Genomic DNA, 108,837 nt, shown 5'->3' with positions numbered 1-108,837 from the left:
ACGTCGAAGTGCATTCATCCTATTGCTTACACCTATCAAGTTGTTTCAGATCTACACTAGTGCCTAGGTAGGAGGGGTTAAGGTTTATTCTGGACAGGGTCTAACTATACTGGCCCAATGAGCACATGCCCTAGAGCACATGTGTCAAACTCATTCCAGGGAGGGCTGAGTGTCTGCGGGTTTTTCACTCCTCCCTTGTACTTGATTGATGAATTAAAGTCACTAATTAGTAAGGAACTCCCCTCACAAGTGGGCGGGGCTGGTCCTCGGCAAAGATTTTGGATGAGGGAACGAGAGGTCGGAAATGGAGGCGAGTCTGAGAAAGTCTTGCTGGGAAAAATACAGATAGGATGCCTTAGTTTCAATGTTAGAGAATTTGTCCAATATGCACTGCGTTGTTTTAAATGCCAGAGAATGGGACATGTAGCTGCTCAGATTACGGTGAATGTGGAAGCAATGTGGTTAAGTGCTGTAATTGTGGGGGAGAACAACACAGTGCAGCATTTGGTGGATGCCAGGTACAGAGAGAAGCTCAGAGATATAGGATCAGTCATGATGTATCATATGCAAAGGCTGTTAAATAGATTGCTAGAACTACAGAATAGACTGATGAAGTTTACATGGATGTACCTGTAGTAAATTGACCTACTGTCGGGGCTGGTGCTTCTGATGGTCCTGGCATGGCTTCGAGGCCTGTTAAGAAATTCACACCTTGATAGGGATTTAAAAAAATGTTAATTAGATTTCCGCGGAGCCGCATAAATTGTAGAAGGGTTAACAGACAATTTTATGCTTAATCCAAAAATGTGGTTGGAGGCTTTGAATGGAGAGTGTGACGCAATTGCGGAGCCTCCGGAGGCATGCAGAGGCCAAATCATGCTCCGTACCGCATCACCCTACGCCTCTCAAATGTTGTAACAATGCAGAGGGCTCCGTATAGCTTCGCATTGACATGATTGCTTGACGGTAGGAGGGTGCGATTCATCCTGAATAAATACTCACAGCTCTGCTCCGCTAAGAACAAGAAGTATGAAACCCCTGAAGTCTGTGGAGGCTGCATCGCAGTAAATGCTGTAGGGCCACATCAGACAAATATTGACCATGCAGAGCCTTTAAGAGTTCAATAATCGTGATACCAAGTCTGTTACAGATAATCATAATGCTGATACTGATCATAATACACAAGGGCCATCTTGTTCTGGCCCCAAGATGAATGCTAATATAGAGCAGACAACCAGAGCCTGTGGAACATGACAGAAATACAGATGAAAACAAAGCAAAGAGCCAATGTGGGTTGAGGAAAACTAAGTGTTGAGACCATGGGGTAAGTAGGAATAGATCTCTTTTTTTCTTAAGGGCAAGAACTATAGCCGTTGTCTAATGTTGGTGGGGCATATTAACCTCTTTTAATTATACTCTTTAATCACTATGATCAATCAAATATTTTATTGAGTCTACTTTTATAAGAGGCTGAGAATTCACAGGAGGTTGGTGGCACCTTCATTGGGGAGAATGGGCTTGTAGTAATGGCTGGAGTGGAAGTAATGGAATGGTATCAAACAAATGGTTTCCATGTGTTTGATGCCATTCCATTTGCTCCATTCTGGACATTATTATGAGCTGTCATCCCATCAGCAGCCTCCTGTGGCTGAGATTTACTTCAAAGTGCATTCACCCTATTGCTTACATCAAGTTGTTTCAGATCTACATAAGTGCCTAGGGAGGAGGCTTTATGGCTACTTCTGGAAAGGGCTTAACTATTCTGGCCCAATAAACACATGCCATTAAGATAAAACTTATTGGGCAATGGTTAGGTGCAGTGTTTCCCAAACTCGGGCCTCGGGACCCCCAGCTGATTCAAATAATTAAAGCTTGATGATTAGTTGATTATTTGAATCATCTGTGTAGTGTTAGGGCAAAAACCAAAACGTGCACCCCTTGGGGTCCTGTGGACAGAGTTTGGGAAACATTGCCTTAAGGGGTCTTAAAATTCAAATAGCTAAATGATCCTTGGTATGATCATCTTAAAAGTACAGATAGCTCATCCTTGTATTGACCATAAGGGTATGGTATAGCTTGTACAGACCACACGCATGTTATGGTTTGAATCATCTTTTGCAAACACTAATCATTTGCAGTAGCACGTGAAATAACTGTCCACATTTCATCTGAGACTGAGCAACTCTCTAAGGTTTACATGTATGGTCTCATCCTGCTCGTATATCTGGTTTGGTTCTGAGCTGTCAAAAGCCCTGGACAATGTGTCTGCCACTAACAATTCTTACCCTGGCCTGTACTGGAGTTGCAAGTTGTGTTTCAGAAACAGTCTCTGTACCCTTGGTGGTGTGTATGCTAGACCCTTCTTTGCAATTGCAACTAAATGTTTGAGTTGTTTCGGCCCACACTGTTTTACCATAAATAAACACATGGAATGTCTCACATGCATATGACAGTGTCAATGCCTGCTTGCTCCTCATCTGTTAGCTGAAAGCTATTGTAGACACCAATGGTGTCTGAGCCTGCTACTGTAAGAAAACAGTGCGGCGTCTTTTTCAGCCACTCCTCTAACAGATAGAGGAAACTGCTTGAACCTCTGCATTAACCTCTGCTGTTAAGTTTCAGTTCGGTTGGAGGCTTTAGCTGCTCCATGTCGTTAGCCAGCTAGCACTGCAAAACAACTAGCTACATGCACTGCACGCTCTGTGGCTAATTTTACCTCAGATAGTCTTGCTAGCCCAATGGCTAGTTAGCTAACGTAAACTCGTACATCGCCTAGGTCCGTACAATTGCCCTTATTTTAGCGCCCCAAAAACGTAATACTTCCAGATCAACTGTAATGTCAATACCATTGTAAAGCACAATTTCTCCCCTTTCCAACATTATCAATTACATGACCTAAACGCTGCCCGTTTTTGCCCAATTCAAGCAGGCAATGAGCCCCGTCGGGTCTTTTTAAAAATGGCGGGTGGGGAAGCGAACCTAATGCGTGATAGTGAGAAGGAGAGATGTTGTGGGAAAATTGCTTTTTTTCACTCGATCTGTCCAACTTATCACCTTATCGCCTCTAAAATGTAAATAAAACACTATAAAGAGTTTATATAATGTGTCATTACATACCTATTTGAAGGTTTGTGTTGAATTTGAATCTGGTTTTTAGGGCGGTGCTAAAGTGATCTTAGAAGTAAACAGCGGCTTTGAGAATGATGATCGCATGCAATGATGACGCAAAAAATAACTAGATATCCCCCCTTACCCCCGTCACTGTCCATTTCTTGTTTTTAAACGATGAGAGAAGTGCTACACCTGGTGGAGAGGGATTGTAAGACAGAAATAGTTGCTTTATGCGTGCTGTACGTTACGACATGACACGTCACGATGTAACGGAGGGTCCGTTTTTTAAACTTTTCTCCAGTACTATAGAGCCATTACCATGTCGATCAATGCTTGAATAGAAACGTAGTTCACACCCCCGATTTTGAAGTCAACACAGTCGCTACAGTCCCATTAGTTTTCTTTGTAGCCTCGTTTGAATGTTGCGGTTGCGCACATTTGTACGGGATGGGGTGAGTTTACGTCAGCTAGCTAGTGACTTGAAGCCTCTTGGTGTCATCCGGAATTTTCGACCAAAACTCGATCATGGATGAGTCAAAGGCGAGTTCTGTCATTGTACCATATTGTATCTTCTTGTCTAAGAAATACTAAAGAGAACAGTTGTTCTTTAAAACATAAATTCTTAATTTATTCAAGTTAACCAGAGTCATGAAGTATAGTGCAATGAGCTGGAATCTCCTGCTCTCCAAATGATGTGTGCGGGCTTGCGTTCCCTCAGTGGTGACGTGACCGCCGATACAATATGCCACAAACATTCATATTTTATATTCTGAAAACATGGCAACCATGTTCTGAGTATGTTTGGTGAGACGTTGATGGAATATTCTCCTACCCCACAGAGAACTGGACACATGAATGTTCCCATGAAACGTGTCTAAAACATTAATATCTTAATCTGCACAAACTGATCCGTAAAATGCAACTCACAAATTTGTAATGCAAATCACAAATACATAAAAAAGCAGGTCACAAATGTAATCCGTGGAGTCACAAATGTTGTCACATTCACAAAAACATATACACAGACACTGTGTTTGTACCTAATAAATATTATAGTTTAATGTAAACTTCAAATAGTATAACATTTTTATGATTTATGGACAAACTACAGCAACATATTTGGTGTTTTATTATTATTTTTATTTTTAAAAGTAAAATTAATATAAATGACCTGAGAATTTAATCAAGCTCCTTTCCCTGGAAATGGCATGTTTTCATATTCTACCTTCTGAATTCCAAACCGTCTCAGACCTGAAAATTGCTGGACGCTGTTGGTGACTGATGATGGGGGGGGGCAACCTGGTGTGTGTGTCTATGCGCATGTCTTTTCCTCTTTCATACTCATTCCTTTTTTGCTCTGCTCAGTGATGAACAGTAGTCTGCAAATACTGTGGTTTTTGTATAATTGCCCGTATTCAAAGGGTTTGTTCACAAGAGGACTTTGGACGTTTTTTAATGCCTTGTTTTCTGACCATCAGTCACCAAAAGGGTTAATGATCTCCATTACAGTGGAAGTTCAGTGAGAAGGTATGATGTAAATAAAGCTGAACATCAACCAAACTGCCAACAAATAATACAGTATGACACTACTAACCTCTCAGCTCTTCCCCTCTCTCTGGGAAGCATGGCTGTCACTGGGGGGGCTCATCTACAAAGGTAAGACACTGACATTACAAAAGTAATATTGGAATTACCACTCAGCTGTTACACAAACAAACATGCACTTTCTAATATGCATTGAAGAAACTTGGCCCATTCCCAAAATTTGCAGGTGAGTCGTGAGTCCATTGGGAGGAAGTAGAGAGGTCAATACAGCAGGTTTCATCATGTCTGTTCACAATACTGTTTGGGGAAACCTGGTTTCTATGGTGACATGGTCACACATTACTTTTTACGCAACTTTAAAGGGCCTGTTGGCCTCAGTGGAGTTGATGCTCCCTGCCTAAATGGTGGCAGATGCTGAGTTGCTGGATAAACAAATGGGCATACATGTTGATTTTAGCATTCCATGGGTGACAGGTATGTAAGTGCAATATCAGCTATCGTGGCTTAAACTTTAACATGCCAGTGGATTATCATGTATGTTAAAGTTAAGGCACATGAATGGTGTTTGGTGTGTGCGTGATAATAAAGCTAACGTCTGAATGGGAGTCTGTTGGATGACTGGTGTGGTGTAGTTGTTGAGCGACTTCACTGCAAGTATATTGTATGTTTTGGATAATACATTTAAAAAATATATTTTTGAAAAATTAAATAAATAAATAAAGCTAACGTTGGTGAGTTTAAGTATTAGCAGGATCCTCTGTCTCTTTTAGACACTGCCACCATGTGTGTGAAGAGTGTAAGAGACAGCAAGTCCCTGCTGCACCTGTACCTACAGAGAACATGCAAAGCTAGAGGTAAAACACACTCAATTATAATGATCCTCTATTCTCCCCGCAGTAAGTTTGAGACACCATGGAGTCCAATCCAGGGGATGTCACATCTACTCCGGCTCCTCCCCTTCGGCATTCGACGTGGCCAGTATACTAACCACCGGTCCTGGGATCCATCATTAGACACACCTGGCATCAATCATTACGTGCACCTGCACGTCATCATGAGGCACACCTGGACTCCATTACCTCATTTATTACCTCTATATCTGGCACTCCCTTAGGTACTTTCCCCAGTCAGTATAGTTCCTGTGTTTATAAGTAGACACTACTGTTATGTTGTCTCGGTCCATTTTTGGTTTACTAAACATCTCACCTGTTTCTTGACTCTGTGTTGTCGCTACAGGATGCAGTGCAAATGGCCTTGACGAAATAATTGTGTGTATAGTTTTACAAAAAATAAAGATTGAGTATTTACCTCAGTTAAATACCTTGTTGATTTGTGTTCAAGTTTGTGTACTCAGGATGAAACCATGTAGCAGTCCATGCCACAAGGGAGACCATCGCAGCATTGTTGAAAATTAAATTGCTGTCTCTGCCTGGCCGCCCTTGCTGTCTCTGCCTGGCCGGTTCCCCTCTCTCCACTGGGATTCTCTGCCTCTAACCCTATTACAGGGGCTGAGTCACTGGCTTACTGGTGCTCTTTCATGCCGTCACTTGAGTGGGTTGAGTCACTGACGTGATCTTCCTGTCTGGGTTGGCGCCCCCCCCCCCTGGTTTGTGCCGTGGCGGAGATCTTTGTGGGCTATACTCGGCTTTGTCTCATGATGGTAAGTTGGTGGTTGGAGATATCCCTCTAGTGGTGTGGGGGCTGTGCTTTGGCAAAGTGGGTGGGGTTATATCCTTCCTGTTTGGCCCTGTCCGGGGGCATCATCGGATGGAGCCACAGTGTCTCCTGACCCCTCCTGTCTCAGCCTCCAGTATTTATGCTGCAGTAGTTTGTGTCGGGGGGCTAGGGTCAGTTTGTTATATCTGGAGTATTTCTCCTGTCTTATCCGGTGTCCTGTGTGAATTTAAGTATGCTCTCTCTAATTCTCTCCTTCTCTCTTTCTTTCTCTCTCTCGGAGGACCTGAGCCCTAGGACCATGCGTCAGGACTACCTGGCATGATGACTCCTTGCTGTCCCCAGACCACCTGGCCTTGCTGCTGCTCCAGTTTCAACTGTTCTGCCTGCGGCTATGGAACCCTGACCTTTCCACCGGACGTGCTACCTGTCCCAGACCTGTTTTCAACTCTCTAGAGACAACAGGAGCGGTAGAGATACTCTCAATGATTGGCTATGAAAAGCCAACTGACATTTACTCCTGAGGTGCTGACTTGCTACACCCTCGATAACTACTGTGATTATTATTATTTGACCATGCTGGTCATTTATGAACATTTGAACATCTTGGCCATGTTCTGTTATAATCTCCACCCGGCACAGCCAGAAGAGGACTGGCCACCCCTCATAGCCTGGATCCTCTCTAGGTTTCTTCCTAGGTTTTGGCCTTTCTAGGGAGTTTTTCCTAGCCACCGTGCTTCTACACCTGCATTGCTTGCTGTTTGGGGTTTTAGGCTGGGTTTCTGTACAGCACTTTGAGATATCAGCTGATGTACGAAGGGCTTTATAAATACATTTGATTTGAATGGATCGGATGGCTTTGCCATATTCTCTTTTAATTATGAAAGTTAACACAGCTCTACTTTGTACTCGAGCAGAGAGAGAAAGATCAGAAGCCCTGAGCAGGGCATGTTTTTTGACTGTTTTTTGAAAATCACTTGGGCTGACTTCTACTTTGACACGCACACGCGTGTGTTTGTAAGTCTGTCATCCAAACAAAGCTTGAAAATAAAGGAGAGCCGCACACTCTAGGAGCTCAGATGCAAAAATGTAATTACCAACGTTTCGACAGCCAAGCTGTCTTCATCAGGTTATAAACAAAGCTAGCATATTTGTAGCTTCTGCCTTTGTGAGGTCCAGCAAAATTAAGGCAGTTATAATTATATTTTTTAAACATTGCAATACATTCACAACAGATTTCATAACATTAAGTGTGTGCCCTCAGGCACTTACTCTACTACCACATATCTACATGTGTGTATAGTGCGTATATTATGTGTGTGTATGCATGTGTCTGTGCCTATGTTTGTGTTGCTTCACAGTCCCCACTGTTCCATAAGGTGTATTTTTATCAGTTTAAAAAAAAAATCTAATTTTACTGCTTGCATCAGTTACTTGATGTGGAATAGAGTTCCATGTAGTCATGGCTCTATGTAGTACTGTGCGCCTCCCATAGTCTGTTCTGGACTTGGGGACTGTGAAGAGACCTCTGGTGGCATGTCTTGTGGTGTATGCATGGGTATCCGAGCTGTGTGCCAGTAGACAGCTCGGTGCATTCAACATGTCAATACCTCTCACAAATACAAGTAGTGATGAAGTCAATCTCTCCTCCACTTTGAGCCAGGAGAAATTGACATGCATATTATTAATGTTAGCTCTGTTCGTGCTGCCCTGTTCTGAGCCAATGGCAATTTTCCTAAGTCCCTCTGTGGCACCTGACCACACAACTGAACAGTAGTCCAGGTAAGACAAAACTAGGGCCTGTAGGACCTCTCTTTTTGATAGTGCTGTTAAGAATGCAGAGCAGCTCTTTATTATGGACAGACTTCTCCCCATCTTAACTACTGTTGTATCAATATGTTTTGTCATTACAGTTTACAATCCAGGGTTACTCCAAGCAGTTGTCTCCTCAGCTTGCTCAGTTACCACATTATTCATTACAAGATTTAGTTGAGGTTTAGGGTTTAGCGAATGAATTGTCCCAAATACAATGCTTTTAGTTTTTGAAATATGGAGCATACAGCATGAAGACAAATGACTACAGCCGGCATTCCCTACCCAAACCAATTTGGTTTAATAATCAACCCAATTGTTTAACAAAACATAAGTGGAAGTAAAACGATATGCGTTATACAGTGCTATTTTTCATGTCTGCTGTACATGGTGGATTTCTGCTGTGACAGCGCCACACCTTACTGAAAAGTCAACAGACCTGACAGCTGGGCAAGCCTGGTCCTGGAGGAAATCTCAGTCAACGCATCCTTTGTTATGTTACTTTTGACAATGCTGTGAAAAACCAAGTGAGGGGACCTCACCATTAACAATTGAATACAGCCAACAAACTTACCAATAGCCTGTTTCCATCCCATCATTTTCATTCAAATGTAAAATGTTCAGTATTACCAGAGAGCTCATACTTTTTTGAAGGTTTATCTATAAATCCTATTCCTAAATGAATATATACATATTTTTCCAAGTCAATGAATAATTCCATTCTTTGATGTCATCTGGACCTTTTCTGGTGTCAGGTTCTTGTGTTGAGGTGACCGATATCACATATTAGAATGGCTGGGGCAGCCTAGTGGTTAGAGCGTTGGACTAGTAGCCGAAAAGTTGCAAGATCGAATCCCCGAGCTGACAATGTAAAAATCTGTCGTTCTGCCCCTGAACAAAGCAGTTAATCCACTCTTCCTAGGCAGTCATTGAAAATAAGAATTTGTTCTTAATTGACTTGCCTAGTTAAATAATGATATTTTTTTTAAAAGCTGAAAGTCAAGGGCCTCTTTGAAGACCATCTTAACACAGGTGGACATCTAAAGGTCTAGTTTGACAGGATGTTATTTTTTATTTAACCTTTATTTAACTAGGCAAGTCAACAAATTCTTATTTACAATGACGGCACACCAACAGGCAAAAGACCTCCTGCAGGGATGGGGGCTGGGATTAGAAATAAAAAATAAATAACATATAAATATAGGACAAAACACACATCTAGACAAGAGAGACTACACAAAACTACATAAAGAGAGACCTACGACAACAACATAGCAAGGCAGCAACACATGACAACACAGCATGCTAGCAACAAAACATGACAACACAGCATGGTAGCAACAAAACATGACAACACAGCATGGTAGCAACAAAACATGACAACAACATTCTTGTCTCTAATAATGGACAATTCTAGAAAGCTGCTATTCATCTTCACTTTTGACACTATATTATTTTGACATTTATGATTTTGGGAACGTAGCTATAAACGGTTTGGTTGTTTAGCAAAAAAAACTACATGTGTGCAACTATGGGGCAAACAGACATGTCTTATCCTTGTTGCTAGCTATCTGGCCATCCAGAATCACAAAACACGGACTTCTGCCCCACTGAAGGGTGCGCATCGTTTTGGTGACGTTGTCAGCCTCAGCTAACCCGTCTATGCGTTCTTCAAATTACTATGGCATGATTGCATAATTAGCTGAGTTCTTGTGTATACTGCATGTGCCTTCTCCTGTTACAGCAGCTGATCAATGGCTCCTGAAAGCAGTATTCACTCGACGAATGCATCTCCATATTGGTTATTTTTACACTGTTGAGGCAAAAACAAAATAACCACACAGCAAATCTGCTATATCTATGCATTGCAGTTCACTAATGCACCTGGAATATTGTGTTTAATTCAACAATTATAAAGGCTATACGGTTAATTATTGCTACAAACTACAAAGCAAATGCTAGCGTATGTTAGCATGTGCCTTAATACAGACACCCTGCTCTGGCACAATAATTTAAACTGATGTCCAAGTATGTGAGCACTGTTGACACACTGAATAATCTATATAGGCAGGCCCTATCCTCATTGTTAGCACCATATGTGAATAGTCCCAAATATTAACAGATCACTGTGAGGAGTGAGTCACCATCTCTCTTCGGAACAGGTGTTTCAGCTGGGGGCTTGAGCTCAAAAAGCCTTATTAGCATCTCCCAACTCAAAATCAAATCAAATTTTATTTGTCACATACACATGGTTAGCAGATGTTAATGTGAGTGTAGCGAAATGCTTGTGCTTCTAGTTCCGACAATGCAGTAATAACCAACAAGTAATCTAACCTAACAATTCCACAACTACTACCTTATACACACAAGTGTAAAGGGATAAAGAATATGTACATAAAGATATATGAATGAGTGATGGTACAGAACGGCATAGGCAAGATGCAGTAGATGGTATAGAGTACAGTATATACATATGAGATGAGTAATGTAGGGTATGTAAACATAAAGTGGCATAGTTTAAAGTGGCTAGTGATACATGTATTACATAAAGATGGCAAGATGCAGTAGATGATATAGAGTACAGTATATACATATACATATGAGATGAGTAATGTAGGGTATGTAAACATTATATTAAGTGGCATTGTTTAAAGTGGCTAGTGGTACATTTTTACATAATTTCCATCAATTCCCATTATTAAAGGGGCTGGAGTTGAGTCAGTATGTTGGCAGCGGCCACTAAATGTTAGTGGTGGCTGTTTAACAGTCTGATGGCCTTGAGATAGAAGCTGTTTTTCAGTCTCTCGGTCCCTGCTTTGATGCACCTGTACTGACCTCGCCTTCTGGATGATAGCGGGGTGAACAGGCAGTGGCTTGGGTGGTTGTTGTCCTTGATGATCTTTATGGCCTTCCTGTGACATCGGGTGGTGTAGGTGTCCTGGAGGGCAGGTAGTTTGCCCCCGGTGATGCGTTGTGCAGACCTCACTACCCTCTGGAGAGCCTTACGGTTGTGGGCGGAGCAGTTGCCGTACCAGGCGGTGATACAGCCCGACAGGATGCTCTCGATTGTGCATCTGTAGAAGTTTGTGAGTGCTTTTGGTGACAAGCCAAATTTCTTCAGCCTCCTGAGGTTGAAGAGGCGCTGCTGCGCCTTCTTCACAACGCTGTCTGTGTGGGTGGACCAATTCAGTTTGTCCGTGATGTGTACACCGAGGAACTTAAAACTTTCCACCTTCTCCACTACTGTCCCGTCGATGTGGATAGGGGGGTGCTCCCTCTGCTGTTTCCTGAAGTCCACAATCATCTCCTTTGTTTTGTTGACGTTGAGTGTGAGGTTATTTTCCTGACACCACACTCTGAGGGCCCTCACCTCCTCCCTGTAGGCCGTCTCGTCGTTGTTGGTAATCAAGCCTACCACTGTAGTGTCGTCCGCAAACTTGATGATTGAGTTGGAGGCGTGCATAGCCACGCAGTCGTGGGTGAACAGGGAGTACAGGAGAGGGCTCAGAACGCACCCTTGTGGGGCCCCGGTGTTGAGGATCAGCGGGGTGGAGATGTTGTTACCTACCCTCACCACCTGGGGGCGGCCCGTCAGGAAGTCCAGGACCCAGTTGCACAGGGCGGGGTCGAGACCCAGGGTCTCGAGCTTGATGACGAGTTTGGAGGGTACTATGGTGTTAAATGCTGAGCTGTAGTCGATGAACAGCATTCTCACATAGGTATTCCTCTTGTCCAGATGGGTTAGGGCAGTGTGCAGTGTGGTTGTGTTTGCGTCGTCTGTGGACCTATTGGGTCGGTAAGCAAATTGGAGTGGGTCTAGGGTGTCAGGTAGGGTGGAGGTGATATGGGCCTTGACTAGTCTCTCAAAGCACTTCATGATGACGGAAGTGAGTGCTACGGGGCGGTAGTCGTTTAGCTCAGTTACCTTAGCTTTCTTGGGAACAGGAACAATGGTGGCCCTCTTGAAGCATGTGGGAACAGCAGACTGGGATAAGGATTGATTGAATATGTCCTTAAACACACCAGCCAGCTGGTCTGCGCATGCTCTGAGGACGCGGCTGGGAATGCCGTCTGGGCCTGCAGCCTTGCGAGGGTTAACACGTTTAAATGTTTTACTCACCTCGGCTGCAGTGAAGGAGAGCCCGCAGGTTTTGGTAGCGGGCCGTGTCAGTGGCACTGTATTGTCCTCAAAGCGAGCAAAAAAGTTATTTAGCCTGTCTGGGAGCAAGACATCCTAGTCCGCGACGGGGCTGGTTTTCTTTTTGTAATCCGTGATTGACTGTAGACTGATTGGTTTTGAGGAGCAAACCTGTGTCCAATAAAAATATAACTTGGTAAGACGTCAAAACAATAACCTGTTACCACAATAAAGGCTCAAATGACATGATGAATTTTCATTCAACAACCAAACGAGTGTGTGTGTTTGAGGGGGGCGCCCTACTGACTGTTGAGGAATATGACGTTGCCCTTGCTTTAGGGCTTCACCCAATGGAGAATTCTCCAGGTTTTTTACATTTCTCCTGACTTAACTTTGTGTAGGAGTTCTTTCCGCCAATGTATCCAAACAGACCAGAAACTGAAAATAGACACCAGACAAACACAAAAATGAATATTCTCAAAGACATGACAATGCTTCATATACATTTTGAATTCCAGCAGGACACTGACAAGCCACATATTCATTCAGTCGACATTCAAACCGGTTATAGACTATATGATTGCAGCTGCCACTGTATTGAAGCCATTGGACGCAGTTTATCATTGAGCACTACGCTTTATTACGGGCGATAGGTTCAGTACACATTACTGCATTCTGTATCAGAATGTAGTCTGGCCCTCTTTGAAATCTCGTAGATCGATTAATTGCACTCTTTTTGTTTTTAAAGCTCTCCTGCATAAACTTCTGCCGTACCTTACTTCATTGTTAACTTATAGACGTACGAGATACCAGACCCGGTCTCAGGGATGGCTAACTCTCCACTGAGTTGGGTAGATCTGCTTGCAATTTTTTTGTACCTTTTGTGTGGAATGATCGCCAAAGCATTTTAACATTTGAGGAATTGGTGTCTGTTTTTTAATGATTGTGTTGTCCTTTTAATGCATTGATGTATAATAATGTGTATTTTTATGTATATATGGATGTGTAGTTTAATGTGTCTATTGTATTTTGATGTGTATTGTTGTGTTAAACAGGGCTCATCTGGAAAAGAGACCTTGGACTCAGCATTGACTCCCTGTCTAATTAAACATCTGCCTTTACTTACTAACTACTTTAGGCAGGTAACCAAATCGTAATGAGGGTGCAAGGACTCTTGGAAGGGAGATATAGAACGTGAAGTACATGACAATGAAAGGCATTAGGCTGATATTTGAATCACAATTTTACTGGACTGAACATTAAATTCACCTTTCATAACTAGTACTTGAGCTACAGACACTGCCACAGCAGTTATTGGTAAGACTGAGAATAAATAATGTTGTCGTAAGTGCATACAGAATCCATACATCCTTATAGCTCTTTATTTTAACAATGCATGCCCAAAACACTTCAGTAGCTATATGCTTGAGTAAAATAGATCTCAAGAGAGGAATAGAGAGGGGAAGATCTGGTATGTCTACCAAATGGCACCATGTTCCCTTTATAGTGCACTACTTCTGACCATGTTCCCTGACCTTTGGCATCCTTATGCTATAGCATGACATACATGCTTACCGCGCGCGTGCGTCCACACCAGAAGCGATCAGGACACCCAGGTTGAAATATTAATTTGGGGACAGGTCAAAAAGCATTAAACATTTATGGCAATTTAGCTAGCTAGCTTGCTGTTGCTAGCTAATTTATCCTGGGATATAAACATTGAGTTGTTATTTTACCTGACAATTAATCCACACATAAAACAGTCAACCGAATAGTTTCTAGTCATCTCTCCTCCTTCCAGGCTTTTTCATCTTTGAACTTATGGTGATTGGCATCTAAACTTTCATAGTATTACTACACCGACCGGCAACACAGTTCGTCTTTCAATCACCCACGTGGGTATAACCAATGAGGAGATGGCACGTAGGTACCTGCTTCTATAAACCAATGAGGAGATGGGAGAGGCAGGACTTGCAGTGCGATCTGCGTCAGAAATAGAAAGGACTTCTATTTTAGCCCTTGGCAACGCAGACGCTCGTTGACGCGCGCGAGCAGTGTGGGTGCAATAATTGAATAACATAGATTTCTAAATTTATTTTGCAACGCTCGCGTCGCGTGGTCAACCTATAAGGCTTATTTTTCTTCTTTGGACTTTATATGGCGATTGGCATCTAAACTTTCATAGTATTACCATGACGACGACTGACCTCAGTTCCTCTTTCAATCACCCACGTGGGTATCACCAATGAGGAGATGGCACGTGGGTATCTGCTTCTATAAACCAGTGAGGAGATGGGAGAAGCAGGACTTGCAGCATGTTCTGCGACAAAAATAGAAGCAACTTCTATTTTAGTGCCTGGCAACGCATAAGCTCGTTGGCGCGCAATGATGGAATAACATGTATGTGTACATTTATTTTGCAAGCTTGAGCACGGACGCGAGCGGTGTGGTCAACATGTAATTAAGGGCTTGTAAGTAAGCATTTAATGGTAAGATCTACACATGTTGTATTTGGCGCATGTTGCAAATAAAGTTTGATTTGGTTGAGAGAATGCCAAGAGGTTGCAAAGCTGTCATCAAGGCAAAGGGTGGCTACTGAAGAATCTAAAATATTCTGATTTGTTTAACTCTTTTTTTTTGGTTACTACATGATTCCATGTGTGTTGTTTCATAGTTTTAATGTCTTCACTATTATTCTACAATGTAGAAAATACTACAAATAAAGAAAAACCCTTGAATTAGGTGTGTCCAAACTTCTGACTTGTACTGTACATCTAATTTTTGCCCTATCAAGGTACGCCATTTTTTCCGTCAAGCCTTGTTCTATCTTGATGCAGATGATGATATTGTAACGACCCTGGGGTTTATAAACCCAGGGTCGTTACAATATCAAACCATAGCCAGTTAGCCACATGCCTAAATACTCATGCGCCCTCTGATATCCAGCGTTTACGCAAGGTATGCCGCGTTCAAAACAACTGGGAACTCGGAAATGTACGACTTCAGTGCGTTCAAGACCACTTGGAATTAGGAAAAAAACAGGGAACCTGCTGCTGTACACCACCACCAGAGGGCGTCACGTGTACAGAAGCAGACCCAGTCCAAACGCATCAAAGCGTCGGGGGAGCAGGGGGATAGATAGCTGCCTAGTGGCTAATGCCGCGTTCACGTGCTAGTCGGAGCTAGGAAGCTCAGTAATGTCCAACTTGCTAACTGATTGACAGCAGCATGTGTACAGCTCAGCTACAACCAGTTAGCAAGTAGAACATTGCCGAGTTTCCTAGTTTCCGACTAGCACTTGAAATTTTACACTGCGGTAGCGTCAGTTTGAAAGCCCCTTACCACTCATTCTCAGGGACACCATCCAGTCAATGCAGAGAGACGTAAGATTGCCAGAGGCTGAAAAAATAAAATAATTGATACAATAGGTTTATACTAATCTTAAAATGCAAGACAAACTGCAAAATCGTTTACCAATGCCCGAATCTGTCAAAGAGGACAATATGGTGTAATTGCAGACCACAATTCGGGGTGTTTCTTGATGTGGGCGTTCCTTGATATCATAGATGATTTGTTAAAGTTGGAGGTTAGGATGACGAGGATAATTCACGTGGCAGGTTAGGAGGATAAAGGTTCAAGTTAGGAAAAGGGTTAGTCCTAGTTATAATGTTACATTTGTCAACAACTGTTGTGCCCGACGCGAAATAAACGACCACGGATCAATGTCGAGCAACAATGGGAGTAACTTGACGTCAAGAAACGCCCTTAATTGTGATCTGCAATTACACCCTTCTCAAAGAGGAGGGTAGTTGCCATTGGACGAGTTTTAGGTCTTTGAAAAAAATGAACGTTCTAAAAAAAGAATGAAAGGAAAAGGGAGGTGGGGACATAGACAAATGTTGAAATATAATTTCTGCGAGCCCGGCGAAGCTTCACTGTTGGAAAAAGCTAAACTAGTTTAGCAAGCCAAAGGAGTTGGATTGCTAGGAAACAAGCTAAGCGCACTTTAAAAGAGGTAAGCTCGGCCGAGATTTGAAATACTCGGTCCCACCACAGCTAGCTAGCTAGGCAGTTCAGGTTAGCAAGCTAATTTATGAGTAGCTAACGTTTTGTACAAATTGGTTAGTTAACGAATTACTTCGATAACAACTAGCAGCCGTTAACTAACCGTTTGTCTGCCATATGTTGCAGTTAGTTAGCTGGCTAAAGCGCACCCACATTGCTAGTTAGCTCACGTTAGCCCAGTTAACTAGCTAGAAGCTATTTATTTTCTAGGTAAGTTAGCTACATAGGCACAGATAGAACAATGAGCTATGAGGGTTAGTTATACAAATCTTTGCCATAACCTTAGTTAGCCATGTTGTCAGGATTTTGGCAAGCACGAGAAATACTTGAATGAGTATACTACAGTTGTCAGCAAGCTAGTTATGGTGTCAGGAACAAATTCCACGCTAGCTAACATTAACCAACCAAGCTAACCGTTAGCTACGATGCAATATAGAAGACGCAGCACAATGATAATGCTGGTACAGTAGCAAGTTCGCTGTTAGTATATTATGTAACGTTAGTTATAGCGAACTATAACCCCCTGTTTCTTTTGTTTTGCCTCCGTCCATCCGTTGATTTACGTCCGGTAAATTGTTCCTGACACAATGTATTGGCAATTTGACTGGCAAGAATAAGTAATAAGTTACTAGCTAGGATACAACTAATGTTTCAGGATAATCAGCAAATATCCATATACACTTGTTATTATACAGCTCAATCTTCCTTCGGAAACGCCTTTACTTTGTAATGCCAATATACCCCAAAATTGTATTCAATGATAGTTGTGTATGCCTAGGCCTGTAGCCCAACTACAAGGAATATCATTTTCTCCCCCAAAGATTGCATTCTCTATAAATATCATTGCTGGGTGATTTCTCACTCTACCTTGATGTATAGGTGCTAGATATAAAGTTAACCTCCAATCAGAACTGTAATAGCTAACATTCTGTAATTGCTACTGGGCACTCTTTCTTCCAAGTGTGTAATTACAGCAACAGCCAAGTTTCATTTGTCCTGTTTAGCAGCTGTTTTTGTCCCCCTCTTAAATTGGGCCACATCCAGACTGGCATGGGAACCAAACATCAGTGTCTGTGAAAACGTTTGGCAGTGTACACACTGCACAGTAAAGATCAATCATAATAGGGTCGCCTGCCAGCTGCCACTGTCTTCTGGTGTGTTTGTACGGGGGAATAGTTGTGTTTCATGTCTAACATTCTTAGAACATTCTGCTCTGTTGAGTGCAACAGACAGACAATGGGGAGTTTGTTCTTGTTTTCTGGAGGCAAGCACTGAAATGGGAACACAGACACACAGAGGAATCTGGTCACTTTGCAATGAGCCTGGAGGTGGAGAGGGCTGAACTATTTCAGACGTAGCCTGTGGACCCCGAGGCCTTTACAATGCACTTCTCATCTGGAGAAAAGTTTGTCTGTGTCACTCCCACATGGGTGTTGTACAAGCTCTGAATAATCAGTAACCACTTAATTCAAGGACTGGTGCTCTTTCATTGTCGAATAACAGGCCACATCATACATAACGTATAATGCTGATGCATCATAATGGGTTAGAATTTATTATTTTTATTAAAAAAACATCACTAGATTGTCATAGTCAGGACAGGAGGCTGTTAGATTTTCCTAGGATTAGTGGCAGTCTGGTTTGTTGTGGTGACTTTTTAAAGTGAGTGTAAGGTACAGTGAGGGCCCTGTCTTCCCCATCCCATACATGTCTCTGTGTGGTTGACTCATACTCCCGGCCTCACCCTGCAAGGATAAGCATCTGATGGCAGTACAGGTGTGTGATTGCACTGTACACAGACACACACACTGGGTCTATGTGCATAGGAACAGCAGGGAATCCCTCTAGGTTGCAGAGGGACATCTATCTGCAATTATCCGGGGCATAATTCCAGGGAATGTGTGTTTTTGGTTTAATCTGGTAAGACATTAATGGCATTGAGTGTAGGGATGAAAGGCCAGGCTCACTAAGAATGGCCCTGACTAAGCATCCCTGGCTCCCCTTTGCAAGGAGTTAATTTTGCAGCTTGTCCTCATTTATTTGCGCTGTTATCAAAATAGTTTCTCTCATACACCCAACATGTGACCATCATGACACGTTTGTGAAGAAACATTTTCCTCTGAAATCTCTCTGTATGAGGTTGTGCAGGTATTCATGGACTGAAAACAGAAGTACTGTGTTCTCTTTTCATACCAGCATTATGTCATGTCTGTATAATTCCGATCAATACGACTTGATTGTTGCTAAGGATTTGCACACACATCAGGTACATGGAATGAACAATGTTAATACCTTGGTACAATTGAGCAAGGTCTCTCAAATTTCAAGGTGGCATGATGTTTTTGAAGGCAACTAAGAGCTGGCCTCTGGTTGAATGGTTCTCTTGTCAGGCCATGGGCTTGTCTCCTCTCAGGATGAGACAGAGGGCCATGGATCACTTATCACTGGAGTGTGGTGGTTAGATTTACAGGAGCCAAATAATAACTGTGCAGTAAAGAGCATTTCACTTCTTATTGAGCCCGGTGTCTCACTGTTTCTCCTGTCCCATCAGACTGACACTGTTGTCCTTCACCCTCTCTTACTGCTTTGTCCCTGTACTGACCAACTGACTGACACTTTTTGCGCCTCTGCCATCTGGTAAACAAATATATGATGCTTCCCATTATTTACCTACAGGGCTGCACAAATATCTTGCCTTGCTTCTGAACTCTCTGTAACACCTGTATCTGACTGACCTATGACCTCTCAACAGTTCACCTACTGCCTTATCAAGAGAACTTAAAGGAAACCTGGATTTAGAGTGTGAACTACATCCGGCTGTATTCTTATTACCAGCTGAATTACAGCCTGTATTTGCTTGCCTGGTGACTGTGATGCTGGATCTCTTGCCAAATGATCTACTAAACCTAACTGAAAAGGTTGGAGGCATGACTGTGTTTGCTTGGAGCTAAATCATTAATCTGAACTGCTGCAGTGGGTATCCACCGGCAATAATGAAGAGCATGTTAAACTGAAAGGTCATGCAAGTTACTGTTTAAATAGCTGTTCTTCATCTGACAAGCCCCCCCCCCCCCCCCCCCCTTCTTGAGTCATAGTGATCCTAAAATGAGAGATCCTTTCTCTTTGGATTCAAAGGCTGTGTTCTGTAATACACAGAAATGTGGGGTAAGTTCAGCTAGAAATAGCCTATAATTGGACCTTGCTGAGGCAGATTATTTTTGGGTCGGGAGAACTGGTTTGGAGCAGGATAATTAATGTTTGGGACTGACTTCACCAAAGAAACCACCCTGTCCTTGGCCCAAGGAAAGCCAACTCTGTACCTCTCTCACACCTCATACAGTGTGTTTGGATTGGAACTTTCAGGGATGTGTACTAGGCTTCACATACCTCTATTTTTAGAAAGCACACTATTTGTGAGGAAGAGCTTTTAAAACATGCAAATAAGGGGGTCCTGTTTGGGTGGTAGCATGAACTCCTTCTCTGTCAGAAGCTAGTGATGTTTCCGCTCCATAGGAAGGTAGTGATTATGCCAGGGCAAAGCCTGTCATTTTAGTGCTGGTGAACCAGATGTACTTGGTTCTTCTTTGTCCCTTTTGCATTACCATTACAGAAATGGGTGTGGCTCCATGTGTAAAGCACAACACAGGCCTGTGTTTGGTACCTGGATGATGGGGGGGGGGGGGTAATAATAGTGAGACCTCACCCCAGTCATGACTGCACCAGTGGTGAGATCAAGATAATACAGTATATTCTCACTTGCAGATGAGATCAGCATCCTGTCTGACCTAGAAAACCCTGGCGGAATTTCAGTTTCACTTAACCATTGATCAGGTTGGTGCTGCATACTGTGGTGCCCTTTGTTGTCCAGGCTTCTTACTCTCACCCCACGACAATGTCTATTTCAGCACGTCTGTCACAACCGGTCATAGTGTGTAGGTAGGCCTAGTTACGTAAATGTCGTCAATGTTATTATTTCCAAGCTGCAAAATGCATGAGTGCAACTCTGTACTTTTGCTGCTTGTCATGGGTCTATATATAGATGGCAGGGGTTTCGTTAGCTGCCTTTTGGACCCCAAATAAATGCATAACTGATTAAATTGGCGCTGATCAATTGTCCGGGAGAAGGGAGAGAGAAAAAATCCCTTTGCGATAAAATGCATTTTGGCCTATTCATTGATTGAAATAGCCTACCAGTCGATGTATGTCGAGAGCTGCTAATACAGCTCAAATAGCTGTTTTAATGAAGCTGGACTGAAACGTGCTTTAATAAGCACAATCATTGCGCAACAATACATTTTTAAAAATGTCACGATTTAAAGAAAGCTACTTTTATTTCTCAACTGGTAATTGAAGCGCGCTTCCAATTCGCCTTTCAAGTGCATAGGCAACTAGGCAGGCTTCAGCGCGTCACACCACTTTGCAATGAGCTGGAGGCAGCATGGATTTGAAAACATTTACGTACTTGTTTGAAGCTTGAACGCTTTACTACATACTGGGGCATGTCTTACCTTGCTTCAAAGTAGCCTATTATTTTATAAAGAAATGTGCCATTGAAACCAGTAGCCTTTTTCTCTCATGCTCTATTTGTTTTCAAATCAACTTTTCATTGTCCAGTAGTCAAAGGCACAATCCTAGTCATATTAGCAACCCATGCTAATTGTTGCATATTTTAAATCTCCCCTCTTATTAAATTTCTAATGGATATTTTCATCGGTCACATGAAACTGCTCACAATGGCGTTTTACGCTAGTTTAATTATGGAACAAACATTCACACGTATCCTGCTGGCTTGTGCGCTTATTTATTTATTTACCTTTATTTAACTAGGCAAGTCAGTTAAGAACACATTCTTATTTTCAATGACCGCCTAGGAACGTTCTGCCTCGTTCAGCTCGGGGGATCCAATCTTGCAACCTTACAGTTAACTAGTCCAATGCTCTAACACCTGATTACATTGCACTCCACGAGGAGCCTGCCAGTTACGCGAATGCAGTAAGCTAAAGTAAGTTGCTAGCTAGCATTAAACTTATCTTATAAAAAACAATCAATCAATGACTGTCATTGCTCCAATGTGTACTTAACCATAAACATCAATGCCTTTCTTAAAATCAATACACAAGTATATATTTTTAAACCTGCATATTTAGCTAAAAGAAATCCAGGTTAGCAGGCAATATTAACCAGGTGAAATTGTGTCATTTCTCTTGCGTTCATTGCACGCAGAGTCAGGATATATGCAACAGTTTGGGCCGCCTGGCTCTTTGCGAACTAATTTGCCAGAATTTTACGTAATTATGACATAACATTGAAGGTTGTGCAATGTAACAGGAATATTTAGACTCATGGATGCCACCCGTTAGATAAAATACAGAACGGAATAAACGTTTTGTTTCGAGGTGATAGTTTCCGGATTAGTCAAAGGTATATGGTTTAGAGAGAAATAGTCGACGCGTTATAAATCCTGTAATAACTTGCGGCTGAACTTGAAAGGGGTTCCTTCGTTATTTTACCGTTCATGTCTTCCATAGAGAATGTCTTGATCTACTTAAAATAAGGTCAGTGTTTCGTGGAGGAGCAGACTGACAGGGGACCATGCAGACAAGCTCTGCTTTCTGCACTACAACCTAAAACTTCTTAACTGGGAATATTGAAGACCCATGAAAGCTGGTGGTTCGAGACTAAATTGATTTTATTTATGTATTATATTAAGTTAAAATAAGTGTTCATTGTTCATTCAGTATTGTTGCAATTGTCATTATTAAAAAAATAATAATAAATCCTCCCAATCGGCCGATTAATCGGTATCGGCTTTTTTTTGTCCTCCAATAAATCGGTATCGGCGTTGAAAAATCATAAAGATTAAGATTGATAAAGAAAATATATATTTCATCCATTTTAGAATAAGGCTGTAACGTAACATAACCAAATGTGGACAAAGGGGTCTGAATACTTTACGAATGCACTGCATGTCAATCTACTATCACCCATATTAGAAACGTGTGCCTACTCCATTGGTCAGCTTGTCGTTCTGCGCGAGAAAGAAGTAGCCTATTCCAGACTCTAGGACAGCTGTGGGACGATAAATCCCAATTTCATACAACCATTAGTCCTAGACTACATAAAAATAAACAAGTAAAAAGCAAATGAGGCTCATGCAACATTTAACATAAAACTATTTATTCACATTATAAGCGGAGCGGCAGTGTAGCCCAGTGGTTAGAGTGTTGGACTAGTAACCGAAAAGTTGCAAGATCGAATCCCCGAGCTGACAAGGTACAAAATCTGTCGTTCTGCCCCTGAACAAGGCAGTTAACCCTAAGCCGTCATTGAAAATAAGAATTTGTTCATAACTGACTTGCCTGGTTAAATAAAGGTGTAATTTTTGTAATTTTTATAAATAAATCGGCGCCCAAAAATCGGCCCTAATTAATCGGCCATTCCGATTAATCGGTCGACCTCTATTGCACACACACACCACACTGTCCAGAAAGTTATTTTGTTGGCATTTACGTATGTCCCCATTACCAGTAAAACATAATCAAAACCTATTTCTTTCACTTACTTGCTGTGCTGTTTCGTTGTTCAGTCGTTTCGTTCTCAACCAGGGTTTCTATGGAACGCCGTTTTGGTCTTTGCGTGTCAAATAAGCTTGTTGACCAATCAGGACCTGAATATGACTGCATGTCACATAATAATTTAACGCGTTCATACATTTTTTTCCGTAGTTATTACACATTGATTACACTCACTCGTATTTCATATGTCACAACGATTCATCGATACGTATGCTATGATGCTGGTCAAGTTGTCTCGCGCAACAGTGCTGGTCATAAAAAAATGTTTTATTCTAAAGCTAGCTAGCTCATGGATGCAAACAATGTTCTTCCCCAAAAGCATAGCAAAACAACATCTGTTTCAGTAGCTATAGCTAGCTAGCTAATTATATAGCTAGGTGTCATCTAAAATAACCCTAATTTATAAGACAGTTCTTATTTGATTAATGGTGGTTGGACCCATCTATGTGAAGCTAGCCACAATAACGATTAGCCACAATAGTGGACTTTGCGGTTAGCCTTCAAAATAAAAGTATGGCTTAATTCTACTATTTGTATGAATTTGCATCAAATTCAAAGAGGTACTTTTATTTTGGAGGCAAACTCCAAATTCCGCTATTGTACCTAATCCTTATTGTGGCTAGCTTCACAACCCGGGCAGGTCGAGCCTCACTAGCCAGATGAAGCTAGCTGGCTGCTTGTAACGTTAGCTTTGGGCAACAGGGTTAAGTAGCTGGCTAGCTATTTATTTTCATGAACTTAAGTTCAATTTCAATAGGTGAACAACAAGTGGCAACCTAGCTAATACTTACTCAAGGATTCCTAAATCATTGCTAAGAATAATGAAAATGACTGCAGTTTCTACAGGTCATTGTTTTCAGACTGGTTGTAATTGGTGCTAGCTAGGTACCAAGCTGAAGCTAGCTACCCCGGAAGTTGCGGTCAAACAAATTATGCTTTATTACTAATGGGGTATTGTAAACACATCATTCGTGGCCTGTGTTTGCAGACTTTTTTGTACAGCTTTGACAGTGCTACTGTATCGTTTTTGACACGCAAAGACTCAAATGGCGTTCCATAGTATCTATGTCGTGAAGCTAATAGCAGTGACGCTATTACTGTGTAACTCCGGTAGGGCAACATCTGAAAAATAGCACACTTGGTAGTGTATACCAGTGCTCGACCAGTCGGCGAAAGCCAACATCACCCACGACAGGGAACGGTTGATTGTCAAGGGCAATGAATTCCATTATCTTGGCTTTAATTGATTTCGCCTTTGAGTTGTCTCGCTGAAATTCTTACTCTTTCAAATGACTGCTCGATCCACACAGCAGACGTTGTGGGCTAGGTTAGGAATGCTGTGTTGTGCAAATTTTTATGTGGTGTAATTACATCATGTACCTACGTTTTTATATAGGTATGCACGTCAGCTTTGACATCGGTTTTGCACATCGGCATTAAACTAGACATCGGCCGATACCGATGTTGGCATTTTTTGTTAATATCAGCCGATTCCGATATGTTCACTTAAAAATATATATATATTTTTGTATATTGTGCATTCCTAATTAAGACTATGTAGGATGTGCTCTTAGACCTACAGCGCGATGGTGGTTATAAAGGGTGCTGTACTAAGCCTACTAATGATAACATATTATCATAATTATGAGAAAGATAAAGGAGCATCATTATAAATATAATTTCTGATAATTTGGAACAGTGTAAAGCCTTTATTACAGCAAAGAAAAGATGTTAAAAAGAAACAGCCGAATTTGTGAAACTGTTTACTTGACATGTTACGTGAGGTTTGTTGCTGACGGAATCAGTAGGCTATTAAACAACTGGCAACAGAAGCAGGTTCTGTCTTATTTCTATAGATATATTGATTTATAAAGCCAGGCACATCTAACAGTTAGGCTATTGATTATAAACCTGATTTTAAGTTTTGGTTTCCTCACTTTTCTTAGACCAGGCAAGGGCTGCTTTCTCATATCCCAGCTCTGCTGCTGCTTCCGGGGCATTGTTCTAAAAACCGATAGGCTGGGTAACTTTGCTATTGTGCACATAGCATCATGGTCTAGGAAAAGGCACCAAATTCAACAGCACACTGATGTGTTTTAGAACCGTGGACAGCGACCACTCTCCAATGAGGGAGAAAGCGCATTTGTTATAAAATAATATTTTGTATTAGTATCGCACCATTGTTATTATGTAATATAACCATATTCATTTTCAGTAGCACCTGTCTCAGAAGCACCGGTCTGATGGACTTTGCCATCCCCACGGCCTCCACAATGGTTCAGTCCACTCAGCGCGAATCACACCGGTATCTTGTACACCATGAGAGAGAGAGAGATTTTTTGTTGTTGTTGTAAAGTCAACCTTACATGAGAGGTTCATCTTTAATTTTATCTCTACTTTTCTTACAAAAAGTAGGGCAGTATATGTTAGAAATATCTAAACTTAGATTTTGGAGGGCTTAACAGGTGCACTTACCCTAATCTGTTACTCCCCAACCCAGTGAGGTAAAAAGGGCCTTTATGGTCTTATTCTCTGCTCCACTTGTTCTGTCTGTGGTCTGGTAACACACCTTTCCGGTGTTGCGGTCTGAGCTGTAACAGGAAGTTAATCTATTATTCATAGGTCTGTCAGTGTGTGTGTGAAGCATTTTGTCTGTGCGTTTTGGCGAAAGATGCCTCATTCCACTGTGAGTGTGTGTGAATGAGTTTGTTTTGCTGCCTTTTTAAATACTGATGTGCTGTGGAGTTAGAGGTGTTCTGACCGTTTCCATTTAACGTCTGATCAATGGAAACAGGATGTACCTGAGCTCAATTTCGAGTCTCATAGCAAAGGGTCTGAATACTTATGTAAATAGGGTATTTCTGTTTTGTATTAACACATTTGCAACAATTTCTAAACCTGTTTTCTCTTTGTCGTTTTGGGGTATCGATTGTTAAGTTTTCCTCACTGTGGAAAAAGTCTAGGGGTCTGAATACTTTCCGAATGCACCGTATAGGAGGTTGTTACAGGATGCATCTCTGTGGGTGATTGACTGGTGTGGTAACTAATTGAATTATTTGTTTCAGAGTCTTGTGCACTGACATCATTGGGACCTCTCCTTCCTGACTGCCCCAGTACAGCCACTGCTCTATGGCCTTAAGGTACGTAACGTTACACAGGTTTAGCAGGAGCTGTTTGCACTGTGATGTTCTTACATGGCTGTTACAGCAGCTCAGAGCAAAGCAGTGTGGGAACTGGGAAATATTATTATGGCTGAAATAATAATTTTATTTGTTTAAATATTCCTTTAATTCTCTGGGCTTTAAACACTATTAGGAAGTGGCATAGATGTTTTGGGCACTTTTTGGCAGTTAGGCACTTGTCAATCTCACTGGCGGTGGTTTTGACTCTAGGCTGTGAACTAGGTGTTGTCTGTCAGCTGTATGACATGAGAAATGTTACCGCAGTCTGACACTGATACACTCTACCACCATTAGACAGAACACACGAAGAAAGAGTTCTGTTCTTTGTTTGTATAATTTCCTTTGTGTCGTATGAGTCTCTTTCTTGATAGATCAATGAAACTTGTTGAAGGGTTCCTTTCGGGTTAAGTGTGCACTGCCGTGCTTGTCTGATAGCATGGAAACGCCAAGGTATGCAAGGGCACGTCTCTGCAGGACAGAGAGGAGCACGTTGGTTCCTGCAACATATCAATAGAATAGGTTTGACCTTTAGATTGCACTCTTTTATTGGTTCTTGAGCAAGCAGTAATGTAGCAGAGCTGGAATGGAGCTGTTTGGTTCTGTTCACTTTAATCTACCAGTTTTATAGTGCTGTGCAACACTCTGGCCTCTAGCTGGTAATTTGAAGTCCTCTTGTTAGTTATGAGTGGTGATTGGCCAAGACCGAAACGTGTGTGATTGTTACCCGGGGGCTGGTTAAGTGACATTCTCACGTTCCCCAGCAATGACAACCATGTTGCCTATGGGCGGACCTTACAACTATCTCAGGAGAGGCAACATGGCGACTGCCTGGTTTCAATGACCCCCCCCCCCTCCCCCTGTATTCAGATCTATGAAAGATCTGGATATTTGGAGGCAATGATGGATGAAGCGAAGCTCCGTCGTCCTTTCAGACCTGTGAAAAACTGAAGGGGGTATGTGAGAGCCAGGTGAAGGGGCAAGGCCAGAGGCATTGGAGAAGTGTTGCAGGAGGTGATTCACTGCTGAGACAGGCATCAAAGGTGTGTCATGTCAGACCATGTTTGCTGACTGCGCAAAGCTCCTTTTATCAACTCCTGTAGTGTTTTTCCAGACCACGGGAGGGCGTACAGCAACTGTCCTTACCCAACCTACTCCAGCTGTTGTTTGGGATCAGGTCAGGTGGACTAGCTGGCTGGGTTTCTGTCACGTGGTGGGAGCACAGCTCCGTTCTCACATAACAGGAGGGTCATCCTCAGTACTCCACTCAGTGAATGACCTTGTGTCTATCTGCGAGTGTAGCCAAGTGTTTGGGCGCTGTACAATCTGAGACAGCCCGGCCCGGCAGTTTTCCTGTTTTTCTCAGGCGTGAAAGCAGGCCTGAGTAGCGTCGGGGCGGTATCCAGTGAGGCGTAGGAACCCTTGCGCATTGTTCCCTGAGTTTCCTCTCTCACATTCCCCGGGGCTGACTGGGATCTGGGCCTCCTGCACTGGGCTATTGTTTTAACCTGGCAGCAGCACTGACCTGGCCCCTCCACACTGCAGCCACCTCCACTGGCCATTGTACTGCCCTGGTCCAGTGATGACGATCTCACTGATCATTTGGCTTTCTCACTCTCTCTAGGCCTAACTGGCTTCTTTCTCTCTCTCTCTTCCAATCCTCTACTCAGCTCAGTCGGTCTCTCTTTCGCTCAATCTTTCAACTATTCCTCTGTTATTTTGATCTGTTTTCTGTCAGATTCATTTTGGTTTGTTTTACATACACTGTGTACACAATTAGGAGCACTGATATTTCCATGACATAGACTGACTAGGTGAATTCAGGTGAAATCTATGATCCTTATTGTTGTCACTTGTTAAATCCACTTCAATCCGTGTAGATGGACAGGAGGAGACGGATTAGAGGTATTTTTAAGCCTTGAGACATGGATTGTGTATCTGTGCCATTGCCGGTGAATAGGCAAGACAAAAGATTTAAGTGCCTCTGAACGGGGTATGGTAGTAGGTGCCAGGCACACCGGTTTGTGTCAAGAACTGCAACGTTGAGCGTGGAACACAGCAATTTCCCTGTCTATCAAGAATGGTCCACCACCCAAAGGCCATCCATCCAATTTGACACAACTGTGGGAAGCATTGGAGTCGACATGGGCCAGCATAGCATCCCTGTGGAACGCTTTCGATGCCTTGTAGAGTCCATGCCCCGAAGAATTGAGGCTGTTCTGAGGGCAAAAGGGGTGCAACTAAACATTAGGAAGTTGTTCCTAATGTTTTGTCAACTCTGTGAAAACCTGCATTGGAAACGCATAATCTAGATTAGAACAACAATGTACCAAAATGAAATTATCCCAATAATCCATGTCTCCCTCTGGCTCGGCCTTGGATGTAGGTTAATCTGCCAATGTTTTCTGTGAAGATTGGGAGTTAAATTATTCTGTGAACTAATCACTTGGTTAGACTGAAATCAGTACTACTGTACATAACCCCTAGTCACACCAATGCAACATAGATATTGTGAAAGTCCAGGTCTGAAGAACTTGCAGCATCATCTCGGTGATTTCATCATGTTTCTACTCCCTGAGCAAGGGACCCTCTTCTTAAAGGGAATAGACCGAGCCTTGAGAGTGAGCTCAGCGCAAAGGCTCCTTCATCAGCTCCTCTGCTCAATGCTTTTTGTGCTGGCAGTGCAGTCTACTGACTGGCCTCTGGAGGGCAGGGCTGCTGTAATGCTAGCTGCCTAAGACATCCCAGTACACACCACTCCTGTCCTTTATTTGGCTTGTATCCATGCCACACTGCAGCTTTATTCTTACACAGCAAAAACAGTTATGTGGTTAGTACTTAATGTAACTGAAAAGTAAAATGTGAAGAACAAGACAAAGTGTTTTGGCTGACATTTTTGGATTCTTAAAAAAAAAAAAACTTTCTGTCGTGGGTGTGGGTGATTTGACAGAAAGCAGCTTTAGCACTCACACGGGGGGTGTACGCTGGGGTGGTACTGAAACCATTACACCACCTCAACTTGTTCTCACGCTGCACCAAAGGATGTGAGCACTTCCTCTTTACTTCCTACTGTGCCAGAACTCTAACCCAAGGCTCTGTCCTACTGAACACTAATACAGCTGACCTCAGTAAACCTGCATCAGTAGGCGCTGTATTGCACAGCTCTCAAAACAGTAGCATTCAGATTATATGATACACAGAGCCATCTTTGTTCTATTTTAAGTTGTTTTACACAAGATGGGATGAGCTTCATCTGTCACAGCTGTTCTCAGATCAGGTTGGTAGAGGGCACTCAGAGGGAGGTGTTCGTACTATTGGCTAAACTAAACCGCTCACAATAGGTGTGGTGATGACGAATCAGCAGAAAATGGACTTTCTTCATAATGACTCTCTAAATGGGCTACATCCATGTTGTGGCAATTCCTATTGAGTTAAACTGTTCTGTTTTGAATATCTATGCGATGCATGTATATTCAGTAACCTATAGAGCAAGTGTACTTTAATACTATTTGAGAAGGTCCAGTCACACACTTCCTAGGTGGCAAAGGTAGGAATGGATATTGTCTAGGGCTGGGAATTGCCAGGGAACTTCCGATACGATATTCTAACGATACTTAAGTGCCAATATGTATTGCGATTCTCACGATGCTATATGTATTGTGATTCGATATTGCAATTTGATGTTCCAAACATATTGCTCACTACTGTATATGTCTGCTGCAGAGGGACAAAGAGCATGAGAGAAAGGGTTTTGATCAGTCATGAAAATAAGTGCTGATGACATTGACTCACTATTTTAAAAAGATGGAGAACAAGCTTAGGAGGTAAAATACTGGAGTTTTTGTGCAGGTACAACCAACTAGTGCTAGCTAACGCTACCAATACTTAGAAATCAATACTTAGATTAAGTATTGATATATTGTCCAAAATAATAGTGATATGGAACTATATCGATTTCCAGTTTTAATGCGTATTTCCTGCAATTCTGCTCATTTTGCCATGTCTTATGCTTGTTCATATAATACCAGGGTTCGAACGGAGTTCGTGTAAGTAGAGCGTGTGCGAGACAATGGGATTGGAAAGTGTTAAGTGTAGGGTTGGCCAGTATCCAGATTTTCATAGCCTCACACCGTCGTTCTCTCTCACTGGGATTTACTGTATTACCAGTTTAGTACACAAGGGGGCGCTCCCCTCAAAATGCTAAAATGTATGCTAACAACATTAGCACAAGTAATAGCTAATTTACATTTAGGCTCCTAGCTAAATATGCTAACGAGCACAAACGAAAATAAATGAATTGCAAAGACAGGCAATCCGGGCTTATAAAATTATACATATATAGGTAGGACCAGGTCTCTCTTAAAATATATTTTATCTCAATGAGGAAACTTGAGAGAAAATGTGTTAGTTTGGACCTTTTACAAGCGAATGTGAAAGAACTTTAGCAAATTAACAATGTTTTGACACATGCTTGTCTGAAGACCGAATAGTACTGTCTCTGTGGAGTTTGGGAGTCGCTAGGGCAACGGGAAAGCCTACTATGCTCAGAGGAGATAGGGGAGGAGCAGAAGGTCCCAGAATAGAGAGGAGAAAAACGCAAGGAAATCAAGCTGCAGTGGCAGCTGTACAGATAACTCATCCAAAGGGCTTTGACATCTCAAACATGGCAGAAAGCTAACACAATATGATGCCCCGTGACCTTACTAATTCGGCCAGGGGTCACCCTAACGCAGAATTCTTTGTTTTTCACGCAGGAAAAAAATTATAAAACTCATAAGAATTATCTAAACTGCTTCTTTGTGTTATTTCTGCTCAGCATCAAAGAAAAATGTTCTATTCAGTTGCGCTTCTCCACTCTGAGAATTCACAAAGGCATTCAAACAAAAGACAGAGCTCTGACTGTGTAGCTACTTTTCTCTGGTACTTCTCTCTTTGTCGTCAGCCTACTTTTCTCTGGTACTTCTCTCTTTGTAGCCAGCCTACTTTTCTCAGGTACTTCTCTCTTTGTAGCCAGCCTACTTTCTCTCTTTGTAGCCAGCCTACTTTTCACTGGTACTTCTCTCTTTGTAGCCAGCCTACTTTTCTCTGGTACTTCTCTCTTTGTAGCCAGCCTACTTCTTTCTCTCTTTGTCGCCAGCCTACTTTTCTCAGGTACTTCTCTCTTTGTCGCCAGCCTACTTTTCTCTGGTACTTCTCTCTTTGTCGCCAGCCTACTTTTCTCAGGTACTTCTCTCTTTGTAGCCAGCCTACTTTTCTCAGGTACTTCTCTCTTTGTAGCCAGCCTACTTCTTTCTCTCTTTGTAGCCAGCCTACTTTTCTCAGGTACTTCTCTCTTTGTCGCCAGCCTACTTTTCTCTGGTACTTCTCTCTTTGTCGCCAGCCTACTTTTCTCTGGTACTTCTCTCTTTGTCGTCAGCCTACTTTTCTCTGGTACTTCTCTCTTTGTCGCCAGCCTACTTTTCTCAGGTACTTCTCTCTTTGTCGCCAGCCTACTTTTCTCTGGTACTTCTCTCTTTGTCGCCAGCCTACTTTTCTCTGGTACTTCTCTCTTTGTCGCCAGCCTACTTTTCTCTGGTACTTCTCTCTTTGTCGCCAGCCTACTTTTCTCAGGTACTTCTCTCTTTGTCGCCAGCCTACTTCTTTCTATCTTTGTAGCCAGCCTACTTCTTTCTCTCTTTGTAGCCAGCCTACTTCTTTCTCTCTTTGTCGCCAGCCTACTTTTCTCAGGTACTTCTCTCTTTGTCGCCAGCCTACTTTTCTCTGGTACTTCTCTCTTTGTCGTCAGCCTACTTTTCTCAGGTACTTCTCTCTTTGTCGCCAGCCTACTTTTCTCTGGTACTTCTCTCTTTGTCGCCAGCCTACTTTTCTCAGGTACTTCTCTCTTTGTAGCCAGCCTACTTCTTTCTATCTTTGTAGCCAGCCTACTTCTTTCTCTCTTTGTCGCCAGCCTACTTTTCTCAGGTACTTCTCTCTTTGTCGCATGCCTACTTTTCTCTGGTACTTCTCTCTTTGTCGCCAGCCTACTTTTCTCTGGTACTTCTCTCTTTGTCGCCAGCCTACTTTTCTCTGGTACTTCTCTCTTTGTAGCCAGCCTACTTTTCTCTGGTACTTCTCTCTTTGTCGCCAGCCTACTTTTCTCTGGTACTTCTCTCTTTGTCGTCAGCCTACTTTTCTCTGGTACTTCTCTCTTTGTCGCCAGCCTACTTTTCTCTGGTACTTCTCTCTTTGTCGCCAGCCTACTTTTCTCTGGTACTTCTCTCTTTGTCGCCAGCCTACTTTTCTCTGGTACTTCTCTCTTTGTCGCCAGCCTACTTTTCTCTGGTACTTCTCTCTTTGTCGCCAGCCTACTTTTCTCTGGTACTTCTCTCTTTGTCGCCAGCCTACTTTTCTCTGGTACTTCTCTCTTTGTCGCCAGCCTACTTTTCTCTGGTACTTCTCTCTTTGTCGCCAGCCTACTTTTCTCTGGTACTTCTCTCTTTGTCGCCAGCCTACTTTTCTCTGGTACTTCTCTCTTTGTCGCCAGCCTACTTTTCTCTGGTACTTCTCTCTTTGTCGCCAGCCTACTTTTCTCAGGTACTTCTCTCTTTGTAGCCAGCCTACTACTTTCTCTCTTTGTAGCCAGCCTACTTCTTTCTCTCTTTGTCGCCAGCCTACTTTTCACTGGTACTTCTCTCTTTGTCGCCAGCCTACTTTTCTCTGGTACTTCTCTCTTTGTAGCCAGCCTACTTCTTTCTCTCTTTGTCGCCAGCCTACTTTTCTCTGGTACTTCTCTCTTTGTCGCCAGCCTACTTTTCTCTGGTACTTCTCGCTTTGTCGCCAGCCTACTTTTCTCTGGTACTTCTCGCTTTGTCGCCAGCCTACTTTTCTCTGGTACTTCTCGCTTTGTCGCCAGCCTACTTTTCTCTGGTACTTCTCTCTTTGTCGTCAGCCTACTTTTCTCTGGTACTTCTCTCTTTGTCGCCAGCCTACTTTTCTCTGGTACTTCTCTCTTTGTCGCCAGCCTACTTTTCTCTGGTACTTCTCTCTTTGTCGCCAGCCTACTTTTCTCAGGTACTTCTCTCTTTGTCGCCAGCCTACTTTTCTCTGGTACTTCTCGCTTTGTCGCCAGCCTACTTTTCTCTGGTACTTCTCGCTTTGTCGCCAGCCTACTTTTCTCTGGTACTTCTCGCTTTGTCGCCAGCCTACTTTTCTCTGGTACTTCTCGCTTTGTCGCCAGCCTACTTTTCTCAGGTACTTCTCTCTTTGTCGCCAGCCTACTTTTCTCTGGTACTTCTCTCTTTGTCGTCAGCCTACTTTTCTCTGGTACTTCTCTCTTTGTCGCCAGCCTACTTTTCTCTGGTAAAATGCAAGATTAACTTTAAGCAAAACATTATGAAAGATAGCTGGTTACATTCATTCTATGATAAACAGAAATATGATGGCCAAATACTTTTTATTGTAAGCTCATTTACTTGTGTGGCTGCCAGCCAAATCGTGTTGCACTTCTGTTGTCATCTGACAATTAAGCTATTTTCTGCCGAATGTGTTGCACTAATGTATTTTCTGTGAAGGAAAACTATAGTTACACGTCCCTGATCACTCAATTGAAGCAAAACAACACGGTTGACTTTCAATATAAAACGCAACCCCTGTCAATACACAGCTGGACTCGCCTGCTCCTGCTTTCTCCCGTTGTGCTATTTACAAACTAACACGACTGGCTCAAAGATTCTGGGGAACTACAGTAAGCTTCATAATGTGACGGGTGAAATGAAGAAGTCTATCTTTATCTCTTAACGTATTGCACAAGTTGCCTGCAGGTATTTACTTAGAGTAGCTACAAATATTACAATTTATTGATGAACTTAAAAACAGTTTTGACATGATTTGGAAAAAAACATCCCGTGGCTATTTACAAATACCCTGGTACAGGGTATACCGCCCAAGTTTAGTCAAGTGTATGTTTAGTACCATTATGACAGTTCAGTGGGCGATAAGGGTTATCAGTATACACAGACGGGCCGGAGGGTAGAGTCATCCTGTCATGGAGCGCATGTCCGTGGCTCATAAACAATGACACTGAAAAAAATGATTGGTTGGAGAGATTCTTTATTGTATCTGAAGATATAGCCAAGAATCCTGAAACAAAAGAGAATATGTTGCTTAGTTGCGCATTCCGTTTGGCGCCTTAAGTCAAAGTATTGTTGGCAAAGTCGAGTGTTTGTGCACGCCAGTTACTAAAACAATATAACTTGTTAACCATGTTTCTACCGTATATAAAGCTGTCCATTTAAATGTACATGCTCTAGCAATGTGAAATATATTATTACGGTAATGATAGACGTGTTGGTAGAGAATAATCATATCATTTAACCTACCCAAATTATTTGTTTTTGAAGCGCCGCACTGTTTCTTGTTGAAGTGCCGGTGTGCATTACGCAAATTAGTCTACGAGTCAGAGGAACATTTTATTGGTTTATGGGAACAACTAAAGTGACGAATTATACCAGGGGGAAATTACTTCATGAATGTGTATTATGTGTCTTAAAGAAATAGTTATGGCACAAGTTATTCAAGTGTGGGTTTATGTAAAACTGTTGTTTTTATGGTGTTATATGTCCATGGGAAATTAGGCATTAATGGTAGAAATGTGTTTCGGGGCTATAATGATGGAACGTTCCTAGCTGAAGGGAGTTCCTGGAAGGAGTACTTTAGGTGCTCAGTTGGCCTTTGCCTGGGGGAGAGCAGGCTGGGCAGGTAACAGGTTGGCTAGAGTAGAGCCATACCTGAGTTTTGTAATAGATAAAGAGTTGTTGCCGGAATAGTTTATACCTAGGATATCTTAGATTTATTCTTTGTCAACGTCCTGTTTTTATTTTCTGTATTAAGTTTATCGTCCTGCACCTGTTAATATTGTAAATAAAAGCTTCCTAAGAGAGGTGAGCGCCAGAACATTCAGTCTGTCTCTGATCTGCCGCTTCTGTTTTACACACCCCTTCCACTTCTCACTAATTCTCCACCAAGACTGGTCTCGCTTCCTTCTCGCTCACTCTTCTAAGAGAGGTAGGCCAGGGTGTTGTCTCTGTTTTGATTGGCTATGGGCCCAGGCGTGCGTTATCTCCTGTGGAACATGTTCTGGTCCTGCCCCTGATAGGGCCTGGCAACCGACCTGGCCTGGCTCCACCCACTCCTGATTACATCACTGCTGGAGTGTGATGTCTGTTTGCCTTCTCCCTCTGAGCAGACAGGTACTGTTTCTGGCTGCGCAGGAAGTTTCTCCCATTCCGACTCTTCGCTGTAGGGGGATACAACAGACTTAGTTTCAATAGGTTAGGTAGTGTCTCTTCATTCTTCTAATGGGCTGTCTGTTGTTGACTATCGTAGTCTACGATATCACTGACTGTACAGCGCTAAGCAGCAGAAAGACATAGTGAATGTAACCCTGGCTGTTAGTGGTAAACAGCCAGGTAGTTTTGTGGGGGAAGATGGTGCAGAGTGACTGACTGTGGATTTGAACTGGATGCTGGACTGAGTGAGTTAGCGTGAATACAGACATACATGGAGTTCCTAAGGAGTCTGGTCCCGGCCGCCATATCGTGGGACGGGGGGGCGTTGGAGTCTGGGGGAGGGTTGCCCCGGGAGACAGGCCCCCGTCTGCTGAGGATGAAGCGCCTGGGCCTGCTGGCCATGGGCCAGACCATCGAGGAGGACCAGGAGGGTCTGGTGAGTACCTCCACCACCAGGCCCGTCCGCTCCAACCGCATCAAAGGTATTGACAGACTATGAAGCTTTCTCTTACAATGAATGCCTGACTCGCCTTATCAAGACTATAGAGTTTTGTTGTTGTGTTTAACTCTGTTGTCGTATGCACATGAGGCGTTGTGCTGTTGAGCAGAGTCAACAGTCAATCAACTGGCTGAATCTTTAGTTTTATCTTGGCCTAGTACATGGTAAACCAATAACGTCATCAGCTGCAGTAACCTTCTAACGTGATACCTATGAGATGCCATCACATGAAACACAGCAGGCTATAGGGTCATTGAGGGTTTATTCTGTTATTGCCACATCAGTACCTCCAGGTAAAGTAAGGCTTTGTGTCTTGTGTGTGTGAAAGAGTTTAAAATTATTGTGGTAGTGAGTGATCTGGGACATTGACAATTCTGGGCTCCCAAGTGGCGCAGCGGTCTAAGGCACTGCATCTCAGTGCAAGAGGCGTCACTACAGTACCTGGTGTGAATCCAGGCTGTATCACATCCGTCCGTGATTGGGAGTCCCATAGGGCGGCACACAATTGCCCCAGCGTTGTCCGGGTTTGGCCGGAGTAGGCCGTCATTGTAAATAAGAATTTGTTCTTAACTGACTTGCCTAGTTTAAATAAAGGTTAAATAAATAAACATTTCACATGCAGCATGCTCATACCGCTATGACCACAAGGTATTACAGACGGAGAACTCTGTGAAAGGGCACAGTGAAAGTTAGCAGGACGGTGGAATATTCTATCACAAAGTCACTGAGCGGTGTTATATTGTATGCTGAAATGGAACTTGAGTTGCTGTTATTTAAAAAAATTTGGGCTTAAATATATTTTTATTGCTCTATGATACGGTAGCTTCTGAGTTTAATGGCTTGGAATGGACCTCTAAAATGGTTTGTTTTGTTTCTGAAAGACCATTAAATACACTAAAAATAATTTACTATTGGCTTCAAAATGGAGGACCCAAACCTATCTGTTTATAGTAAGCACTCAACAGGCCTCTCGTTTTGTGTGTGTGTGTTCACCAGCCTCTTTCCATCGTCCGCAGGGTGATGACTCGTCAGTCGATCAGCATGGCTTTGTGCTCAGCCCTGCCTGTCAGAACACGCTCGCTCTCTGTTTGCTCCTCCCTGAAACATGGCTGAATCAACAAATCCACCAATTCTCCCTATGAGAGCTTTACAGCTAGTCCACACTGACAGCTTGCTACACCTAAATACAGTCCCACGCTGTTTTCCCTTCAGACGCACCAGGACACCAGTTCTGACCCCAGGTTGAGAGCTTACATGTCTACGCTTTTTACTGTATCAGCTGGGTGAAGGTATGAGTGTTACTCTGAACTCCACACTGTTACTACTGACATTCCTCTTCTAGGGCAATGAGGCGCCTCTATTCAGGTTAGATTAGACAAAGTCGCTGAGTTGTACAGAAATGTATCCATGCCACGCACATGGTGGAAGTTGAGCGGGTAGCACTTTGCCCGGTTTGAAGTTGCCCCTCTTCTCCGGGACTTTCGTGTGTTGAACATGTTTGTGGTCTCTAGATGAATTTCCTTCCCAAATGTTCTCTCTGAGAATGAAAAACCTGAATCAATCTAGGTTCTATTCAACCAGGACACTGCCTTCCGCTGTATTAGACAGGAACACACTACTCTGAAGTTGATGACAGTGGTAATGTGTCGTGTAAATGGATGAGATGCGTGATGATGATGATTACTGTGGTTTATGGCGTAGCCTAAAGAACCAAGGAAACATTTTGAATGTTTTTGAAGCTGCTCTTTCTGCAGTTTGGGACCTCCCTCACACACCCTTCCCATATGATTCAGTGTCACGTCCTCGGTCTTTCCTCTAGTCTGCCATGGCCTGCCCTTCCTGCATTGACTTTTGAGGTGGTGCTCTCTTTCGCTCTCTGTTATTGGTCATTGAAGCACACAATGACATCACCCCTGTGGTGGATGTGCTGCAACCTGATTCCAGGGAATTATTTGATACGTATTTGGTTAAAGGGTGCCCGGTGTGTTCGTGAATGTGACTAAACGCAGGTGTTTTTGTATGCATGTGGGGTATTTTATAATGTGGAGGTGTGTGTGTTAGGGATGGGGTTATTGGCTGACTCTTGATGCACATGTTGTAGCCTAGTACCTCTTTCTCAACTGGTGTCTCTGACCTCCATGATGGTGCTGGTACAGACATCTAGCACCAGTTTTGTAATCGGGCTGCGTACAGGGAGCAGTACTGCAAACCCAAAAGGCAGTAACAGTAAAATAGTATTACCGAGCCAGCCAGCACAGAGCCTGGTCTGCAACTCCTATGGGAAAACTCTCATAGCAGAGGGGACAAATCGTTTTATGAACACTGACTCTCAAATAACTGACCCGTCACATGAGGAATGAAATTGCCGAGAGTGAGGGGCTACGTGTGTTTGTGAAGAGGTTTAATTCCAGATTGGCTGGCCGACAGCAGCTCTGTGCTTCTATCCGTAGGGAGGGACTCATTGTGCTTTGCTGTGGTGACCTTAAAGTAACTCTCCCCTGACTCAGCTCTGTGGATTTGATAGTCAAATCTGGGGAAGCTGGGTCAAGTGAGGTGGAAGACGGGATATGGTGAAGTGGTGTGAAGGAGGTGGTGGTGGTTCTGGATGGAAAGTGAATGGTTATGGATGGGAGCTTCTAGTGCGCATTATTAGACATGTTATTAACATGTAAAAAAATTATTGAAGATGCTCAGCTAGCTGCTTAGCGATCAGAGTTGAAACAAAATCTATTAGAACCAACCTTGCCTCTCACCTTGACGTAGTGTTATGGCGCTAAATGTAATGTTGATGGCATTGTGAGGCAATAGGAGGAGGACGGTATACCTGTACAGGATTTTTAAAATTGTACCTTTATTTAACCAGGTAGGCCAGTTGAGAACAAGTTCTCATTTACAACTGCGACCTGGCCAAGATGAAGCAAAGCAGTGCGACACAAACAACAACACAGAGTTCCACATGGAATAAACAAACATACAGTCAATAACACAATAGATAAATATCTATGTGCAGTTTGTGCAAATGTAGAAGAGTAGGGTGGTAAGGCAATAAATAGGCCATATAGGCAAAAATAATTACAATTTAGCATTAACACTGGAGTGATAGATGTGCAGATGATGATGTGCAAGTAGAGATACTGGGGTGCAAAAGAGCAAGAAGATAAATGACAATATGGGGATGAGGTAGTTGGGTGTGCCATTTACAGATTGGCTGTGTACAGGTACAGTGATCGGGAAGCTGGTCTGACAGCTGATGCTTATAGTTAAAGGGAGATATAAGTCTCCAGCTAAAGCAATTTGTTCCAGTCATTGGCAGCAGAGAACTGGAAGGAAAGATGGCCAAAGGAAGTGTTGGCTTTGGGGATGACCAGTGAAATATACCTGCTGGAGCGTGTGCTACGGGTGGGTGTTGCTATGGTGACCAGTGAGCTGAGATAAGGTCGGGCTTTACCTAGCAAAGACTTCTATATGACCTGGAGCCAGTGGGTTTGGCGACGAATATATATATATATATATATATAGCGAGGGCCAGCCAACGAGAGCATACAGGTCGCAGTGGTGGGTAGTATATGGGGCTTTGGTGACAAAACGGATGGCACTGTGATAGATTGAGTAGAGTGTTGGAGGCTATTTTGTAAATGACATCGCCAAAGTCAAGGATCGGTAGGATAGTCAGTTTTACGAGGGTATGTTTGGCAGCAGGAGTGAAGGAGGCTTTGTTGCGAAATAGGAAGCCGATTCTAAATTTAATTTTGGATTGGAGATGCTTAATGTGAGTCTGGAAGGAGAGTTTACAGTATAACCAGACACCTAGGTATTTGTAATTGTCCACATTCTAAGTCCGAACCATCCAGAGTAGTGATGCCGGGCGGGCGTGTGCGGAAAGGAATCGGTTGAAGAGCATGCATTTAGTTTCTCTAGCACTTAAAAGCATTTGGAGGCCACAGGAGTGTTGTATGGCATTGAAGCTCGTTTGGAGGTTGGTTAACAGTGTCCAAAGAAGGGCCAGATATATACAGAAGGGTGTTGTCTGCGTAGAGGTGGATCAGAGAATCACCAGCAGCAAGAGCCACATCATTGATATATACAGAGAAAAGAGTTGGCCCGAGAATTGGACCCTGTGGCACCCCCATAGACTGCCAGAGGTCCGGACAACAGGCCCTCCGATTTGACACACTGAACTCCATCTGAGAAGTAGTTGGTGAACCAGGCGAGGCAGTCATTTGAGAAACCAAGTCTGTTGAGTCTGCCGATAAGTATGTGGTGATTGACAGAGTCGAAAGCCTTGGCAAGGTCGATGAAGACAGCTGTACAGTACTGTCTTATCGATGGCGGTTATGATATTGTTTAGGACCTTGAGCGTGGCTGAGGTGCACCCATGACCGGCTGGGAAACCAGATTGCATAGTGGAGAAGGTACGGTGGGATTCGAAATGGTCGGTGATCTGTTTAACTTCGCTTTTGAAGATTTTAGAAAGGAAGTGCAGGATGGATATAGGTCTGTAATAGTTTGGGTCTAGAGTGTCTCACCCTTTGAAGAGGGGGATGATCGCGGCAGCTTTCCAATCTTTGGGGATCTGAGACGATACGAAAAAGGGGTTGAACAGGCTAGTGATAGGGGTTGCAACAATTTCGGCGAATGATTTTAGAAATAGAGGGTCCATATTATCTAGCCCAGCTGATTTGTAGGGATCCAGATTTTGCAGCTCTTTCAGAACATCTGCTATCTGGATTTGGGTGAATGAGAAATGGGGGAGGCTTGGGCAAGTTGCTGCAGGGGGTGCAGAGCTGTTGGCCGGGGTAGGGGTAGCCAGGTGGAAAGCATGGCCAACCGTAGAAAAATGCTTATTGAAATTATGATTATTGTAGATTTATCAGTGGTGACAGTGTTTCCTAGCCTCAGTGCAGTGGGCAGCTAGGAGGAGGTGCTCTTATTCTTCATGGACTTCAGTGTCCCAAAACTTTTTGGAATTAGTGCTACAGGATGCAAATTTATGTTTGAAAAAGCTAGCCTTATCTTTCCTAACTGACTGTATATTGGTTCCTGACTTCCCTGAAATGTTGCATATCACGGGAGCTATTTGATGCTAATGCAGTACGCCACAGGATGTTTTTGTGCTGGTCAAGGGCAGTCAAGTCTGGGAGTGAACCAAGGGCTATATCTGTTCTTAGTTCTACATTCTTTGATTGGGACATGCTTATTTAAGATGGTGAGGAAAGCACTTTTAAAGAGCAACCAGGCATCCTCTACTGATATGAGGTCAATATCCTTCAAGAATACCCGGGCCAGGTTGATTAGAAAGGCCCTGCTCGCTGAAGTGTTTTAGGGAGCGTTTGACAGTGATGAGGGGTGGTCGTTTGACCACAGACGCAGGCAATGAGGCAGTGATCGCTGAGATCCTGGTTGAAGATGACAGAGGTGTATTTGGAGGGTAAGTTGGTCAGGATGATGTCTATGAGGGTGCCCATGGTTATGGATTTAGGGTTGTACCTGGTAGATTCCTCGATAATTTGTGTGAGATTGAGGGCATCTAGTTTAGATTGTAGAACGGCAGGGGTGTTAAGCATATCCCAGTTTAGGTCACCTAACAGTACGAACTCTGAAGATAGATGGGGGGGGGGGGTGGTGCAGGCAATCAATTCACATATGGTGTCCAGGGCACAGCTGGGGGCTGAGGGGGGTCTATAACAAGCGGCAACGGTGAGATGCTTGTTTCTGTAAAGGTGGATTTTTAGAAGTAGAAGCTCGAATTGTTTGGGCACAGACCTGGATAGTATGACAGAACTCTGCAGTAGATTACAGCTCCTATCAATTGTTGTTCTTTCCCCCCTACTTTGTGCAGAACACTGTGGACAGGAAATGTATCTTCTGTCCTCACTGTGGCCTTATAGGAGGAACTCCCCCTGCCCAGTAATGTCTGGAGCCAGTCAGGATGGCCAGCTTTCAATCAGCCACTGTCACTCCTCCCATTGGACATCTGCCTCTACCTGGCCTGCCATGGTCTTTTTCAATTGAGCCTTCAGCTCTAGTACAGATGGGCCTATATCATCAAAACAAATTGCTAAAATGTGGAGGTATGCATAGCTTAGTTCCATTGTTGACATTCTTGTTGGGGGCACAGTGCTCTTTGATGATATCCTGTTCTGCTTTGGACAGAGTAATGTTTGATCTAACCTGAGAGAGCTGATACTGTTGTACTGCGTTCCTGAAGATATGAACAGTGTTTACTCTAAACAGTGCGATCTCTGATATGGGCTCCCGAGTGGCGCAGCGGTCTAAGGCACTGCATCTCAGTGCAAGACGTGTCATTACAGACCCTGGTTTGATTCCAGGCTGTATCACAACCGGGAGTGATTGGGAGTCCCATAGGGCAGCGCACAATTGGCCCAGCGTTGTTCGGGGTAGGCCGTCATTGTAAATAAAAATTTATTCTAAACTGACTTGCCTAGTTAAATAAAAAATGAGCCGTTGTGTGTGTGTGTGTGTGTGTGTGTGTGTGTGTGTGTGTGTGTGTGTGTTAAAGGGATACTACTGAATTTTAGCAATGAGGCCATTTATCTACTTCCCCATTGTCAAATGAGCATGCTGGCAGATACCCAGAGACTTCCATTCAGTGCGATAACGCTAGTTAGCATTGGCTCGTGAAACTACTTCGAACTTCCTTGATACTGAACACAGAGACCTAAAAATGGTATCCACAAGTTCATATGACTCTGGGGAAGTAGACATTGCCAAAATCCCAACGTATCCTCTTAAGGCTGGGTATTTCCAAGGACCTCACAATATGATATTATCACTATACTTGGGTGCCTCTTTATTGCGATTCGATATCATGATTCTCTATGTATTGCGATTCGATGTTCCAAACTTTGCCTGCTGCAAAGGGACGAGAGAGCATGAGAAAACAACTAGGTTTGATCAGTCATGGAAATTAAAGTACTGAAAACGTGTTGGCTCATCATTGGCAAAAAAAGACTGAGGCTGAGTTTTGAAGGAGAAATACTTTAGGTTTTTGTGTAGGTACAGCCAACTAGCACTAGCTACCGTTACTTAACTCTAGAAAAGCCTTGTTGGACGCTTTTTGAACGTCAACATTTTAATAAATACATTTCATACACGCTATTGCAAAAATGAAGGTCTTGGGTAACATTAGAATACGAAAGAAAATGTATCTCAAAGAACACAATAGCATTTTCATTAGTTTATGTAACTGTAGACTGTAGACTGAACAAACCAAAAACCACAACACCAAAATTCAAGTGTTAAAATCCATTAAAGGGATACTTTGGGATTTTGTCAATGAAGCCATTTATCTACTTTCCCAGAGTCGGATTTAACTCATGGATACAATTTTTAGGTCTCTGCATCCAGTATGAAGGTAGTTTCACGAGCCAATGCTAACTGGTATTAGCATGCTAGCAGTTACCATAGACTTCCAGTCATTGCGTTAATGCTAGTTAACGATTTCGTTAACAACTTCAAATTGCAGTTGAGGAACATTGCTTCTGATAGAAAAAACGAGATGCAGCAGAGCTTAGTATGCTGGTGTTTAGACCGATGCCTCAGAATGGCACAGCTACATACGGTCAATCACCAACTGCAATGAACACACTACTCCCTCTCCTTTCTACTGTATTTGTTTTAAATGGCTAAACTAATTCAGTACTGCTCCATCATAAGGCTCCTGAATGCCCAGTGACAATACTGCAGGGTGGGCAGGGTGTGACAATGCAGGTCTTTGTGGAGAGTTTGTTTACAATGCAGAGCCCTGCTTGGTTTTGCATAACTTGTTATGTTGTGAGAGACAGTCATGTGATGGTGAGAGCGACTGAGAAAGAGAAAAGTGGCAACGTTGCGCTACAAATGGAGGAAAAATAGATATTTTGTTAGTGTTCATCTTGTATATCTGTTCTCCCTGAAATGTTTTGTGAACAACTGTGTATGACCACAAATCAGTTGATGTCATGTGGCTCTATTTCAGTCTGCAGCCAGGGTTTAAAAAGAGACACAAACACACAATGGGGTGTGTGTCACCAACGATGTGTGTGCATTTCTTTGTGTCTGATGGCTGTTGCTGGACAAAAACTATGATGTAATCCTATGACTCCTATGGGTGTGTCAGTTTGTTGTTGACCCAAACGGATTAAGTATCCTTCTACCCATCATGTCATGCTCTGTGGGTGAGGGCTGCAGCGTGCCATGTTCTGTGCCCCAGGCAGGTGAAAGGTGAAACGCCCCAATATGGAGTCTCATGTCCAGCAGCATACTCTAGGCTACTCTGTGTTGGTGTGTGTGAAATACATTGTTATTGGTGGAACATTTTTAGTATTAAAAAATATATATATATATCCTGTTTTTTGTTGGAAAAGTGCTGAATGGAGTTTGAATAGTGTTTTAATTTTGGTTTTATGCTGCTCAGGTGTGTCCTCCGCCTCCCACCATATTCTTTCCTCCAGTCCCCCCCACCACCCCGGCTTTTTCAATCCCTCTTTTTCTTCCTCTTCCTCATACTGCAGTCGGGGATGACGCATCAGTATTACTGTGGAGAGAACAGGAAGTGTAGTTTTGATAGGCCAGCAGAGCTGGACCACAGCCAAGGAACACTCGCAGCATTTTGATGACATCACCTCTACCCCCCCCGCCTCCCCTCACCCAGCTATTGAAACTGAATGGAGAGAGAGTGCGTCAGCAAGCATCAGTGAGCGAACAAGAGCTAGTTGAGGAGGGGAGGGGTTGTCTGCAAGCGAATGGAGAGGGAGAGCGCGACGGGGGGAGAATAGCTGACAGTGCTAGCGGTAGCAGGCTTGGACTCGACACAGGAAGAGAAGAGGAGAGGGAATATTGCTGTGCTCTGGCGAGACAAGTCTTTTTTTCTGCTTGCTGCTCCACTTCCCATTCCTCTCTCTAACACCGGGAGGAAAGTTTATTTTATTTATTTATTTTCCTACGGTATTCATTCACCTCTGTGCTGGGAGCGTGGTGAGGGACTCTGTGGATTGGCTAGCGAGCGGGCATTTGGATGGAATGCAGCTCTAAAGATCCTCACGCTCTCCTCTCTCCGTGTCTCTCTGGGTGGTTGTACTTTCCACTGAACCCAGCTAACCGCCTGACACTTCCCCATAGGCCTCTCTGCAAACAGCGGCTGACTGGTGTCTGTTCTGATGTTCACCATGACTCCTATAACCAGCTCCTCTGGAGGGTAGAACTGAGCTCCTGTCTGTTAGGAGGAGAGGTGTGTGTGTTTTGGGGGAGAGGAAGTGTGTATTTTTGGGCCAGCGAGGTTGGAGTTTCCGGTCTGTGTTTTGGAGGATAACGTTAACAGGACTGGTCTTTGGTAACAGCCCTCGCTGGCGTCATGCTGAGCCTGCAGGATTCGCTCTTCTTTGAGATCAGTATCAAGTCTCTGCTCAAGTCGTGGAGCGGCAGCTGTGAGTACCCTTGTCACAGAGACTGTCACAAGCGCACACCCGACATTTACATACCATACCTAGCAAACAACACGCTCATCCATCTATATCACACGCTTACATGAAACACAGCCATTAAGACTGCTTATTCTCTTGGACATTCGCACCAATGGTTTAATCCGAGCAGAACGGGGGGGGGGGGGGGGGGGTCGAGGCGGTAGACAGATGGGGAGATGTTTGGTCCAGCTGTACCCGGTCTAGTTTGGTCTGTGTGCGGGTAGGAGAGGAGTGAGCCTTCCCCTTCTCGTCCTGACCTCTCTACTGGTTGGCTGCTCTTTGTCCCTCGGGGCCTGTTGCCCTGATGAGCATCTGCAGATACAGATTCCGATTACAGACGCACACAGACGGGAAGTCCTCTACCCTGAGTGTCTCCGTGAGGGCGCCAGGTGCTTGTTGTGTGGGTAAATGTGTCTGCACGAGCTCTCTCTCTTTTGCTCTCTGTCGTCTGTATGTCCGTGTCTCTCTCCCCCTCTGTCGTCCTCTGGGATGGCTAATGTTTCCTCATTGATCCGTCTTCTCGTTGACTCCCATTATTCGACTGGTATACAGATCACATTGGAGGGCCTGTGCACCATCCTATTGACCTTACCCATGGTCCTCATCTCTACTGGAAAGTTAGTTCCAGTAAGGGTCACTACTGAAGCTGTGCTTGTTTGCCTCCCTCAGTGCCTTTGATTATCAAGAAATACGCACAGTGAGAATATTGGTCACGTCACTTCTTGAGCAGTGACCCATTAGACTATGACTAACCCTATTCTGGCTATGTCTCATTTTAAGATGTCTCGTTATATTTCCTCAAGACCTAAGTGGCCCAGTTTTTTTTTATTTATAATTTTGATAACTGTTTTCTGATCAAATGATCATCTGTAGTGTGTTCGTTAGCTTTGAGGAACTTCGCAATCCACCCGTACTGAGAGTGTGACTCAATTGCAGAGCCTCCGAAGGCCAAATCAAGCTCCGTACCGCATCGCCGTGCGCCTCCCAAATGTTGTCACAATGCGGAGGGCTCCGTAAAGCTCTGCGTTGACATGATTTAGTTGACGGTAGGTGGGGGGAGGCGGTACGTCCTGTATCAACACAAACTCACTATCTTGACAACTTCCTCCACAACAGCTCTGCGACGCGCAAGAAGCATGCATGCCCTGACTTCTGCGGAGGCCGAATCGCAGTACATCAAATGTTATTGGTGTCACACATATTTAGGAGGTGTTATTGCGGTTGTAGCAATGCTGTGCGGCCAATGGAGACACTGGAATAACCATAAATCGCCTTTAATGTGGCGCAAGCACAATGAGCGGTGCTTTATTTTCTATTGTCAAACTGCTACTAGAACCCTAATTGTAAACCAGACTAAACGGTAATATGAAACTAACAGTCTGTTATTCAGTCTGTTACAGTAGCTAGCTGGCTCCTCTTAATGGCTCAGTAGAAATGCAAGGTGACCGTTGGGTAAACATGTTGTTTCCTAATGAATGCCCCTTCACCCCTCTGTCCCCCCTCTGTGTTGGCTGCCAACTCTCCATTGGGCCTCTCACTTAGAACAATGACGAGTAAGGCTTAGTTTCAGCAACTGTCACTATGCCACCCTGCCAAAACGCTTTTCTCCCGCTCTCTCTCCCGCTTTCCTTCTGTTTCCCCCTATATTTAATGCCCCAGGATGTGCCCTGTCCTCAGTTCAGCCTGTCCTCTGTTCAGATCCTCTGCAGTCACAAGTGTTCAGCCAAAACACTCATTATAACAAGGTGACTCTGTGATCATCATGCTCGACAGTGAACTGACAGATGTGTAATCACGCCTTAGTACAGATAACCCTGCTATCAGTCTGCTTGTTACACCAGGGTTATCCACATCCCTTTTTAAACACTGGGAATGCATTTCAGTTTTACTACATTGCATGTGTGATCTGAGTAATAGTGTTGTCTCTGAATTGACTATGGGATTATTTGGACCTAAAGGAGGCCAGTCCAAACACATTGGAATCTGGATGTGTCCAGACACATTTCTAGAATAGCGCTTTAGTACTACAACAGTGTTCTGTATGCGCAAACACATACACAGAGTGTGTGTTCGATTGTCCCTGGTTGTCCTGGGAGCGGAAGTGAGGGCCTTGGGCAGGGCTCTATTTTTAAAGTGACAAGGTGGAGTCGCTGGCTCTAATACTTGTATAATCCCACTGGGTGCTCTTTTAATTGCAGGTCTCACAGTGGACCTCTGGCACGCTATGCATGAAGCTTGTGTGGCCTGGTTCATCTCCACTCAACACAGTAGCTACTAGACTAGCTCTGGCTGGAGGGCTTGCAGTCGCCTGCCTCGAGGACTTTTATCTGCAAGAGTAATCACTATTAGTCTTGTAGATACTTACCATTCGGAGTCCTCTTCTCTAGAACGTCCTCTTCTTGGAAAGATCCCGAAGCGCTCTCTGAAGGGCTTGGTCATTTACTTGCCATCACAAGGTCATACTATGTGTTTGCATTGCGATTTGAATGTGAAATGGGGTGTTGGGTGAGTCAGTACAGTAGTAAATCAGTATAATGACAGGCCAGACAGCAAGTGGAAGCAGCTCACAGGTTTATGGAGTGTTTGTGAACATGTGCAATCGGGTCAGTTGGGAGAGGGAGGGAGGTGTTGCACGTCACAAATGAGCGAGGCAGAGACTTGGCCAGGGAAAGGAATTGGATGGTTTGCATTTTTTCTTCACTCTGTTTGTACTTTTCCACTCAACAACAATGTTGGGTTTCTCATTTCTGTGAGCCAGGCAGTCAGCAGCCAGCCGGCCCGGGACAGAGGGAGATGGGGAGAGGGACGGGGGGGAAGGAGTTGGGGTGAGACGGGGAGAGAAAGAAGGGGAGAGGGACGGGGAAGGAGTCAGGGAGGGAAAGAAGAAGAGGGGGAGAGGGTAGCAGAGGAGGTGGGAGGGTTGGAGGGGAAGGGAGCGGTGGTGAGGGGAAAGTGTGTGAGTGGGGGAAGGGAGGGGGTGAGCGCGAAGGAGGGAGGGAGGTGGGAGGTGAGAGGGTGAGGGAGCGAGGTATGAGACGGAGGGTGAGGGTGAGAGAGGGAGGATGGGTGTGGGAGGGAGTGGGGTAAGGGGAGCGAGGTGAGGGAGGGACGGCAGGGGAGGCAGGGACGGCGGATAAGAGAGGGAGGGTGAGGGAGCGAGGTGAGGATGGGTGTGGGAGGGATTGGGGTAAGGGGGTGAGAGAGGGAGAGGGAGGATGGGTGTGGGGTAAGGGAGCGAGGTGAGGAATGAGGATGAGAGAGAGGGAGCGAGGTGAGGGAGGGAGAGAGCGAGGGGAGGGGGGATGGTGAGGGAACGGTATGGGAGAGGTAAGGGAACGAGGAGAGGAGGGAGGGGGGACACTGGAAAAGGGCAGGAGGGTGGGGACTGGAAAAGGGCAAGGGGAGGAGGAAAAGGGAGGCTGAGAGCACAGGCCTGTAGTGAGCTGGCTATGTGACGTCATCAGGGGAGAAAGAGGGTGTTGGTGTGGAGCACAGTAAACAAAGTGGGACTGTTTCGAAGGCTCTCTTTGCTGCAGAACAACATTTGAACTACTCTCAGCTGACACTCCCTAATATTGTACCCCCGTTAACCCAAACACTGTCCCTGACTCCCCGAGCTCTTTTACATAAAGCAGCATGACTGTGCTGCTATTCTGCTGCGGCTGCTGAACCATTGGAAATGTCCGATTTATGTTAAGTCTGCAAGTAAGGGTGCCACCTCCAGCTCTTTGTGACTGCGGCTGGCTACAGTAACAGTAGACTAACTTGTGTGGCTGCTGATTAAAAAAAAAAAAAAAAAATGGAAGGGCTGTAATGCTCCCCAACACTAATGTATAGGCTAAAGCCACCCAACTCTGAAACGCAAAAGATTCTGTTAGGGCCCATTCATGTAACCTATGAGTTAAACTGTGTGTGTGTCTGTCTGTTTGTTCAGTAGGGTTTGAATGGGGGAGTTGCTGGGTGTGAACATGTTTCCTTCTCTTCTGAAAAACTCATTAATTTTTACTGTATGCTGGTTCACTCCTTACTATTGTTTTGAAGTTTGGGCAACACACCAGTGTTCCCATGGTAATCAGGAAGAAACAGTGAGGCGTTTCCTTGGAGGGAGGTTGGGAGTCAGCTGACCATTGGCCATCCGTCCCAGAGTCCCCTCTGTCCCAGAGTCCCCTCTGTCCTGGCAGGAAGACTGTGTCCTAGTACAGCAGCAGGGCCCCTCTGTTGGTTGCTGTGTCTATAATGTCAGAAAAGCTTTCTTTCCCTTCAGCTTGGGAAGTGCGTGTGCAACCACCTTGTGTGTTAAAGGTTGACTGTGTTTGGTAGAAGTAGTCCTGGATGTGTGTGTGTGGTGTGTGTGTGTGTGGGGGGGGGGGGGGTTGTATAGTTTGGCAGACAGTAGAGGATTTTGTGCTTGAATAATGTGGTTCCTGCCCCTTGTAGAAGTACAGACATGTGTTTTCACCTGTTTCTAGAGAAACCAACAGGCTGGAACAGCACACAGATCAAACGAAGGCTTAACTGACACACACACGATGGCTATTGGCTATATTTAGTATTAAAATGTGTGCACGTACCAACCAGTGCTTCCATTAGGAAAATATGTCTCGCGACTCAGAAGATTTTAATTTCCTGGACCTATATGCATTGGGTACATAAACCATTAGGGGCGTCCACATACAGTGCTCAGAATGACACCGATCACATTTATATTATGGTAATGCATCTTAACAGAACATGCAACTTGTGTAATGAAGCAGCCAATAAAACATCATTTTCAAACGTGCAAAAATGCAATTTTGTGGGAAAGCACAATTCTAAACAACTCCCCTGATAGCGGTTCCATATGTGACAGAGATCTAAAGATGCAACAAATAGGATGGGTTGCTAATATGACTAGGATTGTGCCTTTGGCTTCTGGGCAATGAAAGAAAGTTGATATGCAAACCAATAGAACAGGAGAGAAATTGCATAGTGGTGGATCCAATAGGGAAGTAAATGTGTATACAGAATTAAATAATTAAAATACTTCACCAGAAAGCATGAGTTAGCCTAGGGTTGCACATTTTGAGGAATATTCAGAGGTGGAAACTTTCCATGAGAATGAACAGAAATTTATGCAAATTAATATTAATACCATTTAAATGTAGATGTTTTTTTGCATAGAATATACACTGCTCAAAAAAATAAAGGGAACACTTAAACAACACAATGTAACTCCAAGTCAATCACACTTCTATTAAATCAAACTGTCCACTTAGGAAGCAACACTGATTGACAATAAATTTCACATGCTGTTGTGCAAATGGAATAGACAAAAGGTGGAAATTATAGGCAATTAGCAAGACACCCCCAAAAAAGGAGTGATTCTGCAGGTGGTGACCACAGACCACTTCTCAGTTCCTATGCTTCCTGGCTGATGTTTTGGTCACTTTTGAATGCTGGCGGTGCTCTCACTCTAGTGGTAGCATGAGACGGAGTCTACAACCCACACAAGTGGCTCAGGTAGTGCAGTTCATCCAGGATGGCACATCAATGCGAGCTGTGGCAAAAAGGTTTGCTGTGTCTGTCAGCGTAGTGTCCAGAGCATGGAGGCGCTACCAGGAGACAGGCCAGTACATCAGGAGACGTGGAGGAGGCCGTAGGAGGGCAACAACCCAGCAGCAGGACCGCTACCTCCGCCTTTGTGCAAGGAGGTGCACTGCCAGAGCCCTGCAAAATGACCTCCAGCAGGCCACAAATGTGCATGTGTCAGCATATGGTCTCACAAGGGGTCTGAGGATCTCATCTCGGTACCTAATGGCAGTCAGGCTACCTCTGGCGAGCACATGGAGGGCTGTGCGGCCCCACAAAGAAATGCCACCCCACACCATGACTGACCCACCGCCAAACCGGTCATGCTGGAGGATGTTGCAGGCAGCAGAACGTTCTCCACGGTGTCTCCAGACTCTGTCACGTCTGTCACATGTGCTCATGTGCTCAGTGTGAACCTGCTTTCATCTGTGAAGAGCACAGGGCGCCAGTGGCAAATTTGCCAATCTTGGTGTTCTCTGGCAAATGCCAAACGTCATGCACGGTGCTGGGCTGTAAGCACAACCCCCACCTGTGGACGTCGGGCCCTCATACCACCCTCATGGAGTCTGTTTCTGACCGTTTGAGCAGACACATGCACATTTGTGGCCTGCTGGAGGTCATTTTGCAGTGCTCCTCCTGCTCAAAGGCGGAGGTAGCGGTCCTGCTGCTGGGTTGTTGCCCTCCTACGGCCTCCTCCACGTCTCCTGATGTACTGGCCTGTCTCCTGGTAGCGCCTCCATGCTCTGGACACTACGCTGACAGACACAGCAAACCTTTTTGCCACAGCTCGCATTGATGTGCCATCCTGGATGAACTGCACTACCTGAGCCACTTGTGTGGGTTGTAGACTCCGTCTCATGCTACCACTAGAGTGAGAGCACCGCCAGCATTCAAAAGTGACCAAAACATCAGCCAGGAAGCATAGGAACTGAGAAGTGGTCTGTGGTCACCACCTGCAGAATCACTCCTTTTTTGGGGGTGTCTTGCTAATTGCCTATAATTTCCACCTTTTGTCTATTCCATTTGCACAACAGCATGTGAAATTTATTGTCAATCAGTGTTGCTTCCTAAGTGGACAGTTTGATTTCACAGAAGTGTGATTGACTTGGAGTTACATTGTGTTGTTTAAGTGTTCCCTTTATTTTTTTGAGCAGTGTATTTACCATATCATATGGAGACAGAAACAAACATTTTACCTTATAAGTAGGCATAATTGCAAATTATTAAATCCTAGAAAGGAAAAAAAAAACTGTTACAAATTGAGATTAAGTAAATGAGTTGACTTTTCACATGGGATGATTTCACTGAACAACAAAAGAAATTGAATATTAACTTCTCTGGGATATGTGGGACGCTAACGTCCCACTTGGCCAAAAGCCAGAGAAAATGCAGAGCGCCAAATTCAAATAAATTACTATAAAAATCAGACTTTCATTAAATCACACGTGAAGGATACCAAATTAAAGCCACACTGGTTGTGAATCCAGCCAACATGTCAGAATTCAAATAGGCTTTTCGGTGAAAGCAAACGATGCTATTATCTGAGAATAACACCATAGTAAACAAAGAGAAGCATATTTCAACCCTGCAGGCGCGACACAAAACACAGAAATAAAAAATATAATTCATGCCTTACCTTTGACGAGCTTCTGTTTTTGGCACTCCAATATGTCCCATAAACATCACAAATGGTCCTTTTTGTTAGATTAATTCCGTCTATATACACTGCTCAAAAAAATAAAGGGAACACTAAAATAACACATCCTAGATCTGAATGAATGAAATATTCTTATTAAATACTTTTTTCTTTACATAGTTGAATGTGCTGACCAACAAAATCACACAAATTATCAATGGAAATCAAATTTATCAACCCATGGAGGTCTGGATTTGGAGTCACACTCAAAATTAAAGTGGAAAACCACACTACAGGCTGATCCAACTTTGATGTAATGTCCTTAAAACAAGTCAAAATGAGGCTCAGTAGTGTGTGTGGCCTCCACGTGCCTGTATGACCTCCCTACAACGCCTGGGCATGCTCCTGATGAGGTGGCGGATGGTCTCCTGAGGGATCTCCTCCTAGACCTGGACTAAAGCATCCGCCAACTCCTGGACAGTCTGTGGTGCAACGTGGCGTTGGTGGATGGAGCGAGACATGATGTCCCAGATGTGCTCAATTGGATTCAGGTCTGGGGAACGGGCGGGCCAGTCCATAGCATCAATGTCTTCCTCTTGCAGGAACTGCTGACACACTCCAACCACATGAGGTCTAGCATTGTCTTGCATTAGGAGGAACCCAGGGCCAACCGCACCAGCATATGGTCTCACAAGGGGTCTGAGGATCTCATCTCGGTACCTAATGGCAGTCAGGCTACCTCTGGCGAGCACATGGAGGGCTGTGCGGCCCCCCAAAGAAATGCCACCCCACACCATGACTGACCCACCGCCAAACCGGTCATGCTGGAGGATGTTGCAGGCAGCAGAACGTTCTCCACGGCGTCTCCAGACTCTGTCACGTCTGTCACATGTGCTCATGTGCTCGTGCTCAGTGTGAACCTGCTTTCATCTGTGAAGAGCACAGGGCGCCAGTGGCGAATTTGCCAATCTTGGTGTTCTCTGGCAAATGCCAAACGTCCTGCACGGTGTTGGGCTGTAAGCACAACCCCCACCTGTGGACGTCGGGCCCTCATACCACCCTCATGGAGTCTGTTTCTGACCGTTTGAGCAGACACATGCACATTTGTGGCCTGCTGGAGGTCATTTTGCAGGGCTCTGGCAGTGCTCCTCTTTGCACAAAGGCGGAGGTAGCGGTCCTGCTGCTGGGTTGTTGCCCTCCTACGGCCTCCTCCACGTCTCCTGATGTACTGGCCTGTCTCCTGGTAGCGCCTCCATGCTCTGGACACTACGCTGACAGACACAGCAAACCTTTTTGCCACAGCTCGCATTGATGTGCCATCCTGGATGAGCTGCACTACCTGAGCCACTTGTGTGGGTTGTAGACTCCGTCTCATGCTACCACTAGTGAAAGCACCGCCAGCATTCATAAGTGACCAAAACATCAGCCAGGAAGCATAGGAACTGAGAAGTGGTCTGTGGTCACCACCTGCAGAACCACTCCTTTATTGGGGTTGTCTTGCTAATTGCCTATAATTTCCACCTTTTGTCTATTCCATTTGCACAACAGCATGTGAAATTTATTGTCAATCAGTGTTGCTTCCTAAGTGGACAGTTTGATTTCACAGAAGTGTAATTGACTTGGAGTTACATTGTGTTTAAGTGTTCCCTTTATTTTTTTGAGCAGTGTATATCCAAAATGTCTAATTATTTGGCGTGTTTGATCCAGAAAAACACCGCTTCCAACTTGTGAAACGTGACTACTAAATATCTCAAAAGTTACCTGTAAACTTTGCCAAAACATTTCAAACTACTTTTGTAATACAATGTTTTAGTTTTTTTAACATAAATAATCGATAAAATTGAAGACTGGATGATCTGTGTTCAATACAGGATTAAAACAAACTGTAGCTAGCTTTCTGGTTACGCGCCTCTAACAAACAGTACACAACAAGTGACCCTCGTTCAAAATGGCCGTACTTCATTACACAAAGGAAAAAACCTCAACCAATTTCTAAAGACTGTTGACATCCAGTGGAAGCGGTAGGAACTGCAAGAAGGTCATTTAGAAATCTGGTTTCCCAATGAAAATCCATTGAAATGAGTGACCTCAACAACAAAAAAATCGGAATGGTTTGTCCTCGGGGTTTCGCCTGCTAAATAAGTTCTGTTATACTCACAGACATGATTCAAACAGTTTTAGAAACTTTAGAGTGTTTTCTATCCAAATCTACTAACAATATGCATATCTTCTGGGGATGAGTAGCTGGCAGTTGAATTTGGGTTTGCTTTTCATCCAAATGTGAAAATGCTGCCCCTTATCCTAGAGAAGTTTTAAATGATCCATCGCATCTCCCAAAAACGTTTTGAATATATCTGTAAAATTATATTCTGGAAACTAAAGCTCCTCTCAGGCTTCCATGTCTTCTCCCTGGACCTCCTCAATGTCCACCTCTTGAACATCAGACTCTGAGGTCTCATCTTCACTGCTACTTTCCAACCTTGTTGAGGATGGCTCGTTGTCAGGCTCAAAAAGCCTCAAATTTGCATGGATGGCCACCATTTTATTTTTTATTTTTTTAAACATTGTATTGGTCAGCCTGTTGCGTGCTTTAGTGTGTGTGTTCCTAAACAAGGACCAGTTGTGCTCTGAGGCGGCTGATGTTGATGGGATTTGGAGGAGGATGATGGCAAAAGGGGAAAGAGCCTCAGATCTACAGTCCCTTCCACCAGGTGGCTGATGAGATATGTTGGCACGACTGCTATATTGCATTTTCATCCCAAAGCCCTTGCTTGGAAGTGTACTTCGCCAGACTGCCAAGAACCTTGCCCTCATCCAGGCCAAGGTGGCGAGACACAGTAGTGATGACACCATAGGACTTGTTGATTTCTGCACCAGGCGAGATGCATAGGCGAGATGCAGTAGATGGTATCGAGTACAGTATATACATATGAGATGAGTAATGTAGGGTATGTAAACATTATATTAAGTGGCATTTTTTAAAGTGGCTAGTGATACATTTTTTTACATCAATTTTTACATTATTAAAGGGGCTGGAGTTGAGTCAGTATCTTGGCAGCAGCCACTCAATGTTACTGGTGGCTGTTTAACAGTCTGATGGCCTTGAGAGAAGCTTTTTTTCAGTCTCTCCGTCCCTGCTTTGATGCACCTGTACTGACCTCGTTTTCTGGATGATAGCGGGGTGAACAGGCAGTGGCTCGGGTGGTTGTTGTCCTTGATGATCTTTATGGCCTTCCTGTGACATCGGGTGGTGTAGGTGTCCTGGAGGGCAGGTAGTTTGCCCCCGGTGATGCGTTGTGCAGACCTCACTACCCTCTGGATAGCCTTACGGTTGAGGGCGGAGCAGTTGCCGTACCAGGCGGTGATAGAGCCCGACAGGATGCTCTCGATTGTGCATCTGTAAAAGTTTGAGTGTTTTTGGTGACAAGCCGAATTTCTTCAGCCTCCTGAGGTTGAAGAGGCGCTACTGCGCCTTCTTCACCCCGCTGTCTGTGTGGGTGGACCAGTTCAGTTTGTCCGTGATGTGTACATCGGGGAACTTAAAACTTACTACCCTCTCCACTACTGTCGATGAGGATAGGGGGGTGCTCCCTCTGCTGTTTCCTGAAGTCCACGATCATCTCCTTTGTTTTGTTGAGTGTGAGGTTATTTTCCTGACACCACACTCCGAGGGCCCTCACCTCCTCCCTGTAGGCCATCTCATTGTTGTTGGTAATCAAGCCTACCACTGTAGTGTCGTCTGCAAACTTGATGATTGAGTTGGAGGCGTGCATGGCCACGCAGTCGTGGGTGAACAGGGAGTACAGGAGAGGGCTCAGAACGCACCCTTGTGGGGCCCCAGTGTTGAGGATCAGCGGGGTGGAGATGTTGTTACCTACCCTCACCACCTGGAGGCGGCCCGTCAGGAAGTCCAGTTCCCAGTTGCACAGGGCGGGGTCGAGACCCAGGGTTTCGAGCTTGATGACGAGTTTGGAGGGTACTATGCTGTTCATCGACTAAAGCTCAGCATTTAACACCATTCTCACATAGGTATTCCTCTTGTCCAGATGGGTTAGGGCAGTGTGGTTGCGATTGCGTCGTCTGTGGACCTATTGGGGCGGTAAACAAATTGGAGTGGGTCTAGGGTGTCAGGTAGGGTGGAGGTGATATGGTCCTTGACTAGTCTCTCAAAGCACTTCATGATGACGGAAGTGAGTGCTATGGGGCGGTAGTCGTTTAGCTCAGTTAGATTTCTTGGGAACAGGAACAATGGTGGCCTTCTTGAAGCATGTGGGAACAGCAGACTGGGATAAGGATTGATTGAATATGTCCGTAAACACACCAGCCAGCTGGTCTGCGCATGCTCTGAGGACTCGGCTGGGGATGCCGTCTGGGCCTGCAGCCTTGCGAGGGTTAACATGTTTAAATGTTTTACTCACGTCGGCTGCAGTGAAGGAGAGTCCGCAGGTTTTGGTAGCGGGCCGTGTCAGTGGCACTGTATTGTCCTCAAAGCGAGCAAAAAAGTTATTTAGTCTGTCTGGGAGCAAGACACCCTGGTCCGCGACGGGGCTGACTTTCTTTTTGTAATCCGTGATTGACTGTAGACCCTGCCACATACCTCTTGTGTCTGAGCCGTTGAATTGTGACACTACTTTGTCTCTATACTGACGCTTATCTTGTTTGATTGCCTTGCGGAGGGAATAGCTACACTGTTTGTATTCGGTCATGTTTCCGGTCACCTTGCCCTGATTTAAAAGCAGTGGTTCACGCTTTCAGTTTCGCGTGGATGCTGCCATCAATCCACGGTTTCTGGTTTGGGAATGTTTTAATAGTCGCAGTGGGTACGACATCGCCGATGCACTTGCTAATAAACTCGCTCACCGAATCAGCGTATTCGTCAATGTTGTTGGTTGACGCAATGCGGAACATATCCCAGTCCACGTGATCAAGCAATCTTGAAGCGTGGAATCAGATTGGTCGGACCAGCATTGAACAGACCTGAGCTCGGGAGCTTCCTGTTTTAGTTTGTCTGTAGGCGGGGAGCAACAAAATGGAGTCGTGGTCAGCTTTTCCGAAAGGAAGGTGGGGGAGGGCCTTATATGTGTCGCGGAAGTTAGAATAACAATGATCCAGGGTTTTGCCAGCCCTGGTAGCACAATCGATATGCTGATAGAATTTAGGGAGTCTTGTTTTCAGATTAGCCTTGTTAAAATTCCCAGCTACAATAAATGCAGCCTCAGGATATGTGGTTTCCAGTTTACATAGAGTCAAATGAAGTTCATTCAGGGCCATCGATGTGTCTGCTTGGGGGGGAATATATGCGGCTGTGATTATAATCGAAGAGAATTCTCTTGGTAGATAATGCGGTCGACATTTGATTGTGAGGAATTCTAAGTCAGGTGAACAGAAGGACTTGCGTTCCTGTATGTTGTTATGATCACACCGCGTCTCGTTAATCATAAGGCATACCCCCCCCCCCCCCCCCCCCCCCCCGCCCCTCTTCTTACCTGGGTGTATGCTGCATCGTGTATGGGCTTCAGGCAGAAGTCTTCACGCTTTTTTATGTATTTCAGAACTGCAGTTTCCTCTGCTTGGAGCAACAGTGAAGTGGGCAGGGCACTACACATTTCTTCTCTTACATCTGCAAGCAGAGTCTGAACAGCAGACATGATGGCATTGTCTCCCTCAATCCGTGCAATGGCTACTGCTATAGGTTTCAGGAGTTTCAGGCTGCTTACCACTCTCTCCCAAAATACATCATCCAGGAGGAAATGGTTCTGTATGTGAAGGGTCATCAAGTTATAGCAGCAATCTACCTCACCAAGCAAAGTGAGAAGAATAAGAGCACCACATTGAAGCTGTCAGTGAAATGCATCTAAAATATGTGTGAAGATAATGTGTCTTGAGTATAATTAAAAATGTTGAGACAAGAAGGGCAGGGGTGTGTGGCGAAGATATAGACAAGTTTATCTCTAGATTGGCTCAGCTGTCTCCTGACAATTCTTGCACTTTCATTGTGTGAATGTTTTGCCCTTTTGATTCATTTATTTTTTATTCACCATTTACATATGACACCAGTATTAAATGTACTGTTAATCGCCGTCATTTGGTTACATACATTTCTGTTAATGCGTGTATTAATTAGTCATTTAGCATTCTCATTCTTGGAGTGGAAATGTTGTTTGCGGAGTCCACAACCTGCTACAATTGTGAAACAAGTTTTGGTTTATTTCATAACCATCATTTAAGAGATTTGTCCATTTGTTGATTGCTAACATTGAGCACTTCAAAGAAAAGACCATGAGAATATCTGGTGTCTCTGGCCTGCTGCATAGAAATGTAGGAAAGTGTTGTTTTTTTACATCCATTACGAATTATAATACATCCATTACAAATTATAATATATTAACTGTAGTTCCTCACATTAAACTCTTTACAACAATCTCCCCCTAGATAATCACCAATCCTCCGTGTGTGAAAGAGCAATGGCAATTATAGGCCTACTGCTGCATTGTCCTATAGACTGAGTTCCATGTGCTCATTTCTTTAGCCGCCAATGAATAACGGCCTATCAATATGACAAAGGGTTTGGTTCTCGCATTAGTTGACTTTTTAAAATCATTTAAATTCATATTGTTATGATAAATGAGCATATGAAAATCATAACTGGCACGCAGAACAGTAGAAATGGTAGGATAAATTGTAAGCCTTCCCAAACTTGAAACTCACACCTATGAAGTCTTTATACAAGCGTTTCACTACACCCGCTATGACATCTGCTAAGGAGATCTATGTGATCAAATTTTATTGAATTATAAAATCATTGCCTCTACATTTCCATGGTCAGATTGTGCCTATAGGCTACTTTGTAGCAAGGTACGACATGCCTCATAATATGAAATAAAACGTTTTAGGTTTCAAACAATTAAGTATTTTCAAAATGCATACTGCCTCCAGCTCACATTGTAAAGTGGTGGGTTACTCGCTTGATAGCCTGTTGCCTGCAGTTGAGTGGTGAATGGGAGGCGTGCTTCAAATTCCAGTTGAGAAACAAAACTAATTTTAACGTTGCATTTAAAATTGTCGCGCAATGACAGGTTTTATAAAAGCAGATTTTATTTATTTTTTTCCTCCAGTGGCAACCAGCTGAGGAGCTGCAGGAGAAATCCAGCTCAAATTAGGCTCTGGATGCTGTGCGTGTCTGATAGTCATTGTGTATCTTATTTATCCAACAACTAACGAAAATACACAGGCCAATTTTTTTTATTCCACTAAATTATGCACACTTTACCTATAGACTGATAAGTGTGACTGTCAAATGTATTTACTTCAATAAAAAGCATTATTTTGCAATGGGATTTTTTTTGGTTCCCTGTCATTTTGGCCGGCAGATTTATCGGCCTTTCACTTTTTTAACTAACGGAAATCCTGGTACCAACCAGCCCTCAGATAAGGGTGCACATTCACACACTCCTCTCTGAGTTTAGTTTCCATCCTGACCCCTCTAGGAACGTGTTACAGGAAGCTTGTCTAAATATTGAGTGCTTCTGTGCACAGTTTGTGTCAAGTTTTTCACTCCAATCTGCTGGGTTCTTTGATATTCCTATTTACATAACTGTGTCTGTGCAAGGGCCGGGGGGGTGAATCTGCATCTGTTAACTTCTCATGCGCTTACACGGAGTGTACAAAACATTAAGAACAAGAGACCTGACCAGGTGAAAACTATGATAGATGAAGGGGGGGGAGACGGGTTAAAGAAGGATTTTTAAGCCTTGAGACATGGATTGTGTATGTCTGCCATTCAGAGGGTGAATGGGCAAGACAAAATATTTAAGTGCCTCTGAACAGGGTATGGTAGCAGGTGCCAGGCGCTCTGGTTTGTGTCAAGAACTGCAACGCTGATGTGTTTCACCTCCAACAGTTTCCTGTGTGTATCAAGAATGGTCCACCACCCAAAGAACATCCAGCTAACTTGACACAACTGTGGGAAGCATTGGAGTCAACATGGGCCAGCATCCCTGTGGAACGCTTTCAACACCTTGTAGAGTCCATGTCCTGACAAATTGAGGCTGTTCTGAGTGGGTGGGGCCGCGCGCAACTCAATATTAGGAAGGCCTTATTTATGTTTTGTACACTGTTTCTTGTTGCTCCTAGTTGGTCAGCTCATTTGGGTTTGATTTGCTGTAGTCCAGTGAGGCCAGAGACCAATGCTACATCCCTTTTACCCAACATTGAATGTGTGCTGTCCTCATAGCCTGCAGTTAGTTGGGTGATGGTAAACCTTTCTAGTGAAATCAAGCAACCAATAGGTTATAGGCTAATCAAATGTGTATAATTTTTTGTTGTTGTCTTCCACTGAGCACCCACTGGCATATTAGCATAGCTCCTCTGTGTGTGTTTAGGTTGATATTGAGGTTCCTTCTCTCATCTCTCCACTGCTCTCTCTCTGTTTGGATTAAAGCTGACTCCTGACCTCCTCCAGTCATGTGATGGTGTTCACGCAGTGTCTCTGACCTGTCCCCCCTCTCTCTCTCTCTCCCCCTCCAGCCTCGGCCCCAGTCAACAGTGTGAGTAGACGCCGCGCCCCCTCCGTGGCCCCCCTGTCGTGGGAGAAGCGAAACGCCGCCGCCATGTCGAGCATCACCATTGACCCCGAGCTCAAGCCCGGGGAGTTTGTCATCAAGAGTCTGTTGGCTGAGTTTGCTGTGCTGGCTGAGAAGAAGATTGAGGTGGTGATGGCTGAACCGCTGGTGAGTTGCTGTGATCTGAGAGCGAGGAAGTAAGGCCACATTTCAAATCAACCCCTAGCCCTGAATCCTAGGCACTTGTCTGAAAGAATTGGATAGGTGAAGCAATAATTAAAAAAAATATTTGTTTATTTTACCCCTTTTGTCCCCAATTTCGTGATATCCAATTGTAGTTAGTCTTGTCCCATCGCTGCAACTCCCTTATGGACTCGGCAGAGGCGATGGTCAAGAGCCATGCGTCTTCCGAAACACAACCTTGCCAAGCTGCACTGCTTCTTGGCACTGCTCGCTTAACCTGGAAGCCAGCCGCACCAATGTGTCAGAGGAAACATCGTCCAGCTAGTGACTGAAGTCCGCTTGCAGGTGGCCAGCCCGCCACGAGTTGCTAGAGCGCGATGGGACAAGGATATCCCGGCCGGCCAAACCCTCGCCTAACCCGGATGATGCTGGGCCAATTGTGCGCTGCCTCATGGGTCTCCCGGTCACAGCCGGCTGTGAGACAGCCTGGGATTGAACCCGGGTCTGTAGTGACTCTTCAAGCAATGCAGTGCTTTAGACAGCTGCGCCACTCGGGATGCCCATTGAAACAATATTCTGACCGGTATTGCAATGTGCTTTTACCTTTCAGATCTACATAGTTCCCCTATTTGTAGTGGCTAGCCTAACTGTTTATTTGGAATTAAGCAAAACTTTTAAGGCTATTCTCACTAGCCATTAATCAGGCTGTGTCCTTCGTTCCTGCTACAGAGCAGTACTTGGCTAAGGGCCAAAGAGGTTAAATGTCATTTTTCTAGTGACTGCTTAATGTTCAGTCTGTAAACAGACACATCCTTAAACTTGGAGGGGTTTATGTGTGTGATTTCTTCCTCTGTGTGTGTGTGTGTGAACATCTAGAGTATGAGAAATGAGGCACATTCCAATGTGCTTTCCCAGAATTGGAGCAATAACATTTTTCTAGGAATCTTGAGCTTTTTCTACCCGGATATCGAGACTCCGTGGGAGGTGTGATCCCATGCCTTAGCTAGGGGCTGGGAGGTGTGTGTGTTGGACACTCGACTATTCTCTCATTTTAGCTCTATTCATCTCTCTATTCATTTACCCGAGTGCTTCCCTCGTTCTGCTGCCATCCCCTTTCTCTCACCCCTTCTTTCTCTCTCAGCCCTTCTTTCTCTCTCACCCCTTCATTTTCTCTCACCCCTTCATTTTCTCTCTCACCCCCTTCATTCTCTCTCCCTGGTCCCTGGCTGGTGTGTTTGTCCAGTGGTCAGCTGGTAGATTGACTGACTGTTTACTCAGGGGCTGCTAGGCTGGTAATGACCCCAGGCTGATGGCAGAGCTCGTTCACTGTCAATTGCTATACTCTATATCGGGGGGGGGGGGAAGTACGGCCCAGGGGCCGTATCCAGCCTGCCGGGCACTTCAATCTGGCACGTGAGACATAAAAATAAACATTATATATATATATAGATATACTTGAAATTTGGGAGATTAATTTTTTTTTTTGTGGTATCCAATTATCCCATCATTGCAATTCCGGTATGGACTCGGGAGAGGCGATGGTCGAGAGCCGTGCGTCTTCCGAAATACGACCCAGCCAAGCCGCACTGCTTCTTGACACAATGCCCGCTTAACCCGGAAGCCAACCGCACCAATGTGTCGGAGGAAACATCGCACACCTGGCGACCGCGTCAGCGCACATTGTCATCTCCTGTTTCACCTGGCCCCACATCCAGGGGTCTGCTGGTATCAGTGACATAGGGGTCCTATTATGTTAGGAATCCATATTTGTCCTTTGTGAACTTGACTGACAGCCCTGTTTCTGTCTTTCTCTCCCTCAGGAGAAACTGTTGTCGCGATCTCTCCAAAGAGGGGAAGATGCGCAATTTGATCAGGTGAGTTCTAGTGTGTGTCTGTGTGCTTGCGCACTGCACATGCGTTGTTATATACTCTATCCCTCCCCCACCCTCCCATCCATACAGTAGTTGAATTCTCCAGCTCCACCCAATCAATCCCCACTCAGTGCCCCATGCATCCCTCATCTCCAAATGGTGCCTGCAGAACTCTGAACAATGGAGCTGCTGCGGAGTGCTTTGTTCAGCACAACACAAAGTCAATGAGGATATGGCGCTATAGATCCAGCTGCCTCCATTGTGACTGGGAGAGGGGGCATACAGGGAGTGGGAGAGAGTGGGCACAGAGGGAAAGCGGGAGCAGAATCGCTGTGTCATCCTCAGTGTCGGGCGCTGGAGTGTGTCCGCCTGGCGCCTGGAGGGCGCAGAGAGCAGTTGCATAACTCTCCCTCCCAGCATCCATCATCCAGCACCCTCAGCACACTGCCCCTCACAACATGCACTGACATGCACTTAATTCAGGCACGTGCCATTCATTGTGCGGAAAGGTACGATTACTCGGCCCAGCTGCATATTACCTGACTGTAAACACTACACACTTGACATGCATAGGACTATGATTGCTCTGGTGCTTGTTGTAGAAGAACTGAGGATAATGTACTGTAAACCACGTACATTTCTTGCTAGCATTATGGCTCTATACCCTTACCATTTTGTCTACAAAGATGTTGATGAAAGATCCATAGTTTGAGGTTGCAATTCACCTCCATTCATTTAACATATTTGATCTGATGATCAAAGTGCTGAGGAGGTATTTCAACCAGAGCCTGTTTGTTGGTCGGCCCTGACGTACTCGCTGTAGGCCCACTGCAGAGCCCTGTGCTGTGGCGGCTGCAGCGCCAGCTAGCCGCTCAATAGGATAGGACCTCACTGTGCTCGATACGTCAGCGAACACCGCACTCACAATCCCAGTCGATACGTCCTGTTCTCTACTGTATGTCACCCAGTAATTACGTCATCTCCCCGCAATCTCCCTCCACTTCTCTCTTTCTAGATATCCCCCCCACCCTCCCCTGTATCCCTTTCCCTGCATCCTCCTTTCTCCTCATCTCAACTTAGTGGAGCCTTTTCTCTGTGGCGGTAGAATGGGCTGTCTACATAAAATATAGCGCCTCTGTCTGTGTGTAATGATGTGTGTAATATTGGCGATGAAGGTGTCTGTTCCTGTGAAGATGTTTGTATTTATGTATTTAACTTTTTTTTTGTACATTCTCATCTGGTAAGCTATAATAACGTGTGTAGACTCTATTGTGAAGCGTCTGCGTGCTTTTCTCACAGTTAATAAGCTCTATGAGCTCCATAGCGGAACACTGTTTGCCCTCCCTGCTGCGCACACTGTTTGACTGGTACCGGCGGCAGAGTGGCACCGAGGATGAGTCCTATGAGTACAGGCCTCGCTCCAGCACCAAGTCCAAAGGGTACGATACTCCTGTTATCTGCTCATCCCTCTCTCCTGTCCTCCCCTCACTTCCCGCTCCTGAACAATCAACCTGTTTCTGGTAAGTGTGTTTAGTGTTATTCAGTCCGTCATAACCCTTTCCCTCTCTCTCCCTCTCTCTCTCGATCTATCACCCTCCCTCCCCATAGGGATGAACAGCATCGGGATAAAGACTACCTATTGGAGCGGAGGGATTTAGCCATAGATTTCATTTTCTGTTTAGTTTCAGTAGAAGTTTTAAAACAGGTAAGTCCTGTTTAACTTTACTTCTGTTTGTTTGTCTGTGCTGTTAGTCCTCTCCCAGCCTCCCAAGTGGCGCAGCGGTCTAAGGCACTGCATCGCAGCGCTTGAGGCGTCATTAGACCCGGGTTCGATCCCAGGCTGTGTCACAACTGGCCGTGACCGGGAGTTCCCATTAGGCGTTGCAAAATTGGCCTGCGTCGTCCGGTTAGGGGAGGGTTTGGCCCGGGGGGGCTTTACTTGGCTCATCGCGCTCTAACGACTCCTTGTGCCGGGCACCTGCAAGCTGACTTCAGTCGTCAGTTGAGCGGTTTTTCCTCTGACACATTGGTGCGCTGGCTTCCGGGTTAAGCGGGCGGGTGTTAAGAATCGCAATTCTTAACACCCGCCTCTCCTGGGGAGTTGCAGTGATGAGACGAGATCGCTATTGTAGATCACGAAATTGGGGAGAAAAAAGGGGTATAAAAATAAATAAGAGTCCTCTCCCTTAGTGTGGTCAATGCAATGTCAGCATACCGAGCTGTCATCCTAAACTACACCATCTAGACCGACAGCAGACTAACCGAATCTAGGGTTAAGTCCAAACCACACTCTCTTTGACCATCAACAAGCCCTGACTGAGCATAGAGCTTGGTTGTCCTTGGCTACAACAGGGAGGAGAATGAATGTTAGCAAAGAGAGAAGGAGACAGCATGAAGGGAGTATCAATGTGCCTATTATGACTGGTGATTTAATGTTTGCGTCACAGATTCCTCTTCATCCCGTGCCAGACGCTTTAGTACATGAAGTTCTGAACCTGGCATTCAAGCACTTTAAACACAAAGAGGGGTAAGTGTAAACGACACACACACACACTAGACCTGGGATGACTGTAGTTTTAACTTTCCTTTGTGATAAATTCAGGGCAACAAATAGTTACATAGGAAGTGACTACAGCTATTTGAATACAGATCTGAGAAAGCAAGTACTTTTTAAATATTTGAATACTGATCTCAGGAAGTGGTTGCTTTTTTTGTGTGTGTTTTTTTAAACTATTGGATTGGCTGTCTTCAGCTAATGGCAGGGCTGTATCTGGAACTGTATGTTGAGGATAGAAATGGAATGATTTGTGCGAACACTATCTCCTGTACTATTCCAGTATATCGGACTTTGATCTACACATATTTGATACTTTGATCTACAGAATACATTTCTATCGGAAAATTCAGGATATGTCCATTCTCCTGAATGTCCATTGCCCCAGGTTTACATTATCACGTCAAGCCAATTATATTTTGTGGAGGGAAGAATAAATAAGTTGTGACGCTCAACTATTATATGACTCTTTCAACATGCCACTGAAAAGGTTAAAAGCTACAATTCATTTGATGATACCTGAAAATACTGTAGAGTAATTCAAAGCCATTTGGAAACAGCAAGTTGAACCTCTTTGACGAGCCGAGGGTAAGTGTTGTTGTTTCAAGCACACACACACTACCATCTTTAAAGGGATAGTTTAACTCGGGATACAAAGTAACATGATTTCCCACCGAACTCTGCTGTAGTTGATTCAAGAAGGCCGTTTTGGGATATTTAGGTTCCTTCCGACACTTAATAGAAATATATTTTATTACTGTGAGCATTCTCCTAAACGTTTAACATTAAACTGTTCTTGTGCCCGTGTAATAAAACTAATTACTTTTGGCGCAACATTTTATGAGCGAGTTATATAATACGTCCGTAGGAGCATTTTAATTGCGTTTTTATTTTAATTGTTTTTGTAACTACTGTACACAAGGAAGTTTCACATTTTAATGTCACATGCACAAGTATAGTGATATGCCTTTCTTGTAAGCGCTAATCCTACAAATGCAGTAATCAATATCAATGTAATACTGAAAGTAACATGGTAGAACAAAAACACACAATATAGAAATAAGAACACAAACATACTATACACAGCATTCTACTATATATGTGTATGCAGAGTCAGCTCCAGTACAATATTTACAATGTGCAGGGATACCGGATTGATAGAGCTGGATCTGTATAGGGGTAAGGTGACTAGGCATCAGGATGCTAAACAGATGATAAACAGAGTAGCAGCAGCTTATAGGATGATTGTATGTGAGTGGGTGTGCGTGTGTAGAGTCAGTGAAGACATACGTGCATACGTGTGTGTGCAAATTGTGGAGTGGGCGTTTTGTATGTGAGGAGTATCGTTGTGCGTAGTATGTAAGGCCCCGTGAGTGCATGGAGACGGTGCAAAAATATGAAGGTCAACTCCGATAGTCTGTGTAGCCATTTTGTTAGCTATTTAGCAGTCTTATGGCTAGGGGATAGAAGCTGTTCAGGAGCCTGTTGGTGTCAGACTTGATGCACCGATAGCGCTTGCTGTGCAGAAGCAGAGAGAACATTCTATGGGTGAGTAGTTTGAGTCTTGAACGATTTTCTGGGCCTTCCTTTCAAAACACCTGATGTAGAGGTCCTGGATGGCAGGGAGCTCTGCCCCAGTGATGTTAATGGGCTGTCCCATTTTTGAAGATTTGAGGGCCCATGCCAAACCTTTTCAACCTCCTGAGGGAGAGGAGGCGCTGTCGCACCTTAACTGTGTATGACCATATTAAGTTCCTACTGATTTGGACACTGAGGAAATTTATGTTCTTGACCGACTTCACTACAGCCCCGTGGATGGGGACGTGCCTGCCCCCCTCCTTGGTCTTAGTGACTTTGAGGGAGAGGTTGTTTCAGCCCTACACTGCCAGGTCACTGACCACCTACCTGTAGGCTGTCTCATCGTGGCCGGTCATCAGGCCTACCACCGTCGTGTCCTCAGCAAACTTGATGGTGTTGTGGGTGAACAGGGAGTACTGGAGGAGGCTGAGCACACACCGATGTGGGGCCCCCGTGTTGAGGGTCAGCGTGGCGGAAGTGACGTTGCCTACCCTCACCACCTGGGGTCGGCACGTCAGGAAGTCCAGGATCCAGTTACAGAGGGAAGTGTTCAGACCCAGGGTCCTAAGCTTGGAGGGGACAATGGTGTTGAATGCTGAGCTGTAGTCAATGAATAGAATTCTCACGTACAGTAGGTAATCATCTTATCTAAGTGGGTGAGGGCGCAATTGAGATTGCGTCGTCTGTGGAACTGTTGGGGCGGTCTGCAAATTGTAGTGGGTTTAAACTGTCTGGCACTATGATGTTGACGTGTGCCATAACCAGCCTCTCAAAGCACTTCATGACTACAGATGTGAGTGCTACAAGGAGGTAGTCATTGTGGCATGAAGCCGTAGAGTTCTTGGGAACAGGCATGATGGTGGTTATCTTAAAACGTGGGGATTCCAGACTGGGACAAGGAGAGATTGAACATTAGCGTTAATATACCTGCCAGCTGTTCTGCGCGTTCTCTGAGAATGCGCCCTGGAATGCTACCAAGTGACTGTTCCTTATTCCATGTAATAACTCCATTATTATGCAATTATGTAACAACTTTGCTATGGTAATAATCACAAAGTTATAAAGAACTTGATGTCAAGTATTACTCTATTACCTGTCTCACTCATTATGAAAATATATTTGTTAGTCATTTTGAAGCTGCAAAAGTGGTCTACTCTAATGTTGAGGTGATTTAATGTCCCTCGTGTTTAGTTCTAGACTAAATAGGCTGTATTAAGATTTATATCTAAGAGCCCTTAACCATGTGCTTATGATCCTTTTTTTGGGGGGGGGACTAATTTCAACTAACTTGTAGTTTTTGGGTCTTCATCAAATGTTTTTTGGTTTTCAATTTAATTGCATATATTCAAATATTTTCAAATGTTGCTTTGGTTTTCTGAGAGGTATTCAAAATAGTTTCAAATGTTATTTGTTTTTCTGAGACCTGTATTTGAATATCAAATCATTTTTGCCTTTTAGTTGTAACTATATAGACTAAATTCGTCTACCTTGAGTATTTGAAAAGTTGGTATTTTCAAATAAATAAGTTACAGCTATTTTCTGCCTAGGTCTGACACACACACACACACTGCTGTCATATATACCAGCGGTGTTCTCTTACCCTACGAGGTCCGGAGCCTGCTGGTTTTCTGTTCTATCTGATAATTAATTGCACACACCTGGTCTCCCAGATCTAAATCAGTCCCTGCTTAGAGGGGAACAATGAAAAAACGCAATGGAACTGGCTTCGAGGTCCACAGTTGAGTTTTGAGGGCTATATACAGTACAGTAGTCTAAGTCCAACACAGATAATATTCCTGAGTGGTTTTGGCTCTGCGGCGCAGTGACTCATTACTTTATGGGTGTTTGGATAGACTGTTTTTTATAACCAATGTGTGTGACTTTATGGCCTGTCCACATTGTCACTTACAGAAAACACAATCGCCACTTGTTAGACAAGTTGAGTAAACCTCCACTCAACTGTTTCAACCCTACATTATACAGCCACATGCCTCTGGTTTTAGAGAGATGGCTGTTGGATGATATTTCCTTTAATAGTTTTGTTTGTTCAGCTGCTTCTCACAGGTCTGTTTATGGGTCAGTGTCTTCGTACACCCATGTTAAAATATTACGAGAGCTACTTCTCTTTGTGTGGGTGGGTCAACGATGTCTTCTGATTGACAGGTACTCCGGCCCCAACACTGGCAATGTGCACATCATAGCAGACCTGTATGCGGAGGTCATCGGAGTTCTCACACAGTCAAAGTAAGCGTTTTCTCCTTGGGGTTTTTCCAAGTTCAAGTCCTCTCAACACCGTTGAAATAACTTAACAGGTCACTCCTGTTTTATTCACATGCCACTTCTAAACTATATGTTAAAAATGAGCCAACTCCTTATGAAAGACTCAGTCCGTTGAATCAGAGGCTGAGTGAGACGCTAAATCGGTGTAATGTGCGTTGGTCGCTCCAGGTTCCAGGCGGTGCGTAAGAAGTTCATCACGGAGCTGAAGGAGCTGAGGCAGAAGGAGCAGAGCCCCTACGTGGTCCAGAGCATCATCAGCCTCATCATGGGCATGAAGTTCTTCAGGGTCAAGATGTACCCCGTGGAGGACTTCGAGGCCTCCTTCCAGTTCATGCAGGTCAGTTATCCTGGGTCGTGTTCATTTAGAGTGCACCGTAGCAAACTGTACCAAGAAAAGAAGCGTTCCTCATTGGACAAGTTCAGGCATTCCTTCCCGTTTCAAGTTTTTGGTGAATTCAACCCTGATGTGTCCAAGCAACAGGCGTTGATCTAATCTACTGGATGCCCAGACTGTACGGTACTGTATGTCTGATTGTGTCCGAGTGGCTCCGTATGCTCGACTGATGGCTCTCAGCGGAACCACTGTACACCCATTAGAGGTTTTACTGCAGCCCTTTTGTTGGGACTCAGCAGCTCTCTGTAGCAGAGCCTCATAAAGCCAGAGTAACGATCAAATAGCGGATCATTGTGCCAAGAGGAGTGTGTGCATTTTAGGCCCAGCCAAGAGCACTGAACGGAGCAATGGCATTTCGTTAAGCTCAATACGGCAGCAAAAATCTTGCTCAATATGCTCCCCTCGAAACAAGCCCTGATTTTCCCAGCGTGTTAATGGAACATGTTGGGTAATATGCAGAGATTTATTTTTTTCCCCTTACGTCTGTTGGTTTCTGTGCTTCTACGTCTGCATTGCTTGCTGTTGGGGTTTTAGGCTGGGTTTCTGTACAGCACTTTGTGACATCAGCTGATGTAAGAAGGGCTTTATAAATACATTTGATTCTGCCCATATGCAAGAATCCGTTGCACTGTCTTGGTTTTATGTGTCTAATGGGTTTGTGGATCTGTTACTCTGTTTGTCCTCATCCATGTTGGTATGGCTCTGTGTGTTCCTCAGGAGTGTGCCCAGTATTTCCTGGAGGTGAAGGATAAGGACATAAAGCATGCATTGGCTGGCCTCTTTGTTGAGATCCTCATCCCTGTTGCTGCTGTGAGTACCAACCAGACAACATAGTACAAAACATGGGAAACCCCACATTCCACAGAATGGTTATTAGTAGCTTAGTGTTTTTCTGTAAAATATAGATTCCACTGTGTTAGTTACCATAGAAAGCACATTAGATTGGCTGTAATGTCATTGACTGCGTCTGAAATTGCACACTATTCCCTAAGTGTGGGCCCTGGTGAAAAGTAGTGCACAATATTTTGTTTTTTTAACCTTTATTTAACCAGGTAGGCCAGTTGAGAAAAAGTTCTCATTTACAACTGCGACCTGGCCAAGATAAAGCAAAGCAGTGCAACACAAACAACAACACATAGTTACACATGGAATAAACAAACATACAGTCAATAATACAATAGAAAAAAGTCTATATACAGTGTGTGCAAATGAGGTAGGATAACGGAGGTAAGGCAATAAATAGGCCATAGTGGCGACTATAAAGGGAATAGGGTACCATTTTGGTCGCACGTATTAATTGAATGAGCTGTGGTGACCCCTTCCTCCCTGCAGGCGGTGAAGAATGAAGTCAACGTGCCGTGCCTCAAGAACTTTGTGGAGATGCTCTACCAGACAACCTTTGACCTTAGCTCCAGGAAGAAGCACTCTTTGGTAATGTCAACTCTTCCCTCCCACTTCTCTCTCCCGTCTCTTTTCCCGCTCTCTTTTTTTATTATGTCAACTTGTTAACTATCTTCTCCCTCTCTTTACCCATTCCCTCCCTCTCTTTACCCATTCCCTCCCTCTCTTTACCCATTCCCTCCCTCTCTTTCAGGCTCTGTATCCTCTGGTGACGTGCCTGCTGTGTGTCAGTCAGAAGCAGTTCTTCCTCAATAACTGGCACATCTTCCTCACAAACTGCCTCTCGCACCTGAAGGTAAACGACACAATCAGCTCAAGCATGTACCTGACAGTTACTGGCCTTTAAAGGACTCTGAAAAGAAATGCAAACGTCCATGCCAATTTCACATTTGAATAGGACGCTTTCTGTTTTATCTTTAAAGACAGCGGCTTCCCTAATGTTGGAAGTTCACTGGGACATGTCATTGAGTGTCATTTTCTAAAGACTGTATAATGAAAATAGATTATCTCCGGTCCCTTTAGCTGTGTTAAGTGCTATGAACCTAAAATATGTGTTGCATACCAAGTTCTGTCATGTGTTACTGTTACCATGACTGAACCCTTATTGCTCTAGCAGAATGTTCTTTAGCCCAGGTAAGTTGTTAATTGTCATAGTGAGATGTTAGCCATCCCCCACACATCAGAAATGGATCTGAGGTGTTTTGGGGTTGAAGGGTGTGCCTTAAAAATCATATCTTCCTCCTACCCTGTCCGACAACCCCTTCCAAACCGATCAAGCCAATCAATCGTGCTCCTCTCCTGTACCGTACCTCAAGCCAATCCAGCCCAGATTTTACTGTGTTGTGTGACTGTCTCCTCGCTTCTCAACTCTGAATAGATTCCCTTGTGGCGATTCATTCCCTCTGATTCCATGGTGGACACGTGCTATAATTCCCTTTGCTCCTGATGACTCTGTTGTTGAACTGACTCTCTATAATCACAGTCAGGTGGTGATTCAGTTGCTTTTGATATCCTGTGAAAGATTAGATTCTCTTTGATGACATAGTTTTACTTAACCTGGTGATTTAGATTACATCAGCACCAAATGGACTAATCTCCCTTGTTTTTGTGGTGAAACCTTGAGTCTCTGGTGGAGATTTGTTTGGAGTGATGATTTAGCTCCTATTGGCCATTTGAACCCTGTCCTTGTTCTCACATCACTCCAGATCAAATGCTGATTCCGATTGATTCAGTTTGGTGCCTTACCTTGTTTTGGAGAGCGAGAATCAATCAGATTTTGTTGGTGCCGTAACATACGGCTTGCTTTCCTACTTGGTGTCAGTTTACTGTCCCTCTCCACACGCCATCTGTCCACACCTTCTTCACCCCTGCTTTGTGTGTGTGTTCTCTTCCCTGTCAATTTGATTTGCCATCTATTGCACATCTTTCATCTCTCTTCACTTTCAAAAAGTATGAAATATAAGAACATCATGCTACATGTCAAAATGTAAAAAACTATGTAATATTGTCTATTAGTGTATCATTGCAGTCTTTCTATACGACTATATTGATGGATATTTGTGTTTTGACATATTACTGCTTTTGCATTTCATACTTTGCATCTCACTTCTGTGTCTAATATGAGACTGACTCAAGTCGATAGAAGGCAGTTAGTTGGTAGTGAGGGTTTTTAGTCAAACTTCTCATTTTTGTGTTTCTATTATATTTTGCTCTGTTCTTTCTAACCTGCATGTCTCCCTCCCCACATCCTCACACGCCATGTCTCCTGTCGTTTTGGCTCACATTTTCACTCGCTCCAGATACCGTCTAACAACAGCATCCGAAAGCAGATTGAGACACTGCAGGTGAGTTTGTCTGGTGGCATGACCCCCCCCCCCCCCCCCCTCAGAGGTCACCTGACCCTGTCCTGAGCCTCTGGAGGACAGAGGGGATGCACCTCCTTAGCCAGGGGCAACAATGTGCTGGACACTGATAGTCCTCTTAAAGTGGAACTTACTGAGAGAAAAGATTACACAGAAAATAGTGGTTGGACACTTGGCGCTTAATCGCAAATTGTTTGAAACGCAATGATGGCTTTGACTTCATCCGTGGTTTATGGCTTTGCTGTTTTCTGTGTATAGTAGTGGTTAGCGCATCACCCTGGTGACGTCAATAGAGCGGACTGCATCATGCCAATGTGTAGCTAACACATTCTCAGAGACCTACCTTACTCTTTGAGGGGTATTACGAAGCCAGTTACCTGGAAGGAGTTGTTGGTAGATCTGAGGACTAACCAGATGGATTTTGTAGTCTCGTTTTGGAGACCCGTAGAGTCCTGCATCATTTTGTGTGTTCTATTAGCGTTCGTGAGAGGCTGTCTCTAGTTACACCCAATTCTATTATCTCTGTGGCGTTGCTGTGTGAAGCACCCTTGTAGCTCCACGGCCCACTGAAGGGTTGGAAAGGTCATTTTAGTACCCTTGAAAGAATCCTTTGTATGGTTGTCCGCTGTCTTGATGTTGGAGGAGGGTCTGTTGCGTGCGTGGATTTGATGGGCAGCACTGTGTAATTGCGTTTTTAGTTACCGTTTTTTATTTTTGTTTTTGTGAACGCTCAGCTGTACAAACATTCCCCGGGGTTCGGAACATCAGAAACTACCGCTAGCATAACACGGTGTACTACATCTATATATAGACAGGCTCACTCTGGCACAGATTTATTTTACGACAAGCTGAAATCTTTTCAAGAATCTCGTACGTCAGTCGTTTTTATATAAGATGATTCCTAAATGTAATTGTTGTGTGACAGATGTATGAATCTGACAGGCCGTTAGATCTGAAGGTGGACCTCGTTATCAAATCACAGATACGACTTGCCACGAGTCATATCCATCACTGGGGCATCTCAAACATTTACTCTAAATGAGACCTCAAACAAGCTGTGTGAATTGTCTCATTCAGTACAGTAGGTCAAAGGAATGGTTTGTGCTCCACACCGGACTTCCCAAAGGAGGCAGTTCTGAATGTTCCCTCTCTGTCCCTTTTTAGAACAAAGACCCCAAAATGTCCCGTGTGGCGCTGGAGTCCCTCTACAGACTGCTGTGGGTCTACATCATCAGGATCAAGTGTGAGAGCAACACCGTCACGCAGAGGTCAGTACCAGCCCGGCCCAGAGACAGACGGGTCAGGGCCCACACACTCACCCTGTTGGCCCATGACCACGCTATCTCTGTGTGAACAGTCACTGTCAAATGAAAATCACCCAGACCAGCACCTAAATCACCATATTACAACAAACAAATGCCCACTCCTTCTGCAGAAGCAGAACTAGAATCCCATCTACTCTCAGAATTGGTCTAGTCTACAGACTCCTTGGTGAACATCCCCAGTTGAATAATCCCTTTTAATCCTCTCCTGTTTCCCTGCAGCCGGCTGCTCAGCATCGTTTCAGCACTTTTCCCCAAAGGTTCCCGTAGTGTGGTGCCGAGGGACACGCCCCTCAACATCTTTGTCAAGATCATCCAGTTCATAGCTCAGGTTTGTTTTGAGGTCATGCTGGAGCAGTTCTTCCTGTATAATTCAGCGAATGGCTTGAATGTTATCTGTGATTAGTGATTATTGGTCTTTTGTGGCTCATTTCACAGGAAAGGCTTGACTTTGCTATGAAGGAGATAATTTATGACCTACTGTGTGTGGGGAAATCTCACAAGACCTTCACCATCAATCCAGAGGTAAGAGATGGCCGAGAGACGACAGTCATTTTCCAATCATACTCACTGTGATTGAAGAGTATAATCTCTGACTGTTCCTTTCTCCCTCTCCCTTTCCCTCTCTCGCTCATCTCTCTCATTCTCTCGCTCCCAGAGGATGAATATTGGCCTGAGGGCCTTCCTGGTGATAGCTGACAGTCTGCAGCAGAAGGACGGGGAGCCGCCCATGCCCACCACAGGGGTCATCATGCCCTCAGGAAACACTCTGCGGGTCAAAAAGATCTTCCTCGCCACCACCCTCACTGACGAGGAGGCCAAGGTCATCGGTAGGTCAACATCTCTGTGCTCTACCCTGGTCACAACAGGACAGTATGACTCAGCTATGACTCAGGGACTATGGACCAAAGTTAGCTTTGTTGCTAACTCCGGCAATTTTACATTGATGTTGAACCTGAAATGTGGATCATTGTGCACTGTCTGCCGAATACATTTCTTAAATAAATAATCTTATGGGAGTGGGTCCTTTTAAGGTTAAGTTTGTGTATAGTATCAGAGTAATGAATGTGTGTGTTTGTAGGCATGTCGCTGTACTACCCAGCGGTGAGAAAGGCCCTGGACAACATCCTGCGTCACCTGGACAAGGAGGTGGGGCGCTCCATGAGCATGACCAACGTCCAGATGTCCAATAAGGAGCCTGAGGACATGATCACGTAAGGGCCTCTCTGACTTAAAACATATGTGGCCCATAACATGTGTGTTTGTTACTGTGTGTGTGTGTAAACTGTGTGTTGTGTTGCAGGGGGGAGAGGAAGCCGAAGATCGATCTGTTCCGTACGTGTGTGGCGGCCATCCCCAGGCTGATCCCGGACGGCATGAGCAGACAGGACCTGATCGAGCTGCTGGCTAAGTAAAGGACCCCACTCCTTCACATGCACCACCTCTTCTGGGACTAATTGATGAACAGATCAATGGGGCTTTTTATTTTGCCAAAGCTGTGCCTTCAAAAGCTCTGTTTGTGATCCAGTTTTGACCTCTGTCTGACCCGTGCGTCCTCCTCTCCAGGCTGACCATCCACATGGACGAGGAGCTGCGCGGCCTGGCCTTCACCACCCTGCAGGCTCTGATGCTGGACTTCCCAGAGTGGAGGGAGGACGTGCTCTCTGGCTTCGTCTACTTCGTGGTGCGGGAGGTCACCGACGTCCACCCCACGCTGCTGGACAACGCCGTCAAGATGCTGCTGCAGCTCATCAGCCAGTGGAGGCAGGCCGTCCAGACCAGCAACAAGACCCACGAGGCACAGGTGGGTGGAGAGTGGATAGCTGTGGCGTCTCTCATTTTGTCTGGTTGTGGTCAACCCTGTGTGTTTTACATGTGCGTAACGCCGTACAAGGACAGGGACTCGAACTTCTTGCTCTGTACTGTAGTAGTAGGGTTATTTAAGCAATAATGCTAGAGGGGGTGTGGTATATGGCCAGTATATCACGGCTAAGGGCTGTTCTTAGGCACAACGCAACGCGGACATTCCTTATCCGTGGTATATTGGCCACATATCACAAACCCCCGAGGTGCCTTATTGCTATTATAAACTGGTTACCAATGTAATTAGAGCAGTAAAAATAATGTTTTGTCATAGCCGTGATATATCAGACCGTAAACCACTGGTGTCTGCCAATCAGCATTCAGGGCTCAAACCATCCAGTTTATATTGTGTATTTTGAATTGGGTTTGTGTGATAAAGTAACCCTGTCTGTGTGTGTGCTCCAGCAGGGCCCTGGAAGCGGGCCGTCTCTGCCCCTGGAGCGCTCTCCTCTGTGGGGGGTGCTGCAGGTGGCGGAGGGCCTGGCACTGGTGGTTCTGTGCAGCTGCCGCCCCGCCACGCGCAGGCTGGCTGTTAATATCCTCAAAGAGGTCCGAGCCCTGCACACCGCTCTGGGCATCGCCAAGGTAACTACCAACTCAGACTGACAGATGGGGTTGTGAAAGTGACTCAAATAATGAGATGAAGTGTTGTTAAAGTAACCTCAGTTAAGATACAAGAGACTCAGTTACTGTTTCTGCCTGTCTTTTTCAGGGAGATGAGGAGTTGGCCATAGATGTGATGGACAGGCTAAGTGCATCTGTGCTGGAGAGCTTCATCCATCTCACAGGAGCTGACCAGGTAAGAATCGCAAAGCTGTTGAGTAACACACACATGATTTTGATTTAACTAGGCAAGTCAATTAAGAATAAATTCTTATTTACAATGACTGCCTACCAAGAGGCAAAAGGCCACTGACGGGGGCTGGGATTCAAAATAAAAATGTAGGACAAAACACACATCACGACAAGAGACTACGTAAAGAGAGACCTAGGACAACGCATGGCAGCAACACAACATGGTAGCAACACATGGCAGCAGCACAACATGGTACATACACCCTGACCCTCAGCCTCCCCTCTCCCCTGCAGACCAACCTGCTATATTGTCCCAGCGGTATCGACCTGCAGACGCTGGCAGAATGGAACTCGTCTCCCATCAGCCACCAGTTTGACGTGGTCAGCCCGTCGCACATCTGGGTGTTTGCCCACGTGACGCAGGGCCAGGACCCCTGGGTCATCAGCCTGTCCAGCTTCCTGCGCCAGGAGCACCTGCCCAAGCACTGCCCCACCGCACTCAACTACGCCGGGATGTTCGCCTACACACGCCTGCAGCTGCTCTCTCCGCAAGTGGACATCAAGTATGTCTCTCCAGGCCTTTACTCTGTCAATGTTGTTCTCTTAGGTGCATGTACACGTTTACATTTGAGGTTGTAAAAAGGCACTTAGAATTGATGTGGTTACAGTCTGCGCACTAGAGGGCTGAGTGACGTCACCCTGTCTCGTGTACGGTGTCCATACGGTCTACACCGTCACTGGAGACTCGGCGCGTGACTGGATGACTTCATCCTAATAGATCCCTCAGCTGTATACGTATGTGAGCCCCGTGAGGAGGAGAGTTGGCCCCTGTCTTTTTACAGTGTTTGTATGTCTGACACACATGGAAATTATTTCAGTAATATTGTAAATCACTCCGTCCAGGATTCCAAGATTCTGCGATTTCCCTGCATATTATGCTATGGCTTGCAGATTTGACCAATCACCTCACTATTTCCACTTAAAGCACTCAAAGCGTAGCAATATTATCACATTAAACTTACCCATCAGCGCAGTACAAAAAGAGGGCTTGCAATTTCAACCAATCCCAGCAAATTTACCACGTAGTATGATTCAATTAAGCCACACGTCAACAAACTTTTTCCCTTTGCAACTCATTTTCACCACAAATTAAACAGTTTTTGCATATTGCCATTCAAAATGTCAGAATTGCCGCAGCAAAATTGAGCATCTTTGCCCGCAAATTTTAAAAACAATATATATATATCTCTATATCGCCTGCCTGTTATTAATTTTTGACCTTTGTCCTCTGCCCCTGCAGCAGCCCTATAAATGCTAAGAAGCTGAACAGCCTGAGCAGCAGTAGTGACTCGTACGTGGGGCTGTGGAGGAACTACCTGATCCTCTGTTGTAGCTCCGCCACTTCCTCCCCCAACTCCTGCTCCTCCACCTCTGGCTCCGTCCGCTGCTCCCCGCCTGAGACGCTGGCGTCCACGCCGGACAGTGGCTACAGCTACGACTCTAAGGTCAGAGGGCATGACCTATCCATTTTTTCTCTCTATACGTTTTACTTGATTGCTGTCAGTGTGATAATGCCTATTCCAAGTTGAGAAAATGCAGTGTTTTTTTACTATATACATCTCTATCCTTTTAGTTAGATATTGAAAAATCATTCGTTTTCATTTTGATTTCTGATCTTTGTGTGTGTCCAGATTATTGGCACTCCGTCCCCCTCATCCCTGTTCAAACACGTTGTCCCGATGATGCGCTCTGAGAGCATGGACATCACAGAGTCACTCGTCCTGGGGCTTGGCAGGACCAACCCCGTGGCCTTCAGGTGAGGGAGCCACTCTGTACGTCCGCCTGTGGCTGAGAGTCATGTTTCAGTTGCCTGTGTTCGAATTTGCATGTTTGAATATATAGTAGTGTGTGCGTTATTTGGTTAGTAGGCACAGAATGTAGTGAGTGAGTTTGTATGAGCGTTTGCCCGGTAGTTTTCCTTACTTCTATTCCGTCTTCCAGAGATCTGATAGAGGAACTGAACCCCATCATTAAGGAGGCTCTGGAGAGGAGACCTGAGGTGGGTGCAGCTTACTGACCCTCACATCTCCATGTATCTAACATAACACTGTACTACCTGCTCAGTACTGGCTCTGCCCCTCTTGTTGCAGAACATGAAGCGACGTAGGCGTCGCGACATCCTGAGGGTCCAGCTGGTCCGGATCTTTGAGCTGCTGGCCGACGCTGGCGTCGTCAGTCAGACGTGAGTAGAAGCCAGAACAGAACAGAACCATTACATATAAATACACAAGTAGTTATATAGTATCCTAGAATAGAATCATGGACCTTCCATCTTTTGAATTCACTGACCCCTGTACTGTACCCCCTGTATGTGTGCAGGGGGAGTGGCGGTCTGGACGGGGAGAGTCACTCTCTGAACTCGACACTGTTGGAGTATGTGGATCTGACGAGACAGCTGCTGGAGGCTGAGAACGACAAAGATTCAGACACACTGAAGGACATCCGCTGCCACTTCAGCGCTCTGGTGGCCAACATCATTCAGAACGTCCCAGGTACTACACACACACACACAAACTATAAAGTGTAAAATGTTGTATATGTGTGAGTGGCTATTTGACATCTGCGTATGTATTCCCACCAGTACACCAGAGGAGGACCATCTTCCCCCAGCAGTCTCTGAGACACAGTCTATTCATGTTGTTCAGCCACTGGGCGGGGCCCTTCAGCATCATGTTCACCCCACTAGACCGGTACAGCGACCGCAACATGCAGATCAACCGACACCAGTACTGTGCTCTCAAGGTACAACCAGCTGTTCACACGCAAGACTATCTCTGAGATCCCACTCTGTAAACACGTCATGACGGGGTAAATGTTTGTCTACTGCGTGTCTGCAGGCCATGTCGGCAGTGTTGTGCTGTGGTCCAGTGGCTGATAACGTTGGCCTCTCCTCTGACGGTTATCTCTACAAGTGGTTGGACAACATCCTGGACTCTCAGGACAGGAAGGTAAGAGAAGAGCCCTTCTGCACTACAGCCCCACTGCTGGGCTTAAACTATTCCTTGATTACCACCAGCTGTCCGTCATCTGCACTGATATGATCGCCAAACAGGATAAGGCTAAACTTTCACGGGTTCAATTACTTTGAGTGGTACGGATGAAGGGAAGGAAATAGCTTGACTCTTGAGGTGCAGCGCTGAGTGTATATGGAGGGCTTGTGCTGATGGTCTGTTTCTCTGTGTGTCCCCCTGCAGGTGCACCAGTTGGGCTGTGAGGCGGTGATGCTGCTGTTGGAGCTGAACCCAGACCAGAGTAACCTGATGTTCTGGGCTGTGGACCGCTGTTACACTGGCTCACGCCGCGTGGCTGCCGGCTGCTTCAGGGCCATCGCCAACGTCTTTCACAACAGGCACGTCGGCCATTTTATAGTGTGTGTGTTTCTCTGTGTATTAACTCTGTAATCCATGATGTGTTAATATGATTGATATCGTATGGTCTACAGGGATTACCAGTTTGACACTGTGGTGCTGCTGAATCTGATCTTGTTCAAGTCGGCTGATTCATCCAGAGATATCTATGAGGTGGCCATGCAGCTGCTGCAGGTTGGTTTGACACGATCCGGGACACATACTGGATCTATTTGGGAAAAATCCATTATTTTTTACATGTACTTGATGGGATTTTTCTGTGCGTGTTCTGTTCCCCAGATCTTGGAGCCCAAGCTCTTCCGTTACGCTCACAAACTGGAGATCCAGAGAACAGATGGGATCCTGAGCCCTCCCTCCCCGCTGCCACACCTCTACTCTGTCTCCTACTACCAGCTGTCTGAGGAGCTGGCCAGGACATACCCAGAGCTCACCCTGCCCATCTTCTCAGGTCTGCACTGTTACATCACACATCGTCCTACACTCTTCGGTCTCATTGGGCAAATCTCAAAGGACACCCTGGTCAATGTAGTGCTCTTTAAAAGGAAATGGCCGGTCATTCGAGATGCGTAGCTTTGGCGTTTGGCACGTGGATTTGAGTCTTATCGGTGCGGCGACTGTGCTGTTTCCTTCCCCAGAGGTGAGCCAGCGTATCCAGACAGCACACCCTGGTGGTCGCCAGGTGATGCTGCACTACCTCCTGCCCTGGATGAACAACGTGGAGCTGGTGGACTTCAAGCCGTCGCCACGGCGACAGGAACCCCCAGTCTGTGAGGAGGAGGAAGAGGCCCACGAGCGCGACATGATGATGGTCAACAGCCGGCGCTGGCTCAGAGGGGAGGGCTGGGGCTCCCCACACGCCACCACCATGGTGCTCAACAACCTCATGTTCATGACTGCCAAGGTACGACCGCGACCTGACCCCACACAGGCATTACGTTGTCTGCTGCTGATAAATGATAGTGTTTGTTTGAACTGTGTTGCGCTTGTGCATACAGTACGGGGATGAGTTTGCGTGGTCAGAGATAGAGAACGTGTGGACCACCCTGGCCGACAGCTGGCCAAAGAACCTGAAGATCATCCTGCACTTCCTCATCAGCATGTCAGGGGTCAACAGTGAGCCCAGCCTCCTGCCCTATGTAAGTCCAGTTTACACACACTGTCCTCTCTCCCTCACACCTCCCATATCCAACCATTATTCAGTCATCTCAAATGTTTGTTAAAACGTGTGTGTGTGTGTGTGTGTGTGTGTGTGTGTGTGTGTGTGTGTTCTCAGGTGAAGCGGGTGGTGGTCTACCTAGGCAGGGATAAGACTATGCAGCTGCTGGAGGAGCTGATGTGTGAGCTGGACCTGACAGACCCAGTGAGCTCTGCTGTCACTCACATGGACAACCCTCCCTACTACCGCATCACCTCCAGCTACAAGATCCCCTCCGTCACCTCAGCAGGTATATATCACACTGTCTTCTATACATGTCCCTCTACGTTATAGCCCTACTGTTCTGGGATATGAAACACAGATGCTTGATGTTTCTATGTTACATATTCTCCCGTCTGCTCCCTCATGGACTGTTGGGCTGTATGAATTACTGTCATAATGACATTGTCTGTCATGTACCTCATAAACCTTGTTGCCGTAGTTTCTAGATGTCTATCCCCATCTCTGTCCACAGGAACCAACTCCAGCAGTAACACCATGGTGCCAGGAACCGACGGTCACCATGACAGCAGCAAAAATAAAGACTCCAACATGGATGACGGGTATGAGATCACACACTAACTCTCTCTCTCACACACACACACACCGAGACACTCCCAGTAAGACTACAGCTGTCTCTCTGTTGTCTGCAGTTCCACCCATCTGGACATCTACAGTGGTCTGAACAGCAACCTGAGCCGTCAGCACCACCGCCTGGAGTCTCGTTACAGCAGCAGCTCTGGAGGATCCTATGAGGAGGAGAAGAGTAAGAGACAGCCATACTACTCTATGCTTTATATACAGTTGAAGTCAAAAGTTTGCATACACTTAGGTTGGAGTCATTAAAACTCGTTTTTCAACCACACACAACCACAACCACCACTATAACAAACTATAGTTTTGGCAAGTCGGTTAGGACATCTACCTTGTGAATGACACAAGTAATTTTTCCAACAATTGTTTACTGACAGATTATTTCACTTATAGTTCACTGTATCACAATTCCAGTGGGTCAGAAGTTTACATACACTAAGTTGACTGCCTTTTAAATAGCTTGGAAAATTCCAGAAAATTATGTCATGGCTTTAGAAGCTTCTGATGGGCTAATTGACATCATTTGAGTCAATTGGAGGTGTACCTGTGGATGTATTTAAAGGCCTAACTTCAAACTCAGTGCCTCTTTGCTTGACATCATGGGGAAATCAAAATAAATCAGCCAAGACCTCAGAAGAAGAAAAAAAATTGCCCTCCACAAGTCTGGTTCATCCTTGGGAGCAATTCCCAAACGCCTGAAAGTACCACGTTCATCTGTACAAACAATATTACGCAAGTATAAACACCATGGGACCACGCAGCCGTCATACCCCTCAGGAAGGAAACGCATTCTGTCTCCTGGAGATGAACGTACTTTGGTGCGAAAAGTGCAAATCAATCCCAGAACAACAGCAAAGGACCTTGTGAAGATGCTGGAGGAAATAGGTACAAAAGTATCTATATCCACACTAAAACGAGTCCTATATCAACATAACCTGAAGGGCCGCTCAGCAAGGAAGAAGCCATTGTTATAAAACTGCCATTAAAAAGCCAGACTACGGTTTGCAACTGCACATGGGGACAAGCTCATACTTTTTGGAGAAATGTCCTCTGGTCTGATGAAACAAAAATAGAACTGTTTGACCATAATGACTGTTATGTTTGGAGGAGAAAGGGGGAGGCTTGCAAGCCGAGGAACACCATTCCAACCATGAAGCACGGTGGTGGCAGCATCATGTTGTGGGGGTGCTTTTCTGCAGGAGGGACTGGTGCACTTCACAAAATAGATGGCATCATGAGGAAAGGAAAATGATGTGGATATATTGAAGCAACATCTCAAGACATCAGTCAGGAAGTTAAAGCTTGGTCGCAAATGGGTCTTCCAAATGGACAATGACCCCAAGCATACTTCCAAAGTTGTGGCAAAATGGCTTAAGGACAACAAAGTCAAGGTATTGGCGTGGCCATCACAAAGCCCTGACCTCAATCCCATAGGAAATTTGTGTGCAGAACTAAAAAAGCGTGTGTGAGCAAGGAGGCCTACAAACCTGACTCAGTTATACCAGCTCTGTCGGGAGGAAGGGTCTATAATTCACCCAACTTATTGTGGAAAGATTGTGGAAGGCTACCTGAAACGTTTGACCCAAGTTAAACAATTTAAAGGCAATGCTACCAAATACTAATTGAGTGCATGTAAACTTCTGACCCACTGGGAATTTGATGAAAGAAATAAAAGCTGAAATAAATCATTCTCTCCTATTATTCTGACATTTCAAATTCTTAAAATAAAGTGGTGATCCTAACTGACCTAAGACGGGGAATTTTTACTAGGATTTAAATGTCAGGAATTGTGAAGAACTGAGTTTAAATGTATTTGGCGTATGTAAATGTATTTGGCGTAAGGTGTATGTAAACTTCCGACTTCAACTGTATATACATACTGTACGTTCCACGTTGCCACAGGTGTGTGTGATAAGCCACTGTTTTCGCCAGGTGACTCCATGCCGCTGTATGCTAACTGGCGTCTGAAGGTGATGGACCACAACCGTCCCGAGCCCCTCCCTTTCCCTCCCACAGGGGGCTGCTGGTCCCCTCTGGTGGACTACCTGCCGGAGACCAACACCCCTGGAGTACCCCTCCACAGGTAACCTCTACCCCCCCTCTCCACTTGACCTCTGACCTGTCTGTATGACCTTTCCCCTGTCCCAGCTGACCCTCTGGTGTGGTGTATCTCAGGTGTAACATAGCTGTCATCCTACTGACTGACCTCATAGTAGACCATGGGGTCAAAGTGGAGTGGAGCGCCTACCTTCACCTCCTGCTGCACTCCATCTTCATAGGTAACTAACCACTCGCCTCTATACAGCTGACTGATTACAATTTGAGTGAGGTATACCTGTCTTTATACTCATCATTTACAGGCAAAACTCTACTTTGGCCAGTGTTCATGGAATAGTTGTTTCTCCCCCCACCAGGGTTGGACCACCAGCACCCTGAGGTCTACGAGCACTGCAAACGCCTCCTGCTTCACCTGCTGGTCGTCCAGGGAACCAACAGCGGCGTCCAATCCCTGGCCTCCGTGCTGCTGCGCAACCGAGAGTACAACGACCCCAAGGTGCTGACCGTGAAGCCACCGCCCCACGAGTTCAACCTCACAGGTCAGTAGCGCTCTGCAAAGATCTGAGTAGGTTAGCTCAAGCACACATATCCCTTTGCCTGGTTCTGTATTGTTCAATAAGATCAGTAGGGGGCAGCAGAGATCCATGTCCTCATTTGCTCTCCAGTCTTCACAGATCAGTGTGTGAAATCTCAAGTTTCTAGCGATTCTTCAGCCATGCTTGTGTCTGTGTGTTACTCACGCAGGAGTGTGTGACTTTGTGCCAGACTACCAGCCGTCTCCCATGACAGACTCAGGCCTGAGCTCCAGCTCCACGTCGTCCAGCATCAGCCTGGGTGCAGGAGTCGTCCCCCTGCCCCACCTCACCCCCACCCTGATCAACGAGGTGGACGTCACCGCAGAGCAGTACGAGAAGGTCAAAGCTCTCATCGAGTTTGTCACCTCCAGGTAGTACCCGACACTCAACTACACTACATTTACCTGAAAATCTGTTTTTTGCACTGTATGTGTCTGTCATGGCTCTGTATATCAGTTTGTCTTATGTGATGTACTGTACCATCATGACTCATTTCTTCATCCAACCCATGTATCTGATCTCGCACTTGCAGCCATGTCTGAAAGGATGGGGTATCGTTCATTTGCATGTGTTTGCGTGTGCTACTACAAACCATTTTTGTTTTGGGGTGAGAATATCAGGGTTCGATGAGTTGTGACGATTGTTCGGACTTCCCCTCGTTTTCTCTCCTGATTCGGTCTTGTCTTCCTGTCCTGCAGGAGGCGGGGGCCCCTGTGGAACCATGAGGACGTGTCACCCAAGAACCCCAACATAAAGAGTGCTGACCAGCTGAGCGTGTTCCTCCGACATGTAGTGACAGTCTTCAAACAGTCCCAGTCAGGTCCTTGTGTGTTTGTCACTTCCTTATCCCTCTCTGCTGCACTGACTGTCCTGTCTGTAGCATTTCTTAGCGCTAAAATATTGCCATTAAATATCCCTCTATTCTTATGTCTAGCATCCTTGTTTTTATATTAAATATCTCTGGCTGTTTATGTGAATCAGGTTTCCAACTGGAGCAGTTGCTGAGTGAGGTCGCCCTGCAGACTGCTCTGTCCTGCTCGTCTCGTCACTACGCTGGACGCTCCTTCCAGATCTTCAGGGCTCTCAAACAACCCCTCACAGCCGCCACACTTTCTGATGTCCTCTCACGCCTCGTAGAGACAGTGGGCGACCCGGGAGAGGAGGCACAGGTGAGCTAGACGACCCACCGGTATCAAGACAACCACCTTCTAGTATAACCTTTGGGCTGTCTGCTCATTTGTTTTCTCACTAACTTCTGATCTCAGATGAGAGAGAGCATAGCCACTTAAACAGGGACTAAACTCCAGAGGGTTCAGCCACTCTGACCTGTGATCAGTGTGGATCAGCAGCTTTGTTAGGAATCAGCAGCCACTGGGTACTGCAGTATCAGGGGTCGGTTTGTCTCGGTGGTTGACCTCTGCTCCTCTGTCTCCTCAGGGTTTTGTTATCGAGCTGCTGCTGACTCTGGAGTCAGGGATCGACACGCTCGCTGACACAGTCAAGAACTATGACCTCCTCACTGCCTTGGCACAGTAAGCACTGACCAGTTAGATCTGGGCAATTCCACGGTAACAGTGACAATGAGACTCAGATTTTTCACATGAAATGTATGTCAAACCAAACCAATGATTGCAAAGTTAAGCAAACCATACAACTCTATGCACAAGGACTACTTAACAATTTCCACTGAGAATTTTACAAAAACACGTTTACAGTGCAGATGTAAAGTTTGGTAACAGAATGACTGTTTGTGCTGTTTGTTCCGTCATTCTGTTACCAAACTTTGCATCTGCACTGTTCTTCAAGTAAATGTGTTTTTGTAAAATGTTCAGTGGACATTGTCTTCACACTGTTACTGTGGAATTTCCCGTCGCTGATACAAACACAATTTTGTCAACTCGCGCTCTCTAAACACACGCATTATGGACACTTTAAAACCCTGTGTTAGCGAAATACTCATTGTCATTTATCCTGCAGGGCCTCTGCCCATGAGCACCTGCTGGGGGCCAAGTTTGCAGCTAAAAGGAAGAGCACGGGCCAGCTGAATCTGAGTAGCGGTGGTCTTTTCCACCAAGGCCACTACCCCCACAGCCACACCCGCAGCAACTCCCTCCGCGCCAGCCTCATGGGTGAACGTAAGGGAGACCGCCGCCGCAGTAACACCCTAGACATCGCCGACCGGCTGGCCGGTAGCCACGGCAACCTAGCGCGAACGCAGAGCTTGTCGTCGTTGCGGGAGGGTGGCAGAGGGGGTCCTGGGGAGGAGGCCATCCCTCCTGTGGACCCATCCAACCTGATGGCCACGGTGTTCTGGATAGCGGCCTCCCTCCTGGAGTCGGACTATGAGTTTGAGTACCTGCTGGCCCTGCGGCTGCTCAACAAGCTACTGGGCCAGCTGCCCCTGGAGAACGCAGACAGCAGGGAGAGACTAGAGAGGGTGCAGGCCAAGCTGAAATGGTACAGCTTCCCTGGTCTGCTGCAGCTCTTCCTCAAGGGCTTCACCTCAGCTTCCACCCAGGAGCTCACCATCCACCTGCTAAGCAAGCTCATCAGCGTCTCCCGCCACACACTGGTCGACCCCTCCCAGGTGGCAGGTAAGCGAGCAGGTATTGATCTTATTGATTTTATTCAGCACAAGTTCCTGGCTTCATGCTTGGTAAATGGCACTAATCCCCCCTAGAGCCTTCCGATGGGGTTAGACCTGTTTCTCTTCCTGTGTTAGCTCAGACGATCTAGATTCACTTGATCCTGACGTCGTCTGTTGCCGTCTCCTTGTAGGTTTTCCTCTGAACATCCTGTGCCTGCTGCCTCACCTCATCCAGCACTTTGACAGCCCCACTCCGTTCTGCAAGGAGACGGCGGATAAGATAGCCAAGGTGTGTGCCGAGGAGAAGTCCGCCACGCTGTCTAACCTGGCCCACATGATGAGCCTGTACAGCGCACACAGCTACTCCAGAGACTGTGCCAACTGGATCAACGTGGTGTGTCGTTACCTGCACGACGCCTTCGCTGAGATCACGTTCAATCTGGTCACATACCTGGCCGAGGTAAGCACCCGCAACACCAGGCTTTCATAGAAGTAATGAGGAGAATCAAAGCTGGCAACTTATTACGTAGTCCATCTACATTACACCCACTGGTTAACCTCCATTTACAGGAGCTTGTTTTTTTTTATTATGGCAAGTCAGCAGTTGATTGTTGATCAGCTGGTAATCAGATGTCCAACATCTAACCCATGATAGCTGCTGTGAGCCTGTTCTTTACCCTTCCCCTCTCATCCCCAGTTGCTGGAGAAAGGCCTACCCAGCATGCAGCAGTCCCTGCTGCAGATCATCTACAGCCTGCTGAGTCACATTGACCTGTCGGCTGCACCCGTCAAACAGTTCAACCTGGAGATCATGAAGATCATCGGCAAATATGTCCAGGTGAGTCCTGGACGCCCTTTAGGTTTCAGCTCAACACTCTGACACTGTTTAGGCCTCATCTCTGGGAGGTTTGAGAAGAATGAACGGGAATTGGCTGATACAGTACATTGAGTCAGGCAGCTCTATTCCTGTATGTGTCACGTGGCTCTTTCATTTCAGCAGATACAGCCTTTGGTGTGTAAGAGAGTGAATATGTGAGGGAGAAAGCCAGAATGACTCCCTCTCTACAGAGTGACGCACTTGAAGATTTAAAGCAGGTCATGGATCTCAGGCCATTTGGACATAGTCAGCCAGCCAAGGCTCTTTATAGAAGAGCCTTTTACCAGCCCTGACCCCTGGGCTTGAACTGCTCTTCAGTCAGAGCTGCAGCTGGCCTGACTACCACTCCTACCCTCCCCCACCCAGCCTCAGGACAATTCTCCACTCACCGACCTCCACAGCAGTGTGTGCTTTTGTACAAGTGGATTCTTTTGTTAGTATGTTTGAATAAAGACTGTTAATTCAGACCGAGTTCTTTCAAGGTTGCTTGTAAGGGTTGTCAGCCTGGTCCGAGTAGGATTGAATATGCTGACCCTCAACACAGGGGCCCCACAGGGGTGTGTGCTTAGTCCCCTCCTGTACTCCCTGTTCACCCACGACCGCGTGGTCATCGTTAGACTCCAGCCTCCAAAGCCATAGACTGTTCTCTCTGCTTCTGCACGGCAAGCAGTACCAGTGCATCAAGTCAGACACCAACAGGCTCCTGAACAGCTTCTATCCCCTAGCCATAAGACTGCTAAATACGTGGACTAGTTGACACTTCTATGTGATTTTGACACTGTCTCTATGCAAACTCACAGGACTCTACACACTCACGCATAACATGCACACACATTTATACTGACTCTACACATGCATACACACACACTTACTCACATGCAATCCTCATTTACGCTGCTGCTACTCTGTTTATCATACATCCTGATGCCTGGTCAACTTACCCCTATACATATCTACCTCTTTCACTCCAGTATCCCTACACATTGTAAATATGGTATTGGATCTGACCCTCTACATAGCTTCTTACTTTTGCGTGTTCTTATTTTTATTTCTCATGTTTTTGTTCTACCTTGTTATTTTTAGTACTATATTGATTACTGCATTGTTGGGTTTGAAGCTTGCATGAAAGGCATTTCACTGTACTCGTGTACATGACATGAAAACCTGAATTAGAAAATGTCATACAGTATAATAGGAGCACTGACTGTGGACATTTTGTTCCTTCACATTTGTGGATAGCCCTAGAATTGGATGGTGTTTTGTATGGGAAAGAACAAGAGGCTTGAGTTGAAAGACAATATATTTCTTAACTTTCCCTAGAACTGAGGTGTCCTCCTAAAACCATTTGAAAATTCTCTCCTATTGACAATCTAACTAACACCACCTCTGTTCCTGTGCATTCCCCAGAGCCCGTACTGGAAGGAGGCCCAGAACATTCTGAAGCTGGTGGTGTCTCGGTCGGCCAGCCTGGTGTTGCCAGACGAGGTGCAGCGCTCCTACAGCACCGAGTCCTCTGGATCCCCAGAGATCGCCTTCACTCGCATCTTCAACAACTCCTCTAAGGAGCTGCCCGGCAAGACGCTGGACTTCCACTTTGACATCTCAGAGGTGAGGTCTTGCCTGCTCAATGTGTAAATTGATGTTTTTAAACTGTTGTGCTTTGTGTTTTATGTTGTAACATGTTTTTGTATGGAACTGTATGTGCTGCTAAAATGTCAATACAAAGAAGTACCTTTCTCTGACATCTGTCCTGACCTACGTCCTCTTGTTATCTTTTCGTCCTTCTCTGATTGATTGTTTTTTTCACTCTTTCCATGTTTCTCATCTTTTACCTTCATCCCCTACCATTTATCAGAAAATAATTAGACCTGTATAATTGAGATTAACTGGTTTAACCTTTGACCCCCAGACACCCATCATAGGGCATAAGTACGGGGACCAGCGCACAGCTGCAGGGCGGAATGGGAAACCGCAAGTCATCGCTGTGACCCGGAGCACGTCCTCCACTTCCTCTGGATCCAACTCCAACGGCCTGGTGCCTGTCAGCTGGAAGAGGCCCCAACTCTCTCAGGTACTTTCAGCCACTGGATATGTTACGATGTGGTTTGCTATGTTTAAAGTTGGAATGTCTCATGCATTTTTGGTTTATGTTGTCTTATTTCAGAGGCGAACCAGAGAGAAGCTGATGAACGTTCTCTCTCTGTGTGGTCCTGAGTCTGGCGTTCCCAAGAATCCTTCTGTAAGACACCTGGCATGTCAAACTGTGAGCGAGCAGGACTAGTGATCAACTTCAACAAAACATATCCTATCCCTCCATGTGCTTTATTGAACATGTTTACCATAACTGTACTCTCTGTGTTTAGGTGGTGTTCTCATCCAACGAGGACCTGGACTCAGGTGATCAGCAGACCAGTTTGATCCCCACAGTGGAGGAGGTGGTGAGGGAGGAGGACCTGCAGGGAGAGGATGCAGGAAGTGAGCAGCAGTTTGGAGTCTTCAAGGACTTTGATTTCCTGGACGTGGAGCTGGAAGATGCTGAGGTGAGCGGTGTTGTACTGTTACTGTACACTAGGATAAGTCATCTGTACACACACACACACACACCTGCCTTGTATATGATCATTTGCAATAGTCGCTCTGCTGTTGCATCATTTTAGATCATGTTGTTGATGGGTGACAATAAATGGTTTCATTCAGTGATTGTGGGCTCGTGCACTCAAGTGTGTGTGTGTGTGTGCAGGTCTTGGTATGACTTTTCTTCCATGTTGTCCTCTAACTGTCCCTACTGCCTACTCTTCCTAACTCACTTTGTTACCTTTCCTCCTTTCACGCCACAAGGAGTTGCAGGTAAGTTTTGGGCCAGCAAGAGCTGCTCTCCTCAGTGCCCTGGTGTCCCTCTGTCAGTCATGTGATTGTCACCCTGTAGAAGCACCTGTTTTGTCAGTCTAGAAACAGACAGCCAATGAAGCATGCCACAAATACTTTTTGTTTCATGATCGATGTAGTCTGCACTTTGTCCTGATTTTCCTCCTCTTGTGCTTTTATTTAGTTTGTCTTTAAAGTTTTGCAGCTCTCTGTCCGAAGTGATTAGGGTCAAAGCCTTAGAGACAAGGCGTTGTTTCCTCCTTTTCCCATTACTGCAAACACAGCTCTTTTAGATGTGGCATGTTAGTGACGTACTTCTGTTTTCTTGTGTACTTGTGCTGTTGTCATCATCCACATCTTCGACAGATATCTCAAACTTCAGTTAGTTCTACTGGTATCTGACTGCTGTTTCCTTGGGTGTCCTGTAGGGGGAGAGCATGGACAACTTTAACTGGGGCGTGCGTCGGCGCTCCCTGGACAGCATGGACAAGGGGGAGGGAGACGGGGACACGCCGTCCCTGCAGGAGTGTCAGTACACCGGGAGCACGCCCAGCCTCAACCTCACCAACCAGGAGGACACGGACGAGTCGTCTGAGGAGGAGGTACTGAGCGCTAGCCAGATTCTCACCCGCTCTGGCCTCGTAAGTCTCACCCACCACCAGGGTGCTCCCGTCCCCCTCCCGTCCCCATGCTCCTCACACAGCCCGTTGGCATGGTGTGTGTGTGTCCGCTGAGCAGAGCTATTGCAGAGCTGCTACTTTACCCGGTATGGCCTGGGGCTAGATGCTTGCTTCCGCTGGTAACAGTCACTATTTCCCTCCCTACCCTCCTTCACCCCAATCCTAGATGCTCTACTGTAATTTTACCCACAAACCAGTACCCCCCTTCCCCCAGAAGTTTGTTTTTAGGTAAGTAAAGTAGAGACCCAAACACTGTACTTCTAAGAATCAGTCCAGCTTTCTGATATGTTTAAGGTCACAGACATAATATATGGGAATCAATGAACTAACTGGGAGATGAATTACAATAAAGTGAAACTCAAGAGTCCATAGCATGCCATGTAAAAACGTATTTAGTCAAGTTACAACGGGCATCAAATTAACAGCATGTTCCTTTGTGAGCATGAACCCAATATCATTTTACCCCCCAACCTCTGGCTGCCTTTCTCTAACGTCTCTTTGCTTTGCTAAAAAAATATATATATCTTCCCAGGGTGTTATCGACAATATGCTGTTATTCCTGGAGCTGCTCTTCAGTCTATGCTGTCTTCTTATTCCTCCTTTGTGCTTGATAGTGCACTGTGAGACTGATCCTCTAGTGGCCCTTGGGCCCAAAGACGGCTCTGTAGTAACTTTTAAACAATGCTACCATGAGCATGCAGCATGTCATTTGCAGACAAAGTAATGTGAGAATATATAGTTTTTCGAATAACAAGAATGTTTTGTAAGAATGCCTGGAACATAGCAGATTTTTTTTTATTGGTAAACGTCTTACTTTTGTATGCAAAAAAAACAACAACAAGAAACTTGCATGTTGAACAATAAAAACTAAACAGTATACTAGCAGATATCCTGGAGACACGGAGCAGAGGACCAGATAATATATAGAATTTGGAGGTTTGATTTAGTATTTACTATCTAGTTCCAAATGGAAAAGTTGAACCGTTCTTTGCGTCCGTCTCTCACTCCAGATGAACAGTGACTCGGCTACGGACGATGCCACGTCCAACCACGTGGACTCTCTGCAGCAATCGCAGGAGTCGTCCAGCAGTGCCTTGACAGAGGAGACCACGGCCCTGCTGCCCCGCCAGGACAGCACTGCACTGGAGATGCCGCGCTCTGACTCAAACAGCAGTCAGCTGCCTGAGGTGCGACCAATCGGGAGAAATAAATCGGGGTGCTCCGGTTCATTCTAGCGCCTTATCTTCTTCTTTTAACCATTTTCTACCTCTGCTGGGCTCTCTCTGTCAGTCGCTTTTTTTTCACGCAGAGGGTTGGTGGCCGCCTCCTCTCTCCGCCTGCCTCTAGGGAGAGCGCTGTACCTGGGGTGCAGTGGGCTGGCTCTTGTCCTGCCTGTTCTCTGGACAGAGCCGTAAGGGGTGCTCTCTTTGTTCACATCTCCCTCCGTCTCATCTCTTTCTCTCCGCTTGTCGCGCTGCTCGGGGCTTGTGGGTGTTGTGGTGGGCTAGCTCTTGCTTTCTCTGATTTAGCTGGTTCGTGGTTCTTGCTTGTGTAATTGGGGAGACGAGATCATCGTCAATGCTCACCTCAGGCTAGCCGAAACGGTTCACCTCTCAATTTGGAACCTGAACATTCAAAACGAAACCCCTCGTTAAATACGTGCTGCGCATTGGACACCAGCGGGGCAGACCCATATGTGAGTATGAGCTAGTTAAGCCGGCTACGCTAGAGATCATTGTGACGCAACACAGACATGCGTTAGATATAACCAGTGAGGACAGTTCACCAGGGAACACCGTTAGGTAACCCAGTCACTAACAGCTTCCATTAGTCCATTTTATTATCTACACCTCTTCCACATAATGTTTTGTGTTGATAGTATGCCGCTCTTGTTTATCCCCGACGACCCCATTCTGAATTGACTAACTCATACACACTGACACAGGACGTACATCTGCGGATTGTGCAAGTGAAACTGAGAGGTGGGATTTTCAACGGGGACTTTCAGTCAGAGAGAACACCGGGTCCCCCCCCCCCCCCCCCCAGTAATGTGAATAAAGATTCCCTGTGAGCCCCTACTGTCCCTGCCCGTACCCATCAGCTCAAGGACATCTCCTCATGATAGGCCCGGCTCTTAGTGTAATGAGCCCCAGATAAAACCATCGATTCTCTTGCTCATCCCCTCCACGACGGCCCGGACAGCCACCCACTCCTAAAAGCTTTCCGTAATGAAGCCATCGTGCCTCAGGGACGCTCTGGCAGCCTGCCACCTCCTCTCTCAGTGCCTTAGACTCTTAAATGGAGGGAAACGAGGCACAGACAGAACACGTCCATTTCGATTACATGTTCTAGACCCCCCCCCCCCCGGTTCCGTGGACGTGTCTTCCATGAACACAGTTGACTTGTAGTGTTTCCTGTCTAATGACGCACACTGTGGTTTAATGCAGGTAACTGCCACCGCACAGAAGTTTGTCATTGTCAGTTGGGTAACAATGTCCCATTGTGTTCAAATGTCACGTTTTACGGTCTTCTGTAGGTAGTCATTTAGTGTGAGCCATAAATCGGTAGTTTATGATCCATCCGTATGTGTTAGAATGCATCGGGGAGGACGGCTCACAATTCCCTTCCCTCCATTCATTATTATATCAGACACAGGGAAACCAGGTGTTTTGTGGGAGACCATTCCATTTATTCCGTTCCAGACATTACTATGAGCCCGTCCTCCCCATTTTTTTAAGTGCCACCACTGATCAGAGTGCAACGCATCTCATCTAATCTGAAGGCTCGTTAGCTCTCCCAGCCTGCCGTCTGGCCACAATGTCAGTGTTTTACTACCCTGATGGTCACACTCTAAATGGCAGGCCTAGGCCAGCACCATAGATTGATATTGGCCCTATTTCTTTAGTGTGTTCCCTTTCTCTAGAGACACCAAGTTACAGGATGAACTTTTTAAAGTGAACATCGATCTCTTGAATTATGCTGACCGTGACCTCTGTTATTTTCTTGAATGTTGTAAAATGAGATTAAGCCAGTAATGTTTTTGTCAGGCATAGATACAGATTAAGTAGATCAGTGGTTCCTAACCAGGGTTGCTGGGAGCCCTGGGGGTACTTGGCCTAGTCACAGGGGATTCTTGAAGACCCACCAGACCATAAGCTTACTGGTAAAATGGGGGGGGGTACTTCAGGGGTACTCCAGGCAGAGCAAAATTCAGTTGGTGGTACAGTAAGCAAAAAAAAAACAGTTGGCAACCACTGAAGTAACTCTTAGGGAGACTTTTAGAGGGGCTGTTGTCATGCCAACCAACCAGTTCTGGTTCTGTAAGGTCTCGAGAGAATGTATCTTTGTATAGTGTTGTAGTGTGTATATATATCTGACCTGCTCCTGAGCTCCCCCTGCTGGCTGTTGTTTAGGACGGGGTGAGCATGACGGCGGCAGATGAGCTGAGCAGCAGCGTGAGCACGGACACGGGGTTTGGCAGCAGTGCCCCCCCTCTGCCCCCTGAGCTGTGTGACCTCACCGACTCCCAAGACCCACACTATGACCTGGACCCGGCCCCCCCTCTCCCACCGGCCATAGACACCCCGCCGGGGTCCCTCTGTGAAGAGAGGGACTCCCTCACAGCCATGCCCCTGCCCCCCATCCTAGACAGCCCCTGTGGCTCTGTGTGTGAGGAGGACGTGACGCTGGCGCTGAAGGAGCTTGACGACCGCTGTGAGGAGGAGGAGGCCGACTTCTCCGACATGTCCAGGTAAGACTGCTGTACTCTACTGACCAGTATCAGAGGACCTGTACCAGTGGCCAAATGTGCGGTGGTTGTGGCCTCTAGTCAGATATCTGTTTGTCGGCAGGTGTATATTGTTGGCAGGTATCCATTGATCCTGTCTCTAGATTGACATCCTGTTTTACGTTTTCATACCTGTTTTCAGTTCAGAGTTGCATGTGGAGAAGCGGAATCTGGGGGGAGTGAGTCAACAACCAGAGTGTTGCTGGCATCAATATCTCAGGTGCCACATACTGCCGACCGTGCCCTTGAGCAAGGCACTTAACCCCCTAACCTGCTCCAGGGGCACTGCTCTGCAGCTGACCATGTGTTGCTCCCAACCTGTTTTGTGTGTGTGTGTGTGGTGGGTCTTGGTATCGTGACAGCAAGTATTGTATGTGCGTTCTGTGTTTGCCCAAGTAATTGATTGAGTGGACGGCGAGTGTGTCGTGTCGGGTCTTCCTGGCCTCTCTGCGATTTCCCTGGTCTTATGAGCTGCTGTAATTGGTGAGCTCATCTCTGGCTCGACTCCCACGCGGGCCAGGCTGGTTGTGGAGCTGAGGGCTGGGCTGGAGCGGCGGGCATCTCTCTGAAGGTGGGCCAGCTCTGGCTCCTCTTTCCTTTTTATATACACACGCTCATCAAGGTGGACCAACTCAGGCTAGAGGACACTGATCACAGTACAGCCACAAATCAACTCTATTCAACTACCAGAGATGTAGAAACCACGTATACACTTCTTGCTTGCTCGTTCAGTACACAAATACTTGAATTAATTTCCCCCATTTCCAAAACCCAGGCAGTTTGATTGATCGCTAGAGAGAATGGCAGTGCTCCTAATGATCCTCCCCCGGAAAACAGAGGGGCTCTGCTGTGTGTGTGTGTGCGCACGCCAACAAGAAAGCTTAACTCAGCAGGAGGTGTTGCGCTGCCTGCTGTGAGATTGGGGCCTTGGTGTGTGTGTGTGTGTGTGTGTGTCAGATGCTGGGCTCAGATAGAGCTCTGCTCTGAATTCCTGTGTGGTACGGTGCAGTGTGCTAGGCAGGCTAGTGCAGCTAGCAGAGAGACTCGGAGTTACTGTGCTGCAGAGAGAGAGAGAGACTGTGTTACTGTGCTGCAGAGAGAGGCAGGCAGGGAGTTAAGGTGAGGATGAGGACGAAGTCTGTGTCCTCCACAGCGCTCGGCAGCGCAGGCATCAGATACTTCTACTCGGTCTGCTTCGTCAGGCTGTTCGGTCCCACAGGCCTGTGAGTATCCGTGTGTGTGGTTGTGTTAAGATGGTAGGAGAGCCATGTGTTCTCTTTGCTCTGTAGTAGAGCTCTGCAAAAGAAACACTGCAGCAGAAACATCTGCAGAGAGAGAGGGGAGGAGGCGAGAGATGGAAGTGTGACGTTGTTTTGGTTACAGTCAGAGCGAGGGTGTGAGTGTATGTGTTTGTGCATTCAGAATTGGATGAATCCTGTGTGTGTGTCAGTGGTACTAAGACAGACCCTGTGTGTTTGTCTGTTCTCAGTCAGGATGAGGGCGATCAAGATGGTTTCTCAGAGATCCAGGCCTCTCCGCCCCCCTCACCCTTCCTCTCCGCCATCCTGGCAGCTTTCCAGCCCGTTACCTATGACGACGAGGAGGACGCCTGGCGTTGCCATGTCAACCAGATGTTGTCGGACACGGATGGGTCCTCTGCTGTGTACACCTTCCACGTGTTCTCCCGACTATTTAAGGTGAAAGAAAGAGTGGGATATGTTTGTTTTGTATATATTCGTGTCTGTGTGTGTGTTCGCTCTGTTGAATGTGTTATTGTCTTGGTGTCTGCAGAGCATGCAGAGGAAGTTTGGCTTCATCACCCACTCGTCAGTGCGTTTCCTAGGAGAGGGGCTGCAGCGAATGGGGAACCAGTTCCTCAGCTCCCTAGAGGTCATGACCTCTCACTCCCAGTGCCCCACGGTGCTGCTGGATGCTGAGACGGTGAGTCTACGCCTGCTAACCCAGAGATGACCACTTCCTTAATAATATGAAGTTATGTTGCATCATTTCTCTGGTTGCAAAAGGGAACCATGACGAAAGCTAACTGTAGCTTGCTTGTTGGTAAGATATTTTTAGCGACGGCAGCAGTTGTATAATCAGCCGTACTTGTTATGTGCGCAATTGCCTATACTGCAGGGAGTTGACACACTCATGTGATATTGTATTGTGTAGTTGGTTGTCCTGCAGTTGTGTCCTTTCGTTGGTTGGTTAACGCGTCTGGTCTGTGTCATAGTTGGTGTCATGTGGACTGCTGGAGACTCTGAAGTTCAGTGTGCTGGAGTTGCAGGAGCACCTGGACACCTACAACGGCAAGAGAGAGGCGGCTGAGGAGGTGAGCTTTCCCCGTTCATCACCATGTACATCTAACCGTTACACACTCGTCCCTATATACAGTTACAGTACTCTGACCTATCGTTTCCTAAACCGCCTGACCACGCAATCACACATCCTTATTCTATGGCTAATTATCATAGCACATATCTGTACTCAGACCAGCCCTGCACCAGAACACTGGGTGGTACTTCAATGGCCTCTCATTTATAGTGAGGAAAACCTGAAGGCTCAATGAGCTGTCTGATTACGCCTCATTTCACCTTCAGCCCAGATCAGGGAGGAAGAGGCTGAGGGAACAGAACCGAGACAATGAGCTGAGTCATAAGGAAGATAAATGTGTTGGGTGTCACTCGTCGTCGGGTCAGCCATCGAATCACAGGAGGATATGGGAGGATTTAGCATCCGTTAGCGTCCTCATTGCTAGTGACATCCTCTGCTGACGGGCTAAAAATATTCTCTGGCGCTTCTAAATCAGTTAGAGGGTTGGACAGGAGGGAGGAAGGAGAGATGGAGGGGGGGGGGGTAAAGAGAACAGATGAGATTGAGAGAGAGAGGGCTCTGGGATGCAGGGGTGCTAATTGAATGAGACGGGTGCAGTTCCTGGAGGATTGGTCTCCACCCCCCTGCACTGGAACCGACCCTCTTTAATTCGCTAAGTACAGCACTCTTATTAAATCTACCCCCCCACCTGACCCCTGCACAAACACACACTCGTTGAAAGAAAAAAGACAATCAATTTCATGACATTCTCTCCCTCTCTCTCTCTCTCCCTCATCCCATTCATACAGTGGCTGGAGAACTGCAGGAAGACGTTTCGCGACAAAGACGGCAACCAACGACCCAACACTCAAGCCCAGGTATGACTAACCCACACACATCTGAACAGCAACTTTACGTCTTGCAGAAAATGTGACGACAGTCTGTGTTCGAGTGCCTTTTCTAACACAGTCAAACAGTCGATAAGCATGATAACACGCCTGTTTGAAACATTTTTGTTCTCAGAGAAAATATTTATGTGTCAAAGCTAATTCATCTCCCCTCGTCCTCGACACCATATTTTAACTACCCACAAGCTCAGTGATATAATCACTACTGAACCCTGGTCTGTCCACTGGTCCTGAAGCCAGTATTACTTCAGCTCATCGTGGTAGCTGATCTGAGAACAGCTGAGAACCTCTACCGTGCGGTCTCCTGTCCCCTGATAATGTTTAGTACTCTGACATCGCTGCTGGAGGTTATAGATTTATAGCCTCTTTGCTTGCCCCCCCCCCCCCCCCCGCCTCTTTCAGGTCAGAGGTTATGCTTGGCTGTGAAAAATTAGCAATTACAGACTAAAGCTCTGTTGTACTCTCATCAGCAGAGAGGCACATACTCATTCGCTGCTCTCTTCTCCCCCTCTTAGCTCTCTTCTCCTCCTCTTAGCTCTCTTCTCCCCCTCTTAGCTCTCTTCTCCCCCTCTTAGCTCTCTTCTCCCCCTCTTAGCTCTCTTCTCCCCCTCTTAGCTCTCTTCTCCCCCTCTTAGCTCTCTGTCCCCATTCTCTCGCTCGGTCTACATCCTGCTCTCTGTTTTCCATCTCTGTATTTCTACACTGCTTTGACTTGAACACACTGATCCTAGACCAGCTGATGTGCTCTGTTATCTAATAACCACTGTTGGGATTAAGCCTCCCCCTGACCTGGGAATGGGCGTTATGATGGAGGGTTGTTACCCCTCCCCTCCTCGCCTGTCAGGTCACTGTATCAGGGTTGCGATGTGAAGGCTCACTAATTCTTGGTCTTTCTCTCTTCCTGTTTTGTTTGTTTGTTTTTGTGACCTGCTCACCCTCTTGCTTAGCAAATGGAAAAACTAGCAGTAAGTGGTTCTCTAAGTATTCTAGACTCCAATATAATCATGATGTCCGGACAACACACTGACCATCTCATCCCTCTCCGCGGGTACCTGCCGCAGTCGTCAACCAACCAAGGCCTGGGCCCTCCCACTCTGATTCCACCTCTCTCATATATATAAATAATTTCCCCAAGCCTACTGTTTCTCATCATTGGCATGTATGCAGATATATGCTCTACTTTTGGCTTCGCCTTGACTGAATAATCTTGTCAACGTTCTAACCCCTCCCTCATCCCTACTGATTTACACAGCAGATGTAAAATCGCGCAAATGAAATCATGATTGTGGTAGTTGTCTGCCTGATTTGAGAGGGGGGGGTGTTGCCCTGGGTTACGGGGAGGGGAGAGGATGGGGGGAGAGAGCTGTGAAGCCATGTTTAGTCTACCTTCATTTTGCATGCTTATTGCACCATTCCCATATCTGTTCAAATTCCCATTCTCTTCCATGTTTCCTGCATTAGAGAGAATGTTTTGATAATTCCAGTAACACATTTGGTCGGTTTAGCTCCGTGGTTGGACAGACCTTATCCATAGGGGTCGTGACAGACAGGTGGTGATGGTCTTTGTATAACCCAGTCCTCCATGGCTGATAATGATGCCGACCTCTGGTTGGTTAGTAGTTAGTTAATAGGGCTAGACTCTCACCTAGGCCTCGTCGGTTCTCTTTAGGGCAGGGGTCTCCAACAAGTCGATTACAGCCCACCGATGAGTAGCTCGCCAAACAATTCTCAAAGTACACTGTATATACAAAAGTATGTGGACACCCCTTCAAATTAGTTGATTCGGCTATTTCAGTCACTTCCGTTGCTGACAGGTGTATAACATCAGGCACATAGGCATGCAATCGCCATAGACAAACATTGGCAGTAGAATGGCCTTACTGAAGAGCTCAGTGACATTCAACGTGGCACCGTCATAGGATGCCACCTTTCCAACAAGTCAGTTCGTCAAATTTCTGCCCTGCTAGAGCTGCCCCGGTGAACTGTAAGTGCTGTTATTGTGAAGTGGAAACGTCTAGGAGTAACAACGGCTCAGCTGCGAAGTGGTAGGCCACACAAGCTCACAGAACGGGAGTGCTGAAGGCCGTAGTGTGTAAAAAAATAAAAAAATAATTGTGGGTACTCAGTTGCAAACTGCCTCTGGAAGCAACATCAGCACAATAACTGTTCGTCGGGAGCTTCATGAAATGGGTTTCCATGGCTGAGCATCTGCACACAAGCCTAAGATCACCATGTGTAATGCCAAGCGTTGGCTGGAGTTGTGTAAAGCTCACCGCCATTGGACTCTGGAGCAGTGGAAACGCGTTCTCTGGAGTGATGAATCACGCTTCACCATCTGGCAGGCCGACTGACAAACCTAGGTTTGGCAGATGCCAGGAGAATGGAACCTGCCCGAATGCATAGTGCCATCTGTAAAGTTTGGTGGAGGAGGAATAATGGTCTGGGGTTGTTTTTCATGTTTCAGGCTAGGCCCCTTAGTTCCAGTGAAGGGAAATCTTAACGCTACAGCATACAGTGACACTGTAGACGATTCTGTGCTTCCAACTTTGTGGCAACAGCATGACAATGCCCCCGTGCAAAAAGCGAGGACCATACAGGAATGGCTTGTCGAGACTGGTGTGGAAGAACTTGTCTGGCCTACACAGAGCCTTGACCTCAACCCCATCTAACACCTTTGGGATGCATTGGAACGCCGACTGCGAGCCAGGCCTAATCACCCAACATCAGTGCCCGACCTCACTAATGCTCTTGTGGCTGAATGGAAGCAAGTCCCCGCAGCAATGTTCCAACATCTAGTGGAAAGCCTTCTCAGAAGAGTGGATGCTGTTATAGCAGCAAAGGGGAGACCAACTCCATATTAATGCCCATGATTTTGGAATGAGATGTTCGTCGAGCAGGTGTCCACATACTCTTGGTACATGCAATTTTCACGCGTTCCACCGCAAACTGTCATAAACAAATCTCACAAGTATCAAACACCGCAAGCTCCCAGCTACTATCTAACCAAAGCAACATAGACATTGTCCCACCCCTGGTTAGCTACTATTGGCTTGAAAAGCCAAACCTAACACTATCTGCCAATTAACTTCCAGCAATATTGCCCCTTTGTGGTGCGGGAGTTTGTCTATCACTCCGCGTTTAGCTAGTTGTGACAAGTCTTGTGGGTTGACAAATACGTTCCCCAAAATGTCTCAATTAAATGTTATCTGCAAAGTAGGCTCGTCTGGCGTAAGTATATCATGAGGAAGTACTGTATATCATTTGTATTTATTATTTGCAAACATTGACATGAAATGAGCAGCAGCAGTACAGAACCATCACTAGACTGGCACATTAGAAAGCACACTAGATGTGCTATTAAAGGGCCAGATGTGCAATTAAAGGGGAATTACACTTTTTTTGTTTTTCTTCTAGACCTCCCCCAAAAATGGTCTTCTGACGTGATTTAAGCATTGACATCAATTTAAGAGTAAAAAAATATATATATATATATATAAAATGAGGAAAAATAAAACTGAACATAATTTGGGAAAGATATCAAAGATTTTATAGGGCCCCCCGTGGAGTTGTTTACACTCAAGGTGTATTGACAGAACACCGTGCACTACTTTTTCTTGTACACTAAGGACCCGGGGAAGAGCTGCGGGGGGAGAGGAGATGAAAGTGCCTATTTGAAAGCTCAAAAAAATAAGTAGCTCGCTAAGTTTAAATGTTTTATTTTTAAAGTAACTCGTGCTAGAAACGGTTGGAGACCCCTGGTGTAGGGACATCGCTCCGTGCATTGTTAACCCTTTCATCTCCTCCCCCGTTAGTCTCTAACCCAGGATAGCCGTCCGTCTGATCATGTGACCATTATGACCTGGTGTGGCTGTAGCGAGTGTGAGCGGTGTGTTACTGTCCCTGCTCTCTCTCTGTAGGAGCTGGAGCTGTGTCGCAGGCTCTATAAACTGCACTTCCAGCTGCTGCTGCTCTTCCAGGCCTACTGCAAACTCATCAGTCATGTGGACACCATCAAGAGAGAGGCAGAGGTGAGACTGGGCAAGGGGTTTGCACCCAAACACTTTACTCAACAGGGCCTGTGTGGTGGGACACTCCATGTGGGTGGTACAGAAGGGCAACATGAAAACAGTTCTAGGCTGTGTTAATAGGGGTCAGTTGTGTCATTTATTTACATGCCAAAAAGAAACATCGCAAGTCACCCACTCAAGCACACTTGGAGTGTTTCACGTCACACGCACCATTGTGTGTGCTAGGTCAACACAGAGAGGTTGTTAGTTTAGTTCCCTTCCCCAATGAGCTCTTTAATTGGACTTCAGGTTGGTTTCAGGAAAGCTTGAGGCACTGAGGCCCCCTGCATTTTTCCACATCTTCCCTGAAAGGAAAACAAGCAGTGACAACGCACACGCTCAATTAAACTCACTTGCTTCCTGTGTATATACACTGAGTATACAAAACATTAGGAACACCTGCTCTTTCCATGAGACTGACCAGGTAAATTCAAGTTAAAGCTATGATCCCTTATTGATGTCACCTTGTAAATCCACTTCAATCAGTATAGATGAAGGGGATGAGACTGGTTAAAGAATACTTTTTAAGCCTTGAGACAATTGAGACATGGCTTGTGTATGCCTGCCATTCAGTGGGTGAATGGGCGAGTTTATGCTTTTTGGAATGAAAGATACTGTAACGGCAAAAGTCGATCTGTAAAGTCATGAGCCATTTTTGTAGATGCCGATGTCCAAATGTGCCCTGGAGAAAATATATAAACATTCTCCAAGATACCTCCGTGTATATGCTCTTTCTCTCACGCGCTCGCACACAATTTTGCCGACCAGACATACAAGCACTCAGACATAGGGACTGAGATAGTGACAGTCAGGCACTATCTAGAGGTTCTGCTGCTGTCTAGCCCTGCTGTCTCATGGCTTTTTACTGGAGATAAATCTCATTAAATCCCCTGAATGAGAGTGAATCATTTCTCTCATGGAGAGATGAGGTTAGATATTTCCATTAATCACATCAATACTAATTGCATTGCTTCATTGACTTTCTAGAGAAGTCTTGCACGTGCTCAAATACACGTGAGATTATCTCTGTGGTTATCTGACCTTTTTGGGTGTGTCTCCAAGGTGACCAACATGTCAGAGGAGCTGGCCATCCTTGAGAGCTGTTTGAAGCAGGTGGAGTCGGGGGTTGATGGACAGGAGGATGTGGGCGTGTCGGATGCCTCCCAGACCAGTACGGAGACAGCCATCCAATCACTGATTGAGACCCTGAGAGCCAGAGACTTCGGCTCTGCCCTCACACAGGTCAAAACCTTCAGGTAAAGAAACAAAGGACTACATCTTTTCTACCCTACATCTATTCCTCAATGTATAGACTACACAGGCATGTGTCTAGTCTTCTGTCCTGATGCTCTCTTCCTCCTCCCTCTCCTCCAATAGGTCTCTGTGGCCTAACGACATCTTTGGGAACGAGTCAGACGACGCGGTCCAGACTCTCCTGCACATCTACTTCCGTCACCAGACGCTGGGCCAGACAGGCTGCCTGGCTGTGGTGGGGCCCAGCAGGGACCTGTCCCAGGCCAGTGGGCGCCTCATGGAGCTCAACCTGCAGATCAGAGAGGCTCTGAGCCAGGCCCAGGCCTGCCAGGCCCCCCAGACCACAGTGGTCAGCACTGGACTGTGAGCCTTCAGGCCCAAAGACTGGACTGGACTGCAGTAGACCTCTCCTGTACCACTCACAGCTTCCATCTGCTCTGGAGGCTGGGGAGACAGTGACGTGTGTCAGGGGAGGACAGAAGAGACTCCACCTAATAAGGGCTAAAGGATGTGTGGGAATAACTGTGACTCATATTAATATATATTACATATATAAAATACTTTAAAAGCTCGTATCTGTTTTCCCAGAATAAGCCACCTTGCCAAATTCAGCTGCAATAAGTCGGGGTATTATGTGACTGGTGAAGACTGGCCCAGGAGCGAGAAGTTAGGAGACAATGGGGATGATGATGCTAAACTGGAAGCGTTTTGGCGGAAATTACCTGATGGGTCTCCCATATTGGCCAGTTGCCTCCTCAGCCCCTCTCAGGAGACTGGTTGCGGTTTGAGGTTCGGTCAGGGAGAAGTGGTGTTATTCTTGTAGCAGAAGAGTTGGAGCATGGGCTCCTTGGGAGTCGGTCTGGAAGGAAACCGGATGGCTTTGTGAGAGGACAGGGCAGTCCTTGTCAAGATTCATAAACAAACACAAAGATATAATAGTTTTCAAAAGCATGCTTGAAAGAGAGAAGCACTGCAATAATATTTTTTGAGAAATGTACTATTTTTTATTAGAGCTAACATCCTAGGTTGTAAATGTTAGGGTATTTAACGTGTAATTGTAACCCTAGGGGAGCTGTCGCCCCCCCCCCTTAGGGACTGGAAAAATATAAATTGATCTGTTTATTGACCTGCGTTGGAGACTAGCATCATCTTCAGCAGGTCTTCTAATGAAACTCACTCTGTAACCAAATAAGTAGCTACCTGTAGAGACTTTAGGCTGTGTGGTATAGATTTAATATTCTTGTATACACAAATGCATATAATTGCACAGAAAGTGCAGACTGGCTACAACTCATTATGTAAACATCTAACTTATTTTACTCTGTATATATTTTAGAAAATGTATAGTGTAAAACCAGTATTTTCCCCTTGTACTTTCGTTGCACTGTTAATCCGAATAGGATGTATGAAGCAAATGTGAGAGATAGCTGATATTGAGTCACTAATGACCTGCTCCACTATTATAATCCTGTCACACGAACTTTAACATTTCCCAAAGATTGGCCTGCCTGGTGGGGGATTGTGGGTCAGAGTAAATTGGAACTGGTTAAAGGCGCTAGCTAGCGTAGATTCTGCTTCCTGTTGGACTGCCACAGCCCAACCAAGCCCAGTCCTATGCATTCCTTTTCTCCACTGTGATCTCCATGTTGGCCCTGTACCCCAGAACAGGCTCCTCTAAGACTTATGAGGGGAAACAGGCCTGTGTTTGTCCATGTTGGCTGTGCACAGCTGCACTGATGGTGTGCCATGGCCCTGTGTTCTGAGGGGAAACTGCTGCCATTAAGGCTCTGCTTTTGCTTCTGAGAAGGCACTGCTTGCCGAACATGAACTTGATGTCTGAAAGTGTTGCAGGAAACTTGTCATGGCACATTGTAAACGATCACTGTACTCATTCCTCAGAGAACTTGTCTGTTGCTTGTCTGGTACATTTGAATGCTGATCTTAGTTATTTACCTGGAAAATTGTTTTTATTGTAGGGATGCATTACCAATATACTTTTTTGTCATCTCACATACCAAGCCTTCTCTCTGGATAAATAAAAACTTGATCATATGAATGTCTCTGCCATTGTTATTCATTTAAAGGTCCAATGTAGCCATTTCTGGGTAACAATTAAATGCATGTTATTTCCACACATTGAAAAGTCAAACCTCGTCTAATGAACCTGAACTTGCTTTTATTAGCACAGACAGTCCTAGCAAAAATTGACCATGTGTGCATTGAGCTATGCTCCTGTAACCTCAATGGCTAGTCTGACATACTTGTGCCACTGACCGTCACATGCATAATGATTAGCGTACAAGCCATCCTAGACAGGGAGAGAAGAATGCCAGAGAACGTAGACTGCTGGGTATTGCCACTTTATTTCACATTCAGAAGTGTTTTCCTGCAATCACTATCATAATGAAAATAAAGGCATAACAGAAAATAATGAAATCCAAAAGTATTCTCCTCCATCCCAGAGCCTCATTAAATGTGCACAGGGGCTTCTCTGGGCTGCAGGACTTAGATGTGAAAGTTCATGTGCAGGTTCCTGCTATATGATGTATTTGAAACTGAAGGTGCGGTCACAGGAGAGCCGCTTGCCCTTGCACCTGCCACACAGATCCTGTCTGTGGGGGCGTTTGGGGTCAATGTGGCGAGGGGTCACTTCGCACACGCAGCGCGACTTGTTGCAAGTCTGTGGAAACAGAGGACAAGATTAAGTGGAGGACCCAAGTTTAGTGTCGACTCATGGTTTAACCTGTTGGTTTGTCAGTTTAACAATGTACAGAAGCCTAGATCCCTAACCTGGCAGGTGATGTCCTCGACCCGGTAAGGATTGAAGGACTTCTGGCAGGTTCTACAGAACTGCTTGAAGTAGACCTGAAACGGAGACAGCACTTGATAAGAGGCACTACCAGAGTAGCAGCAGTAGTCATACGTCAGGGATTGAATGGACCAGCTTACTATACCTTGCTCGTTCCTTGGACGCACCAAACGTATGCGCTCTCCCAACGCAGGTTGCAGTCTCTGCAGTGATAGTACCCATACTTCTGCTCCAGAAACTAGGAAGGCATTGAGTCTAGTCAGAATGTGAATTACATGGAGCATCTTGGTCTAGACGGCCACTATACACAGCCACCTTTACAATTACCCACGTGTCAAATGTTTATTTTGGGTCTTTCAGACTGGCCGAATAAACGTATCGTCAACGCTTGGGGCTCACCTGAAACCTCACGCGGGTCTTGACTTCCGATCCATCCTGATCGGCTTTGACATCCTCGGTCGTAACTGACCGGTCAGTCTTCTTACTAGTTTTTTTAACTGGCCCAGTCTTTTCGTCCTTTGCCTTTCCTGTTTTGTCCTCTGCAGACTTTTCGCCTTTATTCTTTTTCCCCGCCTTCACGGTTTCAGGTGGGTCACCGGTCGGTACTTCACTCGGTCCCCCTTTGTCGTCTTCTAGAAAATATGCAAGTCTCCTAGAAGCGACAGGCGAGTAGACGGCCAGTGTGCGAGGGTAGAGCACGCCTCCCACCGAGCTGCCTGGACCGGCAGGGCTACCGGGTGTCTGGGCCTCCTGTTTACTTTTGCGCAAAGCGTCTCGCTTTCCGGTCATGAGAGTCCTTGGGCCGAGGGAGCACTGCACGGAGACATCCTTCTTCGGGTTGACCTGCACAGCGACATCTTTGGTATTTGCTTTCCGTAGCCTCGGTGTAAGATTGGGGTTTATTTGAGACAAGATGGATTTAAGTTGCGCGCGCTGGTGGTTATCAAAATAGTCCTCTGTAGCCACATAGTTGGCCAAATAATTGTTTCTCCAGCCCGCACCTTTTGGTTTGGGATACCTGCCAGAATAAGGGTTGTAAGATGAATAGAAATATCTGTCGATCGACTCGTCTACATATGTAGCCATTTTTGCTCAGCCAACTTGGGTTATTTGGTTTACCAATTTAAATAGATTGACGAGACACGATTTCATTAATTGTACGCAGGTGTGGCAGTTCTCCTAAATTGGCCTCCAAGACCAATCCGCAAATATAACGGAACTCCGCAAGATTACAGAATGCAGAAGTGTCAGTACATATTTTATTTTTCCTATATCATATATATTTTAATATACATTGACAAACATATACACAATTGTATATTTTACAGACGGGTTGTCATCGTACATATATGTTGATTATGGAGTAGTTAGGTTTTGTTGAAGAAAGGTACTGCATGATTTTTCTTCTTGAACTGAAACTATAGGCACCAAAACATGTACCCTTGAACTTGAATACTTGCTTTGAATGCAAAACAATAATTGACCATGTTAGCTATGTAGCTCATGATCATGTTTGACTTTACAAGCAAGTGAGATGATACATTTGGCAAACCGCTGTTGTCCTGCATCAGTGATGTGAGAGTGGATGAATATATTTTATGAAATCCATTTTCACAGCCATTTTGATTCATACACAAGATGTTGAAG

At 45.5% G+C, this 108,837-nt stretch overlaps 2 protein-coding genes across 4 annotated transcripts; one reads left to right on the top strand and one right to left on the bottom strand.

Moving 5' to 3' along the window:
- Positions 1 to 35,394: 35,394 nt before the first annotated feature.
- LOC120052575 (protein furry homolog-like) lies at positions 35,395 to 106,433 on the top strand. Of its 3 annotated transcripts, XM_038999564.1 has the most exons (60): positions 35,395 to 35,847; positions 61,056 to 61,258; positions 63,094 to 63,147; positions 64,444 to 64,583; positions 64,753 to 64,849; positions 65,592 to 65,671; positions 69,440 to 69,520; positions 69,725 to 69,893; positions 70,668 to 70,760; positions 71,283 to 71,381; positions 71,545 to 71,646; positions 74,378 to 74,481; positions 74,758 to 74,866; positions 74,974 to 75,060; positions 75,194 to 75,365; positions 75,617 to 75,749; positions 75,839 to 75,946; positions 76,102 to 76,339; positions 76,804 to 76,983; positions 77,111 to 77,197; positions 77,488 to 77,756; positions 78,494 to 78,698; positions 78,885 to 79,009; positions 79,195 to 79,252; positions 79,344 to 79,435; positions 79,573 to 79,745; positions 79,835 to 79,995; positions 80,091 to 80,201; positions 80,448 to 80,602; positions 80,696 to 80,795; positions 80,901 to 81,069; positions 81,257 to 81,522; positions 81,617 to 81,757; positions 81,895 to 82,066; positions 82,292 to 82,379; positions 82,470 to 82,582; positions 84,343 to 84,493; positions 84,586 to 84,689; positions 84,825 to 85,007; positions 85,213 to 85,414; positions 85,742 to 85,863; positions 86,025 to 86,212; positions 86,481 to 86,575; positions 87,021 to 87,637; positions 87,822 to 88,090; positions 88,328 to 88,468; positions 89,915 to 90,115; positions 90,417 to 90,578; positions 90,672 to 90,746; positions 90,871 to 91,047; positions 91,801 to 92,013; positions 93,063 to 93,239; positions 95,466 to 95,803; positions 97,329 to 97,536; positions 97,631 to 97,780; positions 98,073 to 98,171; positions 98,962 to 99,030; positions 102,978 to 103,088; positions 104,190 to 104,383; positions 104,505 to 106,433. In XM_038999564.1, the coding sequence occupies exons 1-60, from the start codon at positions 35,637 to 35,639 to the stop codon at positions 104,746 to 104,748; spliced, it is 9,435 nt and encodes a 3,144-aa protein (XP_038855492.1). In that variant the 5' UTR covers positions 35,395 to 35,636; the 3' UTR covers positions 104,749 to 106,433. The 3 variants fall into 3 exon arrangements, with proteins under 3 accessions (XP_038855492.1, XP_038855491.1, XP_038855490.1); XM_038999563.1 differs by lacking the exons at positions 35,395 to 35,847; positions 61,056 to 61,258; positions 63,094 to 63,147; ... (6 more) ...; positions 71,283 to 71,381; positions 71,545 to 71,646 and adding exons at positions 95,982 to 96,059; positions 100,008 to 100,025 and having other exon boundaries at positions 74,382 to 74,481; XM_038999562.1 differs by lacking the exons at positions 35,395 to 35,847; positions 61,056 to 61,258; positions 63,094 to 63,147; ... (6 more) ...; positions 71,283 to 71,381; positions 71,545 to 71,646 and adding exons at positions 95,982 to 96,059; positions 100,008 to 100,025 and having other exon boundaries at positions 74,382 to 74,481; positions 90,672 to 90,770.
- Positions 106,434 to 106,917: 484 nt separating this feature from the next.
- LOC120051858 (zygote arrest protein 1-like) lies at positions 106,918 to 108,276 on the bottom strand. Its single transcript, XM_038998744.1, has 4 exons — positions 107,590 to 108,276; positions 107,336 to 107,428; positions 107,172 to 107,246; positions 106,918 to 107,061 (listed from the first exon to the last, which is right to left on the bottom strand). The coding sequence occupies exons 1-4, from the start codon at positions 108,274 to 108,276 to the stop codon at positions 106,918 to 106,920; spliced, it is 999 nt and encodes a 332-aa protein (XP_038854672.1).
- Positions 108,277 to 108,837: the final 561 nt, after the last annotated feature.

This window comes from Salvelinus namaycush, chromosome 8 (assembly GCF_016432855.1).
Source record: "Salvelinus namaycush isolate Seneca chromosome 8, SaNama_1.0, whole genome shotgun sequence".
NCBI lineage: Eukaryota > Metazoa > Chordata > Actinopteri > Salmoniformes > Salmonidae > Salvelinus > Salvelinus namaycush.
Note: the sequence above shows the minus strand (reverse complement) of the source record. Positions and strands in the feature narration are given on the sequence as shown.

Bases quoted from the DNA above. Each gene is read 5' to 3' on its own strand.
- LOC120052575 (XM_038999564.1), top strand. From the start codon at position 35,637: ATGGAGTTCCTAAGGAGTCTGGTCCCGGCCGCCATATCGTGGGACGGG. The intron at 80,603-80,695 runs GCACGTCGGCCA...TATGGTCTACAG, and splicing joins GCCAACGTCTTTCACAACAG to GGATTACCAGTTTGACACTG. The intron at 85,864-86,024 runs GTCCTTGTGTGT...TATGTGAATCAG, and splicing joins CTTCAAACAGTCCCAGTCAG to GTTTCCAACTGGAGCAGTTG.
- LOC120051858 (XM_038998744.1), bottom strand. From the start codon at position 108,276: ATGGCTACATATGTAGACGAGTCGATCGACAGATATTTCTATTCATCT. The intron at 107,247-107,335 runs GTATAGTAAGCT...TCTCCGTTTCAG, and splicing joins GCGTCCAAGGAACGAGCAAG to GTCTACTTCAAGCAGTTCTG. The intron at 107,062-107,171 runs GTTAGGGATCTA...CTGTTTCCACAG, and splicing joins TCGAGGACATCACCTGCCAG to ACTTGCAACAAGTCGCGCTG.